Here is a 144,179-nt window from a genome sequence, read left to right on the forward strand (position 1 = left end):
GAGGTCTTTCAGATTTTGTTTGTATTTCTCTGTGCTACCAGAGCTTACCAGCAACCATGTCCATACTCCCAGTCATTTGGGGATTGCAGTTACTGAAGTATTGGGTCTGGTCTACCTTCAGCCTGCTGAGAGATTCTCACAGAAAAGCACATTGATTAATTTTGCTGTATTGCAGAGATCATCTAGTACATATCTCAGTCCAGAAAAATGGCAAAAGAATAACAAGTCAAGCACCACCATCATCCCGCAGTATTTAGGTCAGAGGGAAGTCCTTGAATTAAACCATTTATTCCAATACTGTAAAGATATATTGGTAATTACAAATACAAGCAGTCTATGTTACATGAATCTTTGTTATTAAGGATGCCTCAGCTTATCAGAAAAATGGAAGAGCTTCTAGATCCCTTTTCACTTCCTCTGAATTTTTCTCAGCTCAGATGATAAAAACAAATCAGCAGCTGTGAGAATACTCCTAGCTTTGTTCTCTTTTTTTGTTTGTTTGTTTCTTTTACCCACAAAGTGGTACTTGTCCCACTTACTAAAGAAACTGTACACACATGAGCAGACTAGCTAAATGACACTTATGCAGTAACAAACTTCATACACATCAGCACAGCTATTGTAGTAATGATCAATGAAGTTCAACAGGCAGCCAAGAGAACATAATCCGAAAATTATAAAAAGCACTAAGTTTTACGCCTGCACACTTTCTCCTTTTTGGAGGATAACTGCGCTTTTCCAACAGCTTTCTGGCTTCTTTATTTTCTTACAGAGACAAGTAGGAGAGAAAATAGTTTTCTACCTTCAGAAACTCCTGTACTTAGACAGTGGAAGCTAGTACTCTTTTCAGTTACATCTGCTAACTGAGTAGGCTTGTATGGTGATGGTCTTGCATTTTCTTCCTCTCATTAAAAGGAAAAGATGATTTGCTGAAGCTGAGAGTGGGATTTGGTGATGAGTTCAAGTAACAGAACACTAAATAATTTCAGAAAAAAAGAACTATGACTCTTCATACCATAAAAAGTACAGGTTTAATTTTTGATGGAAAATTAAGGAAATGATTCCATTTCCTGAAGAAAGATGACAGTGGTAGACATGATGGACAAGGACTAAGGAATTAAGTCCAAAATAAATCTGGAAATTGATCCAAGACCTTGCAACTCTCCAACATTAAACCTTTAAGATTTTGTATTTTTCAGTCTTTCATGCAACTTCTATTTTCCAGATATTTGTAAATAAAACTGTGCAGTTCTAATGTTTTGATATACTTTAAAAATGCTTTGCTATTAATCCATCCTAGGTTCATAAATTAAATTTTATGCAGTTACATAATATTATTTCATATTATAGATATCCTGAGATGTGGAATTGTATGTGCTGAAATGACTAGGTAAACTGAAATGATCAAAGACAATATATTCTCATTTACATTTCAGTCTCTACTGCAAGTTCTTTTGTACGTTTACTTGATAATTCATGGGCCACCTCTGGGGATGAAGTTATCTCATTTCCACAGCAGGATTGGCAGCAGTACAACTGGTGTTACAAACAACACTTATATCAACAATATACCAGAAATGATTAGAAGCAAGTACAGACATGCCTTACAGTAATTCTGCATTTTTCATTACATCCTCTAACACTAGCAGAGAATCTTAAGTCAGATGACAGAAATCTAAGGAGTCAGAAAACAGATGATAAGTGACCTCTGATTAGTGTTTAGTGGGCACATGAGTGTCCTATAAAAAGGTTATGTTAGCATTACTGAATAACATTCCTGAGAGGCAAAAACAAAATGTAGCTAAGATCTATTATATTTATAGTGACATCTGAACATGCACAAAACAGAGCATGACCAGTTTCTGTTCATCACTAGACAACCACAAAAGTAGCAAAGCAAAGCGCTGTTGAACACTTTTTGTACAAGTAGACTGTGTGATGTACTTTTGTTAAAATTATATATAAAAAAACTTGCTGAATATTTATCTTTTATAGTTGCTCAGATAACTATATAATATACATAAAAATATGTATTATAAAATATACAAGAAATATGAATCTATGAGTACACAATAAATTCTGAACAAAAAAGTGCAAACAATATACAGAACATAAGTCCCGATTTCTCTATACTTGTCTCCAGGGATACACTGCAAAACTTGCCCTTTTCATATTTACCATGAAATCTCTAGACATTCCTACAAAATATACGATACCCACTCAAACATCAAGGGCTAAATGCTTTTGCTATTTATAGAATGCATTCCACATATTTCAATGAAACGATTCTTGATTTACTTGGCTAAATGACTAGTGTTTGTCCACCTGTCATCTTTTTTTTTTTTTTTTTTTTTAACTGGTGTTGAACTTTCTCTAGTCTGTTTTAGGAGCTTTCAGCAGTTTGAAGATGAATGGAGAAGGTACTAAGGAGAAGCAGAAACTGACACCAGGAAGAGCAAGCATAAGATCTAAATATATTTAATAAAACTAATGCCATTTGAAAATCTCATCCAATACATGATTCCTTCAAGTTGACATGATTTTGGTTTGTTTGATTGTTTTCTGATGAGTGAAAGATTAAAGGGTGGTTACTTTTTCCATGAGAGAATATACTATTTGCAGTCCTCTCTTATTGTTAACATGGAAAAAAACAAACAAAACAAAACCAAACAAAAAAACCCAAACAAAAGATAGGTTCCTCTAGTGTCTTACAGCAAGTCATATCTCTCAATGTTGCCTAGTTTAACTTAAGGGTACAGTGGAAAAAACCTAAAGCTCTTCTTCCTGCTCTAATACTGATCTGCTGCATATTGGCAAGAAGTGAATTCACTATATTGCTGCATTTTTTTACTTCTTTGACCTTATATAGATGACAAATTTCTTGAAGCGGATATTGTCTCTTCCTGTACCTAACATACTGGTTTGGATAGTAACTTTATGCACTTCTGTAATGTAAGCAGTACAGACAAACACAACAAATAATAATGTTTGTTGAGTGTACTGCATGTAAGTCACATTTACTTTTAAACTGAGGCCCCTTAGTTACTTATATCAACCCAAGATACAGCCATCAGAATTACTTTTAAACCTCGTTTGGGTCTATTTACAACCAACAATGCTTTACACCACAAGAATATCTATTAAATTTAATGGAATTGCTGATAGTAGAACATGATGATCATGTGGAAATCAGAACCTCAGCCTTTAAGATTATCAGCAAAACCAGGATTCTAAGTTCTTTGTGCATTTTACTTCATTTTTTATTTCTTCCCAGGATGAATTAATTATTAATGAGGAATCTGTATGAATAAGCAGTTCTAGGTCAGCCTAATAAGATACGTCAAAATGGCTTGTTAAATATTAAAAAAGCACTCAAAGCTCTATTCATTTTAGGACTATTGGTATACAGCCTTGTTGGTTTTGTTGTTATTTCTGTTTTCAAAGACTGTTAGTGACTTTTGCCAGTTACTCTACCATACCTTACTAAATATCTAGAGACTAGAACTACAGTCTGAGGTATCATAAAGTTGAAAGAAAGACTAGAGGACAAAGGCAAATGCTATTGAAGCCAAATGTACATTGATTTATATTATACAGAGTCAAATAATCACAGAATCATAGAATGGTTTGTGTTGGAAGGGACCTTAAAGATCATCTAGTTCCAACGCCCCTGCCATGGGCAAGGACACCTTCCACTAGACCAGGTTGCTCAAAACCCTGTCCAACCTGACCTTGAACACTTCTGGGGAGGGGACAGACACAACCTCTCTGGGAAACCTATTCCAGTGTCTCACCACTCTCACAGGAAAGAATTTCTTCCTTATAGCTAATCCAAATCTGCCCACTTTCAATTTAAAGCCATTACCCCTTGGTCCTATCCCTACACTCCCTGATTCCTCTCCAGCTTTCCTGTAGCCCCCTTTAACTACTCGAAGGCTGCTATAAGGTCTCCCCGCAGCCTTCTCTTCACCAGGCTGAACACCCCCAACTCTCTCAGCCTGTCCTCATGAGGGAGGTGCTCTAGCCCCGCCATCATCTCTGTGGCCTTCTCTGGACCCACTCTAGCAGGTCCATGTCCTTCTTATGTTGGGAGCCCCAGAGCTAGATGCAGCACTGCGGGGGCGGGGGGGGGGGGGTCTCATGAGAGTGGAGTAGAGGGGGAGAATCACCTTCGTTGACCTGCTGACCACACTTCTCTTGATGCAGCCCAGGAGACGGTTGGCTTTCTGGGCTGTGAGTGCACATTGCTGGGTCATTGCCCAGCCTGTATTTGTGCTTGGGATTGCCCTGACCCATGTGCAGAACCTTGCACTTGGCCTTGTTGAACTTCATGAGGTTTGCAGGGGCCCACCTCTCCAGCCTGTCCAGGTCCCTCTGGATGGCACATCCCTTCCCTCCAGCGTGTCGACCGCACCACACAGCTTGGTGTTGTTGGCAAACTTGCTGAGGGTGCACTCGATCCCACTGTACATGTCTTCAACAAAGATGTTAAACAGTGCTGGTCCCAACACCAACCCCTGAGGAACGCCACTCATCACTGCTCTCTGCTTGGACATCAAGCCGTTGACCATCACTTTTTGAGTGCGACCATCCAGCCGATTCCTTGTCCACTGAGTGGTCCATCCATCAAATCCATGTCTCTTCAATTTAGAGACGAAAATGTCATGCGGGATCGTGTCAAATGCTTTGCACAAGTAGAATACTCCACAGCCCACATCCCCGTGCTGAAATACATCTCCAATACCTAGAACCTCTGGATTGAACGAAATGACTACATATGGAATACCCCCTTTGATTCCAGAAGTCTTTTCCACTTAACACAGTAGTAGGGATGGTAAGTACTTCTATTTCATAGGACTCTGTACTGTTATCTTTTCCTAAATAACATCAAGTTTTGTGTTCATTTTGGCTCCACCTCCATCCTGCAGCACAATGCTTCTTTCTCCATGTATGCTGACATCCAGAACTTTTTACTCCAATATACATATAAATAAGGAAATGTAACTACCATGATCATTCACTGCTTTGACACCTTGGTATCCCTTCAGTTGCACTGGTCCTCACTTTGTAAGATCCGTAAAAACATTTATTTGCTACATTACATAAAGTATAAAGCCATCTGCTTTTGCCACTGTTCTATGTCATGCTATCTTGAATATTTATTAACAAATAAACCTAGCAGGTAAGAAGTGACATGCATGAAAGTGCTCTGTTATTTATAACATATTTAGGATATATATTTGCAAAAAAAAATCCTACTCTTTCAAGTCTAAATAAAATCTGTCTGCTATATGCCTATAGAAAAATCTAACAGCTGGACATTAGGTTTTTTGGAGGACTGTGGTGTTATTTTTCATTGTTTCCTTTTAGTTACCTATTTGACTTCTATTGCTGGTTGTATAAAGAAAAAAAGTTAGCCTCAGATAAATATGTAAGCTCTTGAACAGTGCTCAATACAAAAGTGTACTACCCTATAGGAAACACCATAGTACTAAGAATGGGAACAAGGGATAACATAGACCCCACTGACATCAAAATAGCATAACAGCTCACAGGGTAAGTAGGAAAAAATATTCTACTGACACTTCCATAAGTATAATCTGTAAGTGTAGCAAGAGGTAGTAAGCAGGTGATATTTTCCAGCATGAGCAAATGATTGCTCTAGCTACTCTATTTAAAAGCATTTCAAACTGGCTTTACTTTGCCTGTGTAATCAAAAAGAACAAGGTGATTCAAACTACTAATATCCATTTTAGGACAAGTGAGACCATCAACTACTTCTTACCTGAAATAAAAATCTTTCTTCACTTATTGGTCAGTCTTCAGAGAAAAAATGGTTTGAGTCTGTCTTGAATTAAGTGCTTGCTCATTATTACCACCTTTGGTTAGGAACCAAATGCTATGACTGGAAACCAGATCTTTGTACTGGTGCTATTTTCTAAAAACTTAGGTCAACGCTGAGGAGATTACTTCCGTGTCTCTTAAAAGGCTCATGCAGAATGTTATATGCCACACATAAGGACTCATTGTTCAGAACAGGAAAATACAAACGCACAGTTTTGCCAATCAGGCAAGCTACTGAGTAAATAGAAATCAACATTGCAAAAAACATTTTTCAGATGACATTTCTAGGTTTACTGCTACACTATCTTATGCCAGCTACTAGCTTCTGTATATGTCAAAAGCTCTTCTGCTGAGAAGTAATTACAAATGGCAGCTTTTAAAGAGGGTAACAGCTGTAAATTTTTACAGCTTCATTTTTGTATATAGAACAGAATGATCAGAGTTTTGCGCCCAATGAGGCAATAAGGAGTGAGAAAAAGTGTGAAAGAGTGGCACTAAGTCAACCATGAAGTGGAAATTCTAGGGAGCTGAGGATAGCCAGAAGTGACTGGTTGAGTTTACTCCCCTGTAGATTATGCAGCTGGGTAAGGCTATATTCTATCCAACAAAGAATGAGGAGGACCAAGTGACTCCCAGATAGCAAAAAAGTAGTAAACCAGATATATCAATAGAAGAGAGGATTGAGTTGTTCAGCCAAGGGTTTATTATGTCAAAGAGAAATGAGGGAGGAATTGTTGAAAATTAAAATCGGTTCTATTTTTTTCCCCAGCTTGCTTTTAGAAGGAGTAAACTGCAGTACAGCAACTCTACTGAGTGTTTGCAGAGATCCCATAAATATTAGGTTGATGCAGTGCCTAGGCCTGTAGGATTTCTGGAACACACATTTAAAAAATAAGTTCAGTAAGCGGATACTGGGAAGATGGAGGAACACACAGATCCAAACCCCAGGTTTTTCAAGTAAAGTTTTTAATTGCCTTTCTAGTAACTCTTTATCTGGTAACTTTTACTGGAAAAAGTCAGTAGTGGGAGGAAGATGGAAGAGGTTTAAGTGAAAACTGCTTCTTTGCAGTCAGACAGTATGTCCTTCTGTCTTCTGCAACTGGCCAGCCCATTTCCTGGGGTTTTTACTGTGGAACTAAAAACTTTAGATGGGAGACTATTTTCAGTTACAATCAAACAGCGCTGAGTCACTGGCTTTCCTCAATATTGTTAGCTGAATAGAAGGTAACAGAGAATGCCAGCCTCTCTAAGGAGAGAATGATCTCAACACTGACGCATTTATTTGTTCATGATATATAGTATAGTTTAGCAGACAGCAAATGCTTCTCTGGTATCATACCAGATTAAAGGAATGATCTTGCACTGTATGTACTTCAAGAATGCAATACAAAATTTTAAGGACTATAATTTTAAAGGCTCCTTAAGTCACAGTCTAACTCCATTTTCATTGGGATATGAAAAATGTATCTAATACTGGGACTAAAAGCTTTTAAAGTACTCTGTTGGCTCTGATGTAATTCATAAGTCATAATACCAAGTGAGAAACAAGTTTTTGGGTGCATATATCTGTGAATGTGCTACATACTTAATTACTTAACAGGGAAATACTAACATTCAAACACATTCTACTTTGAACAAGCACATCTAGTTTGGCCCAGAATAGATTTATGAAAGTAATCAGAACATGAAGCCTAATATTTTTAAATCTGTCCTATAGCCATAAGAAGCTTACTGACTGTAGTTAGCATTAGAAATTATTTGTGTAAAAGGAATATTTTTTGTTCTCATTTCTACATACTTTTTAGTGATGGGGTTTTTGGTAGCAGAAACAGATACTGAAATTGAAAACTTTAATATTATATAGGACTAGTACTGATTTTTCACTGGAAAAATTACCCATTCCAAACCACCACACCCTTATTTTGATAGAGCGCTCTGAAGCACTTTTCATACATACCTTTTTTTTTTTTTTAAACTGAAGTCCAAAGTAGAACTTTTTTATACAACTTTTCATTCTATCCAGAGATTTGTTCTTACAGGTTATCAGATGAAAGAGTGACTGTGTTTCTTCTCATTTTACATTTTTTTTCTGTGAATAACAGAACTGCAATATAATCTCACATACCTAAAAGTTATAGCTCTGTCTCTCCCTCAAATCAATTTTAAAAAAGGAGTTTCAAAAATATTTTGACAATGTATTTTTAATCATTGTCAGTTCCTAGAAGATGTTGTTATGCAATACAGACACAATACACTGTTGAAGTTAATAAAATGGGTGAATGTACTGTCAAATTCTGAAATATCTGACACACTGTAGTTGTGTTCACATTAGAACAATTTCTCTGCAATTTCTCTGTGGCTTATCCTACTACTAGAATTCTGGAAAAGTTACAAATTATGGCCAATTATTATTCTAATAATCTCCCAAATTAATGTATTTAATACAGTATAGAGATGGCTGAACACTAAAGTGAACTTACAGCACATGGCTTTTCTTTCAGTGTCTTAGCATATGTGATTAAGGAAAGGGAAAATAAGGAAGAACCTCTTATGTGTTTGATGAAATTTTCTCTAGAAGCTAGAGCTCAAGATTATTTTTCTAAATCCTGCCTAAGCCCTGAAATCAGACTTGATGCATAGACCTTGTTTATGCATAGATCTTCTCCTGTTCATCTTCTTTACATAGGGTAAAACTTCACAAATATGTGGAAGGAAGTCATTAGAAGGGGAAGTAAAAGGTAAAACAAACTCCACAGTTTATATGAGTTTATATGATTTAACTGTTTCCCTTACCTGGCTTTTATCCTCTTGCCCCAAAAAGTAGGGGAGGGTGAAATCTTTTCCATCTGAACAGAAAACATGACATTTTTTCAACTGTTCATTTCAATTAAAATTTAAACCAGAACTTTGGAAAACTCCAGCCAGTGAAAAAACTTAAAATAGTAAAAAGGGGTTTTTCATGAAGATCAAGTTTCCATTCAAAAGTCTGAAATAGACTCAGTAAGGGGAGCTGTAGTGAGGTTGCCAGGCTGACAGATGAAAGTGTACCATGACAATTTGTCCTGGCCATGATAGGCAGCTCAGTGCTTCTCAAGTCTGATGTTGAAAAAGTCAGTAATCTCCTGCCAAAGCGAGCAAGTTAAAGAGCATCAATTTATAACAAAGCTGTGAAAATGAAGCTGAAAGTTTTAGCATCAGTGGTAGGGAAAATACATGGCACAGGTCAAAAAAATCACCCAGCTCCTCTTAGTTTTCTGGATAATGCTGTACCTGCTTTCTTCTCAGGACTATTGCCTCCAATATTACATTATCTCCTTCTTGTAGTCCTGCTCAATGAGTCCCCAGCTTCCTTTCAATATCCAACAGGTATAATTTTTCAGCATCACTGTATTTTACCTACAATGTTATAAGCACTTTTCAAATGGAAATCAGACAAAAAGCTCTTCCTGCAAAAAAACCCCTTCTCTTAATTCCATTATATATAGTTTTGGTTTCTAAAAAATAATCTTCCCTTCTAGATACCACAGAATCTTATCCTAGGAAAGCCAACACACAAGAACAGAATAAATAACTATTTGAAACACTTCAGCAATGTTGAGAACACATACTGAAGACAGCACTCCACAGTAGCTAAGAGCTTCGCTATTTTCCATTGCATAGGTTTGGACTACACGTGCACTGAACTTGTGCCCTAGTACTTGCTGAAGTAACTCCTCTTGCCCTCTTCAATTTTATTCAGTGAAGCCTTTTATTCAGTTACCTATTGCTTCTGAAGAACACAAATTAAATTTATAATTTATATACTGGAACATTAAAGCATTTGGTTTTATTTTACCAATGTCATCCGAGTGATAAACGGAATGTAATGTCAAGACATCCTAAAGGCCTGTTAAGCATGCTTGGGGAATCATTTAATTACATCCTTCCCCTGAAGGAGAAATACTGACTCACTTGTAATAAGAATATTTGAAAGAAATTTTTAAAATCCGTTTTGACAGTGTAATTTTTTGCATTTTTCCTTTCTTATTTACATTCTGCTTTTCTTTTTCTCTTCTCCTTTTCCACAACTCTTGCTTTTTCTCCAATCCTGTCTCTACTTTTCACTCTCTTTCCCCCAGTATTTACCCTCATCATTTACTCTAACAAAACATATACATTTTCTTCTCTTTATCAAATTTGTTAGATCTGAATTCATAAAACACTTAAATAGATATAGGATTGCTTTTGGTGATATGGGGCACATAACACAAACCATAAAACATGTCTAAATCAATACACTTCCACATATCAGAACAGCATGTGGCAGTACAGCATTATGAAATTTATAATTGCATCAAACCCATGATTTCCCAATAGCTCTACCTCTATAATAACTAATTTTAAGCAGAAAGTCCCATTGGTAACCTACAAAAGAAAGAAAGAAAATGAGATACATCTCTGAATAATGCTAAACTGATGCTGCAAGGGCTAAACTCCACATTGTACTTTTTTGTCACAACAACCGATATTTAAATGACTTAAAAATCATTTATAAGGGTTGCCCTTATAAATGTTTTTTGGTTGTTATTTCTATAATTTACAAAAAAGCCCTAGTTCATGAAGCCTGATATACAGAACAGATCAGAGAACAGAAGAGGGTAAAATATAAGGGTCAAATTCAATATTGAGAGAAATATAATTCTTTGATACTTTGAGACCTCTGTATATGCATCTAAGACTTAAGAATAGGATGATGTTTTAGTTCTTAAGGTTACTTCAGAGTTCAATCTAAAATGCACATGGAGGACAAAAGTTCCAGAACTGATTCCTCATGTAAATAAATGTCATGTTTCCTTCTGTCAGGAGGGAAATGTACAGTCTTAAAGAGAAAGTTGGGAGCATTTCTGACAGCTATAAGAATAAGAACATACATGGTTAACCATTCCATTCTGAATCATAAGATTAAATTACTTAAAGCAAAAAGCTTTCAAGACTATTTGCTTATAGAAAAATTGTTCACAACTGTATTTTATCCTGTCACCTGAGTGCATAATATAAAACATATGAAATATATTACATTGTAATTGTATAACTAATCATATATTGTAGCTATATACTATAATTATAACCATGTGTGACCATCCTCCAGGAAAAAAAACACCACAACATGTGGATAGTGCCCCCCTCCTCTGTTACATGAAAGTCACCTTTCCACCATCACCACAGCACACTGGCAGCTGGGGGAGGTCTGTGACTGCATGAGGAAGCCCCAGTGCCCCCCACCATCCTGTGGACCCCACAGAACACTGCCTAGACTCAGCAGCTCCCTAGCAAGGTCCTGGGACAGGCTGGCCACAGGAAAAACAACTTTATGTGATCTTATCGCTAGCTCAACAGTGGCATGAAGTGCAAGAGCCCTGTATCAACTGAAAACGTAATTCAGGCTTGTCATCTCCTGTACAAACCTATTTAAAACCAAATAAAACAAACATAGAAAAATCTCTAAATTCACGTAGCTTTCTTGCAACAAGAAGAAAAACAGTACAGTGATTATCCTGAGAGCAGTCTCAAAGATTTAAGGAAGATAGCATCTTCATTTTCAGTTGTGATATCTACTGTCTTCATCTGCTTTATAAATATGTGGGTATTCAAAGACACATCAGCCCAAGGTCTCTGACTGGGAAGAAGTGTGGACCCACAATCCAGCTTTACTTGATCTGTGTATATCATGCATTAGCAGGAAAGCTAGTGCACCAGCAGCTGTCCTGATGATGTCTCCTCTTATTCACAGGACAGACTTTGATCCCAAACTCCAGGAAGACTGGTAATCAGCAGTTTTGGCAGAAACCCTCTGGGCCCCAGAAGCCAATCTTCCAAAGTACATTCACTCTACGATACAAACCGAACATACAACCCCCCCATAGGCAGGTGTGGAAAAGTACGTTGATTCACACACCCCCAGTGCTTTGCCAGGACTAACCACGGCAAGCCCCAAGGATTTGGCCTCTGCTAAATTCAAAAGCACATGCCAGCACTCATTGTGAGCTCCTAATCTCCTTGTCACAGGACCATTAATGGTGTAAGTAAAAGCAGATAATGTTTTTTCCTCCTTCTAAATGTTTAGCACCAAAGTTGGAGTTACTACCCTACTTTTAGAATACAAGTCACTGTACAACGTTAATTTTGTGAAAAGCCCAAGGGTGCACTTACCATCTAGTGCAAAACTATCACATTATAGAAGTGAAAGCAAAGAAAAGCTAGTTTTATAGCTTGAGTAGAAGAGAGAAATTATACCAGCTCCATTACAGGGGTAACCACAACTTAGATTTTGTTATAAGAGATTATGAAATTACTCATACACTCCCATTACCAGGAGGAATCAGGTTTGCTTTCATGTCAAAGCGTTATACAAAAAGCTCCTATTCTTGTAATATTTCCCTCCCACATATTTCTGTATCTATTATAAGCATCACTAATTATTTGATATTAAGAATGAGCTAATTAGATCTTGCACTGCATGAAAGAGATATAAAGTACATAAGTCATGTTCCATTACAATAGCTGCAAACAAATGAAAAACTAAATTAAGAGTTCCAAGAAAAATGGAAGACTTGACAATGACAAACCAACTATGCTTTGGTTACCTTGGATGACAAGTTAATTTATAAACCTACATAAAATATAAATATCAACAAAAAAATTAAATCAACCCAAATCTATCATATTTGACTTTTGGAAAATGTAGCAGCTGAACAACCTGTAAGGAAAGTACCTCAAATACATAACATTTATTCAACAAATAACTTGCTCTACCTCTCTTGTGACTGTATTTAAACCAAGGAGTTATAATTACAGAACTTTAAAAAATATTAATCTGCCAATTACTGGTGGTTTACATTGTTATAGTTGTGTTTTAAAAGACTAAAATTATTGCAATAGAATAAGAATCCCTGGGGCTTAATATTTTTAATTGAGAAATTAAATATTTTGAAATTAAACTCTCCGTATTTATACCACAAAATTTCACTTGGCACCTTGGAAAAGATACAATGCAGGCAAGGAAGCCACTCATGGATTTAATTTTTTTCAATTTATTTTTTAGTTTTGATAAGCATAATCCTCTTCCCAAATCCATTTTTAAGAATAACAACTTATGCAAGGACTTGAAGTAGTCTCTTTTTAAGTCTGTGGCCCCATATCAATATCACCTTTCCTTTTAGCCTGCATTCATACTCTGTTAGAAATTTCCTTTGCACTGTTTTGAAGAATAAGTAAGAGGCAGGTAATTTTTAAACCTCACTGTGTTCTGCTTTGGCTCCAATGTGCTCTTCAGATCAGTACAAGTGCCCCAAATGAAACCATCTTTGATACAGTTCACCATTTGCTGATGAGTTGTTATCCTTCATGTATAAAGCAGCTTAATAAAGAATCTGCAAGCAGAGACAGATGAATAGACTGATAGGTTTGCTTTTCAACTTAAAGCCAAAACAAGACAGAATACAAGGTTTAAGCTCCAGTCCTTCAGATGCCTAACAAAAACCTATCTCACCCTATTAGCAATTCCATCTAGTACTTTTTACCTGTTCAATCTTTTCTCTCTAGTGAATTTTAATTAATTATTGATTTTTAATGCACTCTCAATGTCTGTTCAGTCATGGACATAATTAGCCATTTCATAAGGAAATGAATCTCAATAAATAAATGAAGTCATAGAAAAAACACTGCCTCCCCTATGTACAAAATTTGAGTTGTTAAAGCTTTGAAACTCTGATCCCTTAGCATATAGTGGGTTGTATGGCTAAGATTTTCCAGAGTACACAGACAAGGTATAAAAAAGCCAAGATTTCAATATGGCAGCTGTATATTAAAAAAATGCCTTTATCTGAAAAGTTACATTTCTTTCTCATACTTTAAGTGTAAGTTACATTACAATCAGATATTGTACATGTAACTTACTAGAGGATAATTTAGAGACATAATTATGAATATTGCAAAACATGCAGCTCTGTAAAACAATAGTTTAGCTCAAATACCTAAAGGCAAAACAAATAGCTACCAAACTGCAAGCCAAAAGCAGTACTTCAGTATTATGTAAATCTTCTCAGATACCAAGAATATGGCTGTCCCTTCCCCATGTTGCAAGATGATTGCCAATACTGCCAAAGTTACTAAGGATTCTTTTTTTGTTTCAGATTAAAAAACCCAAAATCTCTGCTTCGAAGGAAAAAACCCACCGTAACGGCCAAGTTTTGTAATCATTTATACACATGCATGCATACATACATGTATTTATTAGGTTTTCTTTCTGACTACAATAAAAACACATGCCTATACTTCAAAGAGCTTGATGGAAAACTACATTGCTTTTATGCTGACAATATAGTAACGGAATGCAAGTTTCCAGCCACAGTCTATACTACAATTATATCAAGACTTTTAATTAAAAAACAAAACAAAACCAACAACCAACTTTTACCTTTGCATATTTTGGCTAATAAATGGCATAAGTCCTTTTTGATGCCTCTAGCTAGCTAGAAGCTCATTGCATGAAATAAACTCATGTAAAATATGAGAAATTATATACCTGTAGCAATATACTACAGACAAGTTGTTCTGCAGAGTGGTACTAGTGAAGTTTGGTTTTCTATGGAGGTGTACCTCATGGCTGAGTGCTCTGGTAGTGAATAAGCAGTGAGCAAGGCTTTTCTTCCAAGGTGTCTTGTATTATAAGTAAAAACCATGACATGAAATGAACACAGTGAGTCTTTCAAAAACCTATAAATAGTGCTTGCACTCAGGAAGAAACCTCCAAAATATTGTTTTTGTAACCTCAGAAAATTATGAAGTCAATAAACATTAGCTCCACAAAAGTATTTTTAAAAATTATTATTAATTTGCTGTTCAGAATAGGAGAGCATTTTAAAGGTCAATCATCTGCTGAGATGAAAACAGAAAAAGACCAAATAAAGAGCAAAACGGTACCACGACTGAAGGATGCACAGTCAAGATTCTTCTGATGGAATTTATATATTCAGTCATTGATTTTCTAACAAAGGAAGACTCACTAGAAAGTGAGGGAATAGAAAAGTTTTTAACTGCTGAACTATTAACGTTCATCAATCTGATGTTCAGTATGACTTATTTTCTGATGTTTGGATAACTGGTACTGTTTTGGTATCGATTACAGGACTGATCAGAGGAAGACCCAGAAGTTTCCCATCCTATGAGATTTTTCAGTGATACCAATGTCAAGATTTTGATTTTACAATAAGACACATGAACTAACTTTATTATACTGCTTTTTTTACTTCAATTGGTAATATACTTGACTAATTTTGTTAATGATTGTGCTGAAAACAAACACACCAAAACAACCTAAGCTATGAGTTAACTAAGTTTTTTGGTACAGGATACAAATGCTTCAAGGCCTGCAGTTCCAAATGTCACTGTATTCATTTTATTAAAAACACCTTTCCGGAGGAATAGATCTGTTTTGCAGCCTGCACAATTGATGTCAATGTTATATAAAGGCAAATAGTTCTGGTGTGAACATCTGATAATGAAATATATTAGTAAAACATGATACATCACTGCCATTATACCATCTGTCAGATAGTATGTAATTATGGCAATAATGTTCTTTTCAAACCCTTGAATAAAAAAAAGTGTATCTGCAAAGATGATGAATTAAAGGCAGCTTCATTCTGTAATCATTAAATCAGTGATAGTTTTGAAATTAATTCATGCTAGTTTCTACAACTACAACATTGCGCCAGTTAAGAGCAATAGCTTTTTAAAAATATAGTTTAGTTTCGATCAGGTAACCTCAGAACTGTAAGTGATGGTCATAAGTGAAAATCTTTAAATTCTCTTTGTAGCTTCTTTCTTTCAAACCAGAATGTTTTAAAGAAGGCCTATAATTTCAAAATTCTGTAAAACCTAAACTGTAGTGAAGCATACTTTTTTAGGCCTTACACAACTGTCACAGTAATGTAGTGACTTTAATCTACTTCTTCGGAAGACTTTTGCTAGGAGTATTTTATACTGTAGAAAGAAACACAAGATAATACTCATGCATTTACCAACCAAACTGAAGAGATTCAACATCACTTTTCCAAATGTTAGTGTAAGGCGTGTATATGCTTGAAAAAAAAAAAAAAAAAAAAGCCATAGTGTACTTTTATCTTCATTTTACGTGATTCAGCACGTAGGAAAAACAAGGCTTCAAATATCATGACTAGCTCTCCCTCTATATTACAAACAAGTAGTTTTTATCATCAGCCATGATCCACACAACACTGCAGGAACTAATACTCTGCATGCTAGTATATATGCATATGTATGTCTAGATATAGTCAAATATAAATAGATACGCATATGGCTTAGTTGAACAAACATAGGTAGGCAAGCATGTGACTCATTCAAAAATATATATGCAAAGATGATGATGATCAGATAACTCCAAATTCTGACGTGCTATTCACTTGGTATGTCACTATGTTCAGTTTTAGATTTATTATTAACTTATACAAAATACATATGAAAATAATACATGTTTTCACATGAACTTTTCAATATTTGTGACTAAACACAGGCTTTAAAATGTAAATAGTATGTCATTTTAATCAAATGTGAAACAAAATGGCTATTCTTGAGAGAATGCTTTTTAATCACCAATTAAGGATGAAACATGCAGATATAAAATAGTATCCAAAAATACGCAGCACAGGGAAATAATGCCTCAAATTTTGAGAGGCAGAGACCTTAGCTATAAACTAAGATTTCCAATTTAAATATTCACCTTGATTACATTTGTATGTGAACAGAACTGAACCATGTCTTCCAACAGCCTGAACTGGAAGTGTCGCATCTGAATACATTCTTGATTCCAGGGAGTCAGGTTCTTCATTTTTTGCTTACAGTCCTTGTAGAGGAGGGTTCAAGTTTTAATAAGAGCATATGAAACCAATGATTTGTCCTGGGCATATTTTTACAGATCACTTTCCTCCCCATGTACTCCGTATGTCCCTATGTACATATAAAAATTATGAGCAAACTATATCTAATGATAGCTAATAAGTGGAAAATCTCATCTTTTGTTTGCAGAAAAAATACATGTCTATAAAGTATCTAAAATATACAAGTATGTAAAAGGCACTGTAATACTTGCATTAGCTGTGAGTTGATACCTTTATTCCTTCCCTCATGGATGTAGTTTGCTAAGAGATTAATTTCATTCCTAGGTCACCTCCTAACCAAACTACAAAGATCATTAAAGATTATCCTGTTCAGCTTCTGGTAAGACAACTGCACGTGACTTGTATGAAAGTAAATTGCTAGGCTATTCTTAGTTCTAAATTCAACCTTAAACTATGGTGAAAGCAACTGCTTTATTTATTATTGATCAGGGTTCATGTTTAAACACTACAAAATGAACATCTTGTCATATCAGATATTTTACAAGGCAATAGATGATGCATCCCACATGAAGGAAGATGGTTTTGTTGAAGAGTTTTGGCGTCAGGGGTTTTTTTTTGTTTGGTTTGGTTTTTTGTGGTTTTTTTTTTCATGCATCCTGTTTTGGTTTTTGATACTAAGTTTTTCCAATATTGCTTCAGGTGGTGGAAAACAGCAGCATGTGAGCATCATTTAGCTGTCATGCATTTTAATTCACCTATTATCTTGGAAAATTCCATATTGCTTAACTAGTTATAAATGAAAAAGTTGCTAAAACACTTAAAAGCTCCTGTTAGGAGAGTGTCATACACCTCTAATCAAACAAGACACCCACACTTCTATTCAATTTTAACCTTTTTAAAATCTCAAAAGACCCTACATCAATCAATGAAATATAAACAAATATTTTGGATAATTTTGCAATTTCAAGTGGTCCACCAGTCTGAATTTTCAATCAAAGTTAGGTGCAGCCTCACATCACTGGACCGAAATAACTGGAGTCAAAAGCTCCTGGAGATCATTAAATCTTAGTGAAACTCGATAGTGCAATTCAACATATTTCCTGAAGAGTCTCCACATGCAACAGACCACTGCTGTTGAAATTTTTGTTTGAGCAGCTGCCCACTGCAAACTCTAGTTTAGATTGAATCAGTTTTTCCTGTTAGACAGTATTTAGGCTAAAAAAAGTCCTGAAAATATTCTGAAATTTAATTTCAGAGAAAAAAATAATTTGAAAATTTTATTTCACAGAATTATTTTTATATATTTTACATTATTTAAGTGTGGAATTCTGCTCACACATTTTTACTTTGGACTTACAGTATGCCATAATATGATTTACCATATTGATCTAAATAATCAACTTTATATCATATTTATATTGTATGAGAGCTGACTATTAAGCAGACTGAAGCCAAGAAGAGAAAATTCACTCTGCGCTAGGTCCACCTGCAGTAGATTTCTCGAAAGAAGAACAGCTGGGAAAGGCACATATGACAAGAATTTAATTTGCTGAAACTGGACTTCAAGGTATTTCAATTCAAGTTTACTGCAATCATGTACAACAAAATCATGTCCCATGAACAGCATTCCATCTTCAGTTTCTTTGGTGCAATCTATAGGGTGTCCCTATAGATACATCTTTGAATTTGTGAGTAGCATGTGTAGCTCTATGCTGTATCTGTAACTTCAGTATCTGGACTCATTACCAATCTCCTGAGCCATCCAGTCTTCCTCAGTTGCGAAAATGTAATAAATTGCTTTTTTCCCCGAGTGTATTTAGCACTCATGAAAAGTGACAGATTGACAGCCTGGGAGACTGAAGTATTCTGTTTAAATCACAGAGAAAAGGAAAGAAGAGACAATGACAGACTAAGAAACCAATACTGAATTAACCCTTTGCTCCAGTAACCAGCTGAAGAGAGAACAGCAGAGTCTCAATGGATCAATCAATGGCCTACTGGCAACAGAGATCTTCATTGCTGGTGGCAAATATCAAATAAAATAATAAACCCACATTCCAGCATACATCTATATCTTCATATGTATTTGTTCAGAAAATAGTTTGGTCAGTTTATAGTAAAATCATGGAGAAAATCCCAAATCAGTGAAACGTTTGACACATCAGCTCCTTCAGAAAGTAAAAATTATCAGCTGCACTGTAAGATGAATGGCTAGAAAATTAAAAAGAGTACTCCTGGGAAATTTTCCCATTTTACCCATTTTTCTGTTGTTTTTTAAAGCAGGTTTGAAACAATTTAAGACCTACTCTCTAAAAATTCAATATTCAGCCATTGCATGGCACATAAAAAAAGTTTGATTTGGTAGAGTGTCTCTCTTCTGCTAATATATGTTTCTCAAAAGTTTATGAAAAATAAATTGTCCAAGGTTTCAGCACCAAGATGCAGTAATGAGTCTGCAATGGTAAACAGTCTACTGTTTATCTTCTGAAGCAAAAAAGAAAATCTGAACAACTAAGCAACAGAAAGTTTCTCTTTTTTTAAAAAAAAATGTCCAATTAGAATTTCTGGGACAGAGGGAGAGGGCAACGGCTTTCTTTTAATAAATTGGCTGCAAAATTTGGAGGTCTTCTCCGTTTGTAAACGAGCGACAGAACTTGCAACAAATTGGTTTGGACACAAACTAAACAAGCAGAACTAGATAACTGAAACCTTTGTACACCAGCAAAGGAACTGTGTTCATTCAAGCATTAGAAGCAAGTCCTCTGAGGTCTAACTCCAGTGCTCTATTTTACATGCTATGATTAAGTAATAATAATTGCCCATCCTTGTAGAGGAGAATGAGCCTGAAAATTGGATCAAAACATCGCCACTGGTCCTAGTAACAGACCTGACTAATCTCACATGTCCTGAAAACAGACTGTAGGCATCAAGAGTGAAAGGTTCTGTGCCAGTGAGAACACAGACACAGAATATACCCAAAGGATTTTCTCACTCTGGGAACTGGAGCTGGCTATTGTGCCCAAGAAAAAGTACCACCATAGGAGTATCAGTGAAGTTCCTATCTGATCTTGCAGACCGACAGACCATTTTTGTCATCTTTTGAGAAATGAAGCTCTTGATGGATGTATTTATTCTCTAGGAATAATTGCAACTTACTCCCTACTGGGCTCAGAAGGGAAAATACACCCATTTTCTGTGATCTGGAAGTGTGTCATCATATTTATCACAAAAAATGCTACATTAATGCAAGGATCTGAACATGACTTCAGTGCCTGGACCTAGAGTTGTGGCTAGATTTATTTATATTACAAAATACACACTCTGGGCCAGATCTTTAGTTGTGTTATTCTATGTAAGTGCCTCAGAACAAACCTAAATTTGAACGGTAATAGAAGGATGTAGAAATAAATTCTTACTTTGCAGATACTCCAAGAACAAACTCTACCCCAGTGAAAGGGATAGCAAATCAAACAACACTTTTTAGACAACAGGCTGATAGTTAACCATCGACTTTATGAATAGTAATGTACATCACTGACAAGTCTGAAAACCAATAAATGTTTTTCCAGAGTCCCTTTTTACATACCAAACATCAAAAACATACGAAGGGATAGTGAGATTTAAAGAGTAGCTTTGGGGTTGTTTTCAGTTTAATTTTAACTGTAAAATCATGATCATGCCCACAATTACTTATAAATTCAGTTATATTTTGTGATAAGAACCATGAACTATTATTCCCTGAAATAACAAAAAGGTAATGTTCAGAACTGTAATTCCAAGCTTCAAGTAACAATTACAGCAAAACAGGGAGTATCTATCTCTTTAAATAGAGCACAAGCAAACTATTCTGCCTTTTAGGTTCAGTAGAACATGCTGGACAGACATCCAAAAAAAAAATGATTTCTTTCACCAGAATGAATTTCAGCCAGAAAGATGCATCACAGAAGATCTGTCAACACAGGTGACCAGGAGAATATCCTTCATCCTCTCCTCTCTCCCCCCACAGTGTGATCAGGCTCTACCATTTGTTCTACCAACGCATATCACTCATGCTCTCCAGGAGTACGTGTTTCACTGGCAAAGGGCCTTCTCTTGAGAATGAATCTCTGGGTATTGATGTGTCACCCACTTAATTTAACAATACAATACATAGGTATTGTCACTGATGCTAGCTGTCTCATGCTGTTTCTTTTTATCCTCCTTCCATGAATATGTAATATAAGAAAATGTTCAAGAACACCAGGATTGTCTGAAGTGTTAGATTAAGTTTGACAAAACATGGGAGAAGGAAGTTTTGTCCTAGTTTTGGGTCTTTGGAAAATAGTAAAGGAAAAACAAAAGAGATCAGTTGTAGCAAGACACAGATAACTGTTAGATGAAATGATCTTTAAAGCAGCGTTGGTTTTAAGTGCAATCAGACTGCTCAGCTGAATTTAACTCCTCTTTTTAATTTTGCACTGATTAAATTACAAGCCTACAGCAGCAAAGTCCAGTGGTTTTAAAGAACCCAAACTTTTTGACAGTTCCAGCAATGAACTGTGGACACGACCACCTAGAAAGCTGTATACAACTCTGGGCTTTATCTTGCAAGCAGCACATGCATTTCTCTGCAGTGCATTTGTCACTTGGAGCTGCACATGTGGGTGACAGACAAGACACCTCCACTCTGAGCCACTCTGGGACATGCTGGTTGCTCTGATGATTTCCAGTAGGCAGATGTTTCTTCCTGTCTATTATATTTTAATTTCTCAAGTGGGTGGCAAAAACAGGTGTTACCACATACATATATAAGGTTCCCTTTTTCTCATATTATTCTGAAAGACAGACGATATTATACTTAGGGCTTGATTCAGTCTACAGATTATATATGTTTACCCACATGCCTACGTATTCAACCACGCATATATATTTTTAAATACATATGGCAGCAATACATATAGATAGTGTATGATAACACATATACAGACATATACAAACACATGCTCACATCAGGCAACATACATAATTTTCTAGACTGAACCAAGTCCAAATCATAATGTGCTACCTGTTCCAGAATATGAAGCATTCTGAATGGCATAATATATACGATCCACATGAATAAATCCAGACTTTTTTCCTCAACTATTTCTCTGGAATGGATGATACAGAAGCTTATTTGGCATCACCTGTTTTCTCTTTCTCCTACAATGCCATTTCTTTATTTTATGTATGTGGGGAAAACTCGGGAAAACCTGAATGACAAGAATGGACTGAAGACTGTCCACAGAGAACATCCTAGACAATAAGGTTTCAGTATAGTAATTTTGGATACTATAGAGCGCTCACTGCTGTCACAACAAAGGTGGCGCTGCCCCCAGTAATGTTATCAAAGCTCAATCTAGCAAATTAGACCCTTAATTTCCTTCAGATCCCTAGCTCCCTTTCTCCTTCAGTACCTAAACATTAGAGCTATCAAAATGTAGTGGGAGCAAAATGCAAGACCTGAGGGATATCTGAATTAAAATACCTATCCCTTCCCTATGTAGGTGCAGTCACTTTCACTGCTATAACAATATATTTGGTAATGTGCCACTAAATTTCTCGAGTGCTACTACTTCTACTCATTTTGTGTACCACTTCCAGATGACTGATGAATTGGCCATCAGACCACTAGTAGCCACCACAGCACAGATATCATAAAGCGGGAAAATCCCTATAAAGTATATCCGCATTAATGCAACAATTTTTCACAGTTCTCTGTCAGCAATCTTCATAAATACTGCATCAGTCTCAAGAAAACAATAAAAGAAAAAATCTAAGCTTGATAAAACATAGGCTATTAATTATAAAACATTTTTGTGCCTTGATATAGTCTTGGCTTTTACAATGATTATTTTTTTTAATTCATAAAAGCATAAATCAAATATGCCTTACTACTAAGAAATACTACAAATTACTAACAGACCTTTAAAAATGTAATAAACAGCTGTATAAATAAAAGCACTGAAAAAGCATTAAGCTTATATTATCTTCTGCATTAAGCTTAAGTCCTACCATGGTAAAATGTAGCAATTGTGATTTACTAAGTGTCAGCTTAAAGAATTGCTTAGGGGTTCTTTTGTTTGTTAGCTCTTTAGAGTTCAGAAATTCTTCTGTAAGAGTGAGAAATAAAAATCAATCAAAGTGTTTTAGAAACAAAAGAAAATTCAGGTGGACCGCCTGGCAGCTAGAAATGAAAATTATGTATAATTCAAAGCTGGCATTTGTATTACTACTGTTATTTTACTGGAAGTAATGAAATTCATTATTTTCTTTAAGAGATACAGAAATTAAGAAAGATAAGTCCCACACTTTTGTCAATAGCATATATTAAAAGGGAGACCAAGATCACTAAGGGCCAAAAACTATCATTTGGAGAAGGGATTAAAACACAAGCACTGCATATCTCAAATGTGTGTGTGTGCTTAACTGAAGGATGAAAACATAAAAGCAATGCTCCCATTCTGAAGGCTAGGCAAATAAACAGATTTTTCAGATTTTTAAGTAGCATTTGTCATGGTGGTGAGGAACCTGACATAGTATTTAACAACGCTTTTACAGAGAACATTCCAGTCTGAGTCAGTCTACTAGAATGACACTATATTCATACTGAAAGCACTTCATTCATGAAGTCATACATGTTTTATTTTTTTAAATCATAAAATGAATATTTCAAAGGGAATTGCAATGCAATTTACTGTCATCAACTAACCTCATAACTGAATCAGCATCATTCTTTTGAAAATGGCAAAAAAGACTTTAAGGAGAAATAGCAATAAATACAATAGCTAAGATTTCCAGTCTCAAAACTCAGCAATAGACTAAGAGATAAGAGACCAAGAGATAATTGCCACTCCAACCACCTCAGTAACTGTTAGCCACTACATATTTATATCTTTATAAAGAGAAGGCAGAACTCTGAAATCAATTCAATCTTGAATTTATTACATGTGCATTGAGATACTGCCATTACTATCTGGAGCAGTGATACATTGAGACATGCTTGGGTAGATGTTTGGCTATTTGGATACCACATGGCTGGAGCTTGTATACTTTAATTTTGGGAGTACTATTTTAACTGAAACACTTGATATCATGAGTAAAGAATATCTTTTTCAGTCCAAACAAACTTGCTGAATTTAGTCTAGTGCAATGATTTTTTTGTGGTTTAAAAATAACACTTTTAAAATGTTATTTTAAAATAACATTGTTATTTAAATAATGTCTTTTAAAAATAATATTGTGTTATGGTTAAAAATATATTTTTCCCTATATCTCGATATTTAAAATTTTTCAGAGACCATATTTTGTTCTCTGTCCTTTCTATTCTTGCATACTTGCAAAGATGACTTCCATCCAATATCATTCAGAATTTCTCAAAACCAAGGTTAAAACATGTAGAACTTGTTGCTGGCAGAAAGCTGGATGTTCACAGGATTAGAATACTGTAAAGTCAAGTTTTGTTCATCACAAGGAGCAGGCAATAAAGGTAAGAAATAGAAAGTGTTTTCACAAATTCTCTCTAGTAAGCTTTTCCTTCATCAATCAGTTAGGGAATGATATTAAGCCTCTCTGCTGAGTAGTTCCTTTCCCATAATAATGAAGAACCTGGCTTTCATTACTCCAGATATGATAGATAATTCATTTGATTGTAATTGAATTTGAGCTTTACTTTTGGTTGCTATAGAATTTCCTTGATAATAAAGAACAAACTGTACATTTGTTCTGTTAAAAGCTTGATTTTGCTAAATAAACAACAAGATTATCTACCTTCTCAGCACTTGTACAGCTTTAGCAACTTAAAAAATTGGCATTCAAAAAGCTGGGTAGGGTTTTGCCTTCAGAGGATAATGTGCATATGCATAGTTATCAGCACTGAATACCAGGTTAGTTAGTATTTTGGACTCTCATTCTTATTTGCTCGTGAATTGCAAGTTGCAACACTGAATTATGTGGTGCATATCATGCTTTTGAAAGGAGCATAAAAATAATCAGAAGAACCCCCAAATCATAAAGCAAACAAGTATCTTTTTAGCATGTTCTTAATTATACATTCTCTAACAATGCTACTTTACAACAAACATAATATTTAGCACAAGACTAACAAAAGAGTTAAACAAAACATTTCACAGCTTTTGACTGTGATAATTTCTATATCCATCTTTATGTACTTGTAGAACCTGCACTACTCAAGTGACTGGTAGCCAGTATTGGAACTACAATAGTCCTGTGCATAAGGCAACAAGCCACTGTACTAAATCCAAGGAGTAGTTTCCATGTTTATCAGAGTTTACTAAGAAGTTCACTCCTTCTCTTTCACACATTAGAAACTGGCAGATATCTCAAGTCTCAACTGGCTTTCAAAATTAAATTGTCAACATATTTGACTAATACTGTCTCCATAAATGATAGTTGGAGAGAGTGGCTGTTGAGATTGTGTGAAGCAGCACACCTCTATCTTCATTTATTTCATTCTGATAGAATTCAGCTGTGCAAATCAGCTGAACACATGGCAGCACCTTTACATCAGCTCAGGATCCGCATATTGCTTTTTAATGGTGAACTGTTCTAGTTTTCAATAAACAAATGCTTACACTTGTTCCTCACATGTGTGAAAGTTCACCTTACTGATGTTCTGATTTGAAAACACCCTACTTTTGCTTTTCACTCATTACATTGCAAGGGAAAAAATTACATTTGGTAGTTTTTAATGTATTTTTAGTATCATATTAAATTAATAAGATTAGTATTTATTTTAAATGGATTCTGTGGGCATTACATGGCTGAGGTTTTATCTATTTGGGTAATTTTCTACACAGAGGTAATCTTCCACTTTATTATACCGTGTACTAAAATAAGCATCCCAAAAATCCAGCTGAAACCTCAGAACACTTACATGAATATGAAAGTGATATAGTAGAATATAGTCAGAGGAATGCAAAAATCAAAACCTGTTTCTGGTTCTGCTACAACTCACTATCTCCATCTCTCTTTCCAGTCTCTTCTTTTATGTATCTTGCCTATTTAGTCTATAAACTTTATCTGTCATTATGAGCATCATTAATGATCTGATTGTTCTGCTGTAATCACAACAGATGATATCAATAAAGACTACTTTGTTCAAACTAGAAGACAGATTTACATTAATAGTTCCCATCTTTTGAATGTAATACTACTGAAACAGGGAAGAGAAGCATCACATGGTCACAAAAACAGTTAAAATTTTTCCTAGTATTTCTTTGTGAAAAGACCTGAGCTTGGACCAGTTCGTACATTCCTAAGCTTATTTTATTCAGAAGTAGTACTTGGCTGGGCATATTTGTTCTGTATGATTTTGCTTTGCCCCATTGTGATTTTAGAGTAACAAGCTTAAGGAAACATTGATTTACAAAACTAAGCTAACATCATCTGACAGATCTGAGCTGCATATAGTTGTTTGTTGTAGTAATTAAAGGTATTGTTTTGAATTAACCTTAAAGGATTTTTAAAAACTAGTTTAAAAAATAGTGATAATAATTTATAGCAAGTTATAATCATTGTTTGAGAAGAGCCATTTATACAAGGGCCTTTCCCAATCCTTTAACCAATACTTTCTGTTGTGTCAGACTTCTACTAGGTTTCCACACACAAAACTAACCGTCAAAATCATAGTCAATAACTTCTTTATGAAACAAAGCAGGCTCAGCTAATTAACTAAGGCTGACAGCTAAAATTATCATGATCTACAGTATGAGAGATGAAGTAGGTGTGAGTGATAAGAGGTTTTTTGAAACAAACAAACAAAAAATGTTTTGGGGAGCAGATGACCCAAACCCAAATTTCTCAGTTTCCAAGTCTGACTGTATGATTTTGTCAGCATTCCCACTGGGCCTGTCTGTGCTACACTGACAGAGCTCAAAGTCAAAATGACTCAGCTGAACAGATAATGGGCAAACATTGGGAACAGGATGGTTATTAGCCTGAGCTAGCCTTTCTGTGCCAATTGAGTGACTCTGCAACTTGTTTAATTTGCATGCTAATTTGTGAGCACAGGAAAAAGTACAATTAATATGTTTTTGAACTATGCATATGACTTAGTAGACTCTTTAGAGTATTAAATACACTGTAAATTCTCACTAAAGTATTCTCAGTACTGGAGTTTTACATTTTTGTTCCTGGTTTGGTAGAAGGATGACTTAAATAAGTATAAGCAATTTTATACACAAGTTGTCTTCAGAGTAAAAGTTTATTTATTTGGCTCAGCTATTTAATTAATCAGAATACAGAATCACAGAATCATCTAGATTGGAAAAGACCTTGAAGATCATCTAGTCCAACCATTAACCTAACACTGACCATTCTCAGCTAGACCATATCCCTAAGTGTTATGTCAACCCGACTCTTAAACACCTCCAGGGATGGGGACTCCACCACTGCCCTGGGCAGCCCATTCCAACGTCTAACAACCCGTTCTGGAAAGAAATGCTTCCTAATATCTAGTCTAAACCTTCCCTGGCACAACTTGAGGCCATTACTTCTTGTCCTTGGCTTGTTACTTGGTTTAAGAGACTCATCCCCAACTCTCTGCACCCTCCTTTCAGGTAGTTGTAGAGGGCGATGAGGTCTCCCCTCAGCCTCCTCTTCTCCAGACTAAACCACCCCAGTTCCCTCAGCTGCTCCTCGTACGACATGTGCTCCAGACCCTTCACCAGCTTCGTTGCCCTTCTCTGGACACGCTCGAGTAATTCAATGTCCTTTTTGCAGTGAGGGGCCCAAAACTGAACACAGTCATCGAGGTGCGGCCTCACCAGTGCCGAGTACAGGGGCAAGATCACTTCCCTGTCCCTGATGGCCACGCTATTTCTGATACAGGCCAGGATGCCATTGGCCTTCTTGGCCACCTGGGCACACTGCTGGCTCATGTTCAGCTGGCTGTCAATCAACACCCCCAGGTCCCTCTCTGACTGGCAGCTCTCCAGCCACTCCTCCCCAAGCCTTGGGCGCTGCTGGGGGTTGTTGTGGCCCAAGTGCAGCACCCGGCATTTGGCCTTATTGAAGCTCCTACAGTTGGCCTTAGCCCATCGCTCCAGCCTGTCCAGATCTCTCTGCAGAGCCTCCCTACCCTCGAGCCGATCAACACTCCCACCCAACTTGGTGTCATCTGCAAACTTACTGAGGGTGCACTTGATCCCCTCGTCTAGGTCATCAATAAAGATGTTAAACAGGAGTGGCCCCAAAACCGAGCCCTGGGGAACACCACTCGTGACCGGCTGCCAACCGGATTTAACTCCGTTCACCACAGCTCTTTGGGCCCGGCCATCCAGCCAGTTTTTCACCCAGCGAAGCATGTGCCCATCCAAGCCATGAGCAGCCAGTTTCACCAGGAGAATGCTGTGGGAAACGGTGTCAAAGGCCTTACTAAAGTCAAGGTAAACAACATCCACAGCCTTTCCTTCATCCAGTAAGTGGGTCGCCCTGTCATAGAAGGAGATCAGGTTTGTCAAACAGGACTTGCCTTTCACAAACCCATGCTGACTGGGCCTGATCATCTGATTGTCCCACATGTGTTGTGTGATGGTACTCAGGATGAGCTGCTCCATCAGCTTTACCTTAAGTAATAAATCAAAGAAATACTAAGAAAAAAAATATTTTTTTCCTAAGCAACAACAAGCACAATAAGCCCCCTGCCTTTCCTATTTTCCCATAAATCTGTGCTTTTTTTCTTCTAAATCTCACTGAAATCTCTGGATTGCTTTATTTTATGATCTATTTTTGAACAGCACTTTGACTTATTCACTGTACTGCTAAACAACACATAGAAATATTTAGTAATAGATAGGAGCTTTAAACCCATATATACAAGAGAAAACATTACATATTTTAATTGTGGGAGTTACTTAACTGAAAGGCCTTATCTCCTCTGAAATGAGACAGCTCTGTGAAAGGAACTTTTATTCATTTGCATATATTAATTGTAAGAAGATAACATTTTTCTTAGATTTATACTGGGAGATGTAGTATACAGCATGCAATGGATCATCTAAATCCTCTGCATTCAGAAATCAGCACACTCTCTACTCCCATTCCTCAACTTCATTGACACTCTTCCCCCAAGATTTTTTTTCTGGTGTCAATCTTTCAAACGAGTAAGCAGCATCACTAAGGCACCAACCCAGGATACAGCTATCTTTGTGGCAGAGTGACACCACCAGGCCTTTGACATCAGCAGAGACAGTGTAACAAAATCACTACCAAGAGTTAAATTATAGTATTTCCCCCTTTCCCCCAATAAGATTTTAATGGAATTTTAGTTTAAGATAAAACTTGCCTCTTCTGTTAAAAGCTGACATAATTTAGACAATGTATCGAGAGATGAACTTGGGAAACTAAGAGAAACAAAGGATTTAATTTTGACTATAGTATTCAATAATATAACATTTCCGTGTACTATTCATTAATTTCCATGGCTGAAGACAGTTCCTTGAATTTAAAAAACTCAGACTAAATTTAAAGAGAGAGTTCAGGTATGTAGTATGACTCTTCACTTTTATGAGCTCTCCATGTCATTGGTGATAACTAAATGAGACAGAGTAAGTAGGGATCCTTGGCCTTCCGCAAAGAGAATCACCTACCCTCTGTTAAAAATCTCATTACTGACAAAAAAACCAAAGATCTGCTTTAGCTGCAGCATGGTTATTTCATTGCTTGTGTTCTGTTTAAAACTGTTTTCTTCTAATAACAAATTGTCGTCATTATTTCCAGCAGCTATTTCAGCAATAACATAGCTTATTAGAACACTTTTCTGTTTCACAGCTGGCACATGATGAGATGGAAAGCATACCTTGTAAATAGAAGTGTGGTAGAAAGCTAATCCCTCATTTTCCATTTACACCAAATATACATTTTTCACGACAATAGCTGCTTGACATTTAAAACTATTCTCACTATTATTTCTCTCCTTTCGTTCTCTTCCTTCCCATCCTAGAATGACAGTGTGTATATCCTCTCACTTACTCATCAAAGTGGTTGCCTTACCATTATGCAGCATTAAGCAACGTGCCTCAAGGAACACTTTTTTCTGGTCAGGGACATGGCCAAAACATATTTCCACTCCCATATGACCACCCACAAGAAGGTGGTGGATGGTGCATTTGCAAGAACCTACCTGACAGGGAGTAAGCAAAGGCACAGTTCAGATGTCTGCAGCTGTCAGAGACAGAGCAGCTCCTCTCAGCAGTCCTTCCTGTGAGGGCCTTAGGGAAAGTTTGCATGCCAAACTTCACAGAAGACCATCTCAACACAATAATTAGGGTAGGGAATTCAGAAGAAAGCTGCTGGAATATTTCAGAGATATTTCCTCAAATTTCTGAAGTTTCTTTTCAGCTTACTCCTGATATATGGCATTTTGAAAATTTGCAACAACCCACTTTCTGCCAAACATGTCAATACACACTGATCACAAAGTAATGACATAGATATTCCATATCCTAGGAAGTCATGACATGAGGTATCACCTATAACACACCATTACACCGTATGCATATAAACAATTTTCTATTTTTCCCATCCATACAGAACACCAAATCTGCCAGTAAACTCACATTCGGTCAGTCTTCTGTAATATTATGAAGTTGTACACCCATTTTTCTGATGTTTTCCAAGCACAGGTTTTGTTGTGGATGGGACAGATATGCACAAAAATCTTTACTAATTGAGTTTAGTGAGAGAAGGTAGAAAAAGTAGCTCAGAGAGAATTTCTCCATAGAATTTTAGATTCTTGCGGTTCCTGGGAGGTTTATAACATAAAAATACAGCTTTTCTTGTCTTTTCAAGATTTGAGGTGGGAAAGGTACCATGAGTTTAATCATTCTAGCTAGTTCTAACAACTTTTGTTTTCTAACATACCTTATTGTTTAGTAAAGAAGCTACTATAAAGGTCAATTTTTATGTTGCACTCTCCTCCTGGTTTCTGTACATTAGAAAGGTTGCTGCAAAGTGCACTCAAGTTCCTTCCTAGTGACAGAGGCAGGAAAGCATTAGGTAAGGAGTTTGAAGTAAGTGCATGCTGTTTCCTGTATTTTTAGTAAAAGTGCAGGACACACACACAGAAAATTCTTTCTGAAGAAAATAGCAGGGGGGGAAAGAGCAAAAGAACATCAAAGACTTAACAAAAAGTAAAGACAATAAAATCATCATAATCAGACCTGAGGAGAGTTGTTATGATTTTCTTTAGGTCATAAGTTGCATTTTGGAGGTCCAGAGACCATGATCATCTTATATGGCTGTGAAGTAAATTCAAAGTCCTAACACTCTTATGCTGCTGTTTGACTAGCCTTGCTTATTCTGTGGAAAGCTGAAAAACTTGTTGCCTTTGCCATGAAAGTTACTTTCCTTCAGACATAGGCAGCAATTAAACCAAGTGGTACCAGCAGTAGCTTGCCTGAATCATAGTGTAGGGCAATTACACAGGAGTTAGCTGGTTACTCTGATGACAGATAAAAGGGAAAGGCACAGCTTTGGTGAAGTGGCACTTCTCCTGAATTAAAAACATGTCTGAAAGTTACAAAAATGACAGGACCACGTAAAAACATCAGGAAAGAGGCCAAGAAATGGGCTAACAGCCATTCCCTGTCACGTCCAGTTCCATCACAAATCATCGCAAAAGAAAAGCAGTCTGTCAGGAATTCTCTCCGATTGTGATTGTCATTTGGGCTGCTCTGGTCTCAAGTTGTAGATGCAGAATGAAAATTTACATAAGTAGAGGGAATGTCAATGTTTTACAGAATAGCATTTCATAAGGATCTGTACCAATTCATACCAAAGACCCTACATAGAATCATATTCATATCCTCAACATACCAAATTAATTCTCCCAGTAATATAATCAAGCTTTTTTATTTAAGCTCTTTTCCCAATTTAAATCACCTAATCTTTCTTGGATACAGTTATATCCCAGTCCAACTCTTAACAATGCATTTTTTGTAAAGTAGTTCCTTATTAAAAGAGAGTGACTCCAGTTCAATAAATTATCTGTGCATTGCTGTGTGGGTAGTAATGTTATGTTGTTCCTATATGGCATAAATAAATTCAGCAAAAGCCTAAGTTATTCTGCAACATCCTTCCTGCGTTTCCAGACTTATTTTTAATTTTATGTATTTGATAAACTGATACAGAATTTATGTCATAGATATTAATACTCATAAATTGAAAGAGAAGTGATAATTACAAATTGGTTTGACTTACTATAGAAAAGAAGCACTACAGCACTAATTGACTGCTTACCAGTGGCCTGAAATTGCTAATTGACTGGTAAGGAACTAATTTGTTAAACTAACTCATTAGGTAGGAAACTCTTGGCTAGGAAATCATCCTGAATAAATATTACTATCCATTTGGAAAAGGTCAGGTACTTTCTTTTTTATCATTACATTCTAACTGCTTATTTGTAACTCAGTGAGTGTCAAAGACAGGTTATTCTTAATATACTTCCTGGCAAAAATATTTACTACAGTATCACAATTCTCAAAAATGAAAAAGAAAACAGAATATCAGATACTCTTATAAGTGAGAGCAGCTATGACTTCACTGTATTTCCCAGACTGGGATGAAAATCACTGTATCTCTTTTATTCAAAATCAAGGTGAAAAGATTTCACACTAGAGCCATTCTTTCTTCCAAGTTACAAAGAGACAAACTCTCTGCTGCTTTAATTCCACTGGCTTCAAATAACAGGCAGCGGTGGACTCTATCCCTAACCAAAATGGAGAATTAAAGGAGTTTTCAAAAACCCTAATTAGCAAGTCAAATTAAAAAGTTTACAAAATTCTGATTTTACAGCTTCTAGACAGAGCATGTTCACACAGCATAGACCTAGAAGGAAAAGATGCCAAAACACCTCACTCTGTGGTAGCTTTGAAAAAACTCAAACTTCCAATAAAAATGTGCACTCTCCCTTGTCAGCATCTTGCAGCACAGGGAACAAATTGTACAAAGCATCAGCATTACAAGAGCAAATCTTGGTACTCCCTTTTCTTTTCTATATTCCAGATGTACATTCCCACATTATCTCCCTCAGCAGGAGACACTGCTACAAAAATTATCTAAATGCTTCTCAACTCCTTTTATCAAAATTATAAGATTATCTAGGTAAATATTTTCAGTCAGTTATTTCCACGCCTTAGAAAATAAACTGGTCTTATCATTTAGGTGTGCATCAAAGGATTACATCAAACAGTTGAGAGAAGTGTATATGAGGGTTTTTTTCAACAAAAACCACAAAATACAATGGAGGAATTAGAAGCAGTATGAGGCACATCACTGAGAATCTGGAGAAAAGTAATACCTATGGCAACCAATTACTGATCTTTTACTCAGCTGTTTTCCATTAACATGATTCACACCAGCAGCAGTAGTGAAAGACCGCTTTCTCCCAACCAAACTAAGCTGCTGCTTTAAATCTAGGATTTTGTCTGGTGTTATACAGGAAACAGTTTCTCTTTGGTGCATGTTCCTTAAGACAATGACAGAATAGAGGGTTTCAATTACCATACAGGAAATTCAGACTAATTTTTTCATCCAGCTACTTACAAACAATCATACAGAAAATTTTCTTCATCATGTGCTTTGTTTAGAGAAATATCTGCCAAAATTGTATAAAAATATAAACTGTCATATCAGGGATGACCAAAGGAAAGTAAAAAGCACTCATGCATTAAAACTTACGTTTGGCCTCCCATGCTGGGCGCAGACGTTCACTCAAAGACACCAAGACATGACCTTTGATGCTTCCCTCATTTTAGTTACAAGGTGATCCAAAAACCATTTCAACTTAGCTGCTGGAGGGTTTGATGTACTGCTGTTGGCTGACATCCTCCTTCAGAGATTACTCTAGAGAAAAGAAAAAGACAAACAGGCATCATCATCTTTTCATAGGATTTCAGGTATTCCATATGATTCACCGTTTACAGCTATTACCTGTTGAAAACCCAAGAGATTCATCCACTGCCCTAATGAAATTTAAGGTGTCCTGAGTTCAGTAAAGACTTGAGCTTTAAAGAGCTGGGTGTAATTGATTTAATACAGCCATCCCATAGCCCAGACCCCATGTTACCCTACTCTGCAAAGTTGCTTTAGGTACATTTCATAATCAAATTACCAGGCTGTGCCTTTCTATACCAAACAGTAAACATTTCAGCCTCCAAAATTCTTTCCCTAGAAGAGTTAAATGCAAAACTTCATTTCAAGCACAATTTTGGATCCCCACAGTGGACCCAGGTTGCCACAGGTCTTCTCAGGGCTGGCACATGGCAACCATGAGCTGTTCTTCGAAACCCAGCCTTACAGAGGAGGGTGGGAGAGACAGACATAGGGTAATAAAAGGATCACTGAGAGCACAGTGCCATGACCCCAATTCACGTGGGGAGATTGCATGCATACAGCACAAAGCTGCCTGTCGATCAGTCAAAGTGTTTGAGTAGCTATGCTAAGAGCCTCTGCTCTCAAAAGCTATGTTCTGTTTTAGAAATATGAAAACAGGTAATAACAAACAAAACTTTTCAAAACAAATCTCCCTCTGCCTACACACTCTTTCTACTGCTCCTGTTACCCCTCTCTACTGACTTTCAAAAGCATCTCTCAAGCAGTGCCCAACAAACTGTGAGACAAATTGCTTCCCCTCACCTCCACAAGATGGCTGCCACCTCCCCTGCACCTGTGCCACCACATCCCTCCTGCCCCACCTGGGCTGCTAGCCCTGCCCCTGGCAGGTGGCCCTGAGTATGGGCAGGTGGGCAGAGGCTCGCAGACCACATAGGTCCTCAGGCCTCCCCTCTCTGGGGCTCAATCCATGTTGTGGCATAGGGGCCAAGCCCCCATACTCAAAGCACACGGCTGCCAGCTCCCACCTTCAAAGGTGCCACACTGTTAGCAGTCACAGGTTGCTGCGTGCAAACCCCGGCAGGCCCCTGTGCTAAGCATGGAGGCTGGTCCTGCTTTGTGCCTTTCAAACCACAACTCACATGTTATTTATGGATATTATCTTGTTTCCTGTGGTTTAATATTCCAAATGTGTGAATACCGTTTGTGACTATTTTATTGCCACAGGGGGTATGCCACTGAGGAGACTGCTGGTTGAGCAGAGACTCTGAGACCTGTCAAAATGCTTTGGGGAACATGCGGGCAAAACTGTGGAGATCAGAGATGAGGGCAAGTAAGCCACCCCCCTCCAGGATTCAGTTTTTCAGAGGCTTTTGACAGCTCCCCATGGCAGGCCTGAACTCAAACCAGTGTTCAGACACCTCCATGACATTCGGGTGGCAGCTTGCCGTGGCATGCAGGCCCACAGGGAGAACCAGCCTGCAAGCAGAGAAACAAAAGCTCAGCTTTTTGTTTTGCTGAAGCGGACAGGGGAAGAGTGAGCCTCCTCCCAGCCACTGTGCAAACACTAGCTGTGAGGCAGCAAACAATAAACTGAACTAAGTGTGAGCACTGAGCTTTGTGTGAATAGCACAAAAGCTGGTACCAAGAAAAGCTCAGTCTGACTTGGGCAGGCTGAGGTCTTTCTCTTAATGTCTCATGACATTTGGAGCTAGGACTGACTGTGGATTTCTCACTGTGGCAATTTAATATGTTGTCTGGGTTTTTTTGGCACACCCTCTACTTGAATACTGTCATAAGAAATATATAGCAAGAGTGTTGTACTTTTTTCATAGGCAGAAATAATAATAGCTCTTAGAAAGAAATCTGAGAAAAGTTAGCTATATATTTCCATTTCACACCTTAAAGTGTTAGTAAGCAATACAAATTCTGAGTGGTAAGAAATTTGAAGATTTTTTTTCTCATGCTGTTCAGTAATTTTACAAGCTATTTTTCTATGTTTTAGAGTATGAGTTTTATTCAATTAGCTAATCCATGTCTACTAATTAATCAAATTGCTTTAAATGGTAAAATTTGATCTAAAATCTTTTGTTCATTTGCAACCGAGTAAAGTTTGATAAGAACAGACATTTGGCAGTGTTTGTAAATCCTTGTGGTACAAGGAAATTAACATCTTGGCACCCAGCTCTGTAATGATGTGCCTGATTTCATGCAAAAAAGACAACAAATTCATTTCCATACTTCTCTTTTGCTTTAGCTTAATTAGCTCATTGAAGGATGATAGCTGAATGTTTTTTAGGCATACCTGATTCCTAGAATGTGTGGTAGCATGGAAAAGTGATAAATCTGAAGCTTTGTGATAAGAATACTTCAAGGCAAAATACATTTGTGTGCTAGGAATAAATTCATTGTGGTCTATTTTGTATCTGAATAGTCACCAAAATACTTAGCTAGTAGTATTTTATGGGGTAATTTATATACGTAATTAATTTGGCATTGATAATTTCCATGAGTTGTAGCCTGCTATTTATTGTAGCTTCTATTGTTTCTGGACAGTTTCATGAGAAATGGAGAGGAACGTCCCAGACAAAGCTGTGAAAGGCTATCTAATCTGTTTGTTCTCCTCATTGACCAGCCTAATGCAGGGATGCTCACCAGTATTAAGCAGCAAAATAAAGGGTAAAGCTATGTTGCTTTTAATATTATCTGTGTCTTTCCTTCTTGCTTCCTCTTCCAAGAAAATATTATTATACTATTTACCTCTTACCTAGGCATCCTTGGATAGTCTGAGCCCCTATGTCTGTTTCTGTGCATTTGGTTACTTAATGTTTCCTTTTCCTCACTTTTGAGATATGTTAGGATAAGGCTTTGGCTATCGCATAGGAGATAAATTGCCATCCATTATTTTTAGCTGTATGTAGTTCCTTTTTTCTAGAAGATTCTGCTCTGGAAAGTAATAGCAGAATATTTACTATTCTCACTGTTGAAACACTGAGTGCAAGATATGAACAGAGACTCAATACACTCTATCTAATCTCAAAATGTCTAATATTGTACTACTAATAGGTCAAATAAAACTCACTGACTTTCTCACACAAATCATCCAATATAACCTTTGCTTTTTCTTCATTTTTTCCTTATTTTTAATTACAGAAACACGGACATTTGCATTTCTGGGTCCTGATATGTCCTGTGCCATGGTGAAAGTGAAAGAAAAACTGAAGACAAGAAAACTAAAAGTTCTGTTGATTTCTTTTTAAAATACATTAAATGTGGAAATCATGTTCCCAGCTGTTGTGGGTGTGTTGAAGTTTAGTCAAACTAAAGGTTCCTTCTGCTGAAACACCCATAGTACACCTGTCAGCACACCTTATTTATCACCCAGGACACGATGAGTTTTGTTTTGAACTGAATTAAAACAAGCAGAAGTTACATGTCTGTGGAGGTGTGTTTTTTGAACTTATTTTTACATATTTGAATAGTATTTTTCAAATTACATACTAAAAATTACATTTTAAATGTTTTTAATTTTAAGGACAGATACAAGTTCCCCTAATGGACTGCACAATGAAATCAAATGAATAGTTTACCAAAAAACCATTAAAAGAACACCACTCAGGAATAAGATGGACTTTGGAACATGACCTAAGAAGCCTGTTTGGAAGACTTGATTATATACTACAGAATGTTAAAGGAAACAAATTCCCTGAATGCAAATAAATTTATGATAATGAAATTTGGAAAATTGAGTCAAAACATTTAAAATATCATGACATGCAAGAGGATTGTGGAAATTGAATAAGTATGTCTAATTATAACTTAATTTTGGAAATATTTCCTTGCACCTGATCCTTACCAGTTAAGTCTTGCTTTTGGTTAATTTCTAGACATTTAGAGCAACATGTTCCTTCCTGTAGTCCTTAAAATTCCATACCATAACTATAACATGCTATTTTCAGAGGTATTTCATTTTAGATGTTACTTCTTTTCAAGAGGTACTTTCAAAAATCAGATTGTGTATTTAGGTATCTAAATTTTAAGTATCTAACCTTAGTTGCTTAATTTTGAATATTCAGGGTTTAAGATTAATGAAATTAATCAAATTTACATTTTGTAGCTAGAATGAATTAATCTTTAACATTCTTAAAATACTGGCATGCTAATAAGGTAAAAACTAAAAACGAAAACAATCTAAAAGAAACTATTTGAAGGGAAGGCTGCATTTGACCTAAGCAAGAGAGACTGCATTATAGTTAAGGCCATTTTATTTCTGTATCGCTAGAGATAGCAGTGGCCAACCTACAGGCAAGTTCATTAATCTCCCCAGCTACAAAGAAATGGAATGTCATGCACTGCAATGTATTCTTTATTGCTATTCCTGCATAGCTTTTCCTTAAAGTTCTTTGTTAAAGATAAAAATGAGAAAAGTTTAAATGGGATTTTAAGAATTTAAAAGCTGTAGGCTCAGGAATATTCTTGAAAACACTTTCAAGATTGCCCACATAAAGTCCAGCTGTCTGTCCAGCTATCCAATTTATAGGGGAAGGCTTTAAAACATGGTCACTATAAGAGTTTATACTACCTACTTATACATCAGTGCAGAGGTAAAAAGATTATGAGTATCTATCCTATAACGACAATTACTAAAAAACTAAATCAAGATATGAATAAAACAATAAATCTGCTTTATAAGACTTGCTTAAAAATGTAAATATGCCATTATTTAATGAAAGGTACAACATATTGAACATTTATTCAATTTCCTTATTAATTCTAATCTGCCTTCACAGATTCATAATTATCATTAATTTAGATTTCCTGTTCACAAGAAGTCATAAAATCAGGAAAAACAGTATCAAATATGATCTCTTTCAGGCAGAAACATTCCCAGATTTAAAGAAGTACATGCATTTAAAACAAGCATACATCAGTATCGATAGAAACACAAATGTAGACTCAGGCATTCTCAAGTCAAAAAATTCTTTTTTGGTGTGATAATTTAATTACTCTTGACTTAATAACTTCAACCTCAACCCAATAATTTTCTAATAGTTAAGATGTTTGACAGAAGCAGTTTTAGTATGAAAACGCTTATTGTTTGAGATAGTAGCACAGAGGAATAATTAGATTTTGTAGGGTAAATGCATAATTATATTCCTCTGGTACTCTCTACTGTACATTGTGTGCATGTCCGTGACGATAATATTAGAAATATCCTCCATTAAAAAAACCAAATATCACCTGGAGTACTACTTAGTTGGGTTCTCTGCCATGGTTTTCTTCAGTTTACAAAGAACCTATTATTATGCCATTTTCTTACACTGAAAGAAAATATTTCATGTCCTCATTTTTTTCTTCAGAGTGAAACCCATCTAATGATTATTGCATCTAATGACATACCTTTTACATCCACACACAGTTACATGCCAGCTGAGTTTCCCAGCTCCCTTTCCAATACTTATAAAGTGTCACAGAAGAGCTAAACTGCAAGCATTATTTAGCACAAAACTTGAGCTATTTTATCAATAGATTTCATTGAATTTTACCAAGATACATCAGCATTACTCATAATGAAACACTGATACAGAAATGTCAAATGACTTTATCAACCTCATACAGTAAATACTGAGAGAAATAAGGACATAACACTTCTAACCATCAGTCATATTGTCTCTCCATTTAATCCCATTAGAGGTTGCTGATTAGCTGTGTTGTTTTCATTAAAATTTGTGAGCCTGGCCCACCTGTCAACAAGTTCTGTGAATCTGATGGATTTTCCTAAATAATGACTATTACTTTCATTTTCCACTGTTAATCTGCTATTCAGACTGCAAAATGTTCAATTTAGATTACTTGAGTTTAATTTTCTCTTTTTCTAAATGGTGAAACACCTGTAGTCCTCACACAATGTAAGTAATGTGGTCCTTCAGGCTAGACAATGCAACATCAAGGCTAAAAGAAGCAGTCTGGCTAGGGCAACATGACTACAAGTGTATCTTAAAAAACAATTCAGGAACTATCCTTCTGAGAACAAGTTATAGAAACCGTTCATATCACTATAGTTATCAGCACTAATTAAAGTTCTGATTGATTCCTGGCTTTGCATGCAATTTCTGTAATGCTTTTTCACACTGGTTAGCATAGGTCAAAACCAGCAAAAGTTCAGAAATAACAAACCAATGTTTTTCATCTGAACTTAAATCGAGCTATAATGCTTACTAAGTTCAATACTAAAGAATTGGGGAGGAGTTTGGGTTGGTTATTCATGAGAAGACTGGCTTATAACCTTCTAATAAAGAACATTTTGCAACCATGTTATTTACTTTTAAATCTGTATTTTTGTTAATTTTGTCAAATTAACAGTTAAAGTCATCTAATCAGAAACTGGGCTGCTCAAAAAGAAACTACGTTTGTTGAATGTCTGGTACATATGACAAGATTTGTAACTGACACTACAGTTAGTCACAAAACTGCAACATCCGTTCCATATTAACTATTTTCTGTCTACATAATTCTAGCACCCAGAATTAAGCTTCTGAACCTCTAAGGATTGCAGATATATCTGCTGCAATTTTAAATCTTCCTTTGTTATTTCATTTAGTGTCTCCAGAATACTCTTGCTAAAGCAAACACTAACGTATTTGTGTATATTACTGAAAGAAGATCCTAATGATTTATAATAAAATTAGTGACCATAAGCTAAAACAATATTGTATTTTGGAAGAACAGATTTTCTTGTTCCAGAAGCTATGTGAAATTTTTAAAACACCAACATGATCAATTCCATTTTTATATAGATAACACTATACCTATAAACCTGTCTCGGGCTTACTCATTATCTATCAATATAAAACACATACTAGACTAAGGAAAATATTTTTTGATAGATACAGTCCTTTGATGCATAATTGAGACTTTTGCTCCTCCAAGGGAAAAGATGAATTAATAAATTCTTTTTTTTGTCCTGGATAACATATGCCAGGGTTTTTTTAATTCTTCAGAAATGTGTATAATAATAGTTGGCTTGACAATTTTATTGTAGTAGGTTTTATTGTTTTGTGTTTTGGGGGAAAAGAAGGCGTTGGAAAAGAGAAATCTCAATAGAAAATGTAGCTTTATCATCAATAGAGGAAGAAAACAACAAAAATATCAGCAATTACAGCTAATAAATAATATCTGGTCTTTCTACCCTATGACTTTTAAATTCTGTACAATTGTAAATAACACAACACTTAGTTCAAGAGCTTCTAAGAGATGTGTGTGATCATGTTTCAGTGAGGCTGCTTACTTATGATGTATTCCACAGAAAATTTGCCTACAGACATTATTCTTATTGCACATCAAAGAAGGTGACAATTAGAAGCTAAGTTCCCATGCATAATAGTAAAATTGATATTCCATTGAGAGATTCAGACCTCCATTTGGAAGAGGCATTGTTTGATAGTGGTATGCATGTGTTTTTATATGAAAAGTGCATTCATGTAGTCTCACCTTAAGTTTTCAACTTGGTTCCTGTGAGCACAATCAAATGTGCTGGGAGATATGCTGACCACAGTTCACTTACAGAGTTTCAAGCGAGAAAAGTTCTAAAATATCTAGAGATTTGAAAAAAAAAATGAATGCTTAGTGAAACCAGTGCTTATAAAATTAATGAAATTGTGTAACTGCCTTCAAGGACTTAACCTAAATCATGTCTGTTTGGAAAACAGTTTCTCTAGTATCATCCTCCAAAGTATCTTGTAACCATAATGAATTAATATAAAAATACCTGTTTCAGTTAATACACAGCAATTAGCATTATGATCAATAAACCAACATTTTCTTACAATGAAAAATTCAAAGTATATTATTAATTTCCTATCACATTTTAGATAGTGGTATATCAAGTGACATCTGTTACAAGTGTCATAATAAATGAAACATCTTGGCCTAGTTTATGTTATTAGTATAAAATTTAGTTGACTTACTAACATAACTGGAAGCACTAGACTGTGAATCCAAACACCTGTATCCCCACTGTAAAACAGAAATATCTAGGAGCTTTCTCAAAGTGGTTTCCATGGATTTTCAACAATGGAGTAAATTGAAAGTCTTTTAGTAAATTTTTCAGGTCCTGGAGAGCTGTTATATTGGCATCCCATGGATCATATTGTTCATTTTAATGATGTAAAATGCTGGCATTGACTTTCACATAAATGGTCTCCATAAATTTGAATTGTGGGATCGAGGCCCACTATTATAGACTGGTAAATTAATTCTCCTCTAATGCTACAAATGCTGTCCTATTTATCATGACTAAATAAATTCAATATTTCAGTCGTTAAGAATTCAACACTGGAAACAGCTGGACTTTTAAAATTTAAACCAGGGAATAAATTTACTAGCAGAGGTCTATAAAACAAGGTCCTAACTCTCTGAAGGACTTCAGAACCCATCAAGCAGTTCTTTATTAGGGAAACAATATTTATGGAAACTTCAGGAGTCCAAATTAGCTGTAGCCCAATGAAAAAGTATTTCTTTTTTCTTTTTTTTTTTTTTTTCTTAATTTCTGAAGGCTTAGATTGTTTCAAAATAAGAAGCAATTTCTGCTGCATTTTCAAGGAATGGAATGATAGTAGACTTCTCAGGCTTAAAAATAGATTGCCCTGCTAATCACAAGATGTATCCAGGTTATTGTGTTTGTTAACCATATTCACAATCAGGGAAGGGGCAAATACTACCTGTCTACAGATTTTAACTTGTGATAGAATATCAGATTATGGCTCTTTTACTCTATACATGGTGATATAAGATCAGAAAAAAGTAAAAGCATATTTAGTTGTGACGAGGTGAGTTAAAGCTGTGAAGTTTAAATTAAATCTATTCTTTTAGAAATACACAGAGTCAAGTTCTCAGGTAATGGGAAGCATACTGAAGCGTGCTTTAATAAAACATGAAATAGATCACCTAGAAATTCCTCTTGTGTGCATGTATGCTATTCTGTCTATTTAAAATTGATGCATATTAAGAGAATATTTTAACTGTGCATTTCAGAGCTTCAAAAGATGATTTCAAGACATTGACAGTGTAAAGTTGCAATGTCAACCATAGGTGCAGACTTCTAAGTGAGAGTTTCAATATCAGACATTTAAGTTAATGTATTCCTTATCAACTGTGGCTGAGATGTTTTTCACTTGTTGACACTTGTAAAAATTCTGTGAATTGTAACTTACGCTTTTTTGTTATTTGTTATTCTTTTATATTTCAAATGTTTCTTCCACAAACAACTTGAGTAAATACTCGTATCAGACTGGTGAACGTCAGGGGTGCTCAATCAGTCAGACCTTTTTGCATTGAGGTAATTTTGCGAATGTTCTGTGATACATTATTTGATCTTTGTCTGCCCTCATCCCCACAGTGTTAAGTGTTTTCCAGCAGCTCAGTAAGCTGTGTGACTAGCATCTGGCATCTCTCTCCTTGTTTAGTGCAATTAACCACTACTTTTTAATTTTAATTTATATTTATTCATTTTAATGCTCATGAAAGGTATAATTAAAATAATTTCAATGAGAACAACATCCTCAATTTAGCATTCAAGCCTCAGCCCACTGGAGCCAGACATTTTCTGCCAATATTACTCGGGAAACAACACACTATGAAATATTGTACATCAATTGGTTCAGTGAGACTATGAGGTACTAACCAATATAACCTGATTCAAATTGCATGGAAGTCAGGGACCCTTCTTACAGACTTTGGAGATGACCATCCAAGAGCACAGGTTAAAACCATCATTGCAATAATTCCACTGGCATAGAAAAGAATTAAAGTCAGAATATGTGTATCAGCTGCAATATGAATATTACAAAAATGTATGCATGCTGATCCATGTATTTGGTTTTATATAAATAAATATGAAGAAAGGAAGGAAAAAAAAAGGCAGAAAAAAATGCTTGCAGTGGAAGAGAAAGAGCAGACACCCTAAAAAGGTAAAGGAAATTTTTGTAGTTAATCATCACAATAAAAGTAAATGATGGGATATACTCTGTAAATAATAAATTTTAATAATGAGAATATTATTGACATTTTAGGCTTAATATCAAGAAACCTTTCTTTTCCTATATTCAGTATTTTTCCTCTAATATGTTATCTTTCAATAGACAAATTTTTCAAAGTGTGTATTTCTAACTCTATCCCAGCTGAAACCAGGACAGTATCTAAGAATAAATGAACTATATTATGTGTATAGAAATAATTGCACCTATTTCATTTTTAGCATAAACAGGAGATTTTTTAAAAAGTGAGATAAATTATAGAGGGAAAATCAACAACAAAAAGTAGGCTGAAATTTTAATTTTGTCATAATTAGAGAGAACTGAATTACCATAGTTTGGAGTTCTTATCAAAATCTAGACCCAAATTCATCCAGCCTGTTTACAACCATAAATAGAACTGTGTCTTACATGTGTCCATGCTTAGCTAAGTGATGCCATGTGATGGACAGCATCCAATATTTTCACTGTGAACAAAATTTGAGGAGCACCTTGGAGTGGGCATGCATCAAAGTCCAAGGACAGGCTTTAGGAAAGCACTGCCAATACCAAGTTCCCAGGCTCTAGCACAAGCCAAATGCTCTGGCAGCAGCCCTGCTTGTCCCACCCTCCTGCCAGCCACACACACTGTTTACTTGCCTATGCCCAGTCATGCTCCTCATTCCTGGCCTCTTGTTTCAGCATAGGGAATCCCATATTCTGCTCCTTGCTTTTTTTCTTTTTTTTTTTTTTTTTTAAAGGCACTAATTTCTATGATCAATTGCTGTAAAACAGTGTAAAAAGTCCTTCTAACAAAGACTGGGAATGTCATCTCCACCTTCTTAGCACTGCAGGGTCCATATTCCTCTGTAGAATTGAACTTAGCTGCTTCCTAATATGAAGGAGTAACTGCCTTTCCCTGTGATACACTCAATTCCATATTTTGTTCCCAGGCATGTGTAGATACACAGAAACCCACTCTCTAAAATTAGATTGTGAAAGTACTGTTTATAACTGGGTGCTGTCTTCAGGAGCAATTTTGCAGATTACAGCTGAGCCAAATGTCCATCCATAATAAACACCTTTAATTTCTAACTTTCTCATGGAAGTAAGACATACTTTAAAAATTAACCCGCACTTATGAATTTAATTCAGAAATGTTTCATACCTTGACAGTATCCAGAGGTGATAATGCCAAAGTAACTGTCAGTTTATTCAGGCTGATAGTCTCTGAATTAACTACATATATATGCAGCCAGGCTCACAAAAAATAAACTATTCACCAACTACAGACAACACATTTGGAATGTATCTCATTTTTACATAGCCTATTTTTAATTAATTTTTGTCAATTTCTAGATATTACAGCATCATAGAATCATCTAGGTTGGAAAACACCTTGAAAATCATCTACTCCAACCATTAACCTAACACTGACCGTTCTCAAATATTATTCACTAGATAGCAATGTACCTTAATATATACACATTATTTTTAACAGAAGCTAATATTAGACATTGCAGAAATACCCAAAAACTATACATTAGAGAAGTGTTCCTTTAGAGAAAGGTACCATCATTTTGCATAAACATAGTGGAAATTGTAGATATAGATATTTCAAGAAATCCATTTAACCAATATAAGTCCATCACCTGCTGAGATGAAAGACATACTCCATTTTAACTCCTGATACCACCTATCTTTGTTTTATGACCAAAACTGTTCTAGTGACATGTAAAAAGAACATATATTCATAATTTCAAGGTTCAATAGATTCACTGGCTTTAGTGAATGTTTTTTGTGGAAGTAGCTGGCCTAGTTATGCAAAACAGAAACCACACATCAATTTTTGGATAGCATTTATGGCAGTTAAACAGAAATGGAAGAATGTTATTTTCCCCCAAGTTCAGTCTATGTTCAAGTTTCTATGGAAACCCTGAACACCTGCACAGAGAAAAGAAGCAAAGGGTGAAACTGTTCTCCCTGTTTTCCACCATTTCCCCTCTTTTCTCTTTGATCCGTGCAGAAGTGTTTTATGTATAATTCACTTTCTGCTGTCCTCTATTTCTCCTTTCACTCTTCACATATCTCCAGGCCTGGGGAAATTTCCCTCACTGTATTGCTTCCCATTGGCTATCCAGATGATTCTGAAGTGTGATGACTAATATTTAAACATTTTCAGGTGCCTGGTCTTCATGATATTATACGTTCATTTATTTCAAGTAAGCTAGGCACAGGAAAAAACCCGTCAGAAGAGCCAAGAAAAGTACTCAGGGCTGGCAACTACAACTTACATGATCTCTGGGAGATCTTCCTTGGTGGCTGCTTAAAAACTCTGGGTTACACTCATGTAAAATCTCAGAGACGGTACCAGACAGAGCCAAAAATTGATATAAATGACACATGTCAAAGAGATCTCTAAAGAGCCTTTGAAGAGTTAGATTTGTTTCTCTTGAAACAAAAGACTACAAACTATGTGAACTAAGCACAAAAAGTGTTACATACTTAAAAGCAGTTTTACCTATAGACTTCAGATGCTTGAAGAAATGGAGACTAGGAGCACAAATGCAACTCTCATATTGTCATCCAGATTTTTCTTTCCTTCTTCTCTAGACTGAGGTGCAGCTTAGCCCTGCCTACATGTATAAAGCAGTGGAAATTTCAGTTTCGTTAGCGCCAGTTGCTGAATGATTTTGAAAACACCTACTTATTGTAAGTAGATATAGCTATCTAATATATATATCTTATATCTATCACACATTATATATTTTTATATACAATATACATTATACATACATAATATATATTATATACATTATATATTTTTATATATATTATACACACAAAGAAACTGGACAACTACAGTTATTGATTATCATCTCTGGAGTGATATAAATGCTCAGTTGCTTGCAGTAACCTAGGATAAAATGTTCTGCTATACTTACAGTACTTTTCTTCAGCTGTCCATTTGGAACTGTGCAGAAATCAGAAATGGCATTCTGCCTTTGTATATCCACAGAGGCCTATAGATATACACTGACTGGTAACAATTAAAAAAAAAATTATGGAATTTCTTTCTGTACATGCTGTACAATACTTTGTGTCTCCATTAGCCTTTCTAATACTTAGATACCTCTTTGGAACACGATGTCCTGCAACAGGACACATCCAACTGCCCAGTATGCTGTGCCAATTGCTTTTCACTGCTACAAACTACTTGTTTTCATCTATTTGTTCCCAGTGCTTTTCTTATACCAGGTGATTGTACTTATGTCACATGATGCTCATCTTCAGAAGTTGAACTTTTTCTTCTGATGGTACTTCTGTATTTTGGCAAATTTTTATGTCCCACTCCCTCAAAATATTTGCTTGGCAATAGTCATATAAGTACAGACTGGGCTAACGCTGGTAGTCCTCCACAATATCAAATATTTTAGCAACAGTACCTTTAAGGAACAAGCACGCCGCAATGCCATTTTCTCCATTTTCATCCAAGAATGTGTCTAAATAATTTTTGTAAACTTGCTTCTTGTACACAAAAAGCACATGGATGGCTTTTTGAATGCAATATTCCAAATGCTGTGGTTGTTTCAAGAAATAGGGTTGCTATCTGAGCACTCAATTACCAATGACAGTGTGTAGATACTGGTTTTGTGCATATTTAAGATTGTAATTGTAGTTTCTCCCCATCAGTACAAATTATTTTCTTACTTATTATTACTGGCACATTTCAAAAGGAAGTACACTTTTTCAAAACAATATTTTTTATCTTGTGTATTACAAATACTGATCTTGAAGGTATAGTTCAGTAAATAGCAATCAATAATACATCACTTAAAAAAACCCAATAGACTGCTTTGATCCCAATTTGATAAACTGTGTGAATTGAACTGCATTTCCGTGTGATAAGATACAAGCCTCTTATACGGAGGAAACAGTTGATGAAGGTATATGCTACAGCTGTGTGAAAAAATAGATCTTCAAAAGCTCTAGATGAAGCGAATAAGTGACATTATGTATGCAGTCGCAGAAATGCTCAATTGACAGTAATTATCTTGTTTGCACACCAAATCGGTATTTTGTCACACAACTTCAGGAACCTTCCATGTAGCACATACCATCACTTTTTCAGTGGCTCACCTCTTCCCTGAGGCTTTGGAATTAAAGTAACCATCAGTCAACCTTACTTACACAACAAAGGTTTTCCTTCCGATGAGTCTGGTGCATTTCTGAGAATAATTCAATGGAAGACTTGTGTGACTAAGCATGCAGCTGATCTGAAGTGTCATTTATGTAAGAAGAGTGGTACAAACAAAATCGCTGCATATTTTCTCCTAAGCTACTTAATTAGAAATGTTGAAGAATTCTTTTTGTAGATGCAGCTTATTTCTTTGTGATCAAACACAGTTAAATGATTTGGTACTTCTCTTTGAGGCTTTACATTAGACACAAATTTCTTCCATATAAAGTCTTTTAAAAATTGTCACCGTACTTCTAGTCCACATGTAGATCAGGGAATCTGTGCAAGAAAAAAAAAGTATTAAAACCATCTATTTGAATGATAGAGCTACTTGCAAAATGCATAAAAAAATGCAAATCATATTGATGTCATTGATTATCATTTGATACACTATAAATAGTGTTTAAATGCATAAAACTTTAGGAAATAGGAAGTGAAACTTACTGAAGTCCTTATAGTTGAAGTAATTTCTTATAAGTACCATCAGGGGTAAGAAACAAACAAAAAAAAGGTAAAAAGAAATTGAACTTTTAGAGGGTACTTTTTCACTCTTCAAGCTTCTAGATCTGATTTCCTTTCCAGAGAGAGGACTAGCAAATGGTCCCCAGAAAGGCCTGCAGGATGCTTATGAATAAACTCTTTTGGCTTTCCTAGTGAAGTATTAAGTTACCACATGGATGGTGCATCAAAGCAGAACATGTTTGGGTGAAGGAGGCACATGTGTGACCTGAAGGGTAACTCCCAATGGCATCAGAACTGTCCTTCCAGATTAATTTCATAAATTTGCTTCTGTTCTAAAACCTGTGTATTCAATTCAAACTGTTTCTTGCATAAATTTTCACTTCCCTGTTTTTAAATTAATTTGGAATCATTTATATACCAGTTAGTATAACTACAGTGCCCTGGAAACTTCAGTGGTAACATTTTTGCAAACACAAGCATTGAGAATGCTTCTGAATGCTTAATAAATCCTGCCAAGGAAAATTCCTTACGAGTAGAAAGAAGGAGGAATGGAACAGTTCATCACTTCCACCTCACGAGTCCTCTGTTAGATAAAGACGACTGAAAATTAATAGATTTTTAAATATTGATAGTCTTGTGTTATGATTATGACACAGTAGAACTGTGAACAGTAGAACAGAGCAACTAAACTCAGTATTACTTGTAGACATCACTGATGAAGTAAGGAATAGCTCTTATTAGGTATAAAGGTAATAAAATCTAAGTAGGCAAGGTAAAGGAAAATATGAACTGTTGCTTCCATTTTGCAGTTACAATAATTAAGATATTAAGAGATTTCTGGGTGACAAAAATTGAGGCAGAAAAGGAATTTTTTCTAGTTTCAGGTGTCTCATCCTCAAGACTATCCCTGCTCTTCAAAAGAAAAAGGTTTTTTTATATATATATTTATAGATGCAAGGTTTGCAACTGATGAGAAAACTTCATTTAAATACTATGAAGCACCTTGAATTTGCTATATATAAAGTATGTGTTAGTTTATGATTTTGCACATTAATTGACCATGAGAGAACTACTTGGACATGAAAATAGTTTCTCCCTTTTATTTATTTATTTTTTAATACTCTATTGCATGGATCACAGCACCTTACTATGTTGTTGTTTATTTACATTTTGACTAATTAGTGATTTATCACTTGATCTTTCACTTCACTGAATTCCTTTTAAACTGTGAAAAAACGAGCAGTAATATCTAAATATCTTTACTAGTCATAGATAAAAATGAAAGCCACAGTAATATTTTTGCAAATTAATCAAAACATATTGAACTAGAGGAAACACTGTTCCCTCCAGTCTGAACTCATTACACATGGTACAGTGGTGACATACATTAGCTTCTCCTTTAGGGAGTTAACGTGATCAAGTTCCTACAGGCCAGCACAAGTTGTCACTTCATATTGTCTTTTCCTTTGGACACAACTGTTTCTAGTTTTCTCTGGATGACACAACAGAGTGCAAAACTGCAGAAAGTTAGCACTTGTCATCACAGTGAGTTATAAGCCATTTAATTAAGAAAGGCAGAAATGTGCAAAGAAATGAGCAAGTCTCACACTTTTCTGCTTCCTGTCAGCACAGACATAACTCAGTCTGGGAGACTGTAGAACTTGGTCTAATGAAACATGCAACCCATAGACAATTGCCTTTAAATGAGAAATGAATTTCTTTCCTATTCTGCTGTTACTGAGGAATAGAAAGCTGTGGCCATTTTCATATAGGTTTATAATTAATTCATTAAGACTGCATGACCCTACTCTCCGAGGCTGCATAATCACCATGACATTTCATATAATGCACAAAATATTGATGAAGCACAACAGTGAGCATCTACTTAACTTACAAGCCTCTGGATTGGTGCTTTAGTGTAAAGTGATGTAATAAGTAAAACAGTTACTAAGACTAAGCACTGGTACATTTGCGGTACTAGATTTTAGATTGAACTGTACAAGTTAAGACAGTTACAAAACATTTTGGAAGAATACATATATACGCACGTCTATGACTTCTTTAGATTGATACAAAGTGGTTCATTAATTTTAACTGCAGGAAGCAACTGACACAAAATAATTAATAGTAGAGGAAATATTCTTGTATAAGCAGAAAGACATGCTACCACTGTTACGTCAGCATATTTCATATGTGGGCACTGGATATACGACTAACATGGAAACAAGATTCTTATACACTTCCAGCATCTCCATTTATTCAAATACTCACTGCTGTAGTTTGCCGCTGAAATACCTTCAGCTCTGTAGGTTTCAATACATTACCACATTTGCAAAGTGCAACTTCAACATTTTCTGACAACCTGTACACTCATTTCTTCCCTTTAATCACTCCTGACGCCAACCATGTACTGTCTCTGAGAGTGATGCTTTCTCTCCTTCAGCTGGCTGAGAGACCTCATGCCAAAATCCAAACCTTTATTACTTTTGGAGACTGTATCAACAAAAGAACCTTGCATTTAGGAAACTCCAAGTTATATCAAATGACATTGTTTTCCTAATTTCCTCAGCAACAGGCAAGATTAAACACAGTCTTTTTTTCTATCTTTTTACCAGCTTTTGATTGAAGTTCAAGGACTCATTGCTTTCATTTTGGGATTTTCTGTGTTCTGTCTCAGGACATGCCAAAGATTCAGCAACACCCCAGGAGGAAAGCCTTTGCTTCTTCAGCAGTGGAGCCTGGACTATGGAGTACATTCCTCCAGAACCTCAGCAAGCTGCATCTTTTATACTTTCCAACCTCAGAAAAATCTCCTTTCCAAACACTGTCCCTATTTCTACTTTGTCTCACCCAAACACAACAATACAGAGTAAAACACACCCAACATCATAGACACAGTAGCTCTAATACCATATTCAAAATTCAGAGTCCCCATGCTTTTTTGCTGAAGAAGAGGTGAAAGTGTATAGCCATACTTTCTGGACATTACGCAGACAAAGATACTGATAGCACATCATAAAAACCCATATAGAAAAGAATTTTGAATACTGAAAAGATACAAATGCCATAAAGCATCTCAGGATTCACTTAGTGTGAATTTTGTTACTTTGCCACATATCTAATTCATACCTTCTTTCCCAGCTTGAGAAAGATACTCTGAAACAAGTCCCATTTGTTAGATGTAATTAACTACTTCTGGAGCATTTTGACACCATCTACTTTGGAATCACGTTTAGTGATGTGACTGAAATAGAGAACAGCACAGCATTGTTCTCTGCTTAGAGAAGAATATTTTCTGCATTTCATGATCTACTGAGTAAATATTGCAAAATAATCTCTGTGAATGAATTTGCAATAGAAAGGAAACACCATTCATTATCAGAAAAAAAAACAAGGAATTCAGAGCTTGCTCAAGAGCATACACTGAAATAAATATTGCAGGAAGAGGATATGCAATTAAGAAATCCCAGAGAAAGAATGTAACATCATTTTCTTTCGTCACCTAGCCCACCACACACTTAACCTTGGACCTCTGCCTGCCTGCTGCTGCCTTTTACAGAATTCAGAATGAGGATGGCTGACAGCTTGCTGAGCTCTACATCCCTTGCTGTGCAACTTGCACAGTGCACAGAAGAGTTGAAAATACTCTTTTTTAAAATTTTTTTGTTTATACAAAGTTTCTCCATACTTAAAGTTAGAGGCGTAAGTTGCAGTTAGGAGTGTAAGTTATAATTAATAACAAATAGCTGTCCAAACCAGCTTCCACCAAAATGCTGAATCTTACTTTTCCTCAAGTTTAAAATAGCAGTTTCTAGGATTCTGGTTTTATGCTTGTGTAGTTTCTTGAATCAACTCTCTGTACACCAAGTTCATCAACTGCAGACTCTATTTTATTTAATATTGTATTGTTCTACCTAGAAAGCCTAATTTCTTCAGCTAAAAGGAAAAGTTGTTAGTTTATGATCTTTTGTGTCCTGGCAGAAACAGTTATGCCCAGCTGAACACAAAAAGGCCCTTCTTAATTACCTTGTCCAGTGAGTCCCATGGTGTAGCCAGGCTTTGTAAACTTGTTATAAGAATTAATTAGGAAAAAAGCCTTGAAAACAAATTTAATTATATGGCCTCTGAAATGTCTACAGCAGGACAATAGTACCATCAGGAGAAAAAAGTGGTAGGCTACTTTCACAAGACAGAACAAAAAATATCTACTTTAGACTTACTTGAAAATGGTCTAATGGTGAAAAATTTGTAAGTCATAAAAAGGATCCAATAACGAGAAAAGCAAGGCCATGTAGATATGATCCTCTAAGTTAAGGACTTCAGCTTTGTTTCTTTATTCTTATAAATCTTTTATTTTCTATATGATTTGCAAAATCCCACTAAATATACCATGTGTGATGATTTAGAAGAGTTCAATACTGAATTATTGCCTTAAAACAAACTTTACAGTTTTCTGATATGACCATATCTGTCATTTCCCATGGTGAGAGAGATGAACTGATCTCACAGCACTGTCTATGCATGGATCTCTCGGTCTTTCCAGCAGACATCTTCACAGATCAAACAGAAAGGCACACAGGTCCTAACTGGAATTGTCATTAGGGCAAGATAAAAAGCAAAAACTAGGATTGATGAAAGTACTTTGTCAGTTCATGCCAAGTTCTTTTGATAGATCAGGGAAACCTAAAAAAAAAAATTACTTTGAAGCATTTAGAAATCTAACATTTTTTTTAAAAAATCATTATTAAACACACATTTTAAAGTATCTCTGATATACTAAAATGATATTATTTAACCATTTTCAATGTTTTAATTTTTCCAATGACAGATTAATTATTGATGTAGTATCAATATCTGGGACCTCTAGCCTGATTGTACCTTGTCTACAGCAACTGCTGCAGTACTTCTGCAGGTAGGCTGCATATATATTAAGAACAGAAAGCTCATTTGCTGATTATTTTCACTAAAAAGAAAAGCTAGTTTACAAGAACTTCTGAGAAGCTCCTTTTCCAATGATGATTCCATGAATTAACCCTTAGCACAGCCACAAAATTCTGCAATCAACTTTCAAAATACACATACACATTAGAGATTAAGGACTAACATCCACTTGGAACGAATGTCATGGATGTTTTTGCTGTTAAAAAAATTTGAAGTCAAAGCCAAGAAAACTACTACATGTAAGTAGCAGTTAACTTACGTAGTGTCTTACTGTGAAGTGCAGTCTTTCGTAGCATTTTGAACAATGGCTTTGGCCCTGCTGTACCATTACCTGCCAGCTAAAATGCTTAAAACATCATAAAGTGTCCTCATACTTTAGATGTGAAAAAGATGCTAAAGTAGTTAAGTAAATTTCTAAAATATCACTAAAAATACTTAGAATTTGTAAGGATGGCTGTACATATATAAAGAAATAGAGTCCATTTATATACTGCAGTATTAATCTCATGTCAGTTTGTTTCCTTTAAGAAAATAAACTAGCATATATATTATGTATTATCACCTTTGTTTTACTAGTCTTGTATTTCAGCTGTATCTCGTACAGATTAGATTTATTTTGGCATTATAAAAAGGACTATGCAGATATTGAACAATAAAATAAATCAAAGCTAAAAATAATTTGATCACAATTTCCAAACTTTTGGAAATATTACTTGCATCTACTGTAAATACTGTAATTTACAGTGACAACATACAACAGGAATTTCCCTCATTCAATCCAAAATACCCTGTTATGACTCAATTTCTTATAAGGAATTATAACTATGATATAATAGTTTATGGCAGGCACACACAATACAGATCTAAGAAATAGATTATGAATTTTATTGTTGTTTACAATATCTGAAGAAAACCCTACCTGAAACTATAATTACATATCAGTAGCACTGGTAGGTTGCATGATAATGGCTTTTAAAATAAAGGAACAATATCATTGCTGAAATAAGGTAAATTTGATGTTACAGTTTGGTAGCCTTCATCTGCTTCTGGTTGCTGTAAATGAAATAAATGAAAAAAGAATCCAAACAGAGAAATACTTTCCCAAATACGTAATACACATTTTAAAGAAATACCATAATTCGGCACACTTTAGCAACATATGATTTCATGGGAAAATGGAACATTTGTGTTGAACAGATATGTGCTGAATGTCTTTCTGGCTAATACAAAAAGCATTTCATTTTAGGCAGCTAGAAAGAAAAATATTTCTCTCCTGTTCTTGTTAAATAAGAAGCCTGGTAATAATGACACAGAAATACAGATGTCATCAGCTTCCAGCCCAAATCTGAAGGTGATTAGGATCTACTTTTATAATGGCTTAGAACTTGATTTCTTCTGTATATTACAAATTTCAAATGAAGCTCAGTGAGAGACTAGATGAAAAGTAAAGACAAAATGTAATCCTGATCTTGAGCATTTCAGGTCCTTTTTTTTTTTTTTTTTTTCCTTTTGATCTGAGAAACTGGGAGGTCTGAGTAATTGAAGGAAACAGCATACCTTGACACAGTTATTGAGTCCCTGCTGAAAGGATGGCTTTGCTGGTTATGATGCACTGCAATTTACAGTCCAATATATTAAGGAAATCAAGACTGCTTTTATCACTACTGCGTCTTAAAGTGGGAGCTGCTGTAGGCTCATAATTTCCATTGAGCTGGATAACCTGCCCTGACTGCTTAAACTAGCTCTGGCCAAGCAGAAGCATAGGAAGAAATTGAAGCAGTCTGTATCAAGTATACAGATATCTCAGAATCATCCCATGAAAACCCAATATGTAAAACCTAAATTCAAATTCTGCTTTTTAATACTAATTTTTGATGAATGACAATTTAATTCCAAATCAAAGTTGAACCTGAATATGATCTAGCTGTGAAACATTTGTATTAACTGTGTCTGGTTTTACTCCTTTGTCCCCTTTGGTTTTGTTCTTAAACTGACTAGAAAACGTTAGGTCCCCAAAAGATTTTTGTCTAAAAATTCGTTCAGCCAGTCAATCCTCTTATCTTTTTATTTAGAAAAAATGGGCTCTCCCAGAGACTGTAAAGGATTTCTGACCTAACAAAATATCTTACAGTTCCTCAGAGCACTTCTCTCATAAGTAATATGGGATTAAATGATTGTTTAGTTGAATCTTGGACAGTTCAGAAACATAAAAAGAGAACATATAAAGCTTGCCCCCTTTGACTTCTGTAGTGCTGTCAAGTTTTTGAAGATTTGTGTCAATGTAACGATTAAAGGACACACATACGGAGGAAAAAGCTGGAGATGACTCCAGTTTAGCAATTTTCAAAACTCTAAAGTTGCAAGAACTCACTGAAAAATGAGATATCCCAGTGTCAATCTCAGCCCAACCTCCTCTAACTCAGCAAGCTGTCACTCCTTGTCCTCAGATAAAATTAGGGCAACTCAGTCTTGCTGTGGGGCTGCTGTGGAGTCGTGTGTATTCTCTGACAGGGCTCTGGCAGTTGTCTCTAGCTAGCACCATGCTTAGCCGGCATTGCCTACCCTGGTGGCATGACTGGGCTCAGCAGTTCGCACATGGTTAACAAGTGCTGCTGCTGCCACCTAGTCAGGAACGTTTTGCCGTACCCAAATTATGTACTCCCAGAGAGCACAAAGAGGTTGTAACGCTCACGTTTTAGCACAGTTTTAGTACGTTAATGACCTGATTAGTTTAGAAATGAATAGTAGCAAGCTGCTCTCTGGAGAGTCCATCTTGGATGGGAAAAGTCCCTGTAGCCAAGCATACACAGAAACTAACTTAGCAGCTTGGTTTGGCTGGAAAGAATACCTCAGCACTGCCAATATCTATGTATTTGCCATTAGAAACTAATTTTTTTCATCTAAGACTAAGACCAGTCAGGGAACAAAAAATATTTTTCTTTTAAATCACATTTAAGGTGTCATTTCTTTTCCTGTCAGCTTTCTCTGCTGCCTTCAGTTTTTTCCAGCAACTGGGGCTCAGAGCATGGGGTTTTTGTTTGTTTGTTTTTAAAAGCAAAGACACTTCCCTTGCCAGGTAGGATTTTCAAGTTCTTGCAGCTTTATTTTAAACAAACTCTTAGTTTTCTAGACACATATTAATGTTGTGAGAACGCTCTTTCTGTCACAAAGAATTGCAAGTATGGCTGCATGTGAACCACAACAGTGGGTGACAGATTTTGCAAGCTGGCTGTAGCCAAAATGTTAAATGTTGTGATTTCCTTAATCCAAGGATCATATAAACATAATTTTGTTCTTCAGAAACTATGATTGGATGTGCTCATTTCCAATAACCTTTTAAGGGAAAAACCATAGGGCATGTTGTGCCTATGTGTTAATTCCCACAGATCAAACCAGGAGATCTATTCAGATTACGTTTATGCTGTAAAAGGGAGACTGAAAATTATGTATAGTTTACAAAATGGTTAATAACCACTTCAGATAAATCCTTAAAATTGATACATCAATCAAATTCAAAATACCTGTGGACTCATTCAAAATCAATAATTAATCTATTATTTTCTGTTTTGTGTTTTTGTGGGGTTTATTTTGGTTTTTTTAAAGCAGATTCTATTTTGACAGAACATTTAGAAATAAACCTAGTGAAAAATAGAAATGCTAATGTGACTAATAGCACAGTACAGGAAGGGTAATTACATGCTCCTGAAAAGTAGTATTATATGAGTTCTTCAGCTTTGATTAATTAACTAAATGTCTATATATAATGCAGAATTCTGACGGATTAAAATTCCAGTTCATGAAAGAATGATATAGTTTTGGGAGCATATTCCTCCTTCCCAACCAAGAGGACAGCAAATACAACATTGTAGAAGAAATCAAAAAGGGTATAGAAATTGAAAAACCAATTATAATGAAACTTCAGTTATCCTGTTATTAGGATAATTAGGGTAAATGAACTAGGGAAATATGTTGATATTGAATTTTTAGACTGGCATTTTATATGTGTTCAAGGAGCAGCCAGGTTGCAGAGTCACAGGAAGAGAAGCTTCTGGTTAAGGCTCAGGACTTCATTGAACATGTTATGTAGAAAAGGTACAGTGTTGCAGTAATCAAAATATCCTCAAATTCAGCTTCAATGTGAGTGCAACAACCTCCCAAAATAAGCTTAACAATATGTTTTCCTCTCCAAAGGAAAGCTACATGAAAACATTGGAATTTGTTGGAAAGAAACGAAGGGATCAAATCTTTGCAAGGTGGTGGATACAATTGAAAGACACTGGTACTGGAAGTTTGGAATAAATACATGCAAGTAAGACTTGAGAAAGGCCAAAATAAAACCAGCAGGATTCTTTTTTTCATATCGCTGCAAATCCTTACTTCTTAATTCACTGATGATTTGAGCTGTATGAAAGTTTACTCAGTAGAGCAGAATAAGTGCAAATCTAATTGTTAAGGGATTAAATAGAAAATTTAGAGAAACATCAAGAAATAAAAATAAATTTAATAAGAATGTAAAGACATGTTTCTCTATGTTTTGTGAGGAAGCAGCAAGCCAGGACTAGGTGCAAAGCATAAAATTAAGACTAAATTTTATCGCTAATGTTGTTTTTGTTTTTAACTCTGACCTCATTTGGACTGATTCACAGGATGTTAACTCCTCTGTAAATCTCCAGGAAAGTGGATTCATTCCTTGCTATGTAATTCAAAGTGTATTTCTGCAAATCCAGTCTTAAGTTGTTGTTCTAAGTATGAAAGACCCTAATAATACTGAAAATAGATAAAACCAGTTGATAAAGCCAGTGGCATGTGGTGTTCTGGCTTATCTATTAGAACTGCAAAAATCCAATACTTTGGAGTTAGATGATTTCAAATAACATTACTGAAAGCTCGAAATTTTCTGTTGAAGAAGATATTTCTGAAACTTTGAATTAATTGCACACAAAGCTATGAGATTTCACCAATACTGAAACAGTGGTCCAGCAATTCAGCTAACAATCTTATCTCTCTACCCTTATGCACTACAAAACCTAGTTCATTAAAGAAGTCTTTATTCAGGAAGAAACAGACCTGACAAAAAAAGGCAAATAGTGCATCCCTAGTAGAAATGTGGAACGGTGAAAAATTAACACTAATCCAAGCATAAAATACCCACACAATGGCAAACATAATTTTCTCCCTTTCAGTTTTCATGACAATTTGCAAGCCAGGAATCAGAGAGAAAATGCCAGTCCCAGCACAGTACCACAAACATACCCAGTGTCAGCATAAATCAAAGCACTTCACCTGAGCAGTGGCAAAAACACTTATAAAAAACATCCTCCATGTTATCTGTGTGAACACTGCCTATAGATTACTAATGGTTTCTGGTTGCTCCCATGCACCATGAGAATCTATCACTATATCCATCAGGAAAAAATTCATTTCAGAGGAACCAGGCATCTCTGATGCCCCTGGGAGCTCCGCATCTTCCTCCTCCTCTCTCTGGGTAGGGAGAGAAGGAAGGGACATGGTAGGCTTTTTTACTTCTCCCTCTTAATTTCAATTTACCCTAGTAATATCTTGGGATTATTGCAAAAAGTTATTTTAGTTTATGAAAAACCTTTCTTAAAACACAAGACTCTGGCTTACTTAAGAGTGAAAAGAATACCATTGTTTTATTGTGCATTATCTATCATAACAGAAAAGTGTGATTATTGTACACAGTATTATAGTGAAAACAGGACCTCAAAATCCATGCAGTAAATTCACAGCCATGAGCTGCTCACAGCTTTCACTCTGATGAAAACAACTCTGCATTTAGAGCTTTCAGCTGCCTCTTATCCTTTGCAGATACAAGCTCTTTAGAAATCTAAATCAGTGCTAGGTGTATCACCTTTTGCAATATGCATTATACCTCAATTGTTTGAGTGTTGAACAGCACCATGGGACAAATGGAGGAGTAGTTGTACAGATCAGTCATTTCCCATTTCTTTAGGCAAACAGAAAGCCATTATTCTCCTGAAGCTGTCTAGAGTGTTTAGGACTGCATGATGGCCTTGTGAATAATTTCTTTGGAAGACGGATTAATTTCTTCTAACACTGACTGAAAGTGAACCAGTTAACTTTGGACGGATATGGATGAGGACCAGGGATCAATTCTGTTTTGCCAAGTCTTTCTTCTACTGATCACCAAAAGAAGTTTATTTAAAAAAAAAAAAAAAAAAAAAAAAAATCTGGTAGTAATGACATCTTAAAAATCTATGAATTTCTAATAGTGGATTTAGAGGTATCTCATTTAATTTTAAAACAGATATTCATGAACGGTTACATGAGGAATGAAGATGTTACCACATCGCAGACTTTCCAAAGAGTTGCTTTCACTTGGATCTTCACTACTTACATAGAATATAAATTGACTTCATAAAAGGTCAGAAACAAATACAAAACAATTTGGATCTTGCAAACGGTTTCTTAATATTGAAAGAAATTAATGAAAATTTCCATCTACCTTGCACTGTGTTTGGGGGAGACATATGTAGTAATAAGAAGTTTGACCAAATGTGGAGGGGAAAAAGAATGGGAAATAAACCCAGAGAACTAAATGAACATTTTAAGAATAACAAGGACTGACAACAAAATGAAGTGAAGGCATTTAGTTCAGCTTGGTTTTGAAAACTTAGACCAATTTGAAAAGTGACAGAATAGTGAAGCACTAGCCTTGGGGCATCAGAGAAAGTTTCAAAGATTAAGTTGTTTTCTTCAGAACTGACTTTAATACTGAGTTTGCAGCATGGGCCAACAGAGTTCTGGGCACTTGATTACAAAAGATCGGATTGCTGGTGCTCACCCCCAATCCGTCTTCTTGTTGTACCCACTTATTATGGCTGTTTCACTGTAAGCTTTTATGGAACAACTGCTTTGTATTGGTAACTGTCTGCACTGTCTGTAGCATGACTCAGTGTCTAATAATTGTAGACACTGGGTTTATTGCTAATAGGCTAGATATACAATTTCCTCATTTACGCTAAGGGTTATGGCATGAATCATAGCATTTCATTCACCACTGTGAAGAAAATGCTTTAACAAGTACCAGGTCTTTAGTGCGCTTGTTGACCTAACCAGCTTTGCCTTCTACAGATATTTATCACAAACCAATAGTAGAGTAATTTTGCATTTTCCCTTATCAGTTTCTTCAAGCTAGTTCTCTAAATAGTGATTATATCGAAAGAATAATTTTAAGAAACCTCTGAAGGTAAGAAATTTTTGAACTTTATTGTACCATACAAGTAAGATTACTTTCGTACTACTGATCTTCTAAGGACCATTTTACTAATGCTACACTGACAAATTAAATGTTACTAGAAAGTAAAAATGTTCATTATATTCCTGGAAGAATTATGATAATAAAGATGATGATATGATACATATGGCCTAAAAGTACTTGAATGGAGCCTGGTCATTTCCATTTTGAGAGGTGTGGTTTTTCATAAGCTTTTGCAATAAAGCAATTTAATTATGCACAGAAAAAATGAAAGAAAAATCTAATAACAGCAATTAAATAATTCTAGAAATAATAACAAAAAAGCAGGACTCATTGTCTGAGATTGCTTACTGCAAACTGTGGGAAAAATCTCTGCCATGTTCATACCCTCATAACTCTCATTAAAATCAGACAATAAGGCAGGCAGCTACCACCCAGTTTCTTTTGTAGGTCTGTTACTACATTGCCACATTATACTCAGACAAAAGCATACAATTTACTCCATCTAAGCTATTTATTCATGAACATATTCAGCTAGATGAGAAAAGAATTCATATCTGAATGTAAGTAGGTTTAAGCATTTGCTTGGGGGACAGGGAAGAACAAGGAAGAGTATGATAAATTAGAGGACTTCAGAATAAATTTTAAAGATACTACATTTTAACCCTTGACACTGCACTTTGAATAAAATTTCACTGAAAATTCCTGGCCAAATACTGCTCATACTTCCCATAGTTGGAAGCTGACTGAAATTAGTAGCTACTCTCTTGTTTTTAATTCCTCCAAGACAGAATTTGGACTGCAGTGATGAACCATGGCTCTTTGTGTGTAGGTCCCTTCATTTGTACTCTTTTCCTCTGAGCCTGCCTTAGGCAGTTCTGATAGCTAGCTCCCTGTTACAACTGCCCATTTCCCTGGAACACTGTACAGGCTGGCACCAGGCTGGCTGCATGGTTCTGGATGCTGATATAAACCTGTGAGAGTGAGTATCCTGCAGTGATCTGGGTACGGCTTTATGAACCAATTTTTTTTTTTTAATGAATTTTATCAAGAAGGATTGTTTACCTGGAAATTTATACCAGAAGTTAATAATGTACTTGAGGGGGAGGGGAGAGAAAAATACAGATTTGCAAAGTGTACTGCTTAATTGAAAATGAGTCCTGTACAGTTTTTAGATAATACACATATATGGATTCATAGAAAGTTCTATGATCCTAAAGCATAAAGGTCTTTAAATATTAGCTAGAGTTGAATGGTAACGTTTGTTGAAACAAATCCCAAATCAGCCTACTGTCTTGTTTTGTTAAAAGCATATCACCATTTCTGTGTTTGTTAATGTCAGTTCTGGTAAAGTTATGTGTTACACCTGAATCAATATTCATCTTGCTCCCAAGAAAAGGTGTATTTTGTTAAGGGATGATATATTTTTCTTCTAAAAAAAAAATTCAAACAGGATGCATGAAGGTCTGAAAAAATGTATTATAAAAACGTACTTATTGGTAAAGATATTAAAATTATTTAACCTGATTGAAGATGCACAAACATTAAGCAACATAAATAAACTGAAAAGAATCTCAGATTGTCTGCACTGGTTGTAGTACCTCTGTTGTTGGAAATTCTGTCCCTCAGGCAAGTCTAATATCTGCTAGAACAGTTTCATGACCTTGCATCGTGCAGTACATACCAGATAGTGTCCTGAGAACTATCCCTATCGTAGCATCTTTAATTTCATTCTATTCTACGAACTTGCACAGCTGCAAGACAACAACAAAATATATATTTATTTCACCTGTATTTAAGTAACTTATTAAAAGAATATTTAAAGTATTTTTTAAATTTACTGCCTGTAACCAGATAAGCTTAAGTGGGCAGGACATCATATTTACTCAGAAAGTAGTTTATTTTTGCATTAACAGAATGCTGCCTTTGAACTTCAGGGTTGTTGAGTTGCAATGGCTGAGCCAGAGCGAGCTGTCTAATCTCTCTAAGCTTTGTCTTATTTTACAGGTGTTTTGATAAACTTGTTCATGAAGTTAGCCTTAACGGTGGCATAATCATCCATGATTCCTTGGGGTGGAAATGCCAGGTTTGTCATATGAATGGCCATATGAATGAAGCTTATTTCAAAATATCTTTTTATCTCAGCTTGCTTGAAAGTGATCAGCATCATACTGGGTGACTCCCAAGATGGATGTAACTGAAATTCATGAAGCACTGACATAAAAAAAAAAAAAAAAAAAAAAAAAGAGATGAGATGGGATCCTGCCCTCACTGAATTCAGTGGACAAAAATCCCAGCTAGACCAATGGTCAGCCTTCTCCTGTGGGCTTACAGCATCATGTTTTCTTCTAATGAACTGAGTTTAGACATACAGTTTTATTCTGAGCTACCACTGAAAAAGCTAAAAAAAGCTAATTACTTCCCCACCATATACAATACCATTTTGCTATATTTGCATATCAAGCTCAAGGAATTATTCTCAAATAGCTAAGGAAATGTATTAAATCATGTGGACTATGATTTCTGTTAAGATCATTGTCAGGGGAATAGAGGACAACTTTCATAGATTGGTATATCCCCGACAGACTAGTGTAATAAAAAAAATAAATAAAATAAATCAGAAGGCACTGAAGAGATCAGATATATGAAGATATGAAATCCTAGACACAGCAACTCCTCTTATCATAGTTTGATCATGACTTCAGCTCTAAAGAATGAGATGCTTGAGACTGTGCATGAGAAATTATTTTCACCTATACTTTCTACTAATTTTTGTATGCATAGTGCTATTTGATCTTTTAAAAAAGAGCATCTTTATACATATATTCAGGAAGAATTTAAGGAAGATACCTACGAAAGGATGAAAAATTATCTTCATCAATCTGCCAGAGAAGGGAAATTGAAATTGTTACCGCTTAAAATTTTATGCGGGTTTTATTAGACTCCATAGAAGCTTCTCAAGAAAAGATTACTTTCCAGTGACAATGGCTGGAGATATAATCCAGAAGGTGAAGATATCATTCAGATCTTATTGGCATTTTACATATTTAGGCTGTCTTTTGCTATTTAGTTACAGAGGCATATAGCAGTCTATGCATAAATAAGCAGTTTTGGAAAGCGAAGCTATACTCTCTCTATAGTTGCTGAAGGGTATGTTATGCTAGGAGGATTCAGAATAGAACTAGGGTCAATTTCTATTTGCTTCATAATATTTGAGCTGCGTGAAGTGAATATATATCTCCAATCAGAGAGCAATTTAAATGCAATTTCTAATACCATGTTATTATAACCTCTTTCAAACACCTAATAAAACATTGATTATATTGCTAATCATATCCTTAGTGATATCATATTTCCAATGTATAGACATTTAAGCGTGTTAAGACCAGCGATAGAATCATGCACTGCCTTTAAAATCTTTGCAGTACCCTCTGAATACTAGTCACTTTCTAATAACCAGATTAAATTCCTTTCTTAGCTTTAATTCAGTGACTATAATTTATCAATATAAATGGAAAAATGTTTATTTCAAATTCTTTTCTACAATCTCAATTGTCTATTTAATAAAACCAACCAGTTCATTGAATCTTTGTTTTGATATCTTTTTGAAGAGAACATTTATTACATTACAGATGGATAATGGCTAATGCAGGCATCGTCTAAGTACAATATTACTCATCAATATGAACTTAGTTCTCTAATTTGTGTACCTCTCGTCTCCCATCTGCCCGCCTTCATTTGCTTTTTCTGAGCAAATAGAAGAAAAATAGTTTTTATCTAATTATATCTTTTATTGTTTTACTGAGTCAATCCAATATTTCACCTTTTGACATTTTACCATGTCATCCTCTAAAAATAGGAACGAACTTAATAACCTAACAAACTTTACTGCCTTTTGGACACCTAACAACTCATTTAGTCAAAGCCTAATTTGCTGCAGTTTGTTGAAGTCCATGGGAATAACATATTTTGTTAAAGCTAATCAAGTTCCCATCTGCTTCCTGCTTCAAGAATAATTTATCCTTCTCAGCTAGATAAACTTGTCCTTGTTTGTTTATTTCTTAAACCTTCAGACTAATGTATTGATTGTATAATTGCTGAACTTTTACAGGGTTTTTAATTTTGTCAGAGAAATGAGACAATCCTTAGGAATAAGCTTATATATTTCAGAGATTTTCATGCCTCATGCAGGGGCCTGTGAAAATTGAAAAGTTCACTTTTAAAAATTAAATAAATTAAGATAGCTCAGCAGATTTCTTATGCTATTCTGTTCTAATTTAGCTGAGACTTCCCAGTGGTCAGTATATACTATATTTCAGAATTCAGAGAAGTAGAACACTCCCTTAGTTTACCAGAAATCTTTTCTATGGACCTGATCCCACATCTACTGGTGTCCATTAAAATACAAAGACTAAAATGACTAGAACCAAACACAGTACAAGAGAAAGGATTTTAGCATTTAATTCTATATCTAGCTATTCCCACATAAGAGCATGTGTCCTTAAGATATTATCTATGTATTAATATTTTATTTAAAATCATTAGCTTTTCATAAGATTTCAGTGAATAATTTTAGAGGATGATTACTTTGATGAGGAAATAAATTCTTTATCTCCGCTGACAGGTTGGGTTTTGCAAGGTATTGATCAAATTCTTCAACTTTTTTTTTTTTTTAAAAACAGTGTAAACAAAGTCCATCAGTTTTCCAGGTCTCTAGCCACAGCCACATGTAATGAAAGTAAATATACAATGTATTTAAATTAAAAAAAATTTCAAAGGAAAGCTCATTTCTCAGTGGCCATGCCTAAAACCAGATTGTATTTTCTTTAGGTAGATTTTTTTTCTCTAAGTTGAATCATTTTATAATTTTAATGTTTAATGTGTGAAATAAGTGTGGACATTACATCGTGATTTTGATATTCCACTTCTGTTCCTTCTTTAACATCAAGTACTGACTGGATGTCATAGTCAAAAACAGAAGAAAAATCTAGAGAAACCACTGGGGTTTTCAATATTTCAAGTAGTCATAGCAAAAAGAGACAAGTGGCAGATTAAAGAGAAAGGGTTGGAAACCTTAGAATATATTAAAACTTTCTCCTTTGTTTTTTTTTTTTTTTTCAGCCACTGCTCTTTCTGAGACCTCATGATTAGAAAATTCAGGTCGCTGCAGCATTCTCTAGCTAGGTACAGCATTTACATTTAATTTTCTCTTATCAGAATCAGACTAAGTAATGACTTCTGTGTGTAGGGTTCTGGTTGTAAGGACTTTGGCCTCAGTGCAAGCTGGCTGATTTAACTGCCTATGCACCAGGGTCCGGTTGAGAGGTTTTAGAAAGCCTGTCATATTCCATTTACACTGTACATTCACTGATGTAAAAGCCCCAGTTTGTGAATTAAGAATTTACTTTTAACTAGTATTCATGTAAATAAAATTTGTTTCTGGAAATGGAACACTAAAAAGAAGAATAGAAGGATTTGGGGGATTCATGAGTACTAATATGATGGGAAAAAAATGGTCTACCTCTTCAGAATAGAATTCTAAAAATCCCTAATAAATACTCTTATTTCTTATTCAAGATCCTGTTCTACAAGGACTTAACTGCATGCTTTACTTTGTAAGCTACAGAGGTTCCAGTAGACACTGATTAATGGAGAGCTAAAGCCTGAGAGAAAATCCTAGTGTGCAAGAAAACACATGTTAGGCTGACATTAGACTATTTTGCCAGAATCCTCAACTTCAATGTATAAGTTTATACAGCCAGATATACTATTAAGTTAAATATTCAATACCTAAACTAAGATCTGCATGTGAATGCTGTAAATCCATCAAAAATCACCTAAATATCCCAAAAGCACATGCCTTAAAAGCATTAGATTTTAAATAGAACGAACTTATAGCAAAAGGGAATTTTCTGTGGAGAGTTCAACAACTCTAGCTCTAGTGTTATTCAAGAAAGGTGTAAATAGCTGCAACTAATAACAAATGGATTGTACCATCAGCAGCTGGAGGAACATAAAGAAAGGAACTATACAAATCATTCCTCTGTAGCACTCCACTGAGAAGATAAAAACTTACTGAAAAGACTAGGAAAATGCTTAGAGGTTTCTGACATTCAGTAGTGTTGGGAGGATTCAGATTCGGAACTGAGTAGTGAACATTCGTGTAGACATTTTTGACAGATCCTACTTGTTTGCCAGTGAAAGAATTCATCAGTACTAAATATAACTCACCACAATGATATTTATCTTAGCTTATTTTGAAAGCAATCCTAGTGTGCATCTATGTGTATAGCTTTGAAATAAATTTCTAAAAAAGAATCTTGCTTTATATGACAAACAGTGAAAGATAAATATATCCATGTGTCATATAAATGTAGATAACCTGGAGAGATTTTTAAATAGGCATTTTTAGAATTTAACATAATCTGATTTGCAAAGCCATATTAAAAGGTCAGAACTAATGAGTGTCTCACAATAAAATCATGCAAATTATGTGAGACAGTCATCTTGCCAGTTTTAATAGCAGCTGACCATTATTATTCTAGATAAATAGCCATGTATTCATGTATACCTTACTGACAGATAGAATGTGTTGCTCGGTTGTGCAGCAGGGCAATGAATAAACAAAACAAAAGAAGTAAAGTGAGCAGATATCTGGCATCAAAAGAATGGCTCTGTGGGATACAAACAAGTAAAACATGGGGATGAAATGAATTGGAACTGAATCTATTTGCATTACGGATTGAACATGATGTGCTCAGTAGGAAAGCAAGCAACACTTCACTGAACAATAGCAAAATAAGTTGAATATCCCAGCAACGTTTTTATGTTCCAGAAATGAGCTTTTGTTGTTGTTAACACTTCAGCCATACCTTTTTCACAAAAACTTGTAAAAAAAAGAAAAACCTGCTTTGCATCTCTATTTTCAAGTCATGCCACAGTTCTAAATAAGCTCAAGTGCTATAGGAAAATTGACAGTTCTTACAGCTTTTCAATTACAGATTTGCTTTGAATTTTTTTTAAACAACAGGCTCAGTATTGTGCTCTCACTTTCTCTAATAAATCTCTTAGTTTCAAAGTCTATGCACATGGAGAATCAATTCACACTTTTGTAGGAATAAACACTTAACATGATGATGGCTAAAAAGACCCAGTTTGTTTAAATGCCTTGCCATTTTCACAGACTTAGAAGAATGGCAAAAAAATGTTTTAGCTTAAAAATGAACCATAATTTATAATTAACATAGTGCACTGGAAAAAGAGATGAAAAATTCCTATTTGTCTGGAAAATGTCATGGAATATTCTATTTAAGGTATATCTTCTGTTCTGGTCTCTTCCTTCTGTATTACTCTTGACACATAAAATTTGGTCACCTTACTAGTGATTGGAACTTTAAATCCATCCCTGAGACTGAAATTGATGGAAATTTAACGCTGAATTCAACACATGCAGAATGAAATAATTAAAAAACGAAACACAGGAAATATCTAAAGCCTGTGTTGATAATTCGTAAGATAGACTAGAATCTAGACTCCTCTTCCTTGTGTATTAGATACTTTGCTACAGTTCTCACTGTCAAGAGGTATGATATAGGTAATGCTCAGATGTGAACTTTGCCTTTCCTCAAAAGATATGCAGAAGACATATTTCATCTTCCACCCTGATAATGAGATTCATCTAGAACCTAAATGACTGTCTACTTCTGTAAAATATGAATTTCACTGTAGGACAGATCTGTTGAATGAGGATGTCATTTGTTTACATACTTATCAGAAAAAACTAAATCTGAAGAAACCAACTGTCCCCTGATATTCTGAGTATTTCACATATTTAACATAATTCCTGGTACTGCACCACCTTCCTCATTTGGCATGTATAAATGTGAGAAAAATGTACAAAAGGAATCATCCTAATTTTGAGTACAGGAAACAAACGTGAAGAAATAAAATCCAGAGTCCTTTATCTACCCTAATGGTCTACCTATACAACTATAATCTTTTTAATGATTTTCATTAATGTTCAAGAGATCATGATCCTTCCTTATCTCACAGCTCTAGGGCTATACATGTTTTTAAACAGTAGCTTTCATATTTAAAGTCTCCTTTTGAACAAAAAAAGCTAATTCTGAACATGATTTAGGAGATTTCTGGATCTGGCTCCCCATCCCGTATTTGGAAGAAGGTAATTTGTAACACATTCTAATGCTCACTCTTTACTCATATTTCTATCCCTTCACTTCCCATTCAAAGAATTGGAAAAAAAGCTTTTCATACACAACTGTTCCTTTACATTATGATTTTTTTTGTGCATACAGATCTGAAACGTAGGAGCAAAACTGTAGTGAGCTGTTCAAACACTAGTGAAAAAACCCCTTCAGGATTTTAAGATTTGCACCATGTCATGCTATTGTCATATGGCTATATTTCTTTTAAAGTACCTTTTTACATAATTATGTTACTGGATACAGTGATATTTCAAAAGAAACCTGACAAAACAACTATGATACAAGAAAATAAGCTTTTTTCCTCACTATTTCATATGTTTAACAGTTTCTGTTCAACTGCAGGAGTAAACCTTCTAGTAGCCTACAGTAAACATGAAATAATATTTAAGTAACAATGTCAGTCTCAATTCTTCTAAGTGAGCAAAAGGTTTGATTTATTCTTAGCCCAGTATAGTCTTAAGTATAATATTCTGTACTTTTTTATTTTAAATACTTGGGTGTGTGTATATATATATACACACACACATACATATGTACAGACACACACTACATATTTCCTGTTGTAGGACTAGGGCATAATGAACTTCGTATATGAGTATCTGTGAGACAAGTGGAATTTACACTGGTTCCAAAAAAGAAACAAAGACCTGAAAACAATCCATTGATCTTATACCCTCAGAAGTCTAAAGACTGTATAGTTTGAGACTGTTTTTCCAGTAGAATGATAATGTTATTTTTACACACTTTTTAGATAATGAAAGCATATCTTTCCCCTAGAAATTAATGGGAGAGTTTTCTTTGCTTCAAAGGACATGATACCAGAATCAGAGTTATGCTTTTGAATAGCTTGTTTGAAACTTTTCAAAAATATTTTATACAAATATAATGAACTAATACATTCAGTAAGATGACTACCAAAATCTATAGAAGTATTTTCTGGTAGGATGATCTTGCAGGATTTTCCCGACAAAGTTCTTTATGATTGTTCCTAAATTAAATATATGTAATTGTGATCCTGATTTCTGTTTAAATTAGTATTTTAATGCATTACCCAATTGTCTACCAAATCAAAACTACAGGTTTTGATATAGTGAATCTACCCGATATGTTTATCTTCCACTGTTTACCCATCTATTCTAAACTTCCGGAGCTGAACTTTTAACTGATGTAAATTGCTGTCAGTGGAGTCACAACAATTTATGCCACTTGAGGATCCTACCCTCTATACCCGTTCCTTAACTCAGAGTAAGCAGTATAAACATTTATTTATGACAAAAACTTGAATTTAGGCCATGCTGTAACAACTATGGACTTTGGACAGTCAGAACATTTTCTCACAACCATCCCTACAACTTTCCTTTTATTTCTTCTTATCATGTTGCATGAAGGATTTTTTTTCCCCCTCCCTCAGTGACCTTATGGCAATGGTACTGAATGTGAAAACTATTAAGGCAGCCCCAAACAATCACTCTGAAGGAAAGATAATTCTTCAGGCATAAGAAACCATTGTTCATATTAAATCGGAATCACTTTTCTGTCAAGACATTTTCCCCTGGTATACACTGTGTGTATTAAAAGATTGCTGCATTACTGTCTTGCTAGAGATGTTGTCTTCCTCAACTGTATAAAATGTGATGCTTCTTCATCAGGAAGTCTCTTTTGATCACTGCATTTTTTCTCCTTATACTTACTCTATCAATGTAAGATATAGCTAATTTGATGAACACACTACTTATTCACTTCCTAGTCACTTGACTTCTAGGTGTATTTCTGAAGATCTGGCTTAACCTTGAGTCAGAATAAAGAAATAGTGAGTAGCACCACAGGTAATCTCATTTGTGGGGTTTTCCTTTTTGTTTTGTTGTTGTTGTGGTTTGATTTCTAGTATTTTTTTTTTGGTTGGTGTTTTTGTGGTTGGTTTGTTTGTTTTTTAAATTAAAACAGATCAAACAGTGATAATTTTAACAGTGTAAATTAGAAGGAAAATTTCCATCAGGAGGCATTCTGTAGATGGAATTGATTTGGGCAGCCTGCACGAAGAAGGAACAGCAGCTTTATTGCTTACATGGGGTTTTTTGGTGCAAATGGAGGACTGTATTAATGAACTGTTTGCAACTTGAAATTGACACTGATAATGAAGAAAAATTAACAGATACAGGGTTGAGAACTGTAATTAATAGTGTAGCTGGCAGCTATTACAGTATTCCAAGCAAATCTGTGATTAAAGCAATAGAGTAAATCGTGACCAGATACCTTTATAGAAACAAAAGTAGCTTATATTAAAGGAAATTTTAAAAATGAAGACAATTAATCAAAACCTCTAGCTATTAAATTACAATCTCTCAAGAAATAGTAAAAAGTATAAATGTAGATCATACTATTAGGTAATAATTTCATGAAGACTCACAAGAGAAATCCACAACTCAAAAAAATCCAAAAAATATCCCCTGCTATGGTGTGTGCAGTCCCTGTCAGGACAGTGTTCCCAATCGTCTCAAGAGCTGAGCACACATTCGGTACCAGAGGAAACTGAGTTCTGGGCAATTAGATCAGCCTGCAAGCCCAGGGTTTTCCTGGGAGTTGGCTGTGCCAAATCACCCAAGGCATCTGTAGTATTGCTTTAAAAACTATGGTAAGCCCAAAATTAAGTGTTGTACATGGAAAATTTGTAGGATTCATAGAGATTCAAAGAACCAAAAATTAAAGCCAGAAAAATAATGGATTTTACATGAAACTTGCATGGGAATATGAAGTCCTTAACAGACAAATAATTCAAATGCTGTTACAATGTGTGCTTAGCTAAGGAAACATCTGAAATTTTAGGAGCCCTTAAGTATAACAGAGTTTTACTGTAATGGTCAGAAGTTGTCCTTCACCCACTGAAAATTAAATACTCTGTAATGATGAACAAGGCTTCTCATGAGGCCAGTCCAAGTATGGGAATTGAATTGCTTAGGAAATTAAGACTCACCTGCCTCAGGTGCAACTCAGTTTCACTGATCACAAGTTCTCTAGCACATATATCAAAGTAAAGATCTTCTAAACAAAAATCAATCAAAGAACACATATCATTTCAAAACAAAAATACTCGATTTGCTGCTGCCTCTTAGAGGAAAAGATTGAAGTGTTATGACAACCATTAAATAACATTATATAACATACCCTGAAAGGTGGTCAGGTACCCTGCTGGGAGGTGACATATGTGTATATTCTATTTCATACATCCATTACTAAGCAATGTATGTAACTAATCGAGATAGCATGAATGCTGAGATGCATGTTACATTTTAACAATCACAGTTAATTACATTTGCTACTGCTTCCTCACTTAATAGTGTATGTCCAATTCAGCAGGCATTATGAAGTTTATGATTCATCTTGCAGTCCATTATTGCCTTCCCGCAAAAGGACTAGTTTCACAAGTGTTTACTTTAAAACTCAAACATTCAGCTGAGAATTAAGTGGTCCGTAAAGAGTCTAGAGAGCCTATTCACTATGTACAGACATAAGATTTGACAGAAGAATAAGAACAGTAAGTGGTAAGTAGATACTTTCCTCTCCTGCCTTTCTGTATGTGAATAGCAGGTTGTGTGGAAAAGGGAAGAGAAAGTGGCTACAGGCAAGGCTGACCCTCTCCTGCGTGGCACCAACAGATGCAGGCAGAGTTGCTACATGCAGGAGAGTTGCTATCTGCCACTGCTCCACAGAAATGGCAGGAAATGACTTTGCTGAGGAGTTATAGAATAATGCAACTCTGAACACAAATATAATTACCTGCTACCCTTTTGCATAGAGCTTGCAGGAAATTCACCATCTCCAGTAACCATAGTTTTTATCCAGCTGTATGCACGGAGGACTATTCTGAAATTGTCCCTGTTGTTTACTAAAGTCAGTTAAACCCCTTTTTAAAATTAGTAGTTCCAAAATTACATTTTCCAACATTTCTTCATGATTTTGCAATGTAACTTCTCATGCTGCTGTATATTCCATAAGATCGGTTGGCCAAAGTACTGCTGAGTGTGAGGGATGGGATGGATGTGCTCTTCAGAGCTGCTGAAACATTAAGCAACTGAGGTCAAATGCTGACATGTGAGTTTTAACAGAGGAGTAGAAATGCTAGTGAAAACTACCTTATTTTCAGCAGTGGCACAACAGCTGAAAACATCCATGTTTTCCTTTTTTCTCGTTTAATTGTTGGGTGAGTTATAATGTGGAATTTCAAACTCCATCATCTTTAAGCTTCCATTTGCAGGGTGCACTACCCAATGTTTCTAGTCCTTTTTACTGTACCTCTGTATTGGGCTGAAACAAAAAAACCTACAGAAGTGCCCAAATTTTTTCAATTTTGTGCAGTATTATGCATGATTTGTTATGTGCCACCTCATTTCATTTATTGGTATTTACTGTCCTCCAGCTGTCAGTGTCAATGCTCATTTTTTACCTGCTAGCTGCCAAGCTGCATTTCTAGGGTTGTTATGTATCTACATTTCACCCATACTGTTCTTCTCATCATTATTTGCAGCACCATCTTTAAACGTGAAATCTAACCTTCAAATGTCATGCAATTATCCACAAAAGGTTACCTAAAAAACTAAATGCAGGGTTCTTCACTCATCTCTTCAAACAGAGATTTGATTTAGTTTGACATGTCATGAAAATCATATCCAAGTACACACTGAAATTAACATGTAAAAGAAAATATTTACTCTGTTCCCTCAACCAGGCTACAGCAGTGAACATTACTGTCAACAATATCATGTTGTCTCATCCCTTTTTCTCTTTCCTTAAAGAGAGTTGAACTTGCACATTTCTAAGACAATCACTCAACAACCTACAGCCATAATATTTATTTGTTTAACAGTTTAAAACTTCAGCATGCCATGTTTAGAATACTAAAAGCAATTTTGAACATTAAACAATAACAGAAACCACCACTGCCTTCAAGCAAAAAAATCAGTTAACAAGAATATTGTTTCAGTGTATTCTGTTGCAAATTGCATTCAGAGACATGAAGGTGAGAAATCCTAGTGGAGTTAAAATTTTGACTGCTACCTGTTTCATTGCGGTTTAAAATTTATTGTGGACTAATAAAACATCAGAGCAGCCAAAGCACCCCAGGCCTTGAGTCTAATTCAAAACCAGACATGTCTTCTCTCCGATATGCGCTTGTACTGGTACATTGTGTAGTTGTAGGGTTGTAGCTACTGGTGATTGAAGGACAGAACAGAATAGATTTGCAAGTAGTATTTATTAGAAGAAGTAGCAGGTTAGTAAAAAGCAAACATGATTTTTTGACAAACAATGCTTTTCTCAGGTTTGAAATAAACTCAAATGATCTTTCACAATTGAAGGAAGGTTTTTTTCTTCCTTAATACTTGTGTACTTCTAGTAAGATATTACTTCCATCAGTGGTCCTTGAATTACCTGTGTCTGACACACTAATAAATCCGTAAAGGTCAGAGGCAAGGAGGACTTCTTGTACAGAGGAGCACAAAAGATGTAAGCAGACTTTGTTTTATTTTTTCTTTCAGTGCATCAGAATAGGGAAATGATACGGTAGTTTCTGCACAAGATTTGGGAACAGAATGCCTTATCAGTGTTGGCAGACACAGCCATTCATTAACTTTAATTCAGATTTAAAGAGACGGGGTCTGTTTGAACCCAGGGTCTGTCAAGTGTATTGCTTCAAGAGTCTGCCACTGGTGCAGTTGTGAATATCTATGAGAAGTACTGCTGCAATACCAAAACAAGACTGAAAATTGCGAGATAAAAATGCAGTTCAAAGAGGGAGGAAAGTGTCAACTGCATCAGTGCTCACCAACTCAATGCAAGTTTTTTATCTTCTTATATTAGGAGTATGATCTCAGTGGTTTTGTATCATACGCCTTTTAACCCTAAGTATTAGAGATTCTGTAACCCTTAGGAAAGGAAATGCATATGTTATTTTGAGTCAAAACTGAAATTAAATGGCTTCTACCTGATTTTTTTTTCCCCATCTTCAGACCCTCACAATTATCTGTGTAGCAAACACTTCTTCCAAACTGTCACACAAGATTGTGAGTTTGGTTGAGGTATCCAGTATGGTAAGAAACTTTTTCTGACAAAACCTATCTTATATTGCAGTAGATCTAGACTATCTCTGTCTACTTTAGTTCAGAGGTGGTCCTGTTAGACTGATGTATGTGGAACATTTCCTCTTGAAAAAGCAGTGACACCTGTATGACAAAAGAATGGCTATCAACTATCCAACACAGCCAATAGCCACATGACATGTGAAGATAAGGTCGGGTCCAATGGGGGGAAAATACAAAATACACCAAAACTATGTAGTACAGCTGTCATGATGCTCTGCTAACTCTCCAGAAATACTACAGATAATTTAGTGATTATGCATCTGGGAGACTGGAACAGTGCTTCTGTGAAGGAATAAAACATAGTCTTAGGTTTCTAATAAAATTCAGGTTTTAAAGCCTTTATAGACCAACTTATGAGGCAAGATGCAGAAACATAGTGAGAAGTTCATTATGTTCATCCTAGCAAATTCACTTATTTGTACTGCTAAGGAATTTTTTTTTTTTAGTGTTTTTGTAATTTTGGTATTTTTTCCCCTAAGAGCACTAGTTATATTTTAGATGTCTAATTTGAGAAGTTATATTGATTAATAGCTGGTTTCTTGCTTTTGTAAAGAAAGTGACAGCAAATTTGCTTGATGGTAATAAAAAAGTGAATGCAAACGATGCTTTTACGCATAATGTATGTGGCTTCAACCCTGCAACACTTCTGTCAGTGCAGTGGGATCATTCATTTTAAATTTGGAAAATTCATATGAGCAAAGGTTCAGTATTATGTTATATTGGTCTAACATGTGCAAGATTAGCATCTTTGAGCTAAACAGGATTCTCTGGTCTCCCTGCTTCTTATTTCAAAGGCATTCAGTGAAGTGTTCACATCCACTGGGTTCTAATTAGCATACAAAGCACACCCGTGGGGTACATACCATGAAATTGGTGGCAGACTTCTTACTGTTTTATCATCTTTTTTCTTTTGTGTTTTACAGGCCAGGGACTAGTAGGCTTGTAGAACAACTGTAAATCTCATTGAACCGTTAACTTCGAATATGCACTTGTTATGGTTCAAGCAAACTGATATCCCCGTTCTGATGTTTCAAATGGTTTACTGTGGTTATAGGTTAATTAATGAAGACAATTTATCAACATTCAAAGATATTTTCAACATTTAATCCTAGTCTCTAATTCTTACCTTAACCCCAACAATTTGAAAGCAATGTGGTCCACAGAGCACTGCAAGGCCCTGTCTCTTCCTCAGGCTGAATGACATTAAATTTTCTCCATTACAGCCCTTCACAAGCTGTAAAACGGGGATAGATTGTGTTTAGCCAACACTTAAGTTTTCAGTCACAGATATCAAAGTATTTATATAACTGCCACAAAATATGATTGCAAAGAGAAGAGAAAGAAAGGAAGAAAAGTTGATAGACATCAGTATATAACACTAAAATTATCAGAGAACAGATTTTATTTAAAGGCTATGATAGTATGTTGGAAACAGAGGTCACTATATTATCATAAAGCATCAGCTGAAATATATGCATCCAAATTTTACTCATGTTTCCTGTAAATCTATGCTAAAGAACAACTTTTCCCATGTGGAAATATTACATTTACCAATTTTATTATTTTTTTTCTTAAGATTATGTTATTAATATAGTCTTTTTTATTATTTAGAATAATTTTGAACTAAAATATATTGTTACCAAATTTTTATGGAGAAACACATTCATCATATGCTCTTGGACAGCACTCTTGTAAGGCTCTAGCCCCAAAATCTCATACAGAGACCTGCTGCTATAGATTTCTCTGCAAACACTGGGAAGCATCTATGAAATACTGTGAACACAGAGCAACTGCAGTCATATTTAAGTAGTATGTGAAATGAAGAAGCACTTGGTAATCACTTCTCATAACTTCAGAGGACTGTTCAGTGACCAGAAAGAGAGGACAAGTAAAGCAAAAGCCACATATTAAATCTTCCCTTTCCCAGCTCTTTGCTTCTCAGACTGCTTGCCTCTCCACATTTCTACGGAAAAATCCCAGTGCTGAAGAAATGGTTTGGGTTGAAATTTTTTTTAAATTGTGCTGACGATGTTAACCAGGCTTAGAGTGGGAAGGCAGGTAAGAAAAAATAGTAACAGAAGAATGCACAAAGGTGATCAGTATTACAGAGTACTCTCAAAACTGTGAGACTGCCTGGAGCTGGCATCATATTTCAGGATACCTTGAATAGGTACAGCTCCTGCCATGTTTGGTACCATATCACAAGGGCTTATTTTTATTTCCATTAGAAAGATATTATTGGAACACTTAAATAAAAAATAAGGACAGTTTTGTTTTCATACTGACACTTGATTTGAATTCTTTACGGCACACAACCTGTAAGTGACTCATCACAGGAAAATTATTTGCAAACTTAGCACAAAACACAAAAATACAATTTTAGAGGAGAGATAACAGTCTTCCTGAAAAAATGACCTTGTACTCAGAATCTCCCCTTCTGAATTGACATAGCCGATCATCATCATCATTAACTGTTGGGGGAATCCTTATACAGGTATGTATTCAGCTTATCTTAAAGCGCCCAAAACAATGCGTCATCTCAAGAGTAATTGTATTTGTTACCACAAGAGGGACTGAGACAGGAGAGGGAAGAGAGAGAAGAGAAGAAACTGTCCAACATAGCCTCAGCCTTTATTCATTTCTGAGTCTTCTGTGACTTTACTAGATTTACAAAGTTACTCCTTAAGGCATCATAATGGTTGGCCACTAGATGCTCTAATTTAATAGCAAATATTGTTTCCCAGCACTGAGCAACTGAGCTATTGCCCCTCACAGTCACCCAGGTCTGCTCCTAAAAAAAAAAAAATAAAAAATGCAATAGCACCAAAATGTCTTTCATACTATAACCGTGTCCTCTCAAAGGAAAGAGAAAGAACCAAGCCTAAACATGCCAAGATAATGATTTCTGGTTTATAGGAGCCAGAAGACTATGGGACAAATAAAGATTTCCTTTAATACATTACATAAATGTACTCATAATACTTTAAATACTAAAAAAAAAAAAACCCTCAAAGGCTTTTACATAATCCATATAGGCTAAATCTTCAGAAGTTAGTCATGAAATAAAGTGAAGCTTCCAACTCTAATGTAATAATTGATGTGTCATTTTGAAACCACATATGTTATTTTCACATGATTAGGACATATTCAGGTATTTCTTCACTTGTTTTATGAAAGTTTAAAATCTCACTTAAAATAGAAGGAATTGCAAGCTTCAGGTCAGTCTTCTACATTTCATTCTCTGCAGTTATTCTCCCCTAGAAGTTATCCTCTTTAAGAAAAGGTAGAATATTGAAGTGGATAGAGTAATACTTTTAGTAGAGTGCACCTTACTTTCCAGTAACTCCAAGTTCAGTTCCACTGCCGTAATAAGTCATGTTACATTTCACACTTTTTTGCTATGCAAATTAAATCCTTGTACAACTGCATCCTCTGTTTCAGTATGTCAGAGGGCTGGCTTTGTATCGCACACTGAATAGATGTGTGCCATGTCCACCTTCAGAGTGGCAGCATCCTGTCTGCTGGTTACCACAGGGGTCCCTGCAAAGGTATGCAAAATGGAAGCCTCAAAAGAACATCTCAAACAATCACATTAAATAAATGGCTCATTAAAATATGTAACACTCTATAAAATTTGGTATTAATTTAGGGGATAAACGAGGGCGAATTTCCAGGTCTTGCACTCCAGGGGATGGATTCTAGAACTGTAGAGAGACTGAAGGAAGACTGATGTTCTGAACTCATGGAACTCTGCGAGGGTATCAGATATATAACTGTTATCAAGCTCATCATAACTAAAGAGACCACAACAGATGCAATCCAGACCTTGTCTGTAATGAAAACAAAATCTACAGATCACTCCACCTAATAGGAAAGGGGACCATAATGATGTTATTTTTGTATGTAAAAATTAATGTATCTGTGTTTTTCCCTGAAACACAGGTGTGTACTTCTGCATAATAAAACCTGACTTCAGCTTTGAAACCATTCTGTTGTGAGTCTCCACCGCTCTGATGTCAATTGTGGAAAATGCAGTACTCGGAGTTCACCCTGTGCACATGCAAGCGTATCTCTCTTCACATGCACAACTCTGAACATCTTTGCAAGTGAATTTCTCTTGTAGGGCTTAGCTCATACATTTTCTTCCACACACAAATCGGATCTATAACTAAAGAAAGCTTTTTTTCCCCCATCTCCTGTTCACACAACAGACGACATGAAAAACTAGTTCCATGGCAGATGAGCACCCTGGCAGCAATTTCATTTGTTACAATAAGTAAGACTTCTGTAAAGCCTAATATATTAAGTTGATGTCAGTTGCTGACAAAAACAGTTAGAGAGCTCCCTCCAGAACACTAAGTAGTATTTGCATGTTTGGATGTTATTTTGCTTTTTCAAGCTTCTAAATGGGCATTAGAATCAGTTCATATTTTCTGGAAAAAAACTGTTTTAAAACTGCACTGTTTCTTTTAAAAACTACTTTAACAAACAATGGGGAACATGCCCTATGTTAGGGTACATATATATATATAGACTTCAATATGCTTGGGACTGCATTGGAATGAGTGTGAAAAACATGCCTGTCACCCACACAGATTTGAACTTATTCCCCTCATCCTGGCCTATCACTTTTTCACTGGGGCATGTGGGCTGTTCTTTTGCTTTTGTGCATTCTGAGATTACAGAGGTGTTCATATATCCTATGGCATTGTTTTTGAGGTGAAAGATGGTTTTGAAATAGGTTGAGCATCCCTGACAAAGACTGCACCTGCAGGATTTCAGAGGCCACTACAGAAACTAAGTCATTTCAGCTGTGGGAAGCACTTTTCATGAACTGAAAAGGATCACATGCTAAGTATTGTTCAGAAATTTTGCTAATAAGTGTTTTTCTAAATTATAGAGTTCTTTGAATTTGTCATTAAACGACTTCTGAGAAATGCATCTAACTGACAATTCTTCCAAGGAAACTTTCATAACTAAGTATTTGCATTTATAGTGTTAGACTGAATCCTTATGTTGAAATAAATCAGATTTAAAAGAAAAAAATGGACGTTAACTGAATTTTAAAAGGGTCAAAGTATTAAGCATTAGATCATCTAGAAGATCAAAGTTTACTCCTGAAGCTCACTGAAAGATTTTAAAAGCTCAGAGATCTTTGCATCAGTCTGGATTTGTAGGAGAACTTCTTATATAAAATATGATTAGTCGCTGATGATTTAAGAAAAAGGCATTTCAGGGCTATTGCTATTCTTTTGGTTTCTATTTGTACGAATAGAAATAAGTACTGCTGCCTAATGCGATTGCTTGTAACATTGTCTTATTTTTGCCACATGCCACAAACCATAAGTAAGATTCTACTAAGAAGCTATTCTAATGAATCAGTGATATAACTAGAGGAATAAAATTGGGCTAATGTTTTTAGAACAAGAAATTAAAATTTGAAGATCAATTTTTTCCTTAATTATTAAGTACCTTCATAAATAATTAGCAACATGATTCCATACGATATTGACTGAAAGGGAATTTACCATTATTCCAATAGCAATGGAAAGTCCTTGAAAATTAAACAACTCAAAACATTTTTGTTTAAATGAAAATTCTTCTTGAAAAAACATGAACTGTTTTGATGAGGCGTCGGTCTTTTGTCTGATAAATTTGACTTTGAGGTCTTCGCAAACATTTTTTCCTTTTCCAATTTGACTCACATTTTTGCTTTTCATTCACCATCACCCCAGATGTTATGCAAAATAAGCTCAGAATTTCTGTGCTGCTCCATCTCTGCATAGATGTATGCACTAACTTTTACAACCAATTTAGATCCACAATTTCAGAAAATATTCTAGGCATCTGAGGGCCATCACTGTGAACATGGTGGAAAAAAGTTAAGAAAACTGAGTAATATGATCAAAGAAAATACTGAGAGCATATCTTAGTGAATAACCACATTGTTAAGAGTTACAAAGAAAGTGAAAACTGGGTGAAAAGTTACTCCTTTTGCCAAAAAAAAAAAAAAAAAAAAAAAAAAAAAGCCAAACAACTCAAACCAAAGACCTAAGGAAAGGCGCATGAATTGTATCATGTGTAACTGCCCATGGAAACCACTGAATAGCAAAACTTGAATGGCAACTTTGTGTTCCAACTTGAAAGTAGACACAGTTTGGATAATAGATCCCAAAAATGTTAACAGGCAAAACAGATGAATCCGCAATCTTCACAAGATCAAGAGCAAAGATGAGGTTTGTTTACATTTTCTAGCTACCATGTTAAAAAACTTCTCAGACAACTGAAACAAAATAGCTGCCGTAAACTGATGGTGTTTTGCTGACTCGCAAGCCAGCTGTGTTGATTTGCACACACTGAGCTTCTGACCCATTGTTTCATCAGTCAATAAAATTTTACAGTTTATTTCTGTCACCCTGATGAGGCAGGATTCCAGTCAAGTTACACTCCATTAAATGAATGTCTTCCATACAGTTAGACCCAGCCATTATTGGGCCTTCACCATAAAATGACGATAAACTTAACAAGTACCTACTCCATACTGAGAAGTAATTAGGTTTGCATTAGATACAATCTGACTCAAAAAGAACATCTCTATAGTAACCACAAGCTTGTTTGTTTGCTAGTTTTGCACTAAACAGACATTATTCTTCTGTTAGTTCATGCAAACTAGGCCCTCAATGCAAAGAGAGCTGGTATAAGTGCCACCTACTCTTTGCAGTGGAAGTTTCCTAAATGGCTGCACTCTGTTTGGCTTTATCTGTATTTCTGAAGCTCTGCAGCTGGAAAAAACCTAAGTGTAGAAATGTCCAGAAACGCTCATCTTGGATATGGACATGTTCAAGTTCAGCTGTAGCTACCTCATGAGAGTATGCTTCAGAGAACAAATGTGCAAGCTGGCATATGCAGCCAGGAACATCTGCACTTGCCCAAGCAGGTGAAGGCATAAATATACATGTATACATGTATACATTTACCTCAAAACCCTATAAGGCAGAAAAGTATCCTCACTTCGCAAATGAGAAGTGAGGAGAGGGGAAGCTAAAGCAGAGATTCCTTGTCCTTTACTTGTGTTCATTTGAGACATTCTGACTGAGTTAGGTATTAGAACAAATTAGCACAGCTGATTGATCCTCAGCAAGCCAGCCAAGCTCCTTGGCAGGGACAGTGAGGCCTCCTGTTCAGGGTTTTCCCCAGAAAACCAGTCTTAATCTCTTTTTAGGCCAAAGAGAAATTGTTGCAACTCTGTAGAAAAAAAAAAAAAAAATACACTTGATTTCATAAGGAATGTCTTCAGTGCAATGTTCTGAACTCTTCCAGCAGATGTCACAGATCCATCACCATTTTGCAGATTTCACAGCTAATCAATATAATTGCTCTCTCTTGGGAAATTAAAATTTACTCTGGAAACTGACTCAATGAAAAATGTCTTTTTGCACCTTGTGACAAAAGACAAGGTTTGTCTATTTCAGATTTTCTGAAAAAAACACTAAACACTACTCAGCAAAAATATTTATCACCTAAAACACTGGGAAATGAGCTTTTTTAAAAAGGCTTCACAAATAATTTGTGAGTGTCAGGAGTAGTTTAAAGAAGCAGCTCTAGTTAGGTCTTACATATGCCACTTTCATATAACAAGGACCATCATAATGAAGAGGAATGCAAAGAAAACAGTAATAATAAGCATTTATATTCAACTTTACAGGCAAAAGAGGCAGTGCTTTGAGCCTATATGAAGGAACACTCAATTATGAAAGAAGGCAACCTATACATAAAGAATAACTTCTGAAAATCAACTTTTTTCTTTTTTTTTTTTCCCCATCTATCTGCAAATACTTTATAAACTTGGGAATACACATGTGTTTCACAAAGTTTTAAAATACCAATGAATCCTATCAGGAAAATATGTTGGTTCAATTGCATCAATATAACATTAAGAGGCTAAAGTTGGAAAACAAAGCATTTTCAATGCTATAGAAAGAGGTAGGTTATACAGGTTATATGCACTGTAATAATACAATAATATTCTTCAGACATTGTGCAGATAGATCTGGACAAAGACAAACTTATTCTTGACTATCTAGTTCCCACAGTCATGCAATTATTTTATAATCAAAGCTGTTGTATATTCATGTATATATATACACACAGGGAAAGTTTTAAAAATCTGTCATGTTTTAACAGAATGACCAGAGTTTGATTCCTCAAACAACACAATAACAAACAGATGAGAGAAACCAACTCGTCTAGGCATTATATTAGACATCAGCTGTAACAACCCACTTCCAACACCATGCAAAGACCCTGCAGCCACCAACCAGGTACAGCACAGTCACGGGTGCTCAGGCCTTCCCTGTAAATCTCAGCCTTTTCAACACAAAAACTCTGCCTTGTCTAGTTTTCAGAGATCAGTCCTTTCTTCCACCCCAACAAAAAGGAGCATACACTTTTTCTCCTGTCTCATCTAATTATTACAATCAAGGGATTGGTGTCCCATGCAACATGAGCAAGACCACAGGGATGCTGTGTTATATATGCTTAGCGTTCATTAATTCAAGCTGCTGTGCACTGAGAGTACAGGAATGCCTTATGTAAGTGCTTGCAGTCTGTATTTGAGCAGCAAACAACAAAGTATAATAAGTCTACAAAAGAAGACAAATTTGGTAACTAATACCACCAAAGTGCAGGAATGCATGAGGATTTTTCATTATGACTAGAAATTTGGCTACAGATTATGAAGCAACACAACCTGAACCTACTTTAGTGAGGTGGATGAATTTCTAGAGTCATGCCTTAGTGTCCCACTTTACCAATAAAATTATGATTTTCTTGGTATTAAGAAGAACAAAATAGCTAGTAACTATTATAAGAGGGTTTTCTACTTATATCTGACAAATATGATTATTCAATATACAGTGTTATCAGTAGCTACCCACCTAAAACAAGAGAGGGCACTGAAATTCCTCCCTACGTTCAATCAATACCCTCTCAGAGAGTTTTCAGAAACAAGTACATTCATTACAAATGTAACCTCAGCCAAATCAGAAAATAAATACATGCAAAGATAAATTCTCTTACCACAAACTGAAGCCAACCTGGACAAAAGCTTCCCTGTTGACCTAGAGCTTTCTATCCTCTCCATTACACAACACAGCTGTTCCTGCACTACTAACAAGGTACAGATGTATCCCATCCACTTAATGCTTTCTGCTTTAATATTAAGCCTTCACAGGGAAAAGGAGCTTGTGACTTTTGATTTTATTTTGGAGTTGCCCAATTGACTGAAGTCCTGGGAAATAGGTACATCCTGCAAGTTCTGTGGTCTGTATGCATCTGCTGGATGTGCTCTTGCTGGGTAGTGGGTTATTGTGTTCTGTTAGGAAATGGAGTCTGCTTGGAAACCACCTACAGTGGAAGAAATACAGGAGATTCCAGTGTGCTGAGCAGATATCACACACTGCTGCCCTTACTGCATTATCATTTTCTCTGTGTGGGAAAAATAAAAAGCGGAAAAACATGTTTTCTACTAACATTTGTATTATAGTAAAACACTTTGAGGCTAGATAGGGCTAATTCCTGTATGTGTTCAGCTGCATTAGTGATACTTTTAAACTGTAGTACTTAGCAAACAGATGGAGTGGGCAGGAGACATAAAAATCCTTTGTATGGTTCATGGATAAAACAACTGTTTACAAAAAGGCATTTGAGTCATGGATGAGTTTTTTAAAAAGGATTAAGACAACTCAAGAACAGGATGGGGAACAATCCAAGTAAGAGCAGGTTGTGAAAATATAAGAATACTATTCATTCTGCACAGAATGAGACAGGATTTTAATGAGAGAAAAAAATACAATCTTATGATTAAAGACAGTATTAAAAACATATTCACAAGGGCCAAGTTAAGATTGCACTGACATAGTCTAATGTTTCAATGTTTGCTCATGCAAACGTAATACGATTTTTATAATGGAAAGGGGAAACAAGGGGGATTGCAGAGAGTAATTTTGTCTTAATTTTGTTTTGAATGTGATCTAAATACTCACATATCACTATGAATTACTATGCATGGTTTACAATTCCAAGGAAGGACTATTTCTATAGTATAATTGTTTTCTTAAATATATAGGTGACAGAGAACTTTAGCAGATATTCTAATTATTCTTATTAACGAGTAAAAGAAGCTGTTAGTGCATGAGCAGAGGCTAGACAGAGGATAGCTCATTCCAGTATTATATTCTGCAACAAGGAACACTGCCTCCCCCCCATAATACTCACAGTTCCCAGAAACTTGATTTAGTTTTCATTTTTGATAATATTTATAATTTTGCTTCCTTTTTTTCATATCTCTTCATCTGATAGAGAAAGGAAAGGAAGAAATGGAGGATAAGAGACAAGAAATGTAAATAATTTAAGTAAAAATGGTGGTTTTCTACAAGTTTTCATTATGAAGTGAAACATTTTTACAATAAAATATATTCCATAAATATTTATGATCTTAAACACATAAAAATGCTTGACCAGTTCAAGCTGTAACTGGTTTTCTTAAGTAATGGCACACACAAATATGTCAAGTTACTGCATTATTTATCATTCACATACTTTCACATCTGGGGATAACAAGGAGATGAGTAGTAGCAAAATTGGAGCTGTCAGGAATAAGTTGTGTCAGATCAGCCTAATTTCCTTTAATATTCCTTACCTGTGTAGAGGCTTTGTGAATGGGGGAGAGTAGAAAATTCAGATGATGTAAGTTTTATCCTGTATGTCCCAGAGGATATTCTTATAAAAGGGATAGGTAAACTTGGACTAGACAATGTTAGTGGGATGCATAACAACATCCATTTTGAACAGCTAAAAGGGAAGGATGTACTGAATTGGACTTGTCAGAGCTCTACCATGGGTCCAGTCCTGTGCAGTGAAAGGAGGGTATGTTTGTTTAGTATGAAATAAGGAGGACTTCCAGTACATGAAAGGAACTAACAATGACTTTCAGTATGTGGAAGATTCATCTTGACAAGCTGGAGAAATGGATTGAAAAGATGGGATGCGTTTTCCCAGGGACAAGTGGAATGTGCCATGCTTAGTCAGGCATAATAAATTTCACAGAACCTGGAGGAGGAACAATGGTCTGCTAGCAGTTCTGCAGAAAACAGTCTATGGTCATACTGAATTGCAAGCTGAATATGAGTCAACAATGCAATATACCACTATACAAAAACACCCCTCATCCTGGGGTGTAGGTATCAGGATACAGCCTGATGTGATACTGTCATGCTCTGCCCAGTACTAGACTTGCCTCAGCAGGATAGCAGTGTCCTGTGCAAGCATTGCACCTTCAGGAAGAATCTGGAAGGAGGGAGAGCCCAAGGTAGGGAAACAGAAATCGCAAGATGTAGGGAAAGGCTAAAAGAAAGGGATTGAGAAGATAAAGTGAAAAATACTAAGAAGCACAAAGTATGCCAAAGGCTGTTTGAAAGGGAATAGAATGTTTTCCACACTCATGTGGATGGGGCAATTGCAAGAAGAAAAGTTCAGGTTAGACATCCAAACCCCCCTTAGAAATCTGTTCAGAGTAGATTGCCTCTTGTAAAGTTTGAAGGCTCCATACACACAAAAAGATTTAACACATTTCTGTCAAGGCTGCCACATGTTCTAATCCCATTCTGAGGAAAAGGAACCTCTTAAGGTCCTCTCAATCTATTTTTCTGTAATAGGTTTAGTGATGCTCTGAAAATGACACACTTATGGCACATAAAATGAGATGCAGTTGAATGATGACTTTCAAAAGTGGGTTTAAACTTACATGTGAAAAAGCACCAGAATCAGGCAAAATTTGGAAAGTTTTAAAAAAACAGAAAGAGAAAAAGAGGTATAAGAACTTCCAATATATCTATTCTAAGGAAAGGCTTGAACGTGTGATCATGCTCTCCTCTGAATTTGAAACTCTCCCCCCTGTTCGGGAAATTCAAAGCTAGCAGAGAACCTGTCATTGCATTTCCTCTTCACCCGGAAGCGAAAGCCCAGGGCCACAGTTCCTGTTTGTAGAGCAGTATGAGACGATGGATTCCAGCCAACAGAAACAACAGTGGGGAATTTTCTTTCACTATGTTTCTACCATTTTTACAAAAATGAATATGATCTTACAGCACAGGAATGCTTTGTCAGTGAATGAATCAGGGACATGCTTATAGAAGGGAGAGCTTCTGTTTGTACACAGGTATCTCAGTAAGCGGTAACGATGTGAAAGCAAATACAGAAACGTTCATGACATTTAAATGGGAGTTTGTTGAAATATGATAATTTTTTTAATTGTGGCTGAGTTTGGCAGAGACTTTTTAAGCAGGATTTCAGCCAACATCTGAAAAAGTGCATATCAAGCAGCCTTGGGCTTTTAATTTAATTTATATTAACCAGCCTACTTGGAGTTTTCAAATTGATTCACCACCACTGTTTGAACATTCTGTGGCAGAAGCAATGCATATTAAAGTAGCTAAAGTTCTCCTTTCAGCATGCCCAATTAACTGTATTTTTGTCACTGGCAGTAGCAAAATATTGGAATATATATATATGCATTCTGGATACTAGACAGCAAATTTTAGAGACAAAACAGTTGTGACAGTAAAATTCATGATTTGGCTATGATGACATTATATATCTTCTGTGTTATGATAGTATATTCAAGTGTTCTTCTTTTCAACATTGTCAATAAAAGGATAAAAAGTTCTCAATTCTCATAAGTATGTGTGGTCATGTTTGTGCTTAAATAAAAATGATTCCATAATAGTCTTAAAAATACAGAGAAGATTCAAAAACATCAAATCAGTGATATAATCAGAAAAATTCAGGTTGCAAATAACTGCTGAATGGTGAAAACAGAAAATAATCTCAGCAAATATTATGTATGAGACTATGTTGCTTGAGCATTTTGGAAAAATAAACATATTTATAACAATCTGAAAATTACCTACATAGAAGAGGAGTTAAACATTCAGAATAACATGCTTGCTGTGAATAATTTATCCAGTTTCAATATTTACTCTTACATACACTAGAACTGAATTACTTATATCTATGCAACCATGATTGTCAGGGTATTTCAATTCTATTTTCTGCCACAGATTTCTATATGACCTTGAGCAAGTTATACAGATTTTTTTGCGCATCAGTCCTGCCCTCTGAAAACCAGCAATGAAGGAACTGACAGAATTGTGAGGATGAAAAGCTTCTGATGCATACAAGTAATATTATATCAGCAGGGGCACTTCAGAAACCTGTACAGAACCTTTTAGAGAGATATGGAACAGTATAGGAACTCATAGCATGTTAATGCTATTTACATCTAGATAAGCAGGATAGCGCTGAACTGCGATCCAGTGGTTTCGAAACCATCCCCGAAACTATCCCTCAAGGTGGGGGTGTACAATGAATTTGGCCTGAAGGCCTGTATTACGTGGTAAGGTCAGCTTCTATGTCCACAGGGTAGATACTACTATGGTAAACATAAGGGCAACACTGTATTTTATTGGCTCATGTAATACAGTAATAATTAAGCAGTTACAATTTTATTCAAAGCAGTTAGTACATTTGGTTCATCAGATTGTTTAAATAAGTTTTGTATCTCATCGTTATAACCTTGTATTTTCTCTTTCCAGCTTTCATTTTAACCTGCTGTGACTATGCAGTTTCTTAAGAAAAAGACATGGTAATTAGATCCCTGAGACCTCCATATTATCCTGCAGAAAAGGTCACTTAGTTTATAAGGGAAAAAAAATGCATCCAAAAAAACATGAAGAAAGGATCAGAATGCCCACAAGCTACAAATAAATGTAGCCCTCCTTAAAACAGCACTAGCAGGAAGAGTTAAACAGGCACACTTGCCACTTTCTCTGTTCCTGCACACATCACTTGGGCTGCAAGAAAATCAGTACTTTGACAGATCGTTTATATTAATACAATGCACCTGCCAAATTATTTATACACCATAAGCATCAGTCTAGAGAAAGTGCACTCTGGGAACTTCATTGGTAGAGAAGAGAGGCTTCACTGGGAGGAACGTATGTTAAAATAGTGCAGGATTTTGATCTCAGCTACACTATTGTAAATACTGAGTGATGCTATCAAAGCCTGTAGACTTAGTCTGGATTCACACCAGTGAATGTGATTGACAGGAGAAAAAGCGTAAAATTGCAGCATAAAGTGATAAGTCACTGACAAGAAAATTGGAAAGAGAAATACAAGTTAGTGTTAGATTGATCTACTATTCCGTGTGTTTCTCCTGGAATAGCTGATCTTCTCTCACATACTTTTTTGACTGTAATTAGTGATTTTCTCATCATCAGTGTACATTAAATTACAGAGTATTCCCACAGTTAGAAAACCTAAATAAAATCTAAAGTTTAAAGCAACGTGTTTTTACAGGTACTAAAGAAATAGAGATATTTTGGTAAACAATAATTGCTTCCACTAATATTTAGTTAGTTTGGTTATTAAACAGCTTTTATACCATATGCCCTGGCTTTAGAGGGTGTTCCCATATTCAAATGTCAATCTTTATTAGTAATGGACTTCAGAACTACTCCATACAAGGTCCTTCAAAATTTATATCTTAATCTCAGCATTTTGAAATTTAGTGCACTCATATTTGGTTCTTTAAAGGGAGAGGTTTTCAGTGCTGACACAAAAAGGGATTTAGGGGAAGCAGTACATTTTATTCAGCATAGAACATTTAATTTACTGTGTGTTTGATCTGAAGGTCATTAAAGTTTATTGGTCTCTTTTCAGCTGATTGCACTGACTTCAGATCAGGCCTTCTGTTACTGTATCTGGGTCATCGTTGCCCCATTACCTATGATTTCATAAAGATCACATGGTAAAGTATGATCCAGTTTCTTCACACTTAAATCAACCTGCACATGTGATTGATGGTCAACATTATTCTTTTAGCTTCCTTACTTTGAATTGTGTTGTATGAAAGTATATGTAACCTCAAACCAGAAGGAGCACTTATAATCACTCACTATACCTAAACAGTTAAGCAGTAATTAATTAAAAAATTGAAGGACTAATTCTTTTCCAGTCCAGCAATCTGTCTTTTTTTTCAAACTGACACTGAATAACAGAAAATAATCTTGCACATTAAGAAATACAGAGAGGCTGGCAACACAGTTAGTGTACAGTTTTCCAGGATATATATCTTGAATGACTACATAAATGATAGTATTCTCTTTTTCCCTTTTAAGTAGAAATTGGTAGACACACATAGTTTATAATATAGAAATAATATAAACAAGAGATGAAGTATTCTATTTTCAAAACAAGAGAAGCAGCATGAAAAATCTGTAACACACATATTTTCAAAGGACATATTTATCAGTAACCTATCTATTGGAATCAAGGGAAAGACTGTCCTTCATGCTAATAAACTTTGCTTCACACTCATTTTACCCTTCCCTCTTCAAAATGTGACCTGTGGTCTCTGATTGTTTGTGTGGTATAACACTGAAATATTCTGATCAACCAATCTATAACATTTCCACCAAAATTTTCTTAATAGACAGAACTGCTTGAAATATCACTTACTGGAGAGATTTTTATCATTACTGTTTTTCACCAGATAGTTGTATGATAAAAAAAAATCCAAGTTGTATTGTGAAAAATATCAGGAAACAGCATACACCCCAAAGGACTTTGCAGACTGTAAACTCTTGTTTATTTTGTGAGCAAAATGAAGTTGGGATGGCAAGATCCAGGAGTCACACAGAAAAGACTGAATGAGGACATCATAAGGTACATCATGAGGCAGAGGAATAGCAATAGTGTCTGCACTTGACCAGGTCAGAAGAGGAAAACCAGACCTGAATGTGAGGTAAAAGATATTAATGAGAACATAAGTAGGGGAAAAAAAAAACAAAAAACAAACAAAAAAAAAAACCAAAAAAACAAAAACCAACCAACAAAAAATTGTGGAAAATGCATATGTAACTGAGGTAACTGATGAACACCCTCTGAACTGGATGGGTGACACCTGAAAACTTCTGCAAGGCACCAAACCACCAGGTCTGCAGACTCGCACATGGAGTGGATCCACAGAGCTGATGGGCCGGGGCTACAAGAATTCCATCCATGCTGTCCTCAACTCCATGTGGAGCCACTGCAGAGTATGGTGAAGCTAATCCTGCTTTCATGCTCACTCCATCCTAATTTTCTCTTAAAGAGGATGAATGAGCATCAAAATACTTTTGAAAACCTGCCTGAGCAACAAGAGTGATTGTCTTCAGCATATGATATTCCCCTCATTGTTACTATCAATTACATTTGTGTGTTGTGATAAGAATTTAGCCTCTAATATGCATGTTATATTTTTACTCCTGCTTTCCTTGATTCTTTTCTTGGCCTCATGCTCAACTTCTAAAATGTTTTCATAAAGCAAAGACACTTACAGGAGTTTGAACTGCAGCTGCTTAAAAACTGGACATCCTTACACAGAAGATATCTTTACGTATTTATAGACCTATTCCTATACAGTTATTTTAATCTAAATAAGACACAGCTAACACTTTCTACTATAGTCAGAGCTGAATAATTAAATCAATTGTGGGAAAGAGGTGGGATATTTTTCTGACTTTATATAATTTATAGAACAAATTGCCAGGTTAGATAGATCAGTAGATTCCCAGTTCTTATTCAGCTGTGAAATCAGCAACTATTTTAGACTTCAAAAAGGACTAGAGCAAATAGAAGGTTGTGTCTGTTTCCCAGTCGTCTAATAAAAGGTATTAACTCTTCAACCTTGACTTTTCTCTGACCCTAAACCACTACTTCCTTAGCAACGTATTATTTCATTCAGAAATAATTCATTTATTCCATCATTCCTTCATTCAGTTATTTCATTAAGAATTTTGGAAGAGTGCTTTTAGGTAAAAAAGTGACTCAGTATCTTATGTCCCTGCCCCTCAAGGGACAGACATCAGACAGAGGGGAAGGTGTGTGCAATGTGTCACAGCTCAAACCCCACAGTTTCCCAGTCCATAGTCTCTTTATTTGTGTTTGTAATGATAGCTGCAATATGCATTTGTGTTCCCAGTGTGGTTTAACATAGCATCTTAAGCAGACATACGTATAGACAAGGGGTCGCTTATATGTTTTATATCAAATAGTAATAGTTATTGCTAAAGAAAGGGTCAGCTTTGAATTTTAAAAGTTACTTCTTTAAGAGGGAATTATTTATATATTTATTTTCCACTATACCTGACAAAAATGATATTTATTTAATACGCATTATTTTGCCTTTAGTAATAGTAGAAGAAATTCTGATATTAGGCTTTTTTTGAAAATCACAAATTTCTGTTGCCATGGTACCACTTATTTCCCTGTCTAGAACTGATCCTTATGATGTGAAAGTATAAAAAGTACAGGAAAATTATTTGCTTTATCTATATTTGGAGAAATCTGAATAAACTCATTACATTTATTGGGTCATTATCATTATTAAATAGGAAAAAAACTGCAGTTGGAGTAGCTCACCTATGGGGGACATTAGGTTTGGGTTAGAGTTTGGGTTTGTGGTGGGGTTTTTTAATCCATATGACAGTTTCTTGAATTGATATTATGCCTGTCAAAATAAATCACCATCTAAATTTCACTAAAAGAACAGCAACCAAGTAGTTTTTCATAATACAAAAAACATTATTGGTGAGATCAAAAGCTGAACGAAACTATTTGATGAATGGTTTAACATCCAAGTCATCTTCGTTTCTGCATTCCTAATACAACAGTACCCTCAATGAGTTCTAATTAAAATGTTACTGTGGCTTGATGAAATACTACTTCCTGAAATGAAATCCAGAGCAGCATGTTGGTTAATTTCTAATCATTTACCCTATAACAATAAAATACAGTTTGCAGTCTCTTCACTTGCTAATCATGAGGGTGTCATTATGCAGTCTCTGCTGTCTACCTCCAGAAATAATCAGTGTAAAAATTACTCAAAATTTAACTACAAATAGTTGTCCAAAGAAGAGTTCCAATCTGCTACTCTAAATTTAATTAAGTGCATATTCAGTTTTTGCCTTTTTTTCCCCCTGATTAAGTTCTTGTTGCAGGCTGGGAACAGTTTAAATAGATTTCAGTATAAAATTAAAGATTTTAGCTTAGCATAAATGTGTGGGTGTCTATGTCTGTGCCTGCTACATGAGCAAAGAAAAGGGAATTGCAACATCTCATTTCCCTATATACTAGTAAGGGTAATCAGCAAATAGCCAATACAGGAAGCATTAGCAACAATGCTCTACATATTGAGATGAGCAAAACTGGAAAACTAATTAAAACTAACCTAAACACCACACTAATGTTTTCTGCTTACCTATAGCAAATCTGAGTGATGGAAAGAATGATCAGTGCATGGAAATTCAGTGGCAAGGTCAGAGGAGATGTCTGCAGAGATACAGCTGTTCTGATCACTAAATTTTCCATTTTAAAATGCCCTTCAGTTTTTTGCAACATCAAAATTGCTTTTTTTTTAGAAGACATTCTTAGCAGCATCTCTACAAGACCTTGTACCTGGGCTAGCAAAAGTGTCTTTCAAGCACCTAATGACTCACTCAGCTCTTTCTTAATGTGCATGAAAGTATAAAGGAGCAATAAAAATAAGTGGGTTTAACATGTTTTTTTCTGTTACTGGCCCCTTTGGATAAGGAAGTATTACTACACAGAAAAAGAGAGTTGGATGCTTTCAATAAGAAAGACAAGCATAATTCTGGTTTCCACTAATAAGAGATCCATCTTGAGCAGTTCTGGTGGTGAAGAATGATATTGTGAGGACAGTGATCACACACATGAGTTTATGCTTTTAACACTCTTTTTATAAAGGGAAGTGCTAAATTCAAGCTTTTTATGTAGTGTAAATAAATTGAAACAGTTTCTCCTTATATTTCTAGGCCCTCTGCTCAGTCCAAAGCCTGCCTTGCTTGCCAAATTTTAAATACCTGTCACTATGAAGTATGTTCTCGGCCCTTGGCTGATGCTTTTCCTCTAGTGAATAGAATTTTTTGTCTACTTAATAGGTGCCAAACTGGAAATTTGTTAATAAATTTCTATTACTGCCAACTTCCTCTGGCTCCTTTTGTTTTAGCAAAATTGGATCTCAGAGGAGATACATATCTATACCTCCTTCATGTCTAAATACTAATTAAGTAATATGGACTTAATTAAGCAGAAGGCAGACTCTGCAAATATATAATGTATAAGTAGGTAGCATCGACCTCCTTCTTCCCATGATTTACAGATTACTACCACGTAACGTTTGCTAGATCACTGTCTTCATTTGCCATACTGTTCAGCCTACACAACTATGTGATTTGGACTGGTTTGGATTTGCAGCAATTACTTACTAAAATAACAAAAAAAAGTCACTACTGAAACAGATAGGTACCATTATAAAACTTTTCTTATTAACGCTGCTATCATTCCCAGTGCAAATAAATAAAACTTCTCAAGCAGGAGAAATGCATGTCCTTCACCTGACTGAACTCAGTCTCAGACAGAAGTAGCATGCGGGATGACAGTATGAACAAGCCAGCTCACACAGAAGGTGAAGCTAGGTTTAAACGTTGCTCTCCATTTAGCATTTTAGATATCTGAATAATAGAGGCATTATTAAGATCTGCTGATGGTCTATGCTGTGTTAGCCTTGAAAATACACAAGTGGCAATAGGATAAAAAGAAGCCCTTACATTGTTAACACATATTGTTTTCACATTTTTTCCTGAGAAAATTAGGTGCCTGAAATGTGATGAACAAGTCTAACAAAACAAAATTCAGTATTCCCTGTGCTGAAGGCAAGAGGATGTGCTAAAATAATTTAGGATGTAATTGATCTTGGTTGGAAGCTTTCAGCAGGAAATTGTAATAAGTACATGAACGTTGTTAGGCTACTCCTTCTGCGTTAGCTTCAGGTTAGTCTTAGATTTACTTCAATGCTCTTGTGCCCCACAATATTTCTTTTACTCTTCTTTTGTGAGCTGAGAGGAAAGAACAAAGCTGTAAACAGGATTATGCTAATGCAAAGTTTTCCAAAGTGGAACAAATGTGGTCATTTAAGCTGTGTCTGAACTGCAGGAACCACTGTGGCAACTCCTTCTTGAAACAAGTCCCTTGTTTATTCTGGGCTTGTGGGCTGGGGGGAAGCCACATCATGTTGCAGGCAGGTTCCTGAGCTGCAGACCCACCAGGCAGCTCCCTTGCCATCTGTATAGAGCCTGAGAGAAATCACATCACTGTGTGAAATACTGGTTTTTATCTATTTAACTTGGCACAGAAGCGACTGTATTCATTTGTGATCAGTAAGATGATACTGGTTACAGATCAAGGAGTATGACTTCTTATGTAGACTGCATGGTTAAATAAGGCCCAAATGCTCACTGGGGCTCTTAGGTACTCCTGTATTCATTATTAAACAGATCAAATAGTGTCCAAATGCTTCCTATTTATATATGCATTTTCTAGCGTGTACTGTAGATGTATTGGTTAATACTTCAGAGTTAAATTTTTATTAGCTACTTTAATTACTTTCATTTCACTTACAACAGAGCCCATGAAAATGTTACTGTTTTACTAGATATATTTACTACGGTAAGTACTGTAGTAACCTTATTCTTCACTGCTCACCCAAAATAGTCATAGGCTGCATGTTTAACCTCATGAAAAATACCATGTCTTCAATTTTTATTTCTAAGCAGCACATGTCCCCAAAACCTTTATAACTGAGTGGTTTCTAAATACCAACACACCTACAATCCAGTTATGTCAAGCCAACCTCTTGAATTTGAATTTTCCCAGCATGCATGTCCAAAAAGTGAAAACATCTCTATATCATCAACATCTGTAATCTACTAAAAATTAGTATAATAATAATTTTACAGTATTTTATCTGGCATCTTCATATCAAAATTTAACTGAGAAAGAAAATGACATGTTGGAGTATATATGCATTGCATGTTAGCAACTTTTTTAATAACTTATGTTGTCATTTCTTTAATCTTCAGATTTAACACACAACATCAACTCTTCGCTTGGTGTAAATATGTATAGGAGCATTCATTACTGCTGTGATGATACCCAGCATCAAAATATTTGACCAAAAGTATTTTCAACTAGATACGGAAAAGAAGATTTCTTATTATATATTTCTCCACAACATCAATATGAAAGTATTTGTAAAGAGAAGTCAAGTCATAAAGATTCTGACATGCATATAACAGAACATGCATATGAATGAAAAATGTATCATTATCTCAGTGCACTTCTCTATAGTTCACGAGAGGAGATCTGTGGTGCAACAGGGTTAAATGCTGCAAGATACAGAGTTCTTGATTTGACACAGTCAATTTATACATAACAATATCCTCATTGCATTCTTGATTTCAAACAATAAGAGAATGGGTGCAAAATTAGACAAGATTTATGGAGATGTCATATTACTATAAAAATCGAGATAATATGAAATTTCTGATGAAGTAATTTTCCATCTCATGAATCCTATTGTAATTATGAAAGCAGCTTCATTTGCATCTCTAAACTTTTGAAAAGTGCATGCACTCTCTTAAAGTGAAAAATTGGAAAGATGTAAATGCATGCAGTGCATGTATTAACACTTGATCAGCTATGGCAACCTTGCACCTCTGGAGCTACTAAAAGCTGATCACTGATTAGCTTCATGCAGCTTTTTGAGTACCTTAATGTTTCCTTTTGCATAGCTTCTATGCTTTTACATAACCCAGCATACCTAAAGGTAAAGGCATTAAGGGAATGGATTGAAGTTTAGAAAAGGGATTAGTAGTATAGTGCTTCATTAAACTAATCTGGCACCGATCAGGGGCCTGTCAAGCAGTCTTGAAAGATCCCTTTTTATATTTTATTTTTTTTTTTTCTTTCTGTGAAGAAAGATATGTTGCTACAACATGCCACAGCTATGCACACATGTTATTCCCCACCTCATTAAAACAAGCAGCCTCATCTATTTTTTGTAGTCATTATATCAACAAGTCCTAATCTTTTAATAAGCAATCCTGGATTTTGAAGCCAGCTGACCCTATATTTTTCATGTAACCCCTCATAAAGAGATATATTTAAACATTAGTTTCTGCCTTAGAGACCTATATGAATAATGCATCTGTCCTCAGGCTTAAATGGTAATAAAGATATAACGGCTTAAAGGATTTCTGTTTTATTCTAATCTTTAAGAATAGCAGTGATATGTGTTATCACAAAATACAAAAACAATAGCTTAATCCAAAGGAGACTAGAAGGCAATTCGATTATAGTGGCACTTACTATCTATTAGCATCCTGGGGCCTTCTCCAGTCCCCATTGACTTGAATGAGGCTCCTATACAACAATAAAGGATCAGTTCAACATTGCAGTTGTCAACTGAAATGCACTTCAGAGTAGCAAGTATCAAAAAAAATTTAATGGCTGTTTACGGCCTGATGGCAGATGAGGTGATGGGTCTTTCTCCTAAACAGATGTCAACAACAAACCCCCCTCCATCAACAGGCACTAATTGATGTCCTTTCTGACAGCTGCTCTCCTTTAAAAGGCATCCCTGCAGTCTAGGATGGACACACAGAAAATTTATCCGAAAGTTGTCAGTGTGACAGTTTTCATGACAAATAATCCACTCAAATGAAGCAAAAACATGCGTAGCATTCTCTAAATCCCCCTCTAAAACGAATAACTGAGAATCAGATTGTGACATTAAAGCTATATCTTTATTTAATCTAGGTGTTCTTTCATGAGGTAGCTATGATCAGAGCTTGCTAATTTCTTTCTCTTGTGCACAACACAATCTAGAGGCAGCGAGTACAGGAATAAGTAGTGAGGAAGAATATGTGTAGCTCACACCTGCACAAACTGAGGACAGTCAGAAGCCAGATTTTAAATGGCTTCATGATAAGATTTTCAATAAGGCTTAAGGAAGTCAGGTATTCACCTTCACTGGGAACTGTGTGTTAGAATCCTCTGGGCTTCCCTAGAAAGCTCAGCTTAAATTAAACAGAAAAGGCTTGGGCCTTAATCTTCTCAGGGTTGGTGTTCCACCAGTCTAGTTTATTTTGACAAGCTGCCTGCATGTAAAGTGGTACCTTAGATTTAGGCCTGGATTTCCAACAGGGATCTCCATTTGTGTTTTCAGTGCCAGCAGGTCTCTATTAATAGCATTTGTGGTTTTTTCCATCCTGACTCTTAACAAATACTGAGTTGCCTGGTTTAGATACACTGGAATGTTATAATATAAATCATTAGAATTTTTTTTAAAAATTACTAGAAAAAGACAACTTAATTAATGAAAATACTAAGATCTGTTCTAATGGCTTTAACATGTATTAGTTCAGTAAGCAGGCAATCACACTCTTGACTGACTGAAACACTACAAAAATGCCTTTTACTGCTTCATTTTCAGACTCCAGAATTCTGTGTTACAGCACCAAACTACACACTGTCTCATTCTTGGAAAATAATCATCTTGAATTTAACTTGCTGATCAAATTGAAATACTAAGTTTCCACACTAGACAAAACTATAGACCGCTCCTCCATAACCACTCCGTTCTGTAGCAGCCTATATTGGCTGATGTAAATAGTAAAATGAAGGCATGCTAGTGGATGTTTTCCCTTACCTTTGGATAAGACAATTTTATATCAGGTAAGCAGCTATCTCTAAAGACTGAGAAAGGAGAGGGTGCCACGACAGACCAAGAATTATTGTATAATCCAATGTAAGAAAAGTATTCTAAAGTAATTTAAAGGGGGGAGGAAAAAAGGGAACAGAAAGCTGAATACATTCAGAAAGATACCGGTAATATGTGAAGAAAGAATACACATAAGAAAATGAAGCTGGAATTTGGAAGCAGTGCAGATGCAGGTAGGTGTTGCTGTGCCACAGGAACGGTGAAGGGAATGGAAAGGTTAACAGCAAACAGGAACATTTTGGTGAGATCCCAGAAGATGAAGTGACTCAGGGACGGACGGACGGACGGAAGGAAGGAAGGAAGGAAGGAAGGAAGGAAGGAAGGAAGGAAGGAAGGAAAAGAAAGAAAACCAGTTCCAAATGGGTGTGTAAGCGAAGAACTTTCCATGAGAGATGGAGGGTTGCAGAGCATTGAACAGATTGGAAAAATAGAATGACTGGATGAATCATGGACTTGAAATTTAAAATTCTACTACTTCTGACAGCATGGCTGTACTTTGAAAAATGGGTATGTAAGGTGACATTTTCTGCCACAACAGATCTACAAACAACGCTTGCTCTGTGTTAGATCTGCTGACTTGAAGATGAACCCTCTCCCCCACAAGTTTTTCTTGTCTTTCTTTTTAAAAAACACTGCATTTATTCTTTGTAACAAAACTTGATGGTACCCATGCCAGGAAGAAGAAAACAAAAGCCAGACTCTCGATATTATATTATATTGGCCTCATGGTGCTACTAAGATTAAACTATATTTTGCTTTTAAGGAGTCCTGTCAGACACAGTTCACGGAGAGATGCAGACTTTGCTGCCTTTTTGGTGCCCCTTTAGAATGTCCATAAAAATACTAATTCACAGATTCAGCCTTCAGCTTCTGAACATCCCTGTTCTCGGTCCTTCTGTGCTCCCTGGCACTGCTGCCCAGAGAGTGATGGAAACAATTCACAGACAGGCAGCAGAAGGTTCAGTCTTGTTACTGACATCTGTGCAAGTCATTACACACAGTACAAACCAACTAAAAAGCATTTCCAGTATTACACAGATGGCCTTCAGGTTAAACTTGCAGTTTAAGAGCAATAGTTAATACCTAAAGTCTAAAAACTTGCTTTTCAAGATCTCCTTTAATGACTCTCTGATCAAGAAGAAAGAGCAATGTGGGCAGCAAAGCTAAAATCAAGTTTCTCAGCAGAGATAATCTGAACATAACCCATAGATGTAATATCAGCACTGCACAGAGTCACATCCTTAATAGAGAGGTTATACAACACCAATACATCAGTCCAGAGATAAGAGTACGTTCTGTAGAAAGTGGTGTAAAAGTTCCTGTTTTGCACAATCAACAGCACTGAATGTTTAAGTGGTATACATATGGTTACTGAAACCTCATCCCTGAATCTTAACTGATGTACCTATCTCTAATAAGACTCTGCCAATATAGCGAATGAGTTTCCACAAGGAAAACAAACCTGCCATTCTTGTATCACCTCCCTAGAGAATCCACCTTCCTCCTCCTGCTGGCAGTAAGTGTGGCTGAGATGGAAATATGGGAAAAATGGAAGTGAAGTACCTGCAGAACTGATTTATCAATAAACATTTTTGTAGTTTCATCGGTGTGGTTTTAGCTGCTTGTCTTCCTGCAGTAAACAGTCACCTCCAGTCTGACACGGAGCAGTGCTTTGAAGTACTGAATGTCAAAGCAGTTTGACTGGCAACGTGTGGCATAGCAAGGAGATGCCCTTGAGATGCCTTGCCTACCAAGCTAAGCAATATTTTAAATGCCTCTGAAATAGCCTAGGAAACCTAGTTTCTTAAACCCCTCATGGGGTATTTTGGGGGGTTTTTTGTGGTTGTTTTTTTTTTTTTTTTTTTTCAAAATAAATTGTCATTGTATCCCCTGAAATAACTAATCCATTTCACAATTTTTCTCAGGCAATCCAATAGCTTTCGCTATCCAATTTAGGGTTTTACCATTTAAAAAACAATCTTCGCTGATGTCAATAAAACTGATACAGGAGTTCAAAATAGTTTCATCTAACAGTGTGCAAATAGACTCGTCTGGGCTCTGCATCCACATGTTCTCCCCAAGTGTTGAAGTCCTAGTCTTGAGATTCTCCAGCATAGAACCAAGAACTAAAACATAACTACATTAAAGGTGGTGTAAATTCAGACCCAATTAAAGGTAATAGGTAATAACAAGCATAAAAACCTAATGGTAATTCAAGAAAAAAAAATATAAAAGTTATTGAAGTATTGATCTCAAATGACCTATATAAAAGTTAAGAAAGAAAGAAAAAAAAAAAAAAAAAAGCATTTTCCTGTCTTTACTTTCGCTTTTCTTCAAAAAAACCACAAAACTTTAAAATATTTTCTCCTTCTGTGGAACTGCTCTTTAAAGCAAACACGGATAATGAGGAATATAAAAATGAAGCAAATCTCAACCAGGAAAACCATTCAGAATCCAAAATTTGTCTCAGAGAATATTTGAATTACCTCATAGACTAGTTTTGAACCTTCTCATTAGTCAAATGAAACAGAAACAATTTTCTTCTGTTTTGAATCCTCTTGATATTCTGTGTCATATTCTTAACCTCAGAATCTTGTTTGCTTTCTAATAAAGATTAGCAGATTTTTTTTTTATAAGCAGAGATGAAAAATAAGGCAAGTTGTACCAAGTGGTGTTTAACGAATTGCAAAACAATTTCAAAAACAAGGATCCCATAATTTATCTCTTATCTTTTGTATCAATCGTAGCTACATAAGTGAAATGTGTAATACCGGTAGAATAAGCCCCTATTGCATCTGTTCAATAACTTCAATAGACTTCAGTTATATAGAGTTGGTAGTTTCAGTTTAGCTGAAGAGAAGCCCGGAGTTTTCTAAACCCAAATGCTCAAAAGAAGGGATGTAATTACTAAAGATATCATAGAATCACAGAATGGTTTGGGTTAGAAGGGACCTTAAAGATCATTTATTTCCAGCCCTCCTGCCATGGGCAGGGACACGTTCCACTAGACCAGGTTGCTCAAAGCCCCGTCCAACCTGGCCTTGAACACTGCCAGGGAGGGGGCATTCACAACCTCTCTGGGCAACCTGTAACAGTGTCTCACCACCCTCACAGGAAAGAATTTCTTCCTTACATATAATCTAAATCTACCCTCTTTCAGGAAACTATTACCCCTTGTCCTATCACTACACTCCCTGATAAAGAGTCCCTCCCCACCTTTCCTGTAGCCCCTTTAAGTACTGGAAGGCCACTATAAGGTCTCCCTGGACCCTTCTCTTCTCCAGGCTGAACAAACCCGACTCTCTCAGCCTGTCCTCATGAGGGAGGTGCTCCAGCCCCCTGATCATCTTCATGGACTCCTCTGGACCTGCTCAAGCAGGTCCATGTCGCTCTCATGTTAGGGGCCCCAGAGCTGGACACAGCACTGCAGGTGGGTTCTCACAAGAGTGGAGTAGAGGGGGAGAATCCCCTCCCTCGCCCTGCTGGCCACACTTCTCTTGATGCAGCCCAGGATGTGATTGATTCTCTGGGCTGCGAGCGCACATTGCTGACTCATAATTAGTTTTCCATCCACTACTACCCTCAAGTCCTTCTCCACAGGGCTCCTGTATTTGTGCTTGGGATTGCCCTGACCCATGTGCAGAACCTTGCACTTGGCCTTGTTGAACTTCATGAGGTTTGCACGGTCCCACCTCTCCAGTCTGTCCAGGTCCCTCTGGATGGCACATCCCTTCCCTCCAGCATGTCGACCGCACCACACAGCTTGGTGTCATCAGCAAACTTGCTGAGGGTGCACTTGATCCCACTGTCCATGTCGCCAACAAAGATGTTAAACAGCGCTGGTCCCAACACCAACGCCCGAGGAACGCCACTCATCACTGCTCTCCATTGGACATCAAGCCATTGACCACAGCTCTTTGACTGCGACCATCCAGCCAATTTCTTATCCACTGAGTGGTCCATCCATCAAATCATGTCTCTCTAATTTAGAGACAAGGATTTTGTGCGGGACAGTGTCAATATAGAATTAAAACAAATAGGCATTCAGGTGAACCTCAGTAATCTAATGCAAAACTTCCTGTTTAAAAACTGTCAAGTCAAAAATCTCCCAGATCTCTGCAGAAAATTATCCCAAGGTCAACATGTTACATAAGCAATCATGAAAAAGCTTATCTGAGACTTAGCAGCCCATGCTGACTTCCCATCGTACAACAATCTCAATTTACCTTTCAGCTAAAGTCATGTTCTAGTTTTACTGAAGTAAGGATTTCTGTATTAATCCCCTAAAAAAGTTTTTACAGTAAATGCACAATTTGAATTGGTTAAGAAAATATTTTATATTAATACTAGAATTATCACCATGCTTGAGGTAGGGAATAGGCAGTTTCGAAAATAAATCCACCCCTGACTAGTTTTTGCTCAGCAGACATGTCTAGAAAAGATGATCTAATTAATATTTCCCTTTTTCTCTCTGAAATAATTTCACATTCAGATTCGGACTTTTATAGATTTCTTTATTACAACAAATGAAATATTAAGCTATATTTCAGCCTTAGCTTTTTTTCAAGCTTCAGCTTCCACTATGTTTTCAGAAACTTATTGCTCCAGTTTCTTGTGTTCAGACATCTAAATTCCATTGTATTGCTTCTGCTGCTTGGTTGAGTAAAGTGATGTTTATTGTAAAGGAGCCAGCACTCCTTAAGTGAATAATGAATCCCAGTATTTACATGGGAAGTGGTCTTACCCACACATGAAAGATTACACCTGTATTAAGAAATACTGCATGAATGTTAATGACAAAGCAAGCAAAAAAGATTATGAACACGGGCAAGTTGAAAAGCAAAAAAACAATTTCTAAACAAAACCCTTGCAAATAAGTTTTCCATTTTTAATGTTGGTGCAGACCTCTGTGACTGCCTCATTAAACAAAAGGGTAAAAGTGTATAAAAAGGTAGGGTTTATAAGGTTTATAAAAAGGGTAAGGTTTACAACACCATATTCCCATGGGGATCCCCTAGAGAGATACATTTTTCAAAAGGTACACTCAGTATGTGAATGCAGATACTAGGATATTTATGGCTGATTTGATTAGTATCCTTTGATATTATATATACATAGGGATTTATAGTCAAAAATTTAAGAGGTAATAATGAACTGTATATATGACTTGCACTGATTTTATCTGTGTTCAATTATAAGGCGTTGGAAAATAAAAGCAAAGTGTTAAGTGTCATAGCATCCCTGGAGAATCGTGTAAAAGAATGTGTTATTTGTCAGCAGCATCTAGGGCATCTAAAATGGTAGTGGAAACACTATTTAAAGCTTAACATTCAATTTTCTGTACAGAATTAGAGCTCAGGGTGAAAACAAGAGGGTGCCATGAGTGTTCTAAAATGTCTGTGGAAAGTTTTACATGTTTCACATGTGGTTCAACTGCTTAAAAGGGCATTGCTCTTTCTCCAAATTTCCCCCTAGTGTTAGTGTACACAATTTCATACATTGTCTTTCAAGCACACACTGTCCATTACCATGGGATAAACAAACATTTATCTTCCATGTATCCTTGTCATCTACCTTGGAATATAACGTAAGTAAATAAGCACGAATAAATAAAAGTTCTACAAACATTGCGTGCAATGCAACGTACGTGAAATTCTCCAGATATTTGAAATGAAGGATTTTCCTATCTTTTCTGTTTTAAAAAAAAAAAAAATATCTACATTTCATGTTATAATACAGGATAACAGAAACATTATCATCCTCTTGCTAGTACACTAGCAATTATGTATTTTTTAAAATGCTAGCTAAAAATAACGAATCAATAGTTCAATTAAAGCTACAGTCAGCTTTGGTTAGTTCAGTCCAGTATTTTTTGTTAGGTAGACTTAAATGTTTATCTTTTTTCTCCAGTGAAAAAGAAAATTCAATTGAAATGTTTTCTCTCTGTACAATCCTTATTCTTGTCCTGCCATGGTTAGCTCTCTTCTTGTTATTAATAGCACCCAAGTGAAAATATGAGAGTTCTGTGGCTTGCATTCTTAATAATGAATAAAAGGTGATGCATTGTATGAAACTGCCTCAATAATTTACAAGGTAATATCAAGAAAAGACTAACTGTAGTGGTCGTCAGAAAATATATTGCATTAAAAATGATTTATAATCTGCATAGTAGCTAAAATGCTAAATTTAAGCATGGAGTTTCTAGTCTCTTAGAAATGTTAAAGTTTTAATGCTAAGCATTGCTGTTTTCCTACTTAAGTTCTAAATTATTTTCTATTCATGTCTTTTTTTAAATATATTTAGAGATAGAGTACACATTCCTCTGACAGAATGCCCTTTTACCTTCAATTCTACTCATAAAAAGGCAGAAGAAATGTATAGAAGAGTTCACTATAATCACTGCTTCTGGTTTTGAATGTAAAGGCTAATGCTATATGTCCCAGGAGAAAAGCAACATGGGGTCATCTATCCCACTGTGTACACCTGGAAAGGACAGAAGTACAGTCATTGATGTACTTCTAAGAGATATTTCTCTCCGATTCTTCATCGGAATGAAAGACAACTTGTTTTCATCTGAACTAAAAGACAGCTTCCAGCAAGGGCTGGTCTTAAATGTTTCTGCTGCTTCTGCGTTCATTGCTTCTCATGTGACACAAAGCAAATGAGATTTCCTATACTCGTGGTGAGGAACTGCTCCTGGAATGATATGGGAACAGCATTTAGCTAATCAAGGGAATGTTAAGGAACACTTCTTGCCCTCTTGTTTCATTTTTTTTGCCTCCACCACACTTCCTACATGCCCAATCAATTTTTATTGCTTTACTAGCCTGTATAGTAAATGATTTGAAGTTCCAGTGAACTCTTGTTTCATTTTGTTCACAAGCATCTTTCAGAGAGCTCTGATTGCTGTAGGGATGATCACATACCAGAAAGTTTTCTGCTTTCTAAATACTGCATATGGGTTAGAGAATTAAGCACCCTTAAATGATTTCTTTTCCAAGTGTGACCATCACAATTGTTTCTAGTGCTTTTAGCTGACCAAACCCAGATTTTCAAAAGAGACTTGGTATTTAGAATCCTCCTTTTCTCAGGATACCAACAGCCTGAAATTTAGCTGCCTAATGTTCAGAAGATGGAAGAGCAATCCACTATAAAATGTCTTCTCTTTGATACTCAAAGACTAAGTTATAAAATAGATCACTATGTTTGAATATTTGGCATATATGTATACATATACACACAGGTTGAATTATGAAATTATTTTAAATAATATATGGACATTAATATGAGATGTCTCATGAAAGCTTCTCCCAAACCAGTAATGAATAACACTTGCTAGAGTTCAAGGAGTCCTGATCCCTATGAGGTTTTCCAATGCTAACCATCCTATGAGATTTGAATTCTTGCCAATTAATCAGATTAAATGAAAAGACAGTACGAAACAGAACACGATTCTTGCAGAAGTAGTAGTAACTTGTGGAATATTAATCACCCAGTCAAAGAAAATAAACAGATTTAGACCAATCACACAGTTCAAGCACAGTCTAGAGAAATAATACTCATAAGAAACGGTTTCAAAGTCATACCTAGGCACAAACTTATTCAAACATAACCCTTTTTTGAAGAATAAGCAAATGAATCAACACTGCAATATACACACAAGTAAACAGTAAATGATGTGCAAAAAGTTATTGTGCACAATCTACCATATTTTAACAACTAACTGAAAAAGGATGTAGATACATGAATGTATGGCAAAAAGATTTAAATCTGTGGTTTGTTCTTCATTCTGTGCCTGCAGAAATAGACAATGATCCTTGCTGGTAAGGGGACACAGGTACCTTATTCCCTTGCACACAGTACTTGTATCGCAACAGTAAAGCATAAGGAAAGAAGTTTTTAAAAAGCGACACAGCCGCATACAGAAGATGTAAAGATAGATTAGATGAGCAATGTAAATAGCTCAGCTTTTACACCTGAAATATCCCGTCTACCAGGACACGAGAAGGGATATTCAAGGACAGCAGCATTGTCGGTAAACTTACATTCTGGCATAGCGAGAACCTTGTAATAGGCAGTAACTGCCAAATTGTTATGGGAACAGTAAAACCGTAAACTGTGCTTTATATGTATTTGCATTTATAAACAAAGTCCCAGTACAAGCCATGACGAGTAAGAGTTGGTGGTTGTATATAATTCCTCATTTTGTATTAGTAAGTTTAGATGACACAGTCTGGAAGTAAACCATACAGTTCTGAATCTGGGACAGTCTTGTCTAAGATGTGTTACACTCAAAGATGTGGACTGCAACTTACTTAACACAGTCATCAACACTGACTTTCTAGAATGACACTGGTTCTGCAAAATGCAATGTAACGACAAGAAGACTGTAAGATTCTTTGTCCTGGTAATGATGGCATACAATGTTTTGACTTGGAAAAGAGCAGGAATGGCAACATTATAGTGTTACATTGCAATTAATTTCAGTTAAAAAAGCAAACAATAATAACAGAGTAACACATAATATTTACATCTCTCAAAACAAAACTGCCACTCTATATTGTAAACAGTGGTTTACATTATGTATTTCATGGTTAGCCATAAAAGTATATCCTGTATTCGGTTGCTAATCCCATCAAGTGAATAGTATTTTGTATGCTATATCTTAACCTATTTGTCTCCAAACCTTTCTCTTTCTTTGCTTGGAGTTAGTGATCTTCACACATATTTAAGCAGAGTTCATATATAAGAATTCCAATATATGTTCGGAATAGCAATGTTATTGCAACAGTGGTCACCATAAAAGTGTCATAATTTACATGAGATATAGAAATAGAATGATAGCACCATCCTTCTAACCAACTAATATCCTAATGCATCAAAAAACATATAAAGCTTAAAATAGTTCAGAAATCAAATAAAACTGGATTTACTTGACTCTTTAGATGGAAGGAATAATTTGATAAAATTTCACATTTCTGAGCTCTAATACTGAATTTAATCCTCCATTTAACACTTGGAAATTTTAGTGAATAACTATAAAGTACATTTTTAAATATTAAATCTGCTTCACTTTTCCCTTCATTCACCAAAGCAATAATTGCAACCTTTGATGCCAGGCTTGTTTTATTAGTTCATTTAGATAAGGGAATTTTTGGTCAGCGACTCAGAAGAATATTATCTAAAAACTTTGCAAAAAATTGTCTGTTACTTGAAAAGTGCATCAATGTACAAGATGCAATGTACATATCTTCTGTTCTCACTGGCATCCAATAGAGATCAAATCACATGGTTCCCCAGCCCTGTCAGCTATTACTAAACTGATACTTGTTGTGTGAAGGTCATTTGTTATGGCACAGTCCAACACTCTCTGAGCAGGTTCCTTCAGCTATTCCACACATGGAGGGTGTTACATTTAAATCAAATTTATTTATTTAAAGATAGTAAATATTACACAGGATTCCTGATTTAGCAAAGAAGTACAACACATATTGCATAATACAACACAAATGTAAGGTATGTTTAGCAAAATATATATATAGCAATTGGAATAAATAGTTTAATGACAATACCAATGTGATTCCCATTGCTGGTCCCTGGAACACGCTGCCCATCACTATGCTGGGAAGGAGTAGGTGGGTCGAAGTCAGCATGACCCCATTGCTCTTTTGAAATACTTTTGGTAGTTGTTTAGGTTTTATCCCCTCTGTTGGGCTGAGCCACCTATTCACTCCTGCCATGCTGGCCTGGCTAATTCAGGGAGACACCCACACTCTTTTAATGAGCTCAAGGAGAAACACTTACAGCACCAGTTGATCCACTCAGCTGTTGATAGCTGCTTCTCTGAAACACGGGCCACCCCCGGCTCCCTTTGTGCAGGGGTAACGGCAGCTGCTTTGCCACTCCTGTGCTCAGTCACACCCGGTATCAGCTGCTGAGCTCCAGGAGCACATTGCCCTCCCCATCTCCTCTGGGCCTTCTTCCATGTTAGGAATTTGTTGGTCAGTCACTGAAGATCAATTTTATGAAATATATTGTTAAAAACCCTCCTATTTTAAGGTGCAGAAGCATAATGCAAAAGAACTGCCATACTGATACCCCTCCTTCCCCTGAACTGCTATATAAACCTAGAGGATATTCAAGTGGCTACTGTGATGTATTTTTAATTTTTCAGGTACTGAACCTGCATATGTTGTCAAATGTCATAGACTCATTTAAGTCACAAGCTAGACCTGAAGAACTGAAAATGAAGCTGCTTAGTGAAAGTCATTTATACAGATAAGATACTGCAAGTCCATGAAGGAAACAGAGCTTTCCAGATCTACTGTTTAATAAGTATTGGCCTGTAAGTGACCTTATAAGTGATTGTTTTGTACACATGTAAAAGGCAAGTCACCTGTAATTCAATGGTACCAATTACTCTTTGTTAACTGCAGCTTTGTTCAGGATTTTTCTCCAGCAATAAAGTCATTCTGCAGTACTTCACTGGAAGTGAAATAATTTCTCATTTCAGTATAAACATTTGCATAAATAGAAGCCAGGATTTGCATGTTTTAGTCTCCGAAAATTGTTTTTCAGTGGGAATAAATTACAATATAGGTACCCTACAATGTTCACAGTTATCTATTTTGCCCTATTCTTTGCATGACCTCTCATTTAAAACTCAGAGCTGCTAGTGCAGATCCATACCGGTCACAGTTACTTAGACCTACGAAAGACAAGCTATATTATCAAGTCTGGGCAGCATTTCATCATATTCAGATCCTTCTTTCAGATGCTTTCAAACAGTCTCTGCAGTAATTACCATTAGAAAAAGTCAATATTTGTCAGAAGCCCTCATTGTCAATTCCCACTTTCTTTCCAAAGTAAAGATGGAGGCATGATTTCCAGATCTGTTATGGGTCAGATCATCTGTGATGTTAAATTGGTTTTAATCAGATTCCATTGAATTATACTGCTCAAGATCCAGCTCACTCTTTTCCTTTTTACGTTTATTTTTCTGAACTCAATACTATCACACCACAAATTTAACAGCAGAGCTGTAACAACAGTAATGATATAGTGCTAGAGGACAGTAATTTTGTTTCCTGGCACATAATATAAATTTTCTTAGAAGAGTAACTTTTTCAGGCAAGCATTTGACATTCAATTATTTAAATAGATTTATTATTATTAAATGATGCTTCAGTAATTTTCTAAGGCAAAATAATAAAAGAGAGAGAGAAAGAAATCCAGATAGTTTATTTTAATTGTTTATCACTGTTTATCTCATGGAGAGAAAGGTGAGGTATCCAGACTGATAGATCACAGCTTTAGGATATTCCTTTCACAGAACAAGTTGCAGGCTCTCCACACAGTGAATGAAATCTGAAAGGAGTTAGCATGGCAGAAATGCATCCTTGAGGCTACAGTTGTCACAAGATATGTACAGATTCACTAATATCATTCCATTGGATCCTTTTTCTCTGATATATTGTTATACAACTAAACTCAAATTTAGCCAGTTGTTATGCCATTACACTATTATGTGGTTACAGGGACAGTAAAGGATAATCCCTATGGTCCAAGACTTGACAATTCCTCTCCAGACCAACAAGTTAATAAAATTCTAAATGTATTCATAAGAAAATATTTACATAAAATCTGGCTTTTAGATTCTGGGAAATAAAGTTACTTCCTAAGTAATTATGAAACCTTGTGTCTTCAGGCAGCAACATAGTCTGACAAGATTTTCTCAATGTTTTTGTTAATTTTAACTTTTAGTAATGAAAACTTTTAACGGATATAGAAGCATCAGCTCATAGGAATAATCATTTAGCTGATAAAGATGTTAATTCAACTAATATTTGAAACTTTATTAAGCTTACTGCCTGTATGTCTGAAAAATACCCAGCAGAGTTATTAAGCAATATCATAATTGATCAGTCTTTATGAAAATCAGATGGCATGTTAAAAGAAAAATAGATGAAGAAAGAAATGCAGTGCCAGGAAAAAAATTATCTTTTTATGTATGTACCTAATTATTAAAGCTTTAATAATAATTACATATTTTTTAGCAATTTACTCCACTGGTACTTTTCACAAGTTTCTGATGGCTTCTTCATGGTTCTTTGTGATACTGATATAGAAACTATGAGGAGAAATAATATTGAGTGATGATATAAAATCACTGGGGTTTTCCTAATGCTTAAGACTCCATCTATGCAGCAGTTGAAACAGCTCTGGGACAGATAACCCCATACAGTTCCATAGATTTTTTAAGACATATGGTAAGCCGCATTGCTTTCTTTCTCTTCCCAGACTTTCTCAAGACTAGGCAGGATGCTCAGGAATGACCATCATTCAAACTTCATGGCACTTTTCCAATTCAAATATTTTATGCTTATCAAATTTTACCTGTCAGCATTACTGAGAGAAGCTTCAGAACTCCGTAGAGTTGTCTTTGGATGTCTCAGTTAGGATGACTGCATTGGCCAAGATCAGCAGCTCCATTTAGAATTGCAGGGATAACATCTTTTCCATATCCAGTCCTGAAACTCCTGAAAGGAATTCAAATAACACAAAGAGATCTTAATGTACCTAAACACACCAGCTTTTCAGGAAATGAAGGGAATGCACCTGCTACAGGGAATAATTACAAATCTTACTTTCTCAAACTACTGCTTCTGTCCTCACTATTTTAGATACTGTCATTATTTTGTGGATCTTAAAAAGGGAAATTAAAAAGTTTTGTGAGTGCACAGTGAAAAATGTGTATCATAAAATTCTTTGGTTTTATGTAAGGCTATTGACTATTAAGCAATGTTATCTTCCAAGGTACATTTGACTCATTTTGTGTCTTGAACTCATAGATTTGTTCATAAAACTGGTATTTTCCTTAGTCTCCAATGCTTGCTTTCAATGAAGAAAGAAAATACAACTTAAGTAACAGTACATTTTTTTAAATGAATTTTAATATGAATAATGTGTTTATATATTAAAAGGACAAGAAGTAGTTTACCATAATGGGTGGGTAACATAAACCCCTAGCAAACCTAACGTAGTTTATGCAAATTTTATTGGCTACAAAATTAAATAAAAATGATTTTATATTTATTAGACAACTAACATGCTTACAATTGCATTGAGTTGTGAAATAATGATCTGTTACATTGTGCATTATCATCAGCTACTGCCACCCTTTTCCAAACCTTATTACCATATTTCTAAGTACTGTCATTGATCTGCTAAAGAATAGCTGCTCACAGTTTTATTTGTTCCATTTTCTTGCTAATAGACTACCTTTAATCTTCATGCCTTTGGAAATACAAGGCTTCTGCCTTCTGCATACATCTCTGTAAGCATCTGTCTCCTTTATGTAGATGCAGGTTAAAAAGTGTCACCTGGTTCTTAGGTGCCTCAAATGTGCAAGTGCCCATCTGCTGACATACTTCTGGAAGATGGTTACAAGGTAGTCCCTTCTTTAAAATTAGTCTCCCGCTCAAAGAGGTCACATCACCTTATGTCTGACTCTTATTCTCCTTCAACTCACCAGACAACTTCTCTACTTTTCTATCATTAAAGTTTTATTAATAGTAATATACTCAGCATATAATTTTTTAAATAGAAATAAAACATCTCAATTATGATTTTTCAGTTAGCTGAGTTGATTTTCTTTCTGGGAATTTCCTTGTTAAAGTAAGAAATGCTATACATACTATAGTCTGCTGTGCATATTTACCATGGAAATTTGAAGGAACTCTCCCATCCATTAATATGAAGAAGAACTGTACTTATACACTTACAAGTTGAAGAGATTCTATGAATACAGACTGATCTGTCCCTACCCTTGTATCTCCCTTCCAAGTATGCTGTTCATAATGAATTATTAGTATGTCTTACTTTCTGGGTAAATGTTATGATTGGCACTCTGGCCAGTTCAGTATTAAACACAGTTCTGTAAGATGCCACATACCCTGTGTCCTCAGGGGGAAACTTCCACAAAGATCTGTCTCTCTCCTCTCTGTCTTCCTCCACTTTCTTCCCTCTAGATATTCTTCTAAATCTTGCAGGAGCTAAACGTATCTCAGACTTCTATCTTTCTATCCAATTTAGCTAAAATTGTCTAGCAGCTTTAAAAATTATTGGAAGAAGGAATGACAGGCAGATACATACACAGACACACACAGAGTATAAGTGAATATTTAGGAAGTCGGGTTAAAAGTGAAATTGTCTCAGCACCTACATTTGATTATATACCATGTGGAGTGAAATTAAATGATAAAATGTAGGAAAACACTTGAGTTTCTATTGAAGTTATACGCTGTGTTGATATTTTAAAATCTGATTCCTAACAGAAGTCAGTGATTCATCCTTTATTTCTTGTAAGAAAATGAGAGGTTTGCATCATGTGATATTTCTGAACTGGCAGACCAACTTGTACTGAAGCTCCATTTGGTGCCATTAAGGAATCAACTGTCTTGAAGTTGTTAGCCTCTGAAATTACCTTCTGTTAGTGAATACTTACTATTTATACTGTTTGGAAAGGAGGATAAGTTTTGTTGCAACTGAGAAGAAACACTGAGCTGCAGCTTGTTAATTTTTCTCTTTTGGTTGGCATGTACTTTTCTTCAGAACTCCCAGACAGCTTTGACCTTCCTTTTTCTCATGTTTTTCAGTTTGCATATATTGTTACCATTAGAAGGAGTGACACAGGGAAAGGCTGTGGCTTTTAGGACCCTTCTCCTGGTACAGTTTTAACATGCAACAAGACATTAAGTAGACAGCAAAAATATTTTTTAATGTTTTTTAAAGCAATTAAGAAATTGCCTTCTGCTTCCAGGAGGAAGAATCTACTAACAAACGTTTGCTGTGTGATATTCCTCTAAAAATAGGCTTGACATAACTGTTACAAAAAAAAGTGTCTTCCCTCTTAATATATCTGCTGCTTAAAAATGCAAGTTGGGCCACAAGTTACAAAGAGTGACTGACATCTTACTCCTGAAAATCCTAATTGAAGTCCATGGCACTACATAGACAGAAAGGCCAGCAGTTAAGCCAACTGAAGCCATCAGCACACCAAGTGGAATGTCTAAGGGCCGGGGTCCCACTGCAATTAAAGGGAAAAGACTACCTGTAACAGTTAATACAGCCAAAAAATCTTGAACACCAAGATGTAATAGGATGAGTTATCTCCATGGCTATAGACAAAACATAGATGTCTGATATAGCCTGACTTCATAGTCTTTTTACATTTAGCTGGCATTAAGTGAGTTTAATCCAGGTCTGTAGTAATTTTCTACATAGAGGTGGTAGAAGTAAGTGCTAGTATTTTCTGGGAATTACAAGGTTACATTTTTTCATTCCAGATTTGTATAGCAGCTGTGCTAAGCTTCTACAGTTATAGCAACTACAGCATGGATATCATCAGAGCTATATTCAGAGACCATGAGAGTAGATTATAACCAAGTACAAAGGGTTTGTCTCAGTGGTACAATTAACTTATATTGCTCTGATAAATTATTTCATATTTTCTTTTTTTAATGTTTAAATAGTGGAAAAATTTCTGTCTTTATTAGACAGAGGATGAAAACTTTCCAAAACAGCACATGAGATTGGATCTCAATCTCCTGCACTTGTTCGCATATTTTCTCCATTTAATCACCTTTTCAGATATGTAATCACAGTTCAGTTGTAAAACTCTTCTTCTTAGTGATATAGTTACAAAAGTGGGTATGGTGAACTCATAACAGCTGGAGATGTGTGAGATAGAACAGCACTGATGCAAGACTTACATTGGTATCAGTGGGATCAGTACCAGGCCAGTCATCTGGAAATATGATCTCATGTTTCATAAATATGTCTTGAAATTAGTCTTGCTGTTACCACTTCATTTAACTAAAATAATTCAGGCAGTTCATTATTGGGAATATTTACCTACGGCTGTTTGGAGAGTACATGTGGCAAAATTTGCTCTTTAATTACTTTGCCACAAATACTTGTTCCAATGAAATGCCCACTGGTAGCTTGTAAAAATATGTCGTTACTGTTCAATCTTGCATGTGTTCAGATGAAAACTGTGTAAATGCCAGCAAGAGAATCAAGCAAATTGAAACCAAACTCCATATCAAATGAATTCAGCTCTTGATTGCTTTTGAAGAAAAGATTAAATGGTAAACTCCAAGACCTCACTACAGAAACCTGTAACAGACCCATGTCTTAGGAAGTAAATCACCATTACATATTTTAAAGTCTTAAATATTAATTTTCCAAGTAAACAGTGTTTGTTATTAGACCATCTCTTAATTTTCCCCTGCTTTTCATATGAAATGCAATAGCTGGAGGAGTGGTAGAGATTTCCCCCCCCCAACATCGTGAAATTCTAACATGATTACCATTTTTACAGTTACTGACCCCACAAGAGGGCTATGGTAGCTCAGTTCCAATAGCTGATACAGGAGGTTTTACTTTGCAGCAATTGCTCCGGGACTTGTACGTAACATGGTGGATCAGTCTTTTTAGAAGTAGAAAAAGGAAAACTCTTATTCCAGCCACAGTAGGCAGAGGTTGCTTGGCCTTGGCTGGCCAGTTGTTTAGCCAGACGATCTCTAAACCCAGAGTATTAAAGAAAGCCTCATATCTGTAATTTTTCCTGTAAAAGCAGAGCAAGTGAAAGTGAGGAGGAGCTTCTCATGCTGCCAGCCCACAAATCAATATGGTAGATGAAGTAGGAATCCTGGTTATTTTGTGTATGTCTGACAATTTTAAAACTGTTTTGGAAGTTTATTCTCTGCTTATCTTACTCCATCTATAATTATCTTTTGAAAGAACTTATTTTTATTATCAGATCATGATGATTTTCTCTCACTTGCTGAGGAAGTGAAGTCACCATTACCTGTCCTAATAATTAAGTCTGGGTATCTGCTTGCGTTCCCTCTGCTGGGCAGAACCATGGTTATTACTGCAAAACAAGGCTCAATACTGCATTAAGCTAAAAATGATTTATGAACAGATGTAAAAACTAGTGACATTGCCAAGAGAAGAATAATAAATGTCAACTGAGCTTTGAAACGTTCCTTGCTCTTTTAGCTAAGGTTCTGGTAGAGTAGCTTAATATACTACACTATGTACTGCATCCTTGTAACCAATGATTGCTAATTCCAGAGGCTCAGTTTACTGAAGCTTAACCAAATGAACACTAAGCATGTTTATCAACACTGCTGAATGCTGTTGTATTACTGAATAAACACAATCAAGGGAGGGGTTGGAAGGGAGAGGAGAATTTGGCTGCTGGTGATAATTTCCAGTTGTGAAGCAATTATTTAGATAGCAGATTTTAGTATGAGAATAAGGAGTTTAGTAAGTGCTGGATTTGCATAATAGTAATACACGTCACTTTAAATTTCCTCCTGGCATTTTCATGCTCGTTTAAAATGAATCCTAATTATAAATGTTATACAAGTCCCACATAATGTGAATTTACTTGTATGCACATTTGCATTATCCTCATTTTTAAGTGTGCTGATGATTAACATTAGTAGCCAAGTTATGATGTTAACTGCATGAGTATACTACACACCATCTTTTAGAAATTAAACGTTATCCACATGAACTGAGAACATGATGCAGAGAACACTAAACATTCACCCCAAAGAAGGGTACAAAAAAAAAAAGACTAAAGTAAAATCAGCTGTGAGAGGGTCTTTCCTTTTTTTTTTTTTTCTTAGACCATAGGTCATATCATTCTTTCCTCAGAACAACAAAACCTATGAAACGTAAATAAATTTGTTTTGCTCTATTTCAAGTCCATCTTTAAAATCGACTTTAATGTGATTATATTATTCAAAGTTAGTATGGCATACCTTAACTGTGATGGCTAAACAATGTCTCTTTTTCTTCCATACAGATTCAGAAATGACAAAAACTGAAGCAATTCCTTTTATATTCTCCTGAGTGCAGAAATTCAGCAAGTCAAATGAAAGAGAACATAACCTTTATAAATTACGAAGTAGCTACTCAGTTACTCAGAAGCTACTCTGACCTACTCTAATCTTTTCTGTGCTTCCTAGGAATTGTTCTACAGAATGAAAAACCCATAGACTACCTGCTGCCACTCACATCCCAGGTACTTCTGGGCCTGTCCTCATGAATAGGATGTGGGACACAAATAGCTTCATTCTCATCGTATTATGAAAAGACTCAATTTTTCTGATATTACTGCTGATAAGTAATGTTATTTTCAGTTTGTTATACTGATTGGCTTGATTTTCATTCCTTCTATGACCACATTTATGGTAAAATTTTCAAATTGCCAAAAAGGTTTCTCAGATTGCTCATTATTCAACAATCACCCATGTGACCTGTAAAAAGATTTATATAAGTTGAACACTCAACAGTCACAGTCTACCTTAGACTACAAATGTTTTCTATTTAAAAAATATAGAGTAAGTCACTACAGAATTATATTCTTCCATATAACACAGCTTAATTACATCCTATCTTTTATATCTCAGTTTTTTAGATGAGAAAGAATTAATGTAAATTTGGCTCCAGGTCTACAACTGCTCCGAGGAATAAAAAGATATAGTCCTTTAAAAAAAATTGTTCATCCTTTTTTTAAAGCTCAAATTTTAAACTGAACATTATCCTGACAGAGTAGTAAAATTTCATTTTCAAAACTGGAAACATTTAGGCATATATGATCATGTTCAGCAGTTGAAATCACGAAGCACTCTAATTATGTCCCCCCTCTACAAAATTGCTACTGTTGTCAAAATATAAAAGTTAGTTAAAATGAAGACACCAGTGCTTGCAGCTATAACTGTACATATTCCAAGGATAAAATATTATATTTAAAATACTTAATTTAATTTTTTTTAAAAAAGCCAAAAAAAATCCCATTGATTTTTGATAGTATAAATGGAAGGAAGGTTTTTCAAAGAAAACTAAAGAGAGAAGTTAAAAGAATGTACAGAAAATCACTTTCTTACATGACTTCGTAGGCTACAACATTCTATTTTTCAGGTATCATATGACAAATTTGAATGACATTAAATTCCTTGTGCAGTACTCTATGGTTGTCCTCAGTAAGACCATTCTCCAGACTGAGTCACTGTTGCCATCTGGAAGTCAGTGAATTGAATTAAAATGTTTATATCGTATGTGAAGACTAAAAAAAGCATGGTAAAAGTGGTAAGAGTAATCTGAGGTGAGTGAATGTGAAAACATGGATACCAACCATGTGAAATCAGTGAAAACAGTGGATTCCACCTTGCAGAATTTAATAAACTGTGGTACAGAATATATAATTCAGTATAATCAGGATTTGTCTTTATTTAAAAAGTTTGCTTGTTCGTTCTTTTTTGGTATATCACCAGAATGGCTTATCTACATCCTAACCTAAACTACTGAAATCTCTCCATTAATATTAATAAACTTTCAATCAGCCCAGTAGAGACTTCACTATGTGAAGACTTCCTCATGAAGAAATCATTCTTTCCAACACTTCCATTTTCTGAAGACAAGGAAAAGAAAAAAAAAATCATATCTATATGCATGCAGATAACACAGAAAAAAGTTGCACAGAGTCTACTAGCATTTGTCAGACAAGAAGAAATGTCTCCTACAGTCTATAGTATTGAAATTTCCTTGATAAATCAAATGATACAGTGTCTTAGTCAGGCAACAGCCTCAGAAAAAATACATTAGCACATGGTTAGTATTGCACTCACATAGCCAGCTGCCTAATGCAATTACCCTAATTTAAAAGAAGAATAATTTATGTTTTCTAGTGAATACCATGTAGAAATTGTGTCTACATTTTGTCTTCTAATAATTTACACAAAAGGTTTGGAAAATCTAGTGGAATAAATCCTATGGGACTATAAACCCGGTTTTATATTCTCACAGATTTTTAAAAAACATTTTCTTAAGAAATAGTGTGGTTTTTTAAATGGTTGATCTTGAGGTCAACCTTTGAGACTTCTTCCTTTAAAGACAAACCTAGCAACAACGTCTGAGGCTCTAGTTAGATAAAATTTTTAAAGCTCTTCCAAGATATGCAGGGAGCATGAAGTCACTGCAGCTCTCCAGGATCCCACTTGTTGCAGAGACCCCAGGAGACACACTGAGTTTCAGGTTCTGGGACCCTGGACCATTTAGGATCCCTTGCCACAGCTTGGCTCCAGCACCGCCTTCACTTTGAGTGTCTGTGACCTGCTTTGTGTGAGCAGGTCCTGGCAACCTTTCTGACAGGAGCAGCAGTATTCCACACAGATGTAATTTTCCTTTGTTTTTTCTTTTAAATTATCATTTTTGCATGGCTAATTAAATTTATTAAGTCGGCTATTTCATTGTTCAGTAAATAAGAGTTCATTAAAAACACATTACTGGATGTTTAACAACAACATAATAAAAAGTATTAAAAGGTTAAGTTAATGATCATATTTGTACTAATATGATGGAATGAGAATGCTCATTAATATTATTTATTTTAGATTGTCTCAGTAAACATTTTTATTATTCGTTGAACATTACTAACATGTTTTAATGATCTCATCTTTTATATATTCAGTGAACAATTAAAACTGATGATGTGCAAGCACTTGTTCAAGATTTTACAGCTTTTTATAGATTATATTTGCACACAAGAGCAATTAACACGTCAGCACATGAGATTTTATTGATAACACAAAGACTATTTTAGGAAATCACCCTGGATCAATTCAAAACTTTGGAGCAGATAAAGACAATCTGTACTCTACAAAAATAGTACAAAGAGGCCTTGTTGATCCTGAGGTTTGGGACTGAGCACTCATGGTAAGCATTGTCACAAAAAGATAGAGACCAAATCCTGGTATGTGGAGATACATTGCATTTTCTCTAAGCAGAAGCAGTGCCATGAATTGACAACATGCTTACATGAGCTACTTTTAAATATCTAATTTTGGACATGAATCAGTTTCCCATGAAGTCACTGGAAATTTTTCATTTCAATTTTGGGAGAATTAGATTTTTCCCTCAATTTGGTATGCAATTTAACAGTTTTCCCTGCACATAGCAGCCAGGCAGTTCCAACCTCTTTGTACTACTACTTTAACTAACTTCATCAATATTATATATTCATTATGGGTTATATGGAGACAAAAGCCTACTGATTCATTAGTCTCAGAAGAAGACATAAGTAAATGATATAGTCATCCAAAGCCCAAATGCTGCCTTGTATAGTTCGGTCTCTTATGGTTAATGAAATATTAGAAAACTCAGAGTATTTGCATGTTAATGATTGTTTCTTACAAAGCTATTTGTATGTGTGCTAAAGAGGGAGATGAAAACAAGCATACTGGTGAATATGGTTTATGGAGAGACTGTTCCATCTTCTGATTTGCTACCAAAGTAACTAGACACTCCATTACTGCACACAGAGAGGTGACATAGTACAGTGTGTTCTGTAAGTCACTTTTAATTTCTATCAACTCCAGAACTACTTTATAAGTTACTGGGGTGAGTTAAGTTTCCGGCTATCACAATGTCATATGAAATTTCCTGTGAGACACCTGCACAGTTGCTCATGAGAGAACAAGTAATAACCTGAGTAAAAAATAACACTGGAAAGATTGTAACAATAGGCCAAAATGTAATGCAATTTAAATGCAGTAAGGATAAGTCTCTCAATAAAAGGACTAGAATGAGGAAGATTCGGTACAACTGAGCTCTGAAAGCTACTACCTTAACAAAAGTTAGGGATTAAACACAAGAGCACAATTCAGAAATCTGATTTCAAACTCTAACAGACTTTTATTCTCAAACAGGAAAGAGAAATTTGCTGGTTTTAGAAAGAAGTAAGACTTTTTCATCTGTAAATACCTGTATTTTCAGGTGTCTCTGCTTCATTGCCTTATAGAACACTTCTGGATGTAGCACAGAGAGTTCTGCCTCTTAGGGTTTGCTTTACACATACTAGTTTATTCATAGGAAGTGAATCAATGCTTAAGGTGTTTGACTTCTGCATTGACAGTTTTGTTTTCTTTTTAAATAACCTTTATATGGTTTCAAAATGAATGTGAACTTGATTCTTGTTGTGTTTGTCAAATGTGGGAAAAAGTGCCAACAACACTGAGAAGCTTGAAATAGTGGATATGAGAACAGAGTAGCACTGTACAGTTTTCAAGAAGCAGTTATTTTCATAAGAAAGCACACATTTGACAATATGTGAGAAGTGGTAATGTTATGAACATCAATTCTTTCCCTTCCCACGTCAATGCAAGCCATTACACTCCTTCCGCACAAGACATCTGTGGACATTCACTTTGGCCTTCTTGTGTTGTAGCTGTGCCTTTGCCTCCTGATATGGTGTGCCCATTTGCAAGATGTTTTCTCCTAACACTATGGATTCCTTCTGTTCTTATCCACATCTTTTCTCCAGGGAATAAATACTGATTACACTATTGCTCGTTTAGAGCAATGGTACTTTAGAGACTCAGGAAAATGACAGCATTAAAAATAAGACGTGATCGAGAGGGACAATGTTATTCAGAGAGAGTGAAACTTACAGGGGAACTTCAGAAGTGCATTTGCCCATCCAACTTCAAAGTGACTTGAAGAAAAACCTACACTACCAAGATGAGTGAATGATACACGAGTGAGGAATTCTTAATCGAGAAAACAGCCATAGCAAAAAGTTGGAAACAAGCCCTAGATTAAACAAATTCTCATAAAATTTTCATTTAATATTACAGTAAAGAATTATTTCACTGAAATGAAAATGTATTGGCTGACTCCTTGGTTACAGAAAGCAAGCTTACAGTCATTGACAGTTATTCACTGTAAGGACTTAGCTCCTGGCAGAAACAGTTGCATTTTATAAAGTTCTTAAAGGCTGATATTTCTTCCTGAGATAATTATTATGAAACCAGACCCTGTTTCAGGCCTTGGGGAATTGGAAATTTGATAGGAAGTACTGTGGTATGCTAAATTTTGGTTATGTGGGTTGTATATGTAGGATACCAGGAGTACCAACTTCCTGAAAATGCCATATAAATAAGTCTGGGCAAGACAAAGGCAAGGCTGTAGTCATGCCTCCTCACTATTGTCCTGTGAGGCAGACAATGGACTGTAATATACATATTTTTCCAGGCCTCGAGAGAGTGCACTGGATTCACCATCAAAACCTCCAGGGAAACTAGTACTTCACCTGCCCAAATCCATAAAGAATAATTCCACTTTTAACAGTAATGAAACTTAATTATTCTTTTAAAACTCCTTACAGAAAAGTGGTGGCCAGCAGGAAGAAATTTGAATATTTCACTATATCCCTTTGGAATATAGATTTATAAAGGGGGCTGTGGAAGAATTAGACATGTGAACTTCCAGAGTGTAAAAGCGTAGGAGGAACAGAGAAGTGAACTGTGTTTCTTTTTAATAAGTAAGCAGACCGAGTGGTAAATCCTCTTTAAAAGAAATTGTCTCTATGACAAAACAGAGAACTCTAATTTCTTTATTCCCAGGGCATTCTAGAAAGGTGTGAAGTTTAGGCAGCTGTAGGAATTTACCACAATCTAGCCCAACCCCTTGGCAGCACCCAGGACTCTTGTATGAAACTAACATCTGCAGAAAAGCTTTTCTAGCGCACAAATAACTCATTCCCTTCATTTTCTGAACACAGCAACTGCTTCCACAGGGTATGTTTCTATTACCTGATGATGCTACAATAAGACTATGCCCTTGACAGTTTTTACTTTAAACTTCATTAGTCTTGCACACCTGCATAAAGACAGGTTATATTTATTTCTCCAACTGAAACTGGCAGATCTTGTTTATATAAAACAGAGACTGGACCAATCTGGGTCAATTCAATTCATTCACTATCTGGAAAAGACAGTTGGACCTCAGTTCACTGTAGGGACAGCATCTTTTTCTTTACAAATATTTCTTATGGTACCCTCCAAGTTGTCTTTACTTTTACACCTCACATCCTTCTATTTGGAAAACAACTTAATTCAGATTCCCACATGACCGTTGATTAGCATTGATTTAATTATCACTTAGGTATATATTTAAAGTTAAGCAGTACATACATAATTTTCTGAACAAGGGCCAACATGGCTATTTTGTGCAAGACAGATCATATAAACTATACAAAACTATAAATATTCAATGAAGAAGCTAATTTTAAAGACTGAAATAAAAAGCTATTTATAAATGTACCATTAAGTAAATGTCAACAAAATAATATTATGCAGATTAACTTTATTGGTGTCTTTGGTTTGGGAAACTCCCACCAACTAAAAAAGGATGCCTCTGCTTCCCTTTCTCCCCTTCCTCTTATGGTACTTTCAACATAGGCAAAGGAGAAGAGCCATTAAGTGAGTGCTAATGAATTTCTCTTTTATTAAAATATTTTCAAACCAGAAACTGTGTTCCCAGCTCATTATTGCAGTAATTGTGTTTACTCATTTATTTGCTCAGCAATAGCTAAGGTACTTATTAGAATTGTTTCAATACACAGCAGAATGTAATAGTTAAACAGCAGTGAAGAGGGCAGTGGAGAGTTTACAAATTTAATTTTCTAACTACACCCAAACTATTTCATGGGAACAAATGGTTTCTTCCATGTATTTTGATTTGCAGATGCAAACACCATGTGGCTCAGGACCTCTGCCCTCAATAGTGAGCACTCTCACCCTGGCCCATGTTCCTTCTTTACTGCCTGTGCAGCAGTGGCAATACCCAGGTATCTACATAGCTTAATTACTATTACCTCCATCTTCTACTATCATTCTTGAGGTTAGATATTAACCAAAAATGTCATTATTCAATAGAAGGAAAAGATTGCAGAATAAATAAAAGTTTTGGAGGTTTTCAGACTTTAGAAAAAGTAGAAAGATAACTGTCAGTACTCTTTTTTAGGTACTGTGTATATTTTAGAGAATTGTTGCTGATAGCATATTGAGCATCAGCAGTGTTCTCTATAAAACTGGCCCCAAAAATAAGTGTAAAATTTCACAACTGAGTGCTAAATGGATGTTGCTTTATGTGTGTGCCTGCAGATTTGTCTGTACAGAACATACAAGATCTGTTGTGGGTTTTTTAACGCTGCATTAGTACTGAGATCTATGAGTTAGGCCACAGTGTGAATAAAAAACATAGCACGTATCCTACAAGTCCTTCCCTAAAAATAAACAGTAACATTCATGTTGATGAGACTCAAATGGGAAAAGATTACATGATCAGGCTTAATTTTCACAACACTTTATTCTGAAGAATGCTATTTTCAAGTGCAGGAAATACTGCTTTTTTCAGCATTCAAAAGCACACTGTAATTGAGGTCCTACACACATCTACATGTCCTTAAAATTAGTATAGTACATACAAGGTATTTTTTGCATTAAAGAGCATCTTAAAAGCTATTCAGTATAAAGTTCTCATAAAAATAGATCCAATGAAGCCAATTATATGGTTAACTGCTTCTCTGGATCAGTTCTGGGTTGATAATTTTGTCAGAATAATTTCATCTACAGATCTACTACAATTCACTAGAAGCCTCTAGATAAAATTCCTTACAGAGGTAAGGACAGCATTTTCCAAATAAGACAATTTAACAAAGACCATGACCTAATTTAGGGAGGACCTTTAATACCCACTAAAGCATTAGGAACAGAGAGCAACAATATCTTGAAAAGCTGCTCTCTTTCCAATGACTGTTTTATATTTATAGCACACGTAGATGATGAAGACATGTATTATTGATGAAGGGTAGGCAAATGTTTTCTACTTAATTCTGAGCTCAGCTGCCTTTGAATTCTGCCAGCCTCCCCGTGAATGCCGACATGCAATCCACTGTGTGATGGTGATGAAGGCTCGAACAATATCTCAAAAACACCTACATGCTTGAGGGTGCTTCATGTGCTGTGTATTAGTTGGAAAGTATTAAATAAAATTCCTTTTGACCTAGATGTTACTACGGAGGATCACATCTTCTGCAAGCAGATTGACAAGAATGCAAAATGTATGTTCTTCGCACTAACCTTTTATGGAGTCTTTCTAAAAATATAATTAGCTAAAAGGACAAGTTAGAAATCGTGTTAATATTAATTGTAGCAGATGGAATTTTGAGGGGAAGCAGAAAGGCTAATTTCAATTTCTTTTAATAAATCTATTTAAAAATAGAGCTGTACCAGCTGCAAGTTATTCCCAGCCAACTTGTATTCACTGAAATTGAAAAAGTACTGTCAAGCTCATGGGTAGCCAACTACTTGCTCGCAAATCTAGAAGCAGCAGTTTAGGCCTTCTGAACTTGTGACGCACTGCACGCAAACCCTTCTCCCAGAACATGATGGCTGTGTTAAACTGTGTCAAATCTAAAAGAGATTTATTCTGAGGATAAGAATTTATAGCACTTGTCACCGTAGGTGATATTGCCAAAGCTGTGCAGAATATCGGCAATTTGCCTACTCTGTAGTCATATCTGTGTGCAGAAAATGTGCTTGCTACCCAATACAGGTCTAGCTGTTATAAATAATTCTAGCTGTTATAAATAAAGTGCTGATTTACTTTAAAAACCTGGAGCCTGATCTGCCAAGGTACTGAATGCTTCAAATTCTTCAGATTTGTGGAGGATTTGAACGTGCTTGTTGGTTCATTAGCTAGCTGCTTTTACTAGATTAATCGATGTATTACCATTTGGGAGAGAAATCCTCTCCTGCTTTCTAGATTTCCAGGTATATACATATCAGAGATATCTCCCTTATCAGAGACAAACCTTTCCTGCTGGAGTTTTTATACCATTTCATTTCTTTGAGTGATTCATGGTATCCATTCAGGCTCAGTTTCCTCCTTCTGAAGTTTATCTAACTCTAAGCTATTCAGGAGGTAGTTTTGACATTTCTCTCACTAAATTATAGACTGTCTCACCTCTTTGGAGATACAAATGTCATTTTAGCAGATCAGGTGCCATCTCCAGTAGCTGACTAGCCCACTAACTTGACTCAATGTCGTTAAACTTCCCCCACATAGTGACTCAGTTCGTGCATTTCAGTGTGAAGCACCTCTAGTCACTGAACCTTCTATTTTACATCTCCTCGTAAATTGATAAAAATGCTTCAAACAGACTCATTCAATGGTATAATGTATGCAGGTCATTACTGCCTGTTAACTGAGATCTGAATTGATGGAAATTACATGCTTTGGGATAATATTAGCTTGTGCTAAGGGATCCTCAAAACTTTTGAAGGAAAATGCAACATGACCATCATCTCCTCATCTCCAAAGTCTGCTTTGAACTTCTTTATCCTTTTTAGAAGGCCTTGTAGTCAAAATACAGTTTCTAGTCTAAATCTAGTGTCATAAACTCTAATATTTGGCATTTCCAGAGATTGTTGCTTATTACTGTTTCAGTTTCAGGCTTTAATCATGGGTAAACCACATTCAATGTAGTCTGGTTATGCTGAAAAGAGGGACAAGTCCTTTCTTCAGGAACATGAGAGATTAATGTCATTTTATGTGTATAACAAATGTTAGTTGTAATTTATTATCACAATTATTTTACGTTAATGTAACCTGGATGATTTTTCTTTCTACTTTTTATTCTTGAAATGCCTACTTTGCTGTTAACGGGGGAAATTTAGCTGACTATGGGTGTCTTCTGGTCCAGAAACTAATTTCTCATAAGACAAACAACATTTCACAACAGAATGAATTTAAGATTTTATTAGAACGCTGGCTCCTCTGACCTGTTAGAAAACTCTTTTTGGAAGGTTAGTCAAAAAGTGAAACACAGGTGTACAGTCACGCCTGTAACAAAACATGTGTTACTTAAGAATGGGGTTCATGTCTCCCCACTCTGTCTTCTAAAATTTAGGCATCTGGCAAAACTAGTCAATGCTTTTTTCTTCTGTGGAAAGAAATTAAGTACTTCTAAAATGTGATTCCTGCCATATTATGGAAGATGTTTAAGACAGCTGGGTTTAATAGCCCACAAAGAGCACGATCTCCCTCCACTGCCTGGAAAAATCCCAATTACTAGACCAGACACTATTTTTAAATCATTAAAGTAAGCAGTAAGATTCTCATCTTCTTTGTCAATATGACTAAATTAAAACCACAGCATAATTTTACAAATAACAAGAGTTTTCTATATGTCAATAGTGTACATGGAGAATTTGACAATCAAAGGATTCAGAAGTCAACTTTTAATCCATTTCAGTTTGGTTACAGGAAAGGCACACTATAATTTCTGTTGCTTAATTCGGCAAATATTTGAACATTTTCAATCCTGTCTCTGTGAAAATAGACCATTCTGAAATTTCATGTCTGATCTAGGGTCTACAAAAAAGGGCAAGAAAATTTTTCATGGAATCCTGCAACTAGTGTGATGGCTCTTTCTCTGATGTCTTTGCCCTGAACTTCAGTCCACAATGTACTGAACAAATTCAAAATATTATTTAAAAAGTAGTTTTCTGCACAGCTCAAGGAGAGACTAAATCATAAATAAAAAACAATAAACAGACATGAAAAGAAAGCAGCAGCTGGCATGGACCTCATTAATAATTTCTCCTATAGAGTCTGCATTCCATGAAAAAGAAAAATCAGATGTCATATAGAACCTTGTTCCAAAAAATCTCAGAGTTAGATTGGTAATCAAACTGCCCAGTTAAAAAAAATCTATACTGCCACTTTATGACAATATTAAGAAAATTATGAATGTAATCTTATAAAGAATTTTATGACACAACTTCAGATTTGAGAAATATGGGAAATGTCATTTTGTGTCCTGGCCAGCAGTCTGTGCAGCCCATTATGCTTTCTCTAACAGAAAAGACACTACATGCTTCAGAAAATTCTGTAGAATATCAGAGTAATTCTGGGCCAGCCATCATCACTGATTTGACTCATGAATTCCATGTCTGTACCATAAGCTTTTTTGCCTTTCTAAACTCTTGGCTACCGATTTTCTTCTCTGTGTACACATTGGCTGCTCTCTTGAAACTGTATAAATCTTCCTCTTGGTATTTCATATGACAATGAGTGTTCATTGTTAAAGAAAACTCAGTGTATTGGCTAAATCTGGGTTCTTTCCATTTTCAATGTTTCTTTTTTGATGCACTATATGGAAAAGCAAATATAAGTTCCTAGACTAGCTTATCTGTACTAGTAAATATCTTACATACCTTCCGAGCATGCCTTCTTATATATCTCTAATCCGTAATTCTCATTTTTTTCAGTTTTGCTTCTTTTTTCTCTTTCTTTGCTTCTATTAAATTTTTAATGTTTTGACTTGTATCTTTTATTTGCATCACATCACAGATTCATGCTGACACATAACACACAAAAGGAGAAAGTGTAGTGTGGGACTAATGTAGATTCATATTCTGTGTTAATAATAATTTTATACTCTTTTAAATTATGTTCTTTTTTCTTTTTTTTTTTTTTTCCTGTTCCTAAAACATTGTCCTTTGACAGGTACTGCCTATTAAAAATGTTCCACAAAAAAAGAATATTAGTGTTGACTACACTGACCAGGATTCCCTGGTTTGAAGAGAATGTGTGCAAGGCAAAATCTGATTTGGGCATGATAAATGTAATTATTAAAAAACTCCAATCAAGTGTGATACATTGCAGACATATCAGGAAACAAACTTAAGTCAGACACAATGAAACAGTACTACGTAACTTCGTGTGAAACTTGCTATCACAATCTATCATTGAGGCAAGTGGTTTAGTACAGGTCAAAGAAAAGATGAGACACTTTGCAGAGAGCATTTCCTAGTAGAATACAGAACTATTAAATGCTTTACTTTTGAGGTTAGGTCATAATGTGAATTTTGCCTCAGGTCAGGAAGTGTTATTTGTCTCAAATAATAACCCTGTACAGTTCAAGATTTTATAAAGGCTTCACATTTTTCCTGAGGCATGCATTTACCACTGCTGGACATCAGGATGCTTGACCACATTGACAATTGTCTATAGTATGATTTGTACATAAGATCTGCCATTATATAATTTTCTCTGTTACAGGGAAATAATCCATTATAGCCATCCTTATATAGTTCCTGAACATGCTTGGCATCTTCCTGACCAATGTTACCCTTTGTTTTCTTTTAGTATACACAGTATATCCTAATCAGCAGTACCTTCTGTTTTCTTTTTCTTTATTTAGTCTCAGCTTCTATTTAATTTTCCAAAGTCCTGAATTCTTCAGAGCTGCTCTGTTTTCCTTTAGAACCTATAAAAGTCCAACCCTGGGGCAGATGCATTTTTTTAACATTTTCTTTAAGTGTCAGCAGGTTACATCTGTCATATCTCATTAAATTATAAAATGATGTGATCTAAGGATCCATCTGACAACAGGTTACAATGGATGCCAAAAGGCAATTGCCAAATGTTTAGAAAACGCACAATGCTTTTTCTGAATGACTATCCCTTACTTGCGCTTCCTTAAGCAAGTAACTAACGACACTAACCGGGTCTTGTTCTTTTAAAAATAACATTTGTTCTTATTTCTTTGCCCTGCAAGGCACCGACCTTGTCCCCAAATTAGTGAGACAATTCATAGAGTATTTGGAAATGACAGTGGAACACTGTACTTCCTTGAATGTTGTTCTCTAAAATTCCCCTAAAAAAAGAGGTTCAAATGTAAAGAACAAGGAAAAATAGGCAGTTTCCAAATTGCTGTTCTATTATTAATCTTGCTAAAATCTGTATTATTCTGGCCACCACTAGATCTGTTAAGGCTTTCAACTATATTAAATGATAACAGCCTTCTTCCAGCATATCTATAAGGAGCTACAGCGTCTAAGGTATGCCTAAACAGAAATGTTCTCACAAATACTGTTAAAAAATGCATTTGTATGGAGACTGCTTCTGCACTCTTGCACCTTTGCTATTTAAACAGCAGAGAAGCCACCAAATACTATGCAGAAATGAAATACCATATTGGCAAGCCAAGTACTATCCCAATACAGTGATAATGATGTTATCTTCGTATAATTTGTTGCACCTGCTTCAAATGGATTTCAGAACTTTACAGCGGTGGAATTTAAAAACATCTATTAGTACTAACATTCAGCTTCCTCTTCAAGTATGACACAAAAAAGTTTGGAGATCAAGTAGGGAGAGTTCAGTTTAAAAAAGCAGGAGCTACCAACATGTTAAAAGTAAATAGTTCCTGAAAAATTCTAGATTAGTGCCAGAGGTATCCTTTAGAAAGTGGGATTCTGCTAGTTGAGCACTGAATTTGAATATGCTTTTTTTTTGTTTTTATTAGTAAAAATGACACATTAATACAAATTGCCATGAACATGGAAAATGTACAAAATAATGCACAGACCTATTGTGTAACCTTAAAAATGTGATTTCAGTGAAGCCAAGACCTATGAAGATGCTGAGATGCAGCAGCTGGAAGAGCATTACCTTCCAGCTGAGAGACTTTGGAGATAGCAGATAACTGTCCCATAGTTTTTGGATATTTTTAGATAGCAGGCACTCTTTGATGAGGTGACTCACAGGAAGCACACAATGGGCTGAACTTTACTCTCAGCTGTCCCTTGTAGGCTCAGCCCTGCCCCATCCCAAGTCCCTAAGAGTCCTCAGATGGTGTCTGGTTTAGTGTCTAGTAAATCGGACTTTAAGGACCTTAACAAATGTTAGAAAATAGAGTACTAACAAAAACAGTGAGTTGGATCTGTGTGTTTCTCATGGTCGAGCTGCTAGATAGCTTATTCTCACATATGCAACTGGCTTTGATCAGATTTTTTTGGGAAGTGCTACATTTCAAAACAAGGCTTAGACATCTAGCACTATACCAGATATTATTTATGTAGTATTTTGTATTTCTGTGAGTTTTTCTCAGCCTCCATCAAGTACACAGTATTCTAGTTTACAGGAGAGTTACAATTTTTGAAACTCAAGTAAATTGCACCATGAGATTCAAGCTTTTGAAATAAGTTAGTCTAGTTGCTCATTTTGAAGCAAGATCATGTAGCTAGATTATTTGCATACTTCATTGTGTATGGTTTTGTTTTCATAACTGCATCTTCAGAAACTCTCCAAATAACTGCTCAAAAAGTACAAATCAGTCGATCTTTAATACATTCACACTGGGGCAATTGCATTATATTTGTGTGTGTGTTCTGAACATTATTACTTACATACTTGAGAATACTTTTATAAACAATTATTTACTTTTTCCGTGTTTTACCCCAACTGAGAGTAGCTGTGTGTCACCAATCAGCCAGACATTTAAGGAAAACTTTTGGTCTGCTCAATAGTTGATTCCTAACATAGGTGGGCAAGGAAATCCTTTCAACATGGGAAAATAGCTACTCTGACTTACTGCAGCAAGAATTTCAAAATAGAAATAGAGTGATATATTATGTCACCAGTCACTTGATGACTATTACCAATAGCTACCACACATGCTAAATTAACTCTACAGACAATACAAATAAGCACAGCTACAGTTACCTGAGATTTGATCAAGTCTTAGGTTTTGCTACTGGGGAGACCACGTTCTTGTGTAGTTGTTTGTCTCCTAGAGTTGTTCCTTGGAGATGTTAGGTCAGAAACTTCTTTGTTTTGTTCATGTTGGATGACTACCTCAATTTTCACCTTCTATAAATTCCTAGGTCTTAAGCCAAACTAATTCTTTTTGTCCAGTCACAGGTTTCCCTACCTTTGCCTCAGACAGACAACCCTCATACCACCATTCATTCTACTTGCTGTGGTCTTCAAATTGTCTCCATGTAGTTTACATTGAACTGACACTGAGCTAGAAAGCATCACTTGCATTTAATCATTGTTACAGCATCCATTTTTTTTCTCAGTTTCTCAGTTGCTAAAATGTATTACTGGGTTGTTTTTGGACCTGCAGCACTATCTGAATAATGATGCTTTCCATTAACGGTGTAAACCTTATTTGTAACCTACAATGATAACACTGTGAAAGACCATTTCCAAAGAGAAAGTCAAAACGATGATAGATGGAATATTGTACCAGACCTTCAAAACAAGAATAGGACCAGCGAAACCAGCTCCCTTGGCCTCTTTCCATGACCACTGGCAACAGATAGATAGAGAAGCCCATCATGTATTGCCTGAAGTTCTGTATTCATGTTTCAACTCTAGATGCAAATCTGAATATATTCATCCTATCCCTTCACATGCAACTCTAAAGCTGACAATTCCCGTGTTTCATGCCTCACTTCCTTCACAATGTCTCAGCTGTGAGAACAGAGACAAAGCTGCAATTTGTTTTGATCAACTGATATTTTGTTTATTCCTTTTCTAAACAGTAATAGAGATATAACTATTTTAAAGGCTTAAATTTTTAAGAAAGGGAGCAAAAACATAGCATTCATTAGACAATAGATGTTATCTTCCCTTTTCATTGCTTACAGATAGACAGCAAAACATTAAGATTGACAGATGTGTGATAAGGAATGAATCATTCTAGCTCACTTTCAATCATTTCTCTTCTATTCTAAATTTGTGTTTCAACTCTCAGTTTCAACTCTGTATTGTCAGCATTGCTCATTACCTCAACTGTCCATAGGGGCAGAACGATGTAGTTCAGTCCTGTTCCTAATGGGATTTATTCCAGGTTTCATTCATTTTACTATTAATTGGACACTATTCTACACATCTTGTCCTATGACCTAGTAGGCCAGTCTGAAAGAAAAGATCCCAAAGGTCATATGGATATTTACTTTGTGTTTTCTACCCTCACTTCTACTAATCAACAGCATGACTCAAAGCATGCAAGAATCAAGCAAAAAGATAGACAGCCCAGAAACATCACTGATTTTTTTATCTCTCTCTCTCTGCAGAAAGTAGTGAATTAGATGGTTAGAATATTTTTTTTTCTTTCTGATCTTTTAACTGGATTATCAATGTCCTTCTTTGATTTTCTCAATGGCTTATTTTAAGAGGAAGGGATAATATGAATTCTAATGTGGCTGTATCCTTTGAAACAGAATTTAAAAGCTGTGATGGAAAAAGGAGAAAGAAGAATTCAATTGACTGAAAAAGCAGCCAGAGGAGTGGGTTGGTCTCAAAACAAGCAGCATAGAGAAAATCAAATAGTTCTAGACAATCTTAGTTCAACTGATGAGACAAGCAGTTAGAAGATGCTGATTTGGATAGAAAGAGGCTGGCAATTATTTGAAGATCAGAAGAATAAAAACTAAAAAGCAGAGAGGAGAAAAAGGATGAGAAAGGAAAAAAATATAAATGTCATGAAACTGGGAACGAATAAACTGAACCACTTTTCAGTGTGTATTTCTACTGTGTATTGTGTTGTGTATCTGTACTTAGTTCATAGACATAGACTGCATTCAGTTCTTAAAAACTGACTAACTCTGCTATATTTGGCATGCATCACTTGAGGCAGAAATTTTAAGTTTATTTGGACAAACTTTTCCTCTGTTCTAAACGAGGTGGAACCACCCTGACATCATGACAAAACACATTGTGTGTAGACATAAGATGTTATAGAAATCATTGTTTATCCCACTTAGTAATTTCATTAAAAAGTAGATAACACAGTTCTGCAATATTGTAAATATGAGATCAAAATTGTGCCAATTAAAGTAAATACTTCAAATACAAGCTGAGAAAATCTTGAGCATCTAAATATTAAAATATATAGAGTATATATGACAAATAAAATCTTGTTGCACAACCTGAGTGAGGCTTAAAGACATGTGCAGTTCTTCAGCTCTCGTTTTCATGCTGCCAGACATAGACGGCAATTAAAGAACAGTCTGGATGATACCTGCAAAATAACCCTCTATTACATCTCATTATGAAAGGTATTTTCCTGTTGAGTATATTGAAATAAGTTACTGTGGAAACATCCATTTTCCATTTAATAATCTAAGTTATATTTGGAAATAAGGTTTAGGTCAGAAAGGAGACAGATGATTATCCTTCAGAGAATAAGACAACACAAGGTATTCCCTCTTTAAGTCACCTAATTAACCACAAGACAAATCTACAGATAGCCTACGTTACTGTCACACTGGGGAAAGAAATTAAGTTTTAAAGTAGATTGAATATGTATCTGTAAAAAATATATTGCAATGCAAATATTTGGCATCTATATTCTATATAGATCTTTTTTACACTACATATATACTAAATTGTCAAATTGCTTGAGTTATGCTAAGTTCTAGAACTCATTTCTGAAATACATTTCATAATTCTGGTTTTGACACTCTAGCAAACTAGCAATTTTTTTTAATTGTAAAACTTCTGAACATGTCAGACTCCTGCTTTGTGAACAATGTAAATTTAAAAAGGAATTACTTGGGATCTAATTTATTGCATGCAGACTGGAGTCTTCAGCATCTTTTAAGACTGTGTCCTAAGTGTTCTAATACCAAAAAAAATCATGTTTTCAAAATTTAGGATGACTAGTACCATAAATATGCATAAACTTAGGAGAAAAAGATTACCTACACATAAATGAAAACTAGCAAACCCTGTCTAAGATCTCTTGCCTTCTAGCTCTGTGAGAGTTTAGAACAACAGCTACTTCAGTCAGAATATTGCAATTATAGAAGATTTTTGTTATACATCTTTGTAGAATAATGAGTTTTATCTTATTTTCAATATAGTCTTGTTGTGAACTTACAGAACGCATTGTACAGATCACAGAAATTACATGGATCACAAGGACCTACAGACTCCCAAATAAAATCAAGGTTTGTAATGAACATGCACTGTCTTTAACAGATATAGATGAGATTTTTAAAACATATCTCAGAGATGGATCTCAATGTTTTAAAGTGAACTATACGTCTGCTGAAATTTTCAATAGTATCTTGATGCTAATATACAGAGAATTTGATACACACACAATTTTATAATTATTAGTCTACTTAATAGTTTTAGAAATGCATCTATAAGTGACTTTGGAGCTGCAGTCCCAGTGAAAGCAAGTGCGATTAATGTTCTAAGCATGTAAACTAGAAATTCATTATGCTCTTTTGGATATTTTCATTCTTGTGCTTTCTTTCCTATTATATGAGAATAGAAAGCAAGTCTGGATTCACCAGTATATGAAAGCATCTGTTTATTTTTAGACATCTAATCAGTTCCCTTCACACTAATTAACTGGTGCTCCTAAAGCTAAGCATATGTTCAGTCTAGATTAGGGCCCTCATAACAGTCCCAAAAAAGCAATCTTTTAAATGTAAAGATCTCCTTCTATATAGTGGCACTATAGTCACTTTACAATTAGTTTTAATGATTATTAGTCATCTAGTCTTCTCAACCACCTACACATCGGTTTCAAAATGCTTCTTATATTTTTTTTGTTTTGTGGTTGAGCATGGTCATCTGTACAGGTTCTGTACATATGGTGATGCTTCATCTACAGCAAGAAATGCAAAACTATTTCTGGATTTGAGCAACATTGCCACAAGTTTTTCACAGTCTTACAACAGCAAGAAATGTTAAAAGTGCTTGATTCTCTACCAGAAAATTGACAAAGTGTTGCCTATTAGAATTCTTCCATTGATTTGCAATTTCATGGTAGCATTCATTAGTGGTGGATTCACTTTTTGTTAATGTGAGTAACCAAAAAAAACCAGCCTTCATTTATGTCCAGAAAATGGTAGGTGTCTACTGGATCTGAAATGTAGACAGCTGGAACTACACAAGATGATTATTTTGCCTTTCTTCATCATCATAACAGATTGTTAGCTATTGCCACTAGCAATTTCTTTACACTCAAGTTCTGCTTTAATGTAGAACAACTAAGATACTGTATTTCAGCCTTGAAAATATTGTAGTCACCCTAAAAATTATTCTGAAAGCTGCCAAGTATCACTTCTTCATAAGTTTAGACTATTTCAAAAGTTCATGAAAATGGGTCTGTTAGGAGCAGAACACTTCATTCCTTATAGCAGACTGTTAACTATGAGGGAATTACAGAGATCATATCACAATATTAAATGTGTTTCTGAACCATGAATATGGAATACAGGGAAGAAACTCCATCCAGGCACTGTGCATCAATTACTGATATGACACCCCCAGGGAACTACATTACCTTCCATTAATTACAAAGTATTAGCTTTAATCTCCTATAGTGTGAGAATATTGTTTTACATTGCTAATGGGCCCTAAAGGAGCGGTTCATTCTACCCTCCTCCACTGTTTAGAGTTTCCTAGCCAAAACACTGTAATTCTACGGAATCTCACCTCACCCAACTCTACTTCATGGCTGAAAGGAATCCCAGTTAAACCACAGATGGTGTTTCTGTAAGGAGAGCTCCAGAAGAAGCTTTGCAGAGAAAATAAACCACACAGCAATAAACCACACAGCCATGTTATTTATCCTCAGAATGCTATCAGTTTCTACTCAGTTGATTGATTCATGCTGAATCCATTATTTCATTCTTTTGCTGGAAGAATTGATAATTTCAACTGATGGTCAACATTTTTAATTTCAACTGATGGTCTTTTTTTTCCTAATAACTTTTCTTTTTTAGCAATTTTTTAGTTTTTGGTTTTGTTTCATAAAAACTGTGACTGGGGAGGAGCTTCCAGTGAAAGGAACAGACTTTGGAGTTTAAAACAAAACCCAGTTAATCTTATAAGCCCCCAAATATTTTTTAAAATTGCTAGTATGAATCTTCTCTTTAGCTGACAAATATCAAGAAATAACATAAAATTAAGTGAGCAGACGTAATCACTGCATTGCAAATTTTTTCACTAACCAGTATCAAGGGAGATCCACTGATAAATACGATGCTCATTCGATTGATTCCTGCACAAAACCTGTTTTAATATAGGGTTTCAGAGAAACGGAGGGGAAAAAACCCTCAGGCAGTCTACCAGAGGTCATGGATGAATGCATGCCAATAATCTAATACATAATGCAAATAGTAAATAAAGGAGCACACTTAGAGTACATGAAGGCTTCCTACTTGCAGCCAAGTGCAGTCAAATGTCATCTGCTTGCCTGCAGAACAGCTAAGCAACTATGGAAAAGAGTATTCTGCAAAAATGATTGATGTTTTTACTGATGAAACTTGGAAACCACTAGCTGTTGCTTTCTAGTTTCCATATGCTGTCACCAACAAATAAGAAGCAGACTGACGGCCAACATTATTTAAAAATATCAATGAATGAGACATTACACTAAAAAGAAGATGGACCACATGGACCATCACCAGCTGCACTAACTGGATTCATCTGAGTTCCCCAAAGCAAGCACTGCTGCACGTTCTGTGTGTCAGTGAAGAAACGGATCAAAGAAAATAAGGGGATCCATGGCTCTGATGTGATTTGCTATTGCCAGGCAACAAATACACCAAATGCCTTAGGACCAAGAGAAGGAAAAAAAAATATTTGGAGATGGTTCCTTAGCATATGCAATATACCATAAGCAATTATTAATAAAGTTTGTGTTCTGTGCATAGTGGATAAACAATTTAGATTTTGCTCTCATCATTATTTCAAGAACATCTTAACAGTAGTTAACCACCTGAGACATTAGTTAAGCTTAAACATAACTGAGTACCTGAGTAGCTCTATTGACTGTAATGATATTATGCAGTTACTTATGAGTGCTGGTGCAGAATCCAGTCTGAAGATTCTGTTCTTTATAGAATAGTTCAAAGAGAAAATATATTGTCATGGAGTTGTTTTTTTTATTAGAATTTTCCAGAAAGAGGTCAGTATTTACACTGGGTTAATATTCAAATGAGAATTACTATGCACATTCTTCCTTTTATTGAGATAGTATTTTAATTTGATTTTAATGACTGTAAAGCGCTCCGAGATGTTTGCAGGAATACTGCTATATAAACATAAGTGGCTAATTACATTACAAATTTTTAGCATGTCACTTTTAGTACTTTTAGCAGACAAGGAGTTAGAGGAATGCAGGTACCAGGAAACAATACCGAATATAAGGCAGTACCAATAGTCTATGCAACCCTGACTCCTTTTTTTTCCTCGTATTTGCACAATGGTTTTACTTTTTGTGCTATATTCTCTGCCTTAAGTTTACAGGCTGGAGCTGCAGAATTACCTCCTTATTGCATTTGAATTCTTTTTAAAGAAAATATCTGACATAGAAACTGCTGCTCTTGAAAGCAAGAGGCTGGAGTATTGGCAGGAACTCCATAAAAGCATAAAAATCTATCATGCAAGCTACTACTTATAGCTACTGCTTCTCATAGCTGATTCCCAATGTTACCTAATCTGGACATCTATTTAGCAGTTCAAACTGTGAGATTACTATTTCGAGTGCATAAATGAGTGTCCACCATAATAAATCTATTCAATGTATGTGAGTTAACACCTGCATTGGCATTTTTACCTGAAGGGAAGATGGTAGCAGTCTGCTAGGCTCTGTTATACATTAACATTATACAGTAACAGCATTTTATTTAATATTACTTTATGTCACTATTGGAAAATGTCTAAAACAAACAGGTTTTAGAAATTCACTTATTCATACTATATCCTAAAATCATTTTTAATTATAGACATCACCTGAATAATGGAAGTGTGGAAATGGCTCTTACTATGTAGGACTGGTGGAGATTGTGACTGTGGTGATGTAACTTAACAAAATGGTTGTAGTTCCCAGCATATCTCCACCTCACCACATCTCCACCAACTACTTTCCTATCACTGTGCAGCTTTTCCTATGACACTGATAAAAGCAAAGATGAAATGAATCTCTCACATAAAAGGTCTAATGACTTATTCAGGTCACCAATAGAGATGAAGACAGTATCTTATCCACATCAGAGTTACACTGATTTATAACACATGAGGATCCAGTTCTTTACATAAACTGTCATCTAGTGCATGCAGATTTCATGGACACAGGAATCTAAACACCACAACTGGATGGTTAGTATTGAGCCAGCGATAATCAGTTTCAAAGTGAAAAAAACAAGGAGAGATTTCTTATATGCTAAAATGTGGGTTCAGTTAATCAAAAATGGAGAATCACATGTTACAGCCTTTCAATAAAGTTGCTTTTTAAAGAATGATACACATTTTCTACCTATCAAAACATACTACATGTGCTATCATCTTCATTAAGTGCCCTGTAGACTTGGAAGTATCATACTTATTCACACTGGTTTTTTTGCATGGTGTAGTGCAATAAATTGTTTTACTATTTTAGCCCAGTGAGACATAACCTAACAAACCTCTCCATTGTTAACTCTACTGATTACACGCTTGGAAGGATGCCAGGGGACAGTATGATATTTGTTATTAACATTTCCACTCCAAATATAAACAACTCTGTTCCTATACTTCACATGAGACAAGGCATGTGGTTAACAGGTATTTCCTTCTCTTACTAATTTATGCCAAAACCTTTGTTACTGGGACATCCAGAGGACAATATTTTCAACGTAAAGTTCTGTAGATCTTCAAAAGACAATTACCACTTTGATGCCATTGTTAGTGTTATATGACCTCATATGACCTCATATTGTATGCTCTGGTGTCTCAGGCTGCTTTGACATCAGCTAGGATATCCTTATCTACAAATTTATTAGGATCCTAAGTATTTCTTACAATCAGAGGGAAAATATTCACCCTGATACCTTCTTAGAGCTGGATATACATATATGTATGTATACAAATTCACTGTAGATAAATATAGACACACACATGTGTATGTCTGCACAGGTATGTTAAAGCACAAGGATACATATAACTCATTTAATATATTATTTTATTAGAAAAAGTCACTGTCTATTGATAGCATCCATGTAGAATTCTGATTGGTTTATTTTATCTGATGTAAGAATTCGCAAGCACCTTTTGACAGAGAATACTGGGTATGCAGGAGGGGGATGTATAACCCACAGTGTAACTATGACTGGCTCCAGGGCAAGAACATTCCCATCACAGTCTAATCCAGACTGCTGGAGATTTTCAACCTACTCTAAGCGATTTGATTTGTATCCTTTTTTCCCACAAAATAGAAAATTGTATTTTACCTGTTTTACATAAGAAGAATTGAGGTATAAATAATTTTAAGATTTGCCCAAGCTCAGAACCTGTTTCAGTTCCTATTCATGAGGCAGAATGAATTGGAGTTCCTGTCAATTTAGCCCCTGACCATAGTAATTAAATAACATTGTCTTCTTGTGAAGCTGAAACTGGAAGGAGTGATGTGTTAGGCTATCTCTTGAACAGTACCTGTAGATCATACATACCATCATGCTTCAGCATGAACACTCCATATCTCCCCAGCAAAAGGGGTTTTTTCCCCTGAAGATTTATTTGGTGGCTTACATGTCAGGAGATGATTCTTTGTTTGTTGTATGTTACTCACAATTTGATCAACTTGTTCATCTTCCGGAAAAATCTTATCATTTGTATCCCTACCGTTCCCCTCCTCTTCTTGGGAAATCCTATTATATCTTAGCAGTCATATGTTGTTCATTCTTTTTTTTTTCCTTAAGCAAGGATTAAAACAAAACATCTATGCCCTGTGTTCAGTTGTTGCTTTCCTGTCTTGACTGTATATCACAAAGAAGCAAAACTGCTGAGAGCTACAAAATACACCATGAAGTAGAGCACATCATTCAATCAACTGAGATAAGAGTAGACATAGAATTAACTTGAACCAAGTCACACAATCATTGGCATACAGCATAGCACGATACACATTGAATTATACTTCAGTATGTGTTTAACTTAATTTAGGATTTAGAGTTTTTCACAGTGAACTTCTGTACAATTAGTCAAAACTGCCCAATTCAGACTGTATTGTCAAAGCAGTGTGTAAGGTATCAGTTAAGTAACTCAGGTTTAATAGGAATCCCAACCAAAACCTGCTTAACACTTCTGACAACACTTCTCCTGCAAAAAAACTTCTAGCCTGGATCCTTCTAGCCTGCCTTTTTTTTTAAAAAAAAAAAAAACGAACTATTTAAACCTGTGGCATGAAACATAGATGGTTTAGCTAAACTTGCATAAAGTTCTTAAGTTAAAAAAAAAAAAAAAAAAGCCATAACTTTCTGATCTAAATTTTATTGTTGTCAGAATTTGGTGTGTTCATTTGTGTGGCCTTTTAATTTTAATTACATTTTTAAAATCCCTTTCCAGGAAAGAATCCCAGTGATTAGGAATTTGGGATGTAGCTTTTACATATTACTCCTGCATGTTGGAAACTGTGTGAGAAGACAAAGGGCTGGAGCTGGATGCAAAAGAAATTACTTCTACTTTTATAATACATATACAAGCCTGTTCTATAATAATGAAAGCCATTAACAAAAGCAAGTTGAAACAGGCCTGCCTGCCCTTACAATCATCTTAGAACAAGCAACAGTGTCTGGCCCCACTGTTTTATGACTTACATAGCACCAGTGATTTAAATAATATTCTGCTATGTCTACACTCTGTAGGCCAGATACTTACACATGTCAAAGGGTATATGGAGTGCAGGTTATGACTGGTCCTTGACTTCCTTTTACATAAAAAGGGGACCACGGAAGAACCAGCTTCAACTCTTCTTTCAGCAGATGGATTGACAGAGTGAGAATAAGTCAGAACATGAGCAGGACTGTTTGCTATTCTTCCATTGCTGTACAACCTAGCAAGCTTTCTGAGGTGGAGAGGGGATAGCCAAACTTTTTCTCAATTTTTTTATTAGAAGGTATTTAGTGAAAATTTGATAATTGTTTTGTATTTCACTGGGCTGTGAGTCTTAAAAGTTGCTGAACATACATTTAAACTCCAAGTTCTCTGGAGTATCTGTGTATGCTTGATCCTTTTAGTAGGTTTTGATTTATATGAGATTCTTTTGTCTTTATAATTAAGCTTTATATTTGTGTCTCAGTCATACAAGTTTGAGACTTATCCTGCTTTTCTGTGACCTCTCATGAGTGTGTTACAAGTTTTGTTATTTTTTTAAGACCTTACAATTTGCTTCTGGAGTAAAGTGAGAGAAAAACATATATTTCTAGCCCTTATGACTGTGGAGAAAAGTCTGAAAACGTGAACAGTGTGCAGTATTAAGAATTAGAAAATTATAGGAAAAAATAAAAAAAACCCAAAGGTGTTATTAATTTTTTATCTCATAATTTTTAAGCCAATCATGATTTTTAGCCTTGAGGTTCACAGCATGATATACACCATTGTGGTATTTGTATAAACACATGGGTTTGCCAGCCTTTAACTTGGAACTACATACTCAAACTTTTTACTTATTTTAAGGAGACAAAGAGTTTACTATTGGTTTTAGTTCTCAAGATGACAGAACTTAGCTCTCCCTTAGGGAATTCCAATAACTTCCTAAGAACAAAGCAAACTGAAATAATGCTGTGCATTTCAGTTTCTACCTGTTCATCATATCCAAAAGAGAACTTGGCAGTTACTTGAAGATGTGTACTAGCTAGGGGCACATTAATTCTCTGTGTTAGATTTATCTATCAGGGTGTAACATGTCCTCAGACTGAACAACATGCTCTCTGCTTAGAATGATTGAATTGAGCTCTGTGTGGCTGGAAAGAAGACAATCATTTCAGAGCTGAAAAAGAAAAAAATCTGTCTCACATCACCAACTGCATTATTCTCAAAGTTTCTCCAGAAGAAATAACAAAATCAATCTATTCAGTTTTTTAACAACAAAATACCTGCATTGATAACAGCTGATTAGAAAGACCAAAACCAAAACCCACAGAAAGGCAGATAAGTCATGTAGTAATGTTACAATAGGAAAGAAGGAAAATACTGTACACTAAGGTAAAAATGCAGGTTTTGTAAACTGAGTGTCTAACTCCATAAAAAACATTTCCTGAATCACTCAATTTGAATTTTTATTTAGAAAACAAGCTTCAACAAATCCAGCTGATTTCTTCTCCTATGTGCTCTCAGGTCATGGTCTAACAGATTACTTTGAGCCCAGGACACTAAGCATCAGTCAATCCTGCTTAGCTCCAGAATTTCCATTTCAGTGCTGGAGTCTGGATCATGCGATCCAACCTTAGCTTTGTCTGATGTAATTCTTGCCCATGTGGTGAAAGATTCCTTTTCTATATCAAACTAAAAAAAATCAGATTTTGAGTTAGCATTTGGAAGATTCTGTTTTATTTTTTAAAAATTTTGGTACAGTACCTTATCTCTAATACTATCAGGATTTCATGGCTGAAATTCTTAAGGGCATTGTGTCCATTATACTCAATTAAGATCAATACTTGTTTCAGTGAGCTATTCCATCAGTGACAGTCACCCACATCCTCAGCTGCTTCATAGAAAAGGGCAAGAAGTCCTAACTAATTGGAGAATCTGTAAGTTATATCATTCTACCTGTTTTGTAGGGTTTTTGTTGGGTTTGTTTGGTTTTTTTTTTTAATTGTAACTACAGCACTGGAAAGTCCCCTTTCACATAGAAACTGTCATTTCTTTTATCAAACTTTCAATAAACTTGGTCTCAATCATGCTGCATGGTAATGAATTCTATGGACAAATTACATTGTAAACACCATATATCTTTTTTATTCCCTTTAAAGTACTTGCTATAATGCCAATTAAATCAGCAGTTCAAACCAAGATGGAATTAGTGCAAGAGATATTTAGAAGTAAAAACAGGGAAATATTTCCAAAATTCTGGATGGCTGAACACACAGTTATTTTGTTCCCAGTGTTCAGACACCAGCTGTGAGCTAGAAGAGCCTTCTGGATGGAGTAAAATCGGGCGTGTTGCATTTCACACTTTCACTGTATACTAAGTAGTCAGATTGTAAATGTGTCTTTTTTCTTTTTTTTTTTTCCCCAAAACAGAACTCCTGAAGCAAATGTTTGTTGATTTATTTCTAATACTTCTTCTAAAAATTATTTTAGACATTATTCTTCCATTCTGTAGATCTAAAAGAACTTTTAAGGATTCTCTCTCAGAAATTCAGAAGTCAACCATTTGTCTTCTCAGCAGGCAGAACTGACATTTGGCTGAAGTAAGTCATCATCGTCAGGAATGAAATTTGAGCCTCTCCGAAGCAAATAAATATGAGTGAAACAAAGTAAAAAGTTTGATTATATTAACCATGTAAATCTACCCTTGATAATATGATTTTTAATGCCATATAGAAAACAAATGTTTTCACAGCCATTTAGTAAGCATTCACAGATTTTTAGAATCATTCAAATCTGAATGCTTGCAGTCATGGTATAATGTTAACTTTTAAGTGTTATTTATAATTGTGCCAACCATGCATCCTCTTGGCAGATGGATTTAAATTGCTTTTCCAAACATTCCTTGGTGTTTTATGCTGAGGGACAGATTTTCAAATGAGCAGACACCTGGCTGATTATTCAAATAGGTAAAATATAATTTCCATGGGATTTTGGCGCAAGGACCTTTGGGTTTCCCACTGGCACCTTTTGACATCTTTAAGGGGAGCAGTAAAAAGTATTTTTCAACTACTGAAACAAACTGAAACAGGTCCAAGGACCATCTAATCCAGATGACTAAATGTCATTCCTCCTTTCCCAACTGTCAAAACACTGTAAAAAAAATGGTCCATAGGTACCTTGCTTCTTGCAAGGGTTAGGGTTAGGGCCATTAGGGTTAGGGTTAAAGCCATTAGGGTTAGGGTTGGTTTA

The sequence above is a fragment of the Strix uralensis genome, chromosome 7 (assembly GCF_047716275.1).
Source record: "Strix uralensis isolate ZFMK-TIS-50842 chromosome 7, bStrUra1, whole genome shotgun sequence".
Lineage (NCBI taxonomy): Eukaryota > Metazoa > Chordata > Aves > Strigiformes > Strigidae > Strix > Strix uralensis.